Consider the following 130,725-nt stretch of genomic DNA (forward strand, 5'->3'; position numbering starts at 1 on the left):
TATAGCAGTGGTGACTGGTATATTCTCTCTCTCCTGGCTCCACCCTTATATAGTGTCTGGGAATATCATGAGCTCATGGTTTTACAGCAGAAAGTGATACTGGACATCTGTGGTGTCTTCTAGATCCTTTCTAGTTTCTGTTGTTAAGTGACTGGTGTGATCTAATTCCTGAACTGGTACCGACGATTGTATGATGAGCCTACTGAAGCATCATGGCAGCATCTACCATAAGAGTTTGTGATCTTAGATCTGTGACTCTGTCCTTTACACTCTGTCTTTGTTTTAGCTTTGGGCCTCTGATGGTCCACTGACACTATCATTTCCTCCCATCCTCTCACTAGGAGATAAGGAAATGTTTTAATCCCTTCATACTCTGTACATACCCCTGGAGCCAAGAATGCTGCCTCATGTCATCTCTTAGCTAACTCCCTTCATCATACTTGTGTTTTCATCTTGCTATATTGCATAAGGTCAAAACTAAGATTCTCTCTGAGTTTTGCAGTCTCTTAGCCTGGTTCCACTAGACTCTAGGATGTGTCTAGGATGTGTCTACAACATATATTAGGTTCTGTTTCCTAGAGGAGGAAAATGATGGCATGGAAATCTGACCTCTCTGCTACATCTCTTTCTCTCATTTCCCAAATGCACATGCTCAGAAAAGAAGGGCATCCCTTCTGCTTTCTCCTTAGCAAAGTCTTCTTCATTATAGCTTCCTCCTTCCAGCAGACATTAAGCCTCAATTCTCAGCCTCAATAGTAAAAGAGATATCTTTCCTACTCTAAAGAATAAATAGTATAATCTGAGCTACCAGGCATGGCTTTTCATCTAAAAGTCATAAAGTTATTGGGGAAAAAAATTCATATTGATTTAATACCATGGAAATATTCCTGTTACACTATGATTATCACAATTTTTTCCAATCTTCAAAATGGAAAAGCAAACTAAAAGGCACCTGCTTATCAGGCACTTGTTTATCATATACTTCTGCACTTAGTAGAAATATAGTATGGCTGTAGTGTATTGAGGTCATGTTTTTTAAAGTACAGTGGCAGGTTTTTTTAATTCTAAAGACCAGATCTTTGGATATGATCACAGTCTGATAGTGAAAACATCTCTCATGGTATTAACAAATATATACTTAAAGAATTAAAAATAAAACCATTTATAATATAGATTCAAATAATTATCTTCCTCTGAGTGTCTTTATGTCATTCAGGTCAAACCCCAAAATTTCCATGGACAGATTTATTAAGGCAGTGAATATTTGCTTATTTCTTTGAACTTGTTATTCATCATTCATTGTCTATGCTAAAAGTAGGCTAAATAATGCATATTTTTGAATCAGGTGCCCTTTCTACACAGCACTGAAAGGAATAGAAATAAGCCCTGTCCCCATTACCAAATCATATGCAAGGCCATAGACAATAATGCCAATCTAGAATTGAGTAAGAGTCAGTGTGCAAAGTGAAATCTCTGTAAGGAACTCTGTTTGGGAATTAAGTGCATACAACTGACTAAACCCTAGTCTATGTGTGGTCAATACATTGACCAATCTTCTGTTATTTTAAAGTCAAGAGCCAATAACTACACTAAATAGTGGCAATATGTTTATTGCAATATAACCACTAAAACTTGTCTTCTAATGAGAATTTTTTATCATATAAACATTGGGAAAATGTGCTTCTAAAAAAAAGAGCAAATATAGAAAAGAGCAAATATGGATAATGCCCCATTATCTATCTCATTTAATTTATACCATCATGCCATGTTTATGAAACCCTAGAGGGAAAAAAACATTTAAGTTCACCTATGTATAAGTTGCTAAAAGACAAGAGCCCTATCCATTTTGTTCATCTTTGTATTATGTATGCCAACACTGGCATATGGTACACAACCATTCTGAATGAATGAATGCACCTAGTCCAACTCTTTATTTTACAATGAAGGAAACTGAGACCCAGGGAAGTTATATATCTTCTCCCCTTTTTCAGGAAGAGCAACTAAAAAGTTGCTAAAATGAATCTATACTCACTATGAATGTTTCATTAATGTTGCTTTATATATGGGGGCACCCGGGTGGCTCAGTCAGTTAGGCATCTACCTTTGGCTTGGGTCATGACCTCAGGGTCCTGGGAACCAGCTCCATGTCAGGCTCCCTACTCAGTGGAGAGTCTGCTTCTTCCCCTCTCTCTAACTACCCCCATCCCCTGCCCCCACTCATGCTCGGACGTTCTCTCTCAAATAAATAAAATCTTTTTTAAAATGTTGCTTATGTATGTCTATGGTTTATCAGCTATATATATGGTTTTAGTATGTGTTCTAGCAATGTAGTTCAAAACTGACAAGTACATTCAACTACACTTTCTGTTTGCTTATATTGGTTATTTTTGCTTCAGATTAAGAGAATTGACAATAAAACAAAGAGAAAACAAGATAAAAAAATGCATATAAAATATTCAATCACTTTTGGACTTATGACTTCATTATACCCTAAGCTAAAACTTTTCTTTGGAGCCAATGATATGAGACACTCCAGTTCAATAATACAATTTAAGTAATTCTATATATTCAGAGCCCTTTTGCAGGGGTGAAGACCAAAATCTTAGAAATGTCATGATACCGAAAAATCAGTTTGTACTAAAGCTCTATTACTTTTTTTTAAAAGATTTTATTCATTTATTCATGAGAGACACAGAGATAGAGAGGCAGAACCATAGGCAGAGGGAGAAGCAGGCTCTCCAAGGGAACCTGATGTGGGACTTGATCCCAGGGCTCCGGGATCATAACCTGAGCCAAAGGCAGATGCTCAATCACTGAGCCACCCAGGCATCCCCACAGCCTTATTACTTTAATTCATGTTATCTACTAGATATTGTTTAGAATCTCTTTCCTATTTGTTGAATAGAAATGTATATGTTAAAGGAGAAATACATCTTAATGGGTTATTCCTAGAGCCTTTTTCTAAGGTATCTTGAAATTTTTACTTAAATGCAGTAATACTTATTATATGACAACCAGAATTGCCTACCCTTACTGGAGTTTATAATCAAAAGACACACAGAAAAAAAAATTAAATGTAATTGAAAGTGCTTCCTATGTTTTGAAAGCAGTTATTAGAAACCATTAACTGCCTGGAAAACCTTATAGGTACTTTTAGAGGAGGTGATTTTGAGCCAGGATTTAAAGAATATGGAGGAAGTTATCAGGTGAAGGAAAATGGAAAGAAGAAATAAAACACAAATACTAAAGAAAAACACTCACAATTTCACAGACAAGTGAAACAACCAGCAAGTAAAGGAACGCACAGTGATTCTGTGTGACTAAAACAGATGACATAAAGAAGAGGAGTTTTACTGGTATGATTCTCAAAAAACAGGTTGAAGTCAGATTATAAAGGACTTTTACTTCCATGATAATGAGTTTTAACTTCATTTTATAAGTAATGGAAAGTAATTTCTAAGCAGGAGAATAACATAATTTGGTTTATAGATTAGAAAATAATCAATTAGGATAATGAAGAAACTAAAGCCAAAATATTGTAACAAGGCAATTTAAATGGGTCAAATTTGATGACAGGCGCTATAACAGAAAGAATGGAAAGGAGGGAATAAATTCTGGGTATCTTCAAATAGTATTGTTTCCCTTTTTAAATTTTTTTTTATTTAAATTCAATTAACATATAGTGTATTCATTTCAGAGGCAGAGTTCAGTGATTCATCAGTCTTATATAACAACTAGTGCTCATTATATCCTGTGCCCTCCTTCATGCCCATTGCCCAGTTACCCCATCCTCCCACTCCCCATCCCCTCCAGTAACCCTGTTTGTTGCCTATGATTAAGAGTCTCTTATGGTTTGTCTCCTTCTCTAATTTCACCTTGTTTCATTTTTCCCTCCCTTCCCCTATGCTCCTGTTTTGTTCCCTAAATTCCATGAATAGTACATTCTAAAGCACTTGGTGACTGATTAAGTATGGACCATAAAGGAAAGAGATGGATTAAAATTTCTAGGCTGGGGGATCCCTGGGTGGTTCAGCAGTTTAGTGCCTGCCCCTTCAGCCCAGGGCCTGATCCTGGAGACCTGGGATCAAGTCCCACATCAGGCTCCCTGCATGGAGCCTGCTTCTCCCTCTGCATGTGTCTCTGCCTCTCTCTCTCTCTCTCTCTCTCTCTCTGTCTCTCTGTCTCTCTGTGTCTCTCATGAATAAATAAATAAAATCTTTAAAAAAAATTTTTTTTCTAGGCTGGGCAACTAAATGGATGGTGACAATTTTAGCCAAAAAGAAATGCACTAAAAAGAAAGAATCAGGAAGTCATAGCATTTGTAAATGCAACACCAATTACTTGAAATCTGAAATTAAAAAGCTGAATAATTGACTTATTTTTTTATTCAACCAGTTAAGTCAATCAGCTATATTTTCTCACCACACGGAAAAACTATATAAGGCCATACCAAGGGCCTATTCAATATTTTGCTCCTGGCAACTCCATTAAGACATATTTTATTGTGGACATATTTGAAGCAGACAAAATACTCAATATGCTCTAACTTCCCTAACTTCTATAATAAAACCATTAAGAGTGCAGCTTATATCCCAATCCTGACATCATATTCCATGTGGAGGGATATTTATTAGCTTCACACTCTTGTCTCTTTCATCCCCCACAGTCAGTCTTAGGGCACATGTGTAGTAATACTTAGCAATATGATGAGTTCAGAAAGTGTGTTAATTCAAGTCTTCTAAGAAGCAGATGCAAAATGGGGTTAGACATGCAAGAGACATATTGGGGAAAATGCCTGGGAGGATGAGGAGAAGGGAGCCAGGGAAGGAGGAACAGGGTCTTCACAGAGATGCAAATCTGACATCTGCTAGAGAACTGGTAAGAAGAGTCTCTGACTGCAGTGCCATTCCAAGAGAAATTTGGCAAAGCCAACTGGGGACCTTAGGCTAAGCCTGCCCATTAAAGGAGTCTGCAGGAATGGGCTGGAACCAGTCCCCAAGCTGTGTTCAGTTACTGGCTGGGAGCAGCCTCTAGGTGGCTTCAAAGCAATTATAGGGTTGGCTCCAGAAGGGCAGAAATTAGGGCAATTAGCTATGTTCCTAGCTGCAGAGGATGTCAACAGTGCATTTTCATGGTTGCCACAGAATGAGAAACTGAGCATGTGTCACATGGCTCCTATCTCTCTCCTTTCTCTTGGGAGCCAAACTCCCCTCAAAAGATTATACTCGGGGATCCCTGGGTGGCGCAGCAGTTTGGCGCCTGCCTTAGGCCCAGGGCGCGATCCTGGACACCCAGGATCGAATCCTGAGTCAGGCTCCCGGTGCATGGAACCTGCTTCTCCCTCTGCCTGTGTCTCTGCCTCTCTCTCTCTCTCTCTGTGTGTGACTATCATAAATAAATTTTAAAAAATTTAAAAAAAAAGATTATACTCTTTACTGCCACAGGTTAGGACATAAGATTTACTGTGTGGTAGGTAAGGAGGACTGCATTTAGTTTTAAGGGAGGAAGTATCTAGTACTTGGGAGCTGAGTGTTTGTAACAGAAAGGAGAATTAAAATTTGGGGACTGGCATAGACCAAGAGTGTCTGAGGCTTCTGAGGTAGCTATGATATATATAGCTTCAAATTTACTTTGACTATGTGGCTTATAACAGGTTATCTTGAAGTTTACAGTTATGCCATTAGTTTTTTTCTGCCCTGGCTTGACAGCCTTTAAGTCTTATGCCCCATGTTTTTTTTTTTTTTTTTCACTAGGTTGTAACCACAGGGTCTTTCTTTGAAGGTACACCAAAGGAACGTGAGGTGATCTATTATAGCTGACTCGGGCAGGTTCAGGATGTGAGACACTGCTGCTTCACCTTGAACCACACAAGAGTGTGGTTCACACCTAATAGGTGTCGCTGAGGCAAAATTCAACTACAGGAAGCAGTCTTTTTATACACAGACCTAACAGACAGGCGATGTGATGACATTTGCTTCTATTATTCTGAAAGCAACACATGCTACATCTGAGCTATACTGGTAAGGTTCTACACTATAGAACCTAGTATACCTATAGTATATAGGTATACTACACTATACTACACTATACTACACCATACTGGTAAGGTTCTAGGTTTAGGTTTTCAATGTCAGGCACAGATAAATAAACGGTACAAAGAAGCACAAAAATGAGAGGCTTTAAATATGGGATGGGAAAGAGGATTTCCTCTAATAAGACTTTGTCTAGAGCTTCTACCATCAAAATTCTCTAACCTTTGAAAAACAACAGCAGTGTTTCAAATGCCACGATGTGGAAGAGGAGGCAGCACACAGATGTGGATTCTTCTCCATATGTGCATGACGGAACAATTAACCTGATTTCTCCCACTTGCATTTATGGATTCTGAACCGACTAGCATAGACTGACTGGCATGATAGCAAGGCTAAATCAGGAATATTTTCTCTGTCTGAATTCCTTCACTCGGATATCACAGAGCCTACACTGGGGTCTTTGGCAAACAATATTTGGGGAGACTAAGTTCTGGGTTCTGATTCTGGGAACATTATCTGCCTTGTATAACTATTCTAGGGACTGAGAACTGGCTCATTTTGAAACTCGCTGCCTGTGCACCTAGAGCTGTGATAGTCTGATGTGTCCCATTTATCATTTTGTCTCTTTAAAAGTGTAGCTCACAAAACACTTGACATTAAGCTAATATAAATCCTGAAGCGTTGAAGGATCTATCCCCATTCCAGGACAAGACCTCTCAGCCTGTAGCTTTTATTATTTTTCAACTTTTTAAATTTTAAAAAAAAAATTTAAAATTTAAGTGATCGCCATACCCCACAGAGGACTCAAACTCATGACTCCAAGATCAAGTCGCATGCTTCAAGTGAGCCAACCAGGTGCCCCCAGCCTGCAGCTCTTAAAAGAAACCCATGTTTATAGCAAGCACTGAGAAATTACTCTACCTGAGACTAAATAGAGTATTAAATTAAAAAGAATGGATTTGGGACTTAAATTTCTTAGGCATTGTACAACAAAAGGGCAACCGAATTTGATTTCCTTCACGTTGCTTCTTAAACTTGAATGTATGAGCTGGGTTCTCTATTCCCTGGTTCTCCAGATCATTCTCTACACTGTGTGTTGCAAAGGCTGCACAGGCTCCTTATCCTCTGACTCCCCTGCTGGATTCAGTGGAGAGCACCAGTAAGATGAAAGGAAAATTAGGGCAGGCTGTTTATTTGGTTGGCTCCTTCCATGCCCAATCACTACAAGTTGGCTGCATCCCTCCATTGAAACCCTCTCCATAGAGCTACTTTCTGCAGATTCTGAGGGCCCTCCTCTTCTGGTGCCTCCTCAGGCCTAGGGTGGTGACAGGTACTCCATCTTGGTAACCCCAGAATACTGTCTGTCCACGTTAGTTTCCCTATACCCTGTCTGCTCTGGTATGAACAGTCCCTGTTAATGAAGGAACTTTTAAAAATAAAATAAAACTCTTCCCAACCACCCAGTTTGAGTGTGCCATTGACTCCCTGCTAGAACTTGACAGATGCAACTTGAAAGGAGAATTAAGTTCCCAACTTTAATTTCTTTCTGGGAATCTGATAGTAAGAAGGGGATTATATTTTATGACTTGTCATTTGCTCTCTTTGAAGAACCTCTAGGCCCTTTGGGATATGTGGTTAGATACCTTTGGGGGTATAAAGCAACATATTAGTGAACTTCAGTCTTGAGTGCAGAGGGGGCTTGGAGGAGTTAATTTAACTGGTTATTGTTATGACTTATTTTAGTCTTTTGGGTATGAAATCTGTACTGCCTACCAGCAGTCCCCAGTAGGTCCTCAAAAGAGCACTGACTAGTTTTTGCAGGGTAGCCTCTAAGAAATGGGCCATCCTGAGAGACTGCTGCCCCCATTTCTACTGGAATAACTTTAGTTGACTAAAGATTTAATAGTTAAGCCCAAAGGATTAAGGGTGCAAAAACCTCAAAAATTATAGTAGTGACAGATACTGATTCCCCATTCCTATTGTTTCCTTTGAGGCAGAGGTCCCCATTAGTGAAATACCCCTGGCCTCTCTCCACCACCTCATCCATGATCCCCTAGATGACGTACATGACTGGTGAGTCTGGCAGGAAAAAGTGGATATAAAAGCCCTCTCCTCTACCCTTGCCATCCTCTGAGCAAGGCCCTGCCTACAGTGAGTTAACACCGTACTCAGCTCCAGCCACAGATTCCCGCCCTTTGGTTTGTGGTATGTGTACAGAGAACTCCCTGAATTCAGACAGTTATGACTTGGTGAGAAAATTGGCCTAAATCCAGAACCCTGTACCAAGAAACACATATAAGTGCAAATATAGGCCATATTTTGAAATATGAGCCTTACGTGGAATAAAGATAGTATCTGGACTTCCATCTGCCTTGTTCCTTGGGGAAGAGAGGTAGTATTTATTTGTCCCTTTCAAAGGTCCCCAGCAAATACTAAGTTAAAAGCTTCTCAGAATAAACTTCATATTTTGCCAATATAATTTCCTAGATTGTACTGCACGGTGCATAATATATAATTACTCATTTACCTACTACCAAACACTAAGTTATGATCAGTTGTGATTTCATTACTTGTTTCACAAACCAAGTAGAAAATACAATGCCCAGCAAAAATGCAAAGCATTAAAATTATACAGTAGTGAATGAAATAATGAAAATAACAGATCTGCCACTGCTTGGAAAATTTCAATGTATTTACCTAAAATGAGTATGTAATTTGTAAAAAGCATTTTGAAACTAAATTATAATAAATGGTAGAATTTTTCCCTTGGTGCTACTTTTACTGACTTTTCTATCATTTTCTGTTCAGTTTTTTTTCTTCTTCTTTGTCCTCAGTATATAGAACAAAGGTCAAACTCTGAGAATACATCTCTGTGGTTAACTGTAAGTACTGATGATGGTGTCTGGTAAAATAGCTGCTGACACCAGGTCAGCATGAATGATAGAAAAAAACATTGCACTGATAAAAGAGTAAGACCTTTCCTGTTTTGTGTCATGTTTGATATCCAATGGAGCGCACACGGAAAATGCTGGTTGACAAAGATATATTATTATGTGAAAACTATTAGAGTTGAAAAGAAGAAAATTTATACTTGAGAGAAATATTTCTGTATTAAACAATTGAATAGTTGCTGGAGCAGGCTGCTGAAATGTCTATGGACAGATCTGTTCAGAAAATGATAATGCTGGAGAGGAAATTTCCTAACACAAATCACCATGAGCCCAGTGTTGGTACTGGTGATTTTGTGACCCGTGTCTCTCGTAGATCTCACTTCATAAACAAACCCTCCTTTCACCAATTTTTGATTTGCCTGTGCTGTATGCTAACAACATAAGACTGATTTATTCTAGAAGGAAAGCTATGTAAGCAGCATGGGCCAGGAGGAGAATGGGCTGAGCAGACTACTTCTGCCAAGAGAATCCAGAGATTCACAGAAAGTTTTTCTATGCATGAACTACTATCCAAAAGGAGAAAACAGCACATGAGGAAGGAGGAGATATTTCATAAGTTAGCAGTGTTTTGTATTACCTCCTCTTCTTTTTTTTTTTTTTTTAAGATTTTATTTATTCATTCATGAGAGACCCAGAATGAGAGAAAGAGAGGCAGGCAGAAACAGGCTCCATGTAGGGAGGCCGATGCGGGACTCCATCCTAGGACTCCAGGATCACACCCTGGGCCAAAGGCAGGCGCTAAACCACTGAGCCACCTAGGTGTCCCTGTATTACCTCTTCATCTTGTACTCATCAAACACAGTTCATTGAACACTGTATCAGGAACTTTGCTAGGCAAAGAAAGTACCCTCCCAAGGAACACACAATCTAGTTAAGGATATAGAATGTATTTATAAAAATACAAATAGCAAAGTATCAAATACTATGTAATAGGTGATGATGAATAAATATCCCAGTTTTAGGGAAATATACCAATGTCAAGCTATTATGATTACCTTAATAAGAGCATAGAACCAGACCACATCCTAGGGGCCTGGGGTGGAGTTTCCCCAGACAGGAGAGGTTTTCCTATTGTCAGTCATCCTAAATAATATTAAACAAGAAGGCTGGGTTCCAGAGAGTGGTGAGAAACTCAGGTATAGAGGTAACTTGCCTCTTTACGGGCAGGAGCATTCAATACATGAAGAGGACTATGAATTCTGGAGTTTCAAATTGTAGAGCTGGAGCTATCCCTGGTCAGGGAAATAGGCAGCAAGCAAAGCAAAGAACGAGCCTCTAAGTGATCATAGCTCTACACACAGATTAGGCAGTGGTCATCAAGGAACTCTGATTTAAATGCCTCTTCTTTCATCCATGATGCCTAAGTGAAGCATAAGCAAGAATCGTCATTGGCTGTGTTGCAGTTGTGTTGTGGATCATTAAAAAGGCCTGATGCATGCATTTGGGAAGGAATGATGTAAGTGAGAGCAGTTCCTCGTCTCTTAGAGCTTAGAGAAGGATGTGAGTGTGGAAGTAAGGAGAGAAAGTAAGGAGGGGAAGAAGGGGGAGCCAGTGCAGCAGAGCAATGCAAGGAGTACCAGATGGAATGCTGTCTCCTAAGGATCAGTGATCAGGAAGGCAGAAGCAGCATGAGGATCAAAGGAAGAAGACTGAAGAGAAGAAACTGAGGTGTCTGTGCCTGAACAGATGAGAAGCAGTTCTCTGGGAATGGCCAGAAACAGCTGAGGTTCATTTTGATGAACCTCGTTTCCTGACAATTAAGTTAATGGGAGAGCTGCCATAACAATTTGCATATAAAGATAACGTTTGCTTTGATTTGATAATAACAGATTTGATAACTTAAGCCTCCACTCTTCCCAGGGTAGCCATCTGTCCCTTTGCCCAGGTCAGTTCCAATTTATGCCAATTGTCCCAGTGTAATTATCAACAGCACTCCTTTTCCTATCAAAAGAGTCCCAGCTTGAATAATAAATAATGTGGTCACCGTAACTAAGCACTACATCAATGACACAGAAAAGAAACAATTTCCGGAGGGGAGACATAATTGAAGGATGAAGGAGATTAGATCTGAAATGTGTTCTGAAGGAAGAGAGGGCTTAAGGACACACACAAACACCAAAAAAGAAAAGAAAAAAAAAATCAGGATTTTAGTTATTTACTTTTTTAGAGATTTTACTTATTTATTTGAGCTAGAGAGAGTGAGGGAGACCACAAGCAGAGAGAAGAGGGAGAAGCAGGCTCCTCACTAAGCAGGGAGTCAGACGCTAAACCAACCCCAAAAGTCATGATTTTATAAGGTAAAAGAATAGTATGTGGGGGATCCCTGGGTGGCACAGCAGTTTGGCGCCTGCCTTTGGCCCAGGGCCCGGTCCTGGAGACCCGGGATCGAATCCCACGTCGGGCTCCCGGTGCATGGGGCCTGCTTCTCCCTCTGCCTGTGTCTCTGCGCCTCTCTCTCTCTCTCTCTCTCTCTCTCTCTGACTATCATAAATAAATAAAAAAAAAATTAAAAAAAAAGAAAAAAAAAAAAAGAATGGTATGTGAAAATAAACGCAATGAGGCATATCTGTCAATTTTAGAGATATGCTGAATTCTTTCCATGTGCCAAACACAATTTTCTGTGATTTTATATGTAGGAACACTTTTACTCCTCCTAACAACCTCATGAAGTAGATACTATAACCAGTCCTTTTCTAGTGAGGCACAGGGAATTTAACTAGTTTACTATACAGTGAGATGGCGGCAGAACGTGAATTAAAGAGACAGCATGGCCTTTCTACAATACACATCAGAGAGTAATAAGCAGATTTATTTTGCTAAACTTTCTGATGAAAAAATAGTTGTAGATAAAGTTGGCAAGAATGGATTAAAGGGTCTTCAATGGGGATCCCTGGGTGGCGCAGCAGTTTGGCGCCTGCCTTTGGCCCAGGGCACGATCCTGGAGACTCGGGATCGAATCCCACGTCAGGCTCCCGGTGCATGGAGCCTGCTTCTCCCTCTGCCTATGTCTCTGCCTCTCTCTCTCTCTCTCTCTCTCTCTCTCTCACTGTGTGCCTATCATAAATAAATAAAATAAAATTTTTTTTAAAAAAAGGGTCTTCAATGCCTTGATACAGCATTTGCACTTCATTCTTCACACGGTATAGAGTTAGTCAAGGGTTTTGAGATATTGATTTGAGTGACTCTCATTTTCAGAAGGTTTATCTTTGAGAATAGCATGCAGAAGAAATAGAATTAGATTTAGGAGAAATCACACTGGTTTATAATCTCAAATGTACTTTATGTGTTACCCTCACTCTGCATATAGATAGGTATGAACATGGGTGACATCTTTCAGACTTGTTTTCAACTAAAATTTGAGGAGAATCAGATTAATAATCAGAACACGGAAAAAGAAAGTAACCGGGGAGGGATACAAACATTTCCTGTTTAGAGATATGTGTATCATTAAAAGCGCCAAGGCTGAGAGTGAAATCCTGGAGAAGAGGATGGAGTTGAAGAGGAAAGGAGAAAGGAACAGTAGGATTATGAAACAAGATCAGAAATTTCAGTTCAAAACAAGAAAAGAGGGGCACATGGGTAGCTCAGTGGCTGAGCATCTGCCTTTGGCTCAAGTCGTGATACCGAGGTTCTGGGATCAAGTCCCACATCAGGCTCCCTGCATGGAGCCTGCTTCTCCCTCTGCCTGTGTCTCTGCCTCTCTCATTCTCTCTCTGTCTCTCATGAATAAATAAAATCTTTAAAAAAAAAAAAAAGAATTTTCAGTTACAACTATCCAAAGTGAACAGCCTTGATGTGATTCTATGAGCATTAGATCTCAAATGCCTCTATTCTAAAAAGTTCAATCCATTGAATGTTATACAAAAATTGGAAAGAAGTATAATTGACACGGTATCTACATAAAACACAGTACATGCTTAGTAGAAGAAAGAGTAACATGCAAAATATGTATACTGTGAGTAAATTGGTGAGAGATGGATGGATAGGTAAAATAGATACTGAACAGATGAATGGATAGACAGGCAGGTAAGTATTATCACATTGTTTTACCAAATTTCCCAGTTTCCAAAATGTGGAAACCCAAAAAAGACTCCAAGAGTTTAAGGGCTATGCCTGAAAAATGATTTGCATGCTCCATGTATCAGTAAATGGGAAAAGGAAAATGACTGAAGGTTTTAGTAATTATTTCTAACATCTGGATCTGGACAATTAGTATTTGTGCTTGAGGTTAAAATTTGGTAGTATTTCACATTATTAAAAATCTAGTGAGTATTGGAGTTTGGGGGGATCATTTTCCCTAAAAAATAAAAAATAAATACTTGAAAGTATTCCTTCTCTCAGCCTATTAGGAAAGTGAATTAACTATGCTTCCTTTGTGAACATCAATATTTGGGGCAACCTACATACAATGTAGTGTTTTCTCATGTGCTAGGATTGTGTTTTTGTGTGTACGATATAAAAAGTAAACTGTGTTTCTGAAAATTTTAATCATATTCACCTCAAATAATAAATTTTTAAAAGAAACTGCTTGAAACATCTATGAAAGCAAATCAATTAAAATCATAAACATTAGGGATGCCTAATGTTAAGCATTAGGGTGGCTGTCAGTCATCCGATTCTTGGATTCAGCTCACATGAATGCAGGGTTGTGAGATCAAGCCCTGCATGGAGCCCCACATGGGGCTCCACGCTTAGTGGGGAATCTGCTTGAGATTATCTCTCTTCCTCTACCCTTCCCCCACTCTCTCTCTCTCTAAAATAATCTTTGAAAAAATAAAATCATAAGCATTATATTTACCCTAAAAATATGTATATGCATGGGGTACCTGACTGGCTCAGTCTGTAGTATGTGAGTCTTGGGGTAGTGAGTTTGAGCTCCATGTGGGGGTAGATATTAAAAATGAAAAAAAAAAATTTAAATATGTATTTACATATTTAGCATATGTATAGTTTCACTTCCTTTTTATGTGGTCCATATCTCATGGTGGCCCAAATTAAAATTTCAGCAAAGAATCAGACACCTGTCTTCTAATGCTTATATATTATTTTGAAAAACAATGAGTTCTGTTGATGAGCAACAATAAAAATGTTTCCATTTTTAAATCATTTATTTTAGCAGAAAGACAACCAAAAGGGTTTGTTTTTTTTTTTTTAGTTATATTTTTAGGTTATATAATGAAGTCATTATTTCCAGAGAATAATTCCCTTTCCAATTGCTTGAAACCAGTGTCATAATAATTTGATTTAGATTGGAAAGTAACAATCATAGTCTCTTTTCAATTAAGAGACATACTTCATTTTCCAATACCTCCATTTTCTTCATTTCTTCTAAAACTCATTACAAACCAAATAATTTCATTCAGCCCAAGTAACTTCTGGAAATACAATCAAGGGTTACAGTATAATTGTGAAGTTTTAATGTTGTCCTTTATCTTTTTCTTGGGAACATTTTATATTAATAGGAAGAAACTCCAACTTTTTTTGAAACTCCAACTTTTAAAAAATATTTCCTTAAGGTATAACATCAGCTATGAAACTAAAAATAGGAAAACTATAGCTTTTCTCAGGACTAGTATGATGCAGCACTATTAAAGTATATTTTTAAAGACATAAATGTGTCAAGAAGCTATGACTATTATTACACAGCCAAAGAGAGCAATTAAAGTTTTAGGGGCACCTGGGTGGCTCAGTCAGTTGAGCATCCAATTCTTGGTTTCTACTCAGGTCATGATCTCAGGGTCTTGAGATCAAGCCCCACATCAGGCTCCATGCTCAGCAGGGAGTCCGCTTGCAATTCTCTTCTTCTTCCTCTGCCCCACCTCCCCCCCCCCACACACACACTCTCTCTCAAATAAATAAAGGCTTAAAAAAAAGTTTTAAAAAACTATAATGTCAGGTATATGGCTTTTTAAAGTCAGCAAAATCAAAATGCATGTTTCCAAATATGTATATTTCTTGAAATTTAAGCTATAAGTTCAGGAGAAATACTGTTCTTCTGATAATTTAGTAGCCAAGGTAGACTTTGTAATAAGATGTATACAGGCTCAAAGGAGACTTATATTTTGAAGTAACATATTTAAATTAAAAATAATTAATGATGGAAAGAAAAAAATAATATAATTCTTAACTCTAAGAATATTGCCAAGACTTTACATGTATAGTTGTCTCAGTTACTCTTTCAAGAATCCAGGAAGGTTGTTATCATTGCCTATATTTTATAAAGAAACAGGGGCTGCAAAAGAACAAATAAATTACTGAAGACCATACACAAATGAGTAGCAGGGTAAGAATTTCAAAACAAGACGTCAACTCAAAATCCTTCCTTTATGGACATGAGGATTCTTTGATCTACTATGCTATAATTTTCCTGGGTCAATCACATCAAAGTGATCACTGAAAAGATGTAGAGAAATATTGGTAGGAGTATATCCACATAGCCATTTTAGAGAATAATTTGCCAGTATCTATCAAAATGTTAAACATTAAAAAGCATATCCTTTTATTCAGTACTTCTCTTTCAGGAATCCATCCTATAGAAATTCTTGCTATACATCATTGCAGTATTATCTATAATTTCAACAAAACAACAACAACAAAATAGGATCAACCCAATGTCCATGATAGGGAACTGTTTCAATTATCAATGCAGCATGCCCACACCACAGAGCTATAGATAGTAATGTAAGACTGTGGTAAATCTATAAGTACTTCCATGGAAAGGTCTCTAAGATATATTTCTGAGAGTAAAAGCAAAATAGAATATTAAAAGTAGCATGATCATAGTTATAAATTTTGTTAGAATTACAAATAGATGGTAGAGGGACATACTGAGGAGAACTTCCTACCAGGCAATGCTATTTTACTGACCTTATGACTTTGATTTATCTTTATTCCTAGAAAACCAGCCCATGCCACAAGTCAAAGACCAAAAATTAAATGTCTCCATGTCTTATTCCCAGGTCTATGAGAGGTCTAGGACCTAAGTCACCATGACCGTATTAATCACAAAGCAATTTGACATTTTAAACACTGTCACTCAATTTACTAATCCGGTCCTCATAATACCCATAATCCAAGTATCCCACAGCAGTTCAGCAATAATAAAGTTATACTATTCTGCTATTTTATGCCAGTATAAACTCCTAGTTTTACTTCATTTGGCAAGCATTTACAGAGGGTTTACTGTGAGCCAGCTTCTCACAATAGGTGTTATCAGGGTAGAAAGATAAATCAAAGTAGACAAAGATCCTACCCTGAATAAAATAAGCAACCATAGTATATATGTTGAGGGATACTAAATTATAAGATACGTGCACAAATAACATAATTTAAGGAAAAAGGAAATAGGTGACCTTACAAAGGTACCAAAAAGGGGCACCTGGCTGGCTCAGTCCATTAAGCATCTGCCTTTGGCTCAGGTCACAATCCGAGGGTCCTAGGATCAAGCCCTGTGTCATGCTCCCTGCTCAGTGGGGAGTCTGCTTCTCCCTCTCCCTCTGCCTCTCACTCTAAAATAAACAAATAAAATCTTTAAAGGGAGTGGAAGGAAGGAAGGAAGGAAGGAAGGAAGGAAGGAGGGAGGGAGGGAGGGAGGGAGGGAGGAAGGAAGGAAGGAAGGAAGGAAGGAAGGAAGGAAGGAAGAAAAAAAGGTACAAACTATTATCTCAGTAATCTGCAAATCTTGATGCCTAAGGATCTTCTGTAAGGGTCTAAATTCTGAATGTAAGTTGTTCATATAACTCTCTTTGCTTATTTGTTCACAATAGTTCTCTAAGATCTTAATGATCCCCTAAGACTCTACTATACAATGTGATTAAGTGGCTGGCACACAAAGTTAAAAACAAGTAAATCTAATCTCCTATCAGGGCTGCTCCATTTACTAGCTGTTTGGGAGAGTTATTTAACCTTTCTGAGGCTCTGTGTAGTCAACTGTATTCTGTAAAAGTGGCCATGTCGATACTTTTCCTCAGAGCCTTGTCTCTCTTCAACCAAGAGAAGTCAATTTCTTCTCCTCTTGAAATTGGGCATTCCTCATAGTCACACAGTCTCTTAATGAACAGAATGTGGCTTCACTTCCAAGCTAGTCATAAGAAGGATCTCTCTCTCTCTCTCTCCCCGCTCAACACTTACCTTAAAATTCATCAACCACTGGACCTGTGAGTGGATGAGCCTTCAGGTGATCACAGATCCAGCCTTCAAGTGCTCTATCTGAGACCTCAGATATTGCAAAGTAGAGACAAGTCATCTCCATCTGAATTCCTGATCCACAAATCCATGAGCATAATAAATGTTTATTTTTCACATAATGTGTAGCAAAGATATAGTAACTGGAACACTCAATTTCTTCATCTGGAAAAACAGAATAAGACAGTATCTGGAGAGTTATTTTGAGTATTAAAGGAGACAATATAAAGAATTTAGTGTAGAGCCAGACACATGGAGATACTAGACAAATAAAAATTACTATTAAAATGTTAGTCTCTCTAAAAGACTGTCCTCCTCCACTACATTACACATTTGTAATGTATCTTGCCTCCTCTTTTCAACTCTGGTATAAAAAGTTCCCATTCTGAAACTGCACCCTCAAAAATATTTAAGAACTACACCAGCCATTAGTTTATGAGAAGCTAGGTGGCTTTTAGCTAGCAGTTCATATATCCCCAATCCCTTCCAGTAAATTTTATCTCTGAAGGGAGGAACTAACAGGATGAAAGGAATGGTTAGAATAGCCAAGAGTGAGGCAAGGTAAACAAAACTCCTGGCTGATGAACTTGGTTTCTAATTTTTTCTGTTGTTATTCTGGGCAATATGTACTTGTATAATACACATGCAAATTCACCATTTGAAATGAGCACTTCTGTGATTAGAAATCGTGATGGTTGGTATTCAGAGCACCAATTTAAACATTTCATTTTTCTATCCATTCATTCATTCATTCATTGGACCTTCATTTAGCACCTTGTACATGCCAGATGCTGTGCTGGTACTAATAATTCAATGACATATTCTACATGGTCTCTACCCTTAAAGATAGAAAAACACATAAAAGTTTTTTTTTTTTTTGAGTTCTTTCTTCTCCAAAGAAGTCTTTAGCATTTTGCTTGCATAAAAATATGTTTTAGTGAAAGGAGCAAAAATTTAAAACAAATACGTTACGTATTAATGCACTTTCAATTTATATTGATATTCTCTAGTTTTCACATTATTTTTACTCCTTGCTATCTTCATCACCAGCACATACATCAACCAACACAATATTTCAAGTATATCTAGTTTGCCTTATCATCAGTAACAAAGCTGAGTAATTACAGTATCGCCATATGGGTATGGAAGTTACAGTGACAGGTCACTGGGCCCATGAACTTCATAAATACTTGCTAAATGAGAATTAAAGTATAATGCTGATGAACACCAGGACCAGGGAAATTTTTAAAAACCAGGCAAGCTTTTCACTGTTCCCTGAGGGAGTCATGTTGCTCATCAGAACCAAATCTCCCTGAGTGGTCCTCAATGAGCAACACCCCTATCATCAACAACCATAATTCATGCTGCCTCAAAAAGGCAGCTGGACTGAAAATCCTTATTGTTTACTAAAGTATTCAGTATTCACAGTGCAAGAGTGGACTGTACCTCCTCCCTGACAGCCTAGCAGGACTAACGCCACTTTGTCATATATTCCTGCTTACTCAAATCTTCACCAAAAACCCAAGTGTCCATGTCACCCTTTATCTCATAACCAAAATGCTGTTTACACCCTCTAATATAAGCTAATTCTCCTCCCTTGTCCTTCCGCCTAAATACCAGATTTTCACATAACTAGTTCTCTGTCATTGTTTAGGTCTCACATCAAATACCATGTTCTCAAAGGTCTTATCTGACCATGCCAGGTAGGTCTTATGTCATGCTCAATTACAGCACTATGTATTTCATTCACAGCAATGTCACTATTTGTAATTATAATTTAGTTTTTCTGGTTTACTTAGTAATTTTTTGTTTACTGCTTTATTACATATCTTTCCAAATTAGACAATAAAGTCCATAAAAGTCAGAGATGATACTCATGTTGCTTACCACTCTCCACCCAATGCCTACATCCAGCACCTGATATGTGCATAATAAATATATGTTGGATGAAAAAAAACTAGTTAACCAAGAATCATATCATTATATAAACAGAAACATACACTTTGCTCCATTTCTAGTGCCACTACCATTACACAAATGAACACCATTTCTTGATTGGTTGAAACAATTTTTAAATGGTCTCCCAGCTTCTCTTGCTTCACTACTTTCTTCCCTTGTGAATCTGCTCTCTACATAGTAAGAAAAGTGATTTACAAAAAGTAAACTTAAAGAAGACAAAGTTACTTAAGAATTTTGCTTCCGAGAAAAAAAAAGTTGATCTATTTTTCCTTATTTTTCCCCTTGTGTACAATTTAAAACCCTGGACACTATGTATACAACAAACATACGAAGACTCTAAAAGGTGGAGAGAGGGCATATCAGTGGAAACACAGAGACTCAAGGAATGAAAGGGTGGTGAGTTTCCTAGGCTTTCTTTTTGCCTCAAATATTCCAGACTTGAAACTGAAGAACTGGTAACCCAAAAAGACGAATACACACAAACAAAGCTCAAACAAAAGTCATACACCCATGGAAATTTGAGAGGAGAAAATATACTTGGAAATGAGAAGGGCAGCAGAAGCCAAAAAGAAGGATTTCAGTATTGAGTGTGTGTATTTCCTTTCTCTCCTCTTCATTCCAGCTCACTGCATTCCTCCTCCTATAGTATACATTTAGATTCCAGATCTCCCTGCTGCATCTGCATGCCAATACTTACACCATCACCACCTTGCTTGACTGGACCATTACCAGATAGGCCCCAATGTTGGAGGAAATACAGAGGCCGGGAATGAAGAAAAGGAGAAGTGGCAGGAAAATGCAAGGGCAGACAGTAAGATACTGAATTAACCTCTTAGCTTTCAGCAAGTTTTCAAAGTACCAATGAAGAAGGGAAAAGAGAGGGGTACCTAGGTGGCTCAGTGGTTGAGCATCTGCCTTGGGCTCAGGGCATGATCGCAGAGTCCTGGGATGGAGTCCCACATCAGATTCCCCACATTGAGCCTGCTTCTCCCTCTGCCTATGTCTCTGCTTCTCTCTGTGTGTCTCTCATGAAAAAATAAGTAAAATCTTTAATTTAAAAAAAAAAAAAAGAAGGGAAAAAAGAGAGGAGAGACCTACAATGGTGTGGCTCTTCATACCCAAGTATACACTGAGTATTTATTAGGAGTTGCAAATTTACTACCACATTCAATTAAATGGAGAAGGTTTTATGAAAGAAAGAAGAAAGAAAGAAAGAAAGAAAGAAAGAAAGAAAGAAAGAAAGAAAGAAAGATGAAAATGTGGGAATTAACTGAAAGAAGAATTTGGTGAATTGCCAAGGTAAAGGAAATTTAGGAAACACTGCAAAGATGTCAATATATCAATTAAACCAAAAAGAAAACTGAGTATTCTCAATTATTAATATATGATTACAACCAATATTATACAAATATATTTAAATACACAATGAAATATAAGCTGTATTATAATTACACATCAAGAAAAAACTAATTAGATATATTTTGTAAGATTTCATTTTTTTAATTAAAAAAATTTTTTTAATTAATTAATTTGTTGTTTAAGTAATCTCTATATCCAACGTAGGACCTGAACTCACGGCTCCAAGATCACTTAGTTCTATCAACTAAGCCACCCTGGAGCCCCTAAGTTTTCATTTTTAAGGTACAAATTAGTGTAACTGAAACTGGGTGTACTGGAAGACAACTAAAACCTTGAAATGAACATTTAAAATATACAGTCATTAGTGTATGCAATATCTTTTGCATATTTTAATCTAAGCTTTTCAAATTCTCAATACCTTTTGATAATATTGGCTAATGTTAAAGTCAAACTATATATCTCAGAAACCATATTCTAGAATTTGCGTACAATATCAGTACCTTTTATTTTGCTACACAATTTAATGCCACTTATAAGTTTTCTTTAAAAAAATAACGGTGAAGTGCTAAATTTTGCCACAAGGTGGCTCTTCCCAGATTTTAAATGAACTGCATCATGTACTCAACTCTACAAAAATCAACATAGAGAACATAATATCTCTTACATTTCTTTTAAAGTGAATATTTGACATAGAGCCAGTATGGGGAAAAGAGGGAAAAAATCTAGGCATGATACAATGCATATACACCTAAACATTCATTCCATGATGATGTATGTGAGTGTATATGTGTGTGTGTGTGTGAAAGAGAAAAAGAGACTGTTACCATAATTATATAGAAGACACTCCAGCTCCCAAGTAGCTGTAGTAAAATGTGGTACTAACAATGAGACTGAAGAAAGAGAAATTAAGGAGTCGACCCCATTTACAATTGCACCCAAAAGCATAAGATACCTAGGAATAAACCTAACCAAAGAGGTAAAGGATCTGTACCCTAAAAACTACAGAACACTTCTGAAAGAAATTGAGGAAGACACAAAGAGATGGAAAAATATTCTATGCTCATGGATTAGAAGAATTAATATTATGAAAATGTCTATGCTACCCAGGGCAATTTACACACTCAGTGCAGTCCCTATCAAAATACCATGGACTTTCTTCAGAGGGTTGGAACAAATCATCTTGAGATTTGTGTGGAATCAAAAAGACCCCAAATAGCCAGGGGAGTATTGAAAAAGGAAACCAGAGCCGGGAGCATCACAATGCTGGATTTCAGGTTGTACTACAAAGCTGTAATCATCAAGACAGTGTGGTACTGGCAGGAAAACAGACATATAGATCAATGGAACAGAATAGAGAATCCAGAAGTGGACCCTGAACTTTATGGTCAACTAATATTCGACAAAGCAGGAAAGATTATCCACTGGAAAAAGGACAGTACCTTCAATATATGGTGCTGGGAAAATTGGACAGCCACGTGCAAAAGAATGAAACCGGACCATTCTCTTACACCATACACAAAGATAAACTCAAAATGGATGAAAGATCTAAATGTGAGACAAGAATCCATCAAAATCCTAAAGGAGAACACAGGAAACACCCTTTATGAACTTGGCTACAGCAACTTCTTGCAAGATACATCTATGAAGGCAAGGGAAATAAAAGCAAAAATGAACTATTGGGATTTCATCAAGATAAGAAGCTTCTGCACAGCAAAAGAGTCAACAAAACTAAAAGACAACCTACAGAAAGGGAGAAGACATTTGCAAATGGCCTATCAGATAAAGGGCTAGTATCCAAGATCTGTAAAGAACTTATTAAACTCAACACCCAAGAAACAAACAATCCAATCATGAAATGGGAAAAAGACATGAAGAGAAATCTCACAGAGGAAGACATAGACATGGCCAACATGCACATGAGAAAATGCTCTGCATCACTTGCCATCAGGGAAATACAAATCAAAACCACAATGAGATACCACCTCACACCAGTGAGAATGGGGAAAATTAACAAGGAAAGAAACAACAAATGTTGGAGAGGATGCAGAGAAAAGGGAACCCTCTTACACTGTTGGTGGGAGTGTGACCTGGTGCAGCCACTCTGGAGAACTGTGTGGAGGTTCCTCAAAGAGTTAAAAATAGAACTGCTCTACAACCCAGCAATTGCACTGCTGGGGATTTACCCCAAAGATACAGATGCAGTGAAATGCCAGAACACCTGCACCCCCATGTTTACAGCAGCAATGTCCACAATAGCCAAACTGTGGAAGTAGCCTCAGTGTCCACCAAAAGATGAATGGGTAAAGAAGATGTGGTCTATATATACAATGGAATATTCCTCAGCCATTAGAAAGGACGAATACCCACCATTTGCTTCAACGTGGATGGAACTGGAGGGTATTATGCTGAGTGAAGTAAGTCAACAATTGGAGAAAGACAATCATTATATGGTTTCACCCATATGGGGAATATAAAAAATAGTGAAAGGGATTAAAGAGGAAAGGAGAGAAAATGAGTGGGAAAAATCAGAGAGGGAGACAGAACATGAGAGATACCTAATTCTGGGAAACGAACAAGGGGTAGTGGAAAGGGAGGTGGGCGGGGGGTTGGGGTGACTGGGTGATGGGCACTGAGGGGGACACCTGACAGGATGAGCAATGGGTGTTACACTATATGTTGGCAAATCGAACTCCAATAAAAAATATATATATATGAAAAAAATGTGGTACCTAAGGCATCTCCTAAACAGAAGGCACCTTGAATAGGCTCTTTCATCACTTATTTGGAAATCCAGGAGAGCTCTTTTTCCACTTGTATAGGAGTACATCTCCCATTCAATGTGAGATGCAGGGTGGATATGAACTCATTCACCTAAGAAATATCTTTATTTGGCTCAGTTGGAAGAGCATGTGACTCTTGATCTTGGAATTGTGAGTTCAAGCCCCATATTGGGTTTAGAGATTACTTTTTTAAAAATTAATAAATTTTAAAAAATGAAATAAAAAATAAATATCTTACTAGCATTTGAAGGAAGCCCAAAATACAAAACATTCATCATTTGACGAAATACAAAACATTCATCATTAGTCCAGACTATAGTCTAGTCACTGCAATGGACAATGCAGCAAAGTGGTTAAGAACACAGACTGTGGAGCCAAATTGTCTTGGTTCCAATGGTGATTCCATTCCTTACTATCTGTATTATATTGGGTAAAATACTTAACTCATTGTGACTAGGTTTTTTCATATGTGAAATGGGTATAATAATATAAGGTTGTTAGGAGGATCAAATAACTCAATATAAGTAAAAGTTAGAAGAGTTCTTTCCTTACTAAGGCATTTTGAACAAACAGAATGCAACGACTTCCAAAGTTAAAAAAAAGTGATGCAACTTCATTGTGGTTCTCTCTTAGGATGCTCACCCTTGGAACCCAGTCACCACATTGTAAAGAATCAAGAAACAGGACTCAGGTAAAAGCCAAGTCATACGTTCTGGCCAACAATCCCAACTACAGTTCTAGTCAACAGTGAGCACCAACTGGCAGACATGTATATGAACGAGCCCACAGGTGATTCCAGTTCCCAGCTTTCAAACCACCCTAGGTGTTAGTGAGTAGAACAGGACTGAGTTGTCTCTACTCAGCCCTGCTCCATTACAGCTGCAAAGCAAAACAAATTTTATTACTGTTTTAAGTCACTAAATGTCATGGTTAATTATTCATCAATAGAAAACCAGAAAACCAGAACAGGTAACCAAAAGACCCAGTTTCTTCCTTCAAGGAGTAGTACAAACCAGTAGACAGGGATAGCATGATCTATTTAAAAAAAAAAAAAAAAAAAACACGGATTCTGGAGTCAGGTTGTCCACAGTCCCAAACCTCTCTGCTTATTGCCAACCACCTCCCTGATCTCTGCTTCTGCATCTGGAAAAATCATAGCAATAATACTTGCCCTCTAAGAACTGCCACATACCTCAGCATCTCTCTGCCTTGAGTATTGCCTCTCTCTTATTTCGTCTAGACACCAAAGACCCAGTAATCTGTCTGAAATGCATATTTGATCTTGGCTTCTTTTCCCTGTCTTCCCATATTCCATTTTTGACATTAAGTTTCTAAGTTCCTCAACCTCACTTTCAAGGCCCTTTGTGACCTGGTATTCCTTCACCACCTCTCCTCCAACCTGAGCCTTTCTCAACCCTATACTTGTGGTATTTGCTCTGTGAACTTTTTCTGTTTCTCTTCTTACATTTCCTTCTAAAATCCAGAACATTCCCATGGCCCCATAGAGTCCAGTCTCTACATCATATTACAGCCATAGAAACATAAGCCTGTGTCTAAAAGCTTAAAGGATATGATAGATCTTAACTATAAAGTTCTTAAAGAGGTGACACAGGGGTTTCACACAAAATTTCATAGAAAGCTACCAGAAGAATTCCCTGTATACAATAATCCTTTCCCTGAAGGTTTTCCATTCTGAACAGCTAGCAAATTCTTTTTCTTTTTCTCCATACAGCTGTCTTATAGCTAGATAGCTCCATCTGCCATTTCTATCCCATTTCCATAAGGTACCACCCACCCCTGATCCCCAGTCTACTACTCAATCCCAACAGCCAAGCCCTGAGTCAAGGTTCAGGCTCCTAGACTTCTCTCATTTCCTCAGAAGGGAAACATACATGGAACTTCCTGGGGAAAGCAGTCTCAGCTCCCTTTGGTTGCTTTCCTTATTAAAAAGACAAAAATAAAAAGCGCACACAACTATAATGAGATATCCCCTTACACTTGTCAAAAACTAAAATCAAAAACACAAGAAATAACAAGTATTGGTGAGGATGTAAATAAAAAGGAACCCTTGTGTACTGCTGGTGGGAATGCAAACTAGTGCAGCCACTGTAGAAAGCGGCTGTAGAAAGGAAGTTTCTCAAAAAATTAAAAATAGTATTACCATATGATCCAGCCATTCCACTAGTGGATATTTACCCAAAGAATACAAAAACACTAATTCAAAAAGATATATGTATTATGTTCACTGCAACATTATTTACAATAGCCAAAATATAGAAATAACTCAGGTGTCCATCCATAGATGAATGGATAAAGAAGATGTGTTATATATGCAATAGAATATTACTCAGCTATGAAAAAGAATGAGATCTTGCCATTTGAAACAACATGAATGAACCTACAGGGTATAATGCTAAGTGAAATAAGTCAGAGAAAGACAAATGCCATATGATTTCACTCACACATGGAATTTAAGAAACAAAGACAGAAAGAAACAAAAAACTCCCAGACTAGACAGAACATAAAGACTCCTAATTCTGGGAAACGAACTAGGGGTGGTGGAAGGGGAAGAGGGCGGGGGGTGGGGGTGAATGGGTGACGGTCACTGAGCGGGGCAGTTGATGGGATGAGCACTGGGTGTTATTCTGTATGTTGGCAAATTGAACACCAATAAAAAATAAATTTATTATTAAAAAAAAAAAAACTCCCAGACTCTTAAATACAGAGAACAAACTAGTGGTTGCCAGAGGGCAGGTGAGTGAGGGAGGGGTAAAATAAAGGGAATTAAGAGTACATGTATCTTGGGACCCCTGGGTGGCTCAGTGGTTGAGCATCTATCTGCCTTCGACTCAGGGTGTGATCCTGGGGTCCTGGGATTAAGTCCTACACCAGGCTCCCCTGCAGGGAGCTATGCTCCTACTCCTCCCTCTGCCTATGTCTCTGCCAATCTCTCTGTGTCTCTCATGAATAAATTTTTTAAAAATCTTTAAAAAAAAAAGAGTACATGTATCTTGATGAGAACTGAGTAATATACAGAATTGCTGAATCATTATATTGCTGCAACTAATATAACAATGTGTGTTAATTATACTTCAATTCTAAAAAAATCAGCACGTTACTAGATTATGCAAAAACCCTAATAAGCAAGATTGATCCCCCTACCTTAAAGTCAAGGATGTATGAGAAATTGTACATATTCATATACTCATAATACTTTGCCCCTAACACACTTGACTCAGTCATGGTGTTTTTCACCTCCAGACCTTGGAAATACTGTCCTGCCTGGAACACCCCTCACACACATACTTCTTGCCCTCATTCCCTTCACCTGTCTAACTTTTAATCATCCTTCAGATCTGAACTTAGAAGTTACTTCCCACTAGAACTCCACACTGACTGCCTACCCCACAGCCTAGGTTGGCACACCTTCTTTGAGTTTGTTTGTTTGTTTTTGCACACCATCTTTGTATGAATTCAGCATCCTTCCTTATTGTGAACACCCCCCAGCTTAGCCAATTATTGTGCTTACTCCACTGTACTGTAATTGCCTGTTTGGCCTCTCCTCCCAATGATACTGTAAACACCATGAGGGCAATAAGAATTCTGTTTTGGGGATCCCTGGGTGGCGCAGCGGTTTGGCGCCTGCCTTTGGCCCAGGGCGCGATCCTGGAGACCCGGGATCGAATCCCACATCGGGCTCGCGGTGCATGGAGCCTGCTTCTCCCTCTGCCTATGTCTCTGCCTTGTGTCTGCCTCTCTCTCTCTGTATGACTATCATAAATAAATAATATTAAAAAAAAAAAAAAAGAATTCTGTTTTGATACTTTTTTTTAGGATTTTATTTATTTATTTTAGAGAGAGAGAGAGTGGATCCTGACTCAGGGCTCGATCTCATGATCCTGAAATCATTACCTGAGCCAAAAACCAAGAGTTGGACGCTGAATGAACAGACCAAGGCACCCAGGCACTTCAATAACAATTCTGTTTTGATCTGACCACTGTATCTCTTGGTTCAGAGGATGGCAACCATAAGCGCTCAATAAATATCTGAAATGATGCTACAGTGGCTACCACAGAACTAGACACTTAATCCCCAATTCCAATTCAAATTGCTCTCTCTTCTTTATGCTAATCAGGTACCCTGTTAAGAAGTCCACCCTAGGGGGGAGGGGCAAGATGGCGGAAGAGCAGGGTCTCCAAGTCACTTGTCCTCAACAAATTACCTAGAAAACCATCCAATCATCCTGAAAATCTACGAATTCGGCCTGAGATTTAAAGAGAGACCAGCTGGAACGCTGCAGTGAGAAGAGTTCGCGCTTCTATCAAGGTAGGAAGACGGGAAAAAAGAAATAAAGGAACAAAAGGCCTCCGAGGGGGAGGGGCCCGCGAGGAGCCGGGCTGAGGCCGGGGCGAGTGTCCCCAGGACAGGAGAGCCCCGTCCCGGAGGAGCAGGAGCTGCACCGACCTTCCCCGCGGAAAGGCCTCCCGGGGAATTGGAGCAGGATCCCCAGAAAGGCGGGGATGTCCTCGGGCTCCCTGGGACAGTAACAGAGGAACTGCGCCCCGGGAGATGCGCCGAGCTCCCTAAGGGCTGCAGCGCTCGGCGGGACCCGGAGCAGCTCGGAGGGGCTCGGGCGGCGGCTCCGCGGAGGGGGCGGCGGGGCTCCGGGAGCAGCTCGGCGGCGGCGGCGGCTCGGGCAGAGGAAGAAGCTCCGCGGAGGGGGCGGCGCGGCTCCGGGAACAGCTTGGAAGGGCTCGGGCGGCGGCTCCGCGGAGGGGGCTGTGGGGCTCCGGGAGCAGCTCAGGCGGCGGCTCGGGCGGAGGAAGAAGCTCCGCGGAGAGGGCGGCGCGGCTCCGGGAACAGCTCGGAGGGGCTCGGGCGGCGGCGCGAATCCAACAGCGCAGGCCCCAGAGCACAGGGCGCCGGGACACAGCCCAGGATCCGGTCTCCCCCCGGGACAGGCAGAGGCCGGGAGGGCCCAGGACAGCAAGGACGCTCCTGCCCGGGGCTGAGCAGATCAGCGGCCCCGCCCCGGAGCCCCCAGGCCCTGCAGCCGGAGAGCCCCGGAGCTACTGCGGGGGCTGACTCCAGGGTCCCAGAGCTGCCCCCGCCACTGTGGCTTCCTCCCGGGGCCTCACGGGGTGAACAACCCCACTGAGCCCTGCACCAGGCAGGGGCAGAGCAGCTCCCCCAAGTGCTAACACCTGAGAATCAGCACAGCAGGCCCCTCCCCCAGAAGACCAGCGAGACCGACCAGTTCCAAGGGAAGTCAAGGGACTTAAATTATACAGAATCGGAAGATACTCCCCCGTGTTTTTTTGTTTTTGTTTTTGATTTGTTTTGTTTTTTTGTTTGTTTTGTTTTGTGCTTTTTTTTCTCTCTCTTTCTTCTTGATTTCTGATTGCTTCCCCCACCCCCCCTTTTTTTCTTTTTTCTCCTTTTTCTTTCTTTTTCTTCTCTTTTTCCTTTTTTTCTTCTTTCTCTTTTTTCTTTTTCTCTTTTCTTTCCTTCTCTTTTTCTCCTTTTCCCAATACAACTTGTTTTGGCCACTCTGCACTGAGCAAAATGACTAGAAGGAAAACCTCACCTCAAAAAAAAGAATCAGAAACAGCCCTCTCTCCCACAGAGTTACAAAATATGGATTACAATTCAATGTCAGAAAGCCAATTCAGAAGCACTATTTTACAGCTACTGGTGGCTCTAGAAAAAACCATAAAGGACTCAAGAGACTTCATGACTGCAGAATTTAGATCCAATCAGGCAGAAATTAAAAATCAATTAAATGAGATGCAATCCAAGCTAGAAGTCCTAATGACGAGGGTTAACGAGGTGGAAGAACGAGTGAGTGACATAGAAGACAAGTTGATGGCAAAGAGGGAAACTGAGGAAAAAAGAGAGAAGCAATTAAAAGATCATGAGGATAGATTAAGGGAAATAAATGACAGCCTGAGGAAGAAAAACCTACATTTAATTGGGGTTCCTGAGGGCGCCAAAAGGGCCAGAGGGCCAGAATATGTATTTGAACAAATCCTAGCTGAAAACTTTCCTAACCTGGGAAGGGAAACAGGCATTCAGATCCAGGAAATAGAGAGATCCCCCCCTAAAATCAACAAAAACCGTTCAACACCTCGACATTTAATAGTGAAGCTTACAAATTCCAAAGATAAGGAGAAGATCCTTAAAGCAGCAAGAGAAAAAAAGTCCCTGACTTTTATGGGGAGGAATATTAGGGTAACAGCAGACCTCTCCACAGAGACCTGGCAGGCCAGAAAGGGCTGGCAGGATATATTCAGGGTCCTAAATGAGAAGAACATGCAACCAAGAATACTTTACCCAGGAAGGCTTTCATTCAAAATGGAAGGAGAGATAAAGAGCTTCCAAGACAGGCAGGAACTGAAAGAGTATGTAACCTCCAAACCAGCTCTGCAAGAAATTTTAAGGGGGACTCTTAAAATTCCCCTTTAAGAAGAAGTTCAGTGGAACAATCCACAAAAACAAGGTATGAATAGATATGATGACACTAAACTCATATCTATCAATAGTAACTCTGAACGTGAATGGGCTTAATGACCCCATCAAAAGGCGCAGGGTTTCAGACTGGATAAAAAAGCAGGACCCATCTATTTGCTGTCTACAAGAGACTCATTTTAGACAGAAGGACACCTACAACCTGAAAATAAAAGGTTAGAGAACCATTTACCACTCAAATGGTCCTCAAAAGAAAGCAGGGGTTGCCATCCTTATATCAGATAAGTTAAAATTTACCCCAAAGACTATAGTGAGAGATGAAGAGGGACACTATCTCATACTCAAAGGATCTATCCAACAAGAGGACTTAACAATCCTCAATATATATGCCCCGAATGTGGGAGCTGCCAAATATTTAAACCAATTAATAACCAAACTCAAGAAATACCTTGATAATAATACACTTATACTTGGTGACTTCAATCTAGCTCTTTCTACCCTGGATAGGTCTTCCAAGCACAACATCTCCAAAGAAACAAGAGCTTTAAATGATACACTCGACCAGATGGATTTCACAGATATTTACAGAACTTTACATCCAAACTCAACTGAATACACATTCTTCTCAAGTGCACATGGAACTTTCTCCAGAATAGACCACATACTGGGTCACAAATCGGGTCTGAACCGATACCAAAAGATCGGGATAGTCCCCTGTATATTCTCAGACCATAATGCCTTGAAATTAGAACTTAATCACAACAAGAAGTATGGAAGGACCACAAACACGTGGAGGTTAAGGACCATCCTGCTAAAAGATGAAAAGGTCAACCAGGAAATTAAGGAAGAATTAAAAAGATTCATGGAAACTAATGAGAATGAAGATACAACCGTTCAAAATCTTTGGGATGCAGCAAAAGCAGTCCTGAGGGGGAAATACATCGCAATACAAGCATCCATTCAAAAACTGGAAAGATCTCAAATTCAAAAGCTCACCTTACACATAAAGGAACTAGAGAAAAAGCAACAAATAGACCCCACCCCCAGCAGAAGAAGAGAGTTAATTAAAATTCGAGCAGAACTCAACGATATCGAGACCAAAAGAACTGTGGAACAGATCAACAGAACCAGGAGTTGGTTCTTTGAAAGAGTTAATAAGATAGATAAACCATTAGCTAGCCTTATTAAAAAGAAGAGAGAGAAGACTCAAATTAATAAAATCATGAATGAGAAAGGAGAGATCACTACCAACACCAAGGAAATACAAACGATTTTAAAAACATATTATGAACAGCTGTACGCCAATAAATTAGGAAATCTAGAAGAAATGGATGCATTCCTGGAAAGCCACAAACTACCAAAACTGGAGCAGGAAGAAATAGAAAACCTGAACAGGCCAATAACCAGGGAAGAAATTGAAGCAGTCATCAAAAACCTCCCAAGACACAAGAGTCCAGGGCCAGATGGCTTCCCAGGGGAATTCTATCAAACGTTTAAAGAAGAAATCATACCTATTCTACTAAAGCTGTTTGGAAAGATAGAAAGAGATGGAGTACTTCCAAATTCGTTCTATGAGGCCAGCATCACCTTAATTCCGAAACCAGACAAAGACCCCACCAAAAAGGAGAATTACAGACCAATATCCCTGATGAACATGGATGCAAAAATTCTCAACAAGATACTAGCCAATAGGATCCAACAACACATTAAGAAAATTATTCACCATGACCAAGTAGGATTGATCCCCGGGACACAAGGCTGGTTCAACACTCGTAAAACCATCAATGTGATTCATCATATCAGCAAGAGAAAAACCAAGAACCATATGATACTCTCATTAGATGCAGAGAAAGCATTTGACAAAATACAGCATCCATTCCTGATCAAAACCCTTCAGAGTGTTGGGATAGAGGGAACTTTCCTCGACATCTTAAAAGCCATCTACGAAAAGCCCACAGCAAATATCATTCTCAATGGGGAAGCACTGGGAGCCTTTCCCCTAAGATCAGGAACAAGACAGGGATGTCCACTCTCACCACTGCTGTTCAACATAGTTCTGGAAGTCCTCGCCTCAGCAATCAGACAACAAAAAGACATTAAAGGCATTCAAATTGGCAAAGAAGAAGTCAAACTCTCCCTCTTCGCCGATGACATGATACTCTACATAGAAAACCCAAAAGCCTCCACCCCAAGATTGCTAGAACTCATACAGCAATTTGGTAGCGTGGCAGGATACAAAATCAATGCCCAGAAATCAATGGCATTTCTATACACTAACAATGAGACTGAAGAAAGAGAAATTAAGGAGTCAATCCCATTTACAATTGCACCCAAAAGCTAAGATACCTAGGAATAAACCTAACCAAAGAGGTAAAAGATCTATACCCTAAAAACTATAGAACACTTCTGAAAGAAATTGAGGAAGACACAAAGAGATGGAAAAATATTCCATGCTCATGGATTGGCAGAATTAATATTGTAAAAATGTCAATGTTACCCAGGGCAATTTATACGTTTAATGCAATCCCTATCAAAATACCATGGACTGGGATCCCTGGGTGGCGCAGCGGTTTAGCGCCTGCCTTTGGCCCAGGGCGCGATCCTGGAGACCCAGGATCGAATCCCACGTCGGGCTACCGGTGCATGGAGCCTGCTTCTCCCTCTGCCTATGTCTCTGCCTCTCTATCTCTCTCTCTATGACTATCATAAGTAAATAAAAAAAAAAAAATACCATGGACTTTCTTCAGAGAGTTAGAACAAATTATTTTAAGATTTGTGTGGAATCAGAAAAGACCCCGAATAGCCAGGGGAATTTTAAAAAAGAAAACCATAGCTGGGGGCATCACAATGCCAGATTTCAGGTTGTACTACAAAGCTGTGGTCATCAAGACAGTGTGGTACTGGCACAAAAACAGACACATAGATCAATGGAACAGAATAGAGAACCCAGAAGTGGACCCTGAAATGTACGGTCATCTAATATTCGATAAAGGAGGAAAGACTATCCATTGGAAGAAAGACAGTGTCTTCAATAAATGGTGCTGGGAAAATTGGACATTCACATGCAGAAGAATGAAACTGGACCACTCTCTTTCACCATACACAAAGATAAACTCAAAATGGATGAGAGATCTAAATGTGAGACAAGATTCCATCAAAATCCTAGAGGAGAACACAGGCAACACCCTTTTTGAACTTGGCCACAGTAACTTCTTGCAAGATACATCCACAAAGGCAAAAGAAACAAAAGCAAAAATGAACTATTGGGACTTCATCAAGATAAGAAGCTTTTGCACAGCAAAGGATACAGTCAACAAAACTAAAAGACAACCTACAGAATGGGAGAAGATATTTGCAAATGACATATCAGATAAAGGGCTAGTTTCCAAAATCTATAAAGAACTTATTAAACTCAACACCAAAGAAACAAACAATCCAATCATGAAATGGGCAAAAGACATGAAGAGAAATCTCACAGAGGAAGACATGGACATGGCCAACATGCACATGAGAAAATGCTCTGCATCACTTGCCATCAGGGAAATACAAATCAAAACCACAATGAGATACCACCTCACACCAGTGAGAATGGGGAAAATTAACAAGGCAGGAAACAACAAATGTTGGAGAGGATGCGGAGAAAAGGGAACCCTCTTACACTGTTGGTGGGAATGTGACCTGGTGCAGCCACTCTGGAAAACTGTGTGGAGGTTCCTCAAAGAGTTAAAAATAGACCTGCCCTACGACCCAGCAATTGCACTGTTGGGGATTTACCCCAAAGATTCAGATGCAATGAAACGTCGGGACACCTGCACCCCGATGTTTCTATCAGCAATGGCCACAATAGCCAAACTGTGGAAGGAGCCTCGGTGTCCATCGAAAGATGAATGGATAAAGAAGATGTGGTTTATGTATACAATGGAATATTACTCAGCAATTAGAAACGACAAATACCCACCATTTGCTTCAACGTGGATGGAACTGGAGGGTATTATGCTGAGTGAAATAAGTCAATTGGAGAAGGACAAACAGTGTATGTTCTCATTCATTTGGGGAATATGAATAATAGTGAAAGGGAATATAAGGGAAGGGAAAAGAAATGTTGGGAAATATCAGGAAGGGAGACAGAACATAAAGACTCCTAACTCGGGGAAACGAACTAGGGGTGGTGGAAGGGGAGGAGGGCAGGTGTTGGAGGGGAATGGGTGACGGGCACTGAGGTGGACACTTGATGGGATGAGCACTGGGTGTTTTTCTGTATGTTGGTAAATTGAACACCAATAAAAATTAATTTAAAAAAAAAAAAAGAAGAAGTCCACCCTAGCATCAAGAACATGTTAATAAAATAAATAAATAAAAAGAGCATGGTAATATTTATTGATTTAAATGCTTACTCCACTAAACTGCTGACCAAATTCAAGAAGTATAAAGTATTTATTTCTAAATGGCCAGCATTTGGAATTATGCTTCATACACACAAGGTATTCACGAAAAGTAGGCTGAATGAATGATATATGGAGACAAATATGTAAACATTTTGAATACAGTGTGATACAGCAGTTAAATGAGTTAACATGTAAGTGCTCAGTGAATATTAGCTGAGTGAATGAAAGGTACCTGCAACAAAAGAGAACATTTCAGTTCTCAATAAAGTTTAGGCATTATTATTTGTATTTATTGTTAGTGAAGGTAGTAACAATGACAAATTTCAACTTAAGCTTGCTTATCAATAAGGAAATGTATTATCTCAGATAATTTCAAGATCAGAAGTAAAACAGACTCTAGGTAAAGTAAAATTAAAGGTTCAGGGATATCGTCAAGATGCTTTCCCCTTCTTTACTCTGCCATTCTCATATTGGCTTCATCCCAAACTGATCCCCCCCGCCTTGCAATTGCAAAATGACTGAAGATGGCACTCAGGGCTCTGTGCTTCCTTATTCATATTCAACTGAAAAGTAAATATTTCTTTTAAGCACAGGAATTAAGTCTTTCCTTCTTGTTGGCCTTTCTTTTGTCCCTTCTCTTCACTTGCCTCTGTGGGCAAGCAGCCAAAAGTGGCTGCCTCCAATATAAGAATAAAGAAATTTTAGAGAGAAACTGACAGCTCACAGAATATCTGGGAAGCTTGGGGACAATGCTGCTAAGAAAAATGTCTAAAACCAAAGCATAAAACTAATCTTGTGAGGAAGGTGCAACAATTGAGCATTAGACCCTGTACCTTGAACCACCAACATGGAAGGTGGGGGAAAGGATGCATAGAATTAGTAATGCCTAGAGCATACATCTATACTCTAGCTGCAAGGGAGGCTGAAAAAGCAGACTTGCTAGCAATTTAGAATTTTTGAGTGGGAAGTGTGCTCTGAACTCTCACCTAGATACATAAAGCAGGAATTCCGGGATCCCTGGGTGGCGCAGCGGTTTGGCGCCTGCCTTTGGCCCAGGGCGCGATCCTGGAGACCCGGGATCGAATCCCACGTCGGGCTCCGGGTGCATGGAGCCTGCTTCTCCCTCTGCCTGTGTCTCTGCCTCTCTCTCTATCTCTCTGTGACTATCATAAATAAATAAAAATTTAAAAAAAATAAAAATAAAAATAAAGCAGGAATTCCCTAGACACAGAAAGATTCAGATAGTTGGCAACCTCTGAGGTCCACTGAAGACAGAACTATTATAGGAGCTTCTGCCAACTGAGCCACCACAGTGGCTGTCTTTGGGTAAAAGAAACTTCATGAACAAAACCAAAAAGACCTGCCCACCAAACTCTGTAACACTTCAAGATACAAGCAAAAGTGAAAGAAAAGTTCCCCATTTTAATTGCCAGCACACTGCTGCACTGTGGGTCCCCAGTCCAGCAGAGGCAGACACCATTACTGGAAGGCCTCCAGTCTGCATTTGTGGTATAAAGAATTTGACTCAAGAGACACGGAATTAATCTCTGTTAGTGGAAAGGATGGTGTAGAGCTGTCAAGGCAAGCATGACTCAGCCAGTGGCAAAAGCAGTGACAGCAACTCATCTAGCGATGGTGACAGGGAACAATGATCAGAACAGATTCCCTGGAGCATAGAAGATATCCCTTGAGGACTCTAAGGATATGTAGGAAAGGGAAAATTTACAAGAGACTAGAATTACCTAAAATTAAAAGGGAGTTTGAAATGAGCAAGATTTGGTCATTAATGTTAAAATCTAATGTCTGAGAGACATGTGGATCACACATGTGATTACAGAAACATCTGACATCTTATTTCCTGGAATTGGAGCTCTTAGAAGAAGGAAAAAGGAGCACTTTTGCTAAAAAGTTTCCTTTTTCCTCCTACTGAACTTGTGAGGCAGGTTTTCTGGAGTCCTCTACCACTCGATTTTTTCAAGGTTGTTTTCTTCTAGACATTCCAATCTTGGCACTCAAGACACATTCTCAGAGAAGTCTGATTTGATGCCTCAATGTATAATTGCTGCACTTCCCCCTGGCCCAATGACTCTGATGATATTATTCTACTTTATTTTCTTCAAAGGATATAAATCTAGCTAAATTCTTAAAACATTTCTTGTTATGTTTATTGCCTGTCCCCACATCAACATTCAGCAGAATGTGAACTCCAGGAGAAGAGTGGCTTTGCATATATTGTTACTGATAAATTCCTATAGCCTTAGGACAATAATTGGCACATATGGTAGACACTCAACAAATATTTGTTGAATGAGTATGAGTATGTGACTCCTCACAGAGTTGAGGCTACTTGACACCACATAAAAATTAAAACTGTATGTCTGTAAGTCTTTATTTCAAGTCAAACAATTCCGTCTCTCACTATTAAGCAGTATCTACATAAAATCCTCTACATCTTTTCTGCCTGGGGCTCTCCTTTTCCCAACGACACTTTCCACTTCCTCCCAGACACATACTTCATCTGGTTAACTCCTTCCCAATCCCTCTGGTTTACCTAATCTTTCAACAAGAAAGATGAAAGAAGTGAAACACCAGAATCAATACCAGAGAGCAAATCAGAATGACAACAGAGAAGCCAAGGCCTGAACATGCACAGAACAACATCAATTTATCAAGATCAATTATTTTAGGGGCTGAATCTAGGACACATAAATTATACCAGAACTAGGTTATGGACAAAGAGAAAGAAAAAAGAATTTAAGAATTTAAGCTAAATACTATAGTGTTAAATGGGATGAAGAACTTTTCTGAAACTAAACTCAAAGACCTTGTTTTCAACCAATGTCTTGCCAAATATGGCTCTTTGAGGGTCTAGGCTCTGCCTGCCACAATGACAAAGAATGTATGGTATAGTAAATATCTCAACACAGGCTTTGGAAACAGACAGAACTGAACTTGAGTTCCAACTTTGCTAACCAAGATAACCTCTCAGAGAATAACTTTCCATATAAAAAAGACAAGCTAGGGGATCCCTGGGTGGCACAGCGGTTTGGCGCCTGCCTTTGGCCCAGGGCGCAATCCTGGAGACCCAGGATCGAATCCCACGTCGGCCTCCCGGTGCATGGAGCCTGCTTCTCCCTCTGCCTGTGTCTCTGCCTCTCTCTCTCTCACTGTGTGCCTCTCATAAATAAATAAAATAAAATAAAAAATTTAAAAAAATAAAAAATAAATAAATAAAATAAAAAAGACAAGCTAGTCAGTCTCTCAGAGATGCAATCTGTAAAGTATCAATTATAATAACAGCAACTGTTTCATGAGATTATTGTGAAGATTTAATAAATTAATGCACATAAAATCAATAGTGCAGTTCTCTGGCCATAGTTAATGGCTATTCATTCAGCAAATATCTATATACATTATTATTAAAAAAATTTTTTTTTTCATGAAAGACAGAGAGAGAGAGAGAGAGAGGCAGAAACACAGGCAGAGCAGAGGGAGAAGCAGGCTCCATGCAGGCAGCCCGATGTGGGACTCGATCTTGGGTCTCCAGGATCAGGCCCTGGGCTGAAGGCATCGCTTAAACCACTGAGCCACCCGGGCTGCCCTATATACATTATTATTAATATTGTCTATTTTTAAGCTATCTAGTTGACTCAAGAAATAATGATAGCTATTGTTCATTTTACCAGGCACTGTACTAAGCACTTAAGAAGCATTATAACTTTTTATTTTTCACAACAACCCTCTGAGGAAAAACTATTATTGGTGCACATTACAGATGAAAAAAAAATTGGAAATAATCCAAACAAAAGACCAGAGGTAACCTAGATGACTTAAGTGTTCCATAAAGGGGTATGAAGTTCACCTACAACATGAGCAGGAATCTTGGTGCTAATGTATTAGAGACTTGCTACTTCTTCCAAGGCTTTTTGCTTTTTCCTTGAAAATTTTTTAATCTTTTTTAGAAGGATCTCTTATAAGCTGGGATGTTGAGATCTGGCCCTGAGACCTCAGAAAACGGAATTCTTTCCCATGTTCGTACCAGGAGTTGGAGCATATCTCAAATTTAATTGAGATAAAGACTTAAATGTATAATAACATTAATTCATTGGTCTGTTTAACTTCAGGAGTTTAGCTTTTTTTTCTCCATTTGATTTTTGCTCAGCTTAATGCCTTTTATAGATCTTAGCATTGCTAAGAAGGCTGTGATATTCATTCAGTTATCTATGCAGGTCTCAAATGAAACACATGCATTTATAAAACATTAGATCTTAAGTGGACCTTAGAAATCATCTATCTAGTCCAGCAGTTTACAAATTACTCTGAACAAATGAAGGAACCCTTTCTCTTGAATCAGAGCTGTTTCCCTTTGTTTCAGAGAGCAAGTATTATTTCTTTGAAACCAAATGCCACTGAGAATATGTATGCATTTGTTTGTTTGCATTAAATCACCAAGCTGATCCAACAAGAAAACCTTACTGACATCTTTTCATTTATTTATTCATTCAGTCTGGCCCCACATATGCCAGAGTTTCTGCCAATCAGTGAAGAAGAAGAAAAGGACGTGGCCTCTGGCTCATGAAGCACATGTTCTAGTCAGGCAGACACACAAGGACAACCACATCCAATAGGAGTATGGCTACAGCAGAAGTTTGCAGGGGAACTACAAGGACATGATGGAGAGGAATTAAGACAAGCTTTTGGAATGGAGGTCACCTAGAGCAGGGACTCAGAAATGCGATGAGAAAAGTAGGATAATTCCTAGGCAAAAGCAACAACAAATGCTAGCAAGAGAGAAAATGAAGAGCTCAGAATGGGGAATAATTGATATGGCTAGACGGTGAGATTCATTGCATGTGATAGGTACTCAATAAATAGCTGGCTAGTTGATTAACTAATTAACTAAACTGGAGGAAATAGACGATAAAAGTCAGTTCATGAAGGGGCTCACAGGCTGACTCAAAGAATTCAATTTTATTTTCTAAAGTAGGAGTTGAAAAAACAAATGTCTAAGGGGATTTTGTAGGAAATGTTAGTAAGTAGAGTGGATCAGGTGTAAAAAAAAAAAATAGTAATTACAGGGACTATACACAAGGTACTTGCCTCATTCAAGTACCAGATAAGGTACTGTCAGCACACAGACGTCTAATGTATCATCCCTGCCCTCAGGCTGCAAACATAAATAAGTACTCACTATATAATGTGCTGATTGCCCCCACTCACATACCAAATACAACAGGATCATTGAGGAGAGCCTTGCTTAATTCTATCAGATAGGCATTACTATCTGATGAGGTTGTATGTGAGACAACCTGAGGAATGAGTAGGAGCTCATTCTACTTCTAGCTACACACCCTTCAATCCAATCAGGCTGGTCTCCTCACTGTCCATTACTACCCTACACCCTGTTTTGTCCTCTCTCAAGTCTTTGACTCTGCCTGGTATGCCCTGTATCCCTTCTTTACCTAACCAATTCCCAACCAACTCTTAAAGGCCCAATGCTCACTTTCTCATATGCATAAAATCCATGAAGACTTCCCTGGTATCAAATGTTAATTGGGAATGTACCAGAAGCAAGACACTATTGGGAGGCTGAAAGACACTAGGACACAGCAGAGTGTAGAAATGCTCAGGAAGGAGTGTCTTATTACCAGGTATGGTGAGAAGTTTACTAGTCTGGGACTCAAGGATTCACTGGCTCTGTGATTATAGGCAGATCTTTGAGCCTTTGTTTTCCTCAGGAGTCTTAGCTCTAGAATAGAAGCCTATGCTCATGATCATTTGGCCTCTTTCAGTTCTAAAATTGTAACAACGATTTTGTGAAGAAATTTGATTTTTTTGTTAGGCTTCTGGTAGGATTTCCACATATGCTTTCAAATTTTTCTTTATGTAATGTGATGAGTGGAAATCACTAATCAATGGTAGCAATACTGAAGAGTGTCTTCCATGTACCATTATAAATGCCATATAATTCCTACCCTGGATTTAGGAAATTGCATAGGTCACAGGTTAAATCCAATAAAGTTGGCTGTTGTGTTCCCCCATTACTACTTTGGTTATCACCTGTTACTTTAAGCTAAGTCACTCGTGGTTCTTTCTCTGGACCTTTACAATTTCATGGCAGTGAGAAAATAGAAGGCAGGTTCAGGATCAGATTACAGATCCTGAATTTTAAATCATAGAAACACTGCCTGTGGAAAACAACATACATGAATTAGGGAAACGATGAGAGTATACCAAAATAATAACTGAAAATGAGTTGTTTTTATATTTAGTTACATAAATTACTGAGAAGGAATTGTTTGCATTTTACCTGCTTTTAAAATTCATACTAGTTTGCCTCCTTCCAACCTGCTAGATTAGTTGTACTTTTGGTTATAAGCAGAAGAACCAATTCTGGTTAGGTTTAAGCAAAAAACAAATCTACTGAAAGTAACCAGGGTAGCTCATGAACTCCAAGTAAAAGTCAAAAATGGGGAAGGACAAGATCAACTCCAGGGACCTCAGCAGTGGGACTTGACTGACCCTCTTACTACAGAATTTCCTTTATCTGACTTTACCTCCTGTGACTTCCAGTTAGTATTTTCCTCCCACTCATTTTAATTCCTAGGAGAAAGCATCCTTTGGACACAATTTAGGTCAAATGTCCTCCTCAGGCACAATCAACTATGATAAATAACATTTGTTATTATAAGACTAACATATTACAAACATGGCCACCAGAGAACCAGACTCAGGACGAATCACTTCTAGAGAAGGGGCAAATATGGGACTCTAGGAAGCTACCTCACGAGACGTCTGCCTATTGCACATTGCTTTTTTAACCATTCTTCCGTCTCTCCCTACCATTACCAAGATCTTATATATCATTGTATAAAATTATTCCTAAAGTGGGTTCAAAATATTATGCTAGAAGTATATATTTTATATAAAGTTAAAGAAAGGGCAAAAAAAATGGTCTGCTGTTACTCTGCAGATAAAAACGTATACAATTTGACTATGTGCACTATATACAGTCATCCAAAATTAACTAAAATATTCCATAGAAACTAGCCATTAGGTATGTTCTGTCAAAGTGTAACTTTTACTCTGACAACCAGAGGACATTCTCTCTTGATTACTAAAGACATCAGGAGCCCAGAAATAAATCCATGCATACAGTCAATTAATTTATGATGAAGAAACGAAGAATATACAATGGGGAAAGGATAGTCTCTTCAATAAATGGTGTTGGAAAAACTAGACAGCCACATATACAAAAATAAATAAATAAACTAGACTTCTATCTTACACCATACCCAAAAATGAACTCAAAATGGATTAAAGACTTGAATGTAAAATCTGAAACCATAAAAACTCCTAAAAGGAAACATTGGTAGTATGTTCCTTGACATGGGTCTTGGCAATATTTTGGATCCAGCCTCAAAAGCAAAGGCAACAAAAGCACAAACAAGTGGGACTGTGTCCAACTAAAAACCTTCTGCACAGCAAAAGAAATTATCGATAAAATGAAAATCCAACCTACTGAATGGGAGAAAATATTTGGAAATCATGTGGGATCTAATAAGAGGTTTATATCCAAAATATATAAAGAACTCATACCATTCAATAACAACAGAAAATCCAATTAAAAATTGGGAAGAAGGAGATGCCTGGGTGGCTCAGCCATTGAGCATCTGCCTTTCCCTCGGGGCGTGATCCTGGGGTCTTGGGAGTCAGTCCCACATCAGGTTCCCCACCCCCACTCCCGTGTGGAACCTGCTTCTCCCTCTGCCTATGCCTCTGCCTCTCTCTGTGTCTCTCATGAATAAATAAATAAAATCTTTTTTAAAAAATGGGGCAGAGGATGTGAATAGATATTTTTCCAAAGAAGACATACAGATGGCCAACAGGCATATGCAAAAATACTCAACTGTCACTAATCTGCAGAGAAATGAAAATGAAAATCACAATGAGTGCAGGGGCTTGAGAGGATGAGTTAAGTAAGTGATAGGAATTAAGGACTGCACATTATTTTTTTAAAAAGATAAGAAACAAGTGTTGGTGAGGATGTGGAGAAAAGGGAATTCTCATGCAGTGCTGATGGGAACGAAAATTGGTGCAGCCACTGTAGAAAACAGTATGGAGGTCCCTAAAAAAATTAAAAATAAAATTACCAAGTAATCCAAAAATTCCACTTCTGGGTACTTATCCCCCCCCAAAAAAAAACAGTAATTCAAAAACATATATGCACTCCCATGTTCACTCTGCCATTATTTACAATAGCCAAAATTTGGAAACAACCTGGATGTCTATCAATAGATGAATGAATAAAAGTGTGTGTGTGTGTGTATGTACACACACATACATACATACATACACACATATATAAAACAATATTATGCAGCCATTAAAAATTAAATATTGCCATTTGTGATAACATGGATGGGCCTAGAGGGCATTATGCTAAGTGAAATAAGTCAGAAAAAGACAAATATCATATAATCTCCCTTATATATGGAATTTTAAAAAAGAAAGCTCATAGATACAAAGAACAGATTGGTGATAGCCAGAAGTGGGGGTGAGCAAAATGAGTAAAAGGAGTCAGAACAAACTTCTAGTTATAAAACAAATTGCTCATGAGAATATAATGTACAGCAAGGCAACTATCGTTAATGATTCTGTATTGCATATTTGAAAGTTGCTAAGAAAGTAAACCTTAAAAGTCCTCATCACATGAACAAAAATTCTGGAACTATATATAGGGACAGATTTTAACTAGATTTATTGTGGTGATTATTTTCTCAATATATATATCAAATAATTACATTGCACACTGGAAGCTAATATAATGTAATATGTAAATTATACCTCAACCTAAAAACTTTTTTAAAGGAAATGTTCATTTACTGTAAGTAAAATCTAGACATTTATCAATACCAAATAGTCACAAAATAAAGAATATATATCTATATACTGAACGCTCTTTTCAATTTGTGGACGGAAGTTCTTCTTGGACAGTATCATCAACCAAAATCATTAATATGCCACAAACCAGATTATCTTCCTATGCTCATTTTGAAATTACAACTATCAATTTTTCCCAGTCTTGGAAATGTTCCAAAACTGGAGAAATCATGAGATGGTCTTTAAATCAAATTGCACAATTCTAATGATGAACAACCCTGTAAACTGGTCTAAATTTTGGTATTCGGCTATCAAAAAACAAGTTTCCCGATAACTTTACAGGTCTTCAGGTGTGCAAGTCTAACACGCCTGCTATTGTATCATGTGGCATAAAACTGCACCCTGGATTGTATTAAAAAAAAAAAAACAACAACAACACTCAACAACTTCAATTATCTGCCAACGATAAGGCGAATAAGCTTAAGGACTGTGTTCTATCTTCCCACCCTTTGAATCGACTGTCATCCCTTAAGGCGCCAGTTATTCTAGAAAACAATCTATAACCTATTAGAACCAGCCCAAGCCAGTGAAGACTACAAGTCCCATGATGCAAAGCAAGCGCCCAGACCAATGCCGGCTATAGTCCCACCTCCGAGCTGTAATCCACTGATCACCTGTGCGGCAACCTGAGCGTCTTGACCTCCATTTCTCAAAGTTAGTTTATAAAAATAAAGCTAGGGCGGAGAAGGTAGAATTCTTACCACATAACTAGGCCCAACCCAGCTGCCAAACAGCCGGGGCCGCGCAACTCCGGACAGCGCCGCGGGGCGGGGGTTGGGGGGTGGGGGGTTGGCGGGAGGTGTCATGGCGGGGGGGGCGGGGGGAAGCGCCTTGACGTGACGTCACTTCCGGGAGGGGCGGTGCGGCGTGGCCCCACCCTCCACCTCTCCGGGATCCGGGGCCGGACGGCGGGAGGCTGGGAGCGGCCGCTTTCGGGCGGAAGGTCACGTGGGGCTTCTTGGCCCGGGTGGGTGGAGACGGAGAGCTGCGGTCGCGGAGGGTCCACTTCAACCGTCCCCGGGAAGTGCGCTCGAACGGGATCGCGGAGTGGGCTGAGGTAGGGACGAGGCGGCGGCCGCTGCCCCGGGCGCTCCTGCGAGTGACACCTGCGCCCGCGGGGCTGGCGGGCGGCGGGCGGCCTCCCCGGAGGGTCGAGGAGCCCCGCGGGAGCGTCCGAGGCCGCCGCAGACCCCGCCGAGCGTGTGGGGAGGCGCTGGCCTCGCACGGGCGGCGGAGATGCGACCGTCCGGGGGGTGGGGTGGGGCCGGGAGCAGGGGGTCCCCCTCACCCCCGGGGGCCGAGGACCCGTGACCCGCCCTGACACCCACCGGGCTGTCCCGGGGTCGGGCTGCGCCTCGGTTTCTACCGAGTCGCTGAGGCTTGGGGCCGCCTCACCTGCCCGAGGCTCTCCGGCGTAGGACTGGGATGCAGGATCCTCGGGGCATCTCCACGCAAAGGCAAAAGTGAGGACGCTGTCAGTGAAGCCAACATGTTTCCGTGAAGTTTGGGGAGCGCTCACTTCTTTGCACGCCACTCACTGTATTGATCCGCGTCCTCTCTTACCGGCCCTGCGGCCTCAGGTAGTTGGGTGGCAAGGGGCACGGCCATCCCGCAGGCCCCGAAGACGCTAAAGTCTCAGACCTTTTATTTACTTCTTTTGGGGGGGGGGGGCATCCAGCAGAACCGAGGAGCAGTGAATCAGCGCTTCAAGTTTCTTGAATCTGTAATGATGAGGAAGGTTGCCCAGAGCCACGTGCTGGGTTAAAAAAAAAAACAAAAACATCCTGCTTCAGCATCTTTGCAAGTCCCGGTAGTAGCAGCTCCCTTCTGACCTCTCTCAGCCCTAGAATCGCCTAGATGTCGCTAAGTGAGCCGGACCCCTTGTTTCATGTGTCATTTCACACGTCTGTAGTCATTACAGTGTCTTCATCTGTTATTTAACAACTCAGTGGTAAACCTTTTCCTATGTTGCACAATTATGAGATTATTCCGAGACAGATTAGTCCTTTTAGACAACAGATTACTGGGCATGAGTCATCAAGGTTTGTTAAGTTACCCTCAGTTTCTGGTGTAGCAGGATTACTGATGACCTGGAAACTATGAAGAACATTTTAACTTTTCAACTGTTTCGTCCTGTTGGATGTAAGTTTAAGGTTCACTGGGTCTGATTTGATTAATTTAATTTGACCAAGTTGTTTTTGTTTTTGTTTTCAAATACGTTTGATTCTAGGTTTAGTAGACTGTTACCTTAAGAGCGGTTGTTACTTCCCTGTGGTTCACTGTTAGAACTCTAGGTAGTTCTTTAGAGTCTCACTAATTAATTTAAAAGGAAATGTGAACTGTTAGTACTCTAATTCTTTATAATCTCACTAATTAAATTAAAAGGAAATGGGAATAATTCCCCTCCCTTTCTATTCTTCCCTCCTTCCCTCTTCTTACTGTATGTGGGAACTGTCAGGACCGTAAGCAGACAATGCAGCTTCAGAAAGGTCTTTACCACTCTTCCTGTTTCTGACTCTTTTGTGTAGGTGAGATCAGGCTAAAATGAACGTTGCAGAAATCTATCACAAGGCAATAAAGTGGAGATTTGAAAAGATGAACGTGTAATGTGAAGGTCAAGAAAAAAGAGTGTGGAGTAGTTCTGCTCTCTTTACCTTGCAAATGATATCTTGGGATTAAATGAAGTTTGGGGTGTGTTTTCATTCCACATGAAGTCATGGAGTGTCACAGAATCAAAAGAAATGGATGTGAACATTCTGAGGTGTTTTGGTTTGGTTTGGTTTTGGATAATGCACCAAATTAAAGACTAACCTCTCAATATGTTCTTCTCCTTTTTAGATAGTGAATTCCTAAGAAGAAAATAATGGATTTCATATTAGTTGTTCTCTAAGTGTTTGGACTCAGCAGTGTGCGGGTCTGTTGCAAAGGCTAAAAGAAGATGGCAACTCCCTATGTCCCAGTTCCTATGCCCATAGGGAACTCTGCTTCCAGTTTTACGACCAGCAGAAACCAAAGAAGTTCTTCTTTTGGGAGCATCTCAACAAGCTCAAACTCTTCCAAAGGCCAGTTAGAGGACTCAAATATGGGTAATTTTAAACAGACAAGTGCACCTGATCAAACGGATAGTGCTTCGTCTGTCTGTAGCAGCCCCCTCATTAGGACTAAATTCACAGGTGCAGACTCTTCCATTGAGTATACCACCAGACCAAGAGAAAGCGAAGAGCAAAATCCTGACACAGTGTATGTGGAAGATAGACCTTCTACACCTACTATCCTGGGTTATGAAGTGATGGAAGAAAGAGCTAAGTTTACTGTGAGTATTGACTGTTACTGGACATCAGTAGAAAGTGAAAAATGGACTAACTCTGTGTGCTCTACCTGAGTTAAATCGTTACCTGTGCTTATAATTTCTTGAACATAAAATTCAAGTGGTTTTTACACCTCTAAATACCGTCACGCTGTAGTAGACTTTTACTTGAATGAATTTTCACACACCAGGCGCATCTGTGAGCCTAGCATTCACAGATCAAGAAACAGAGTATTACTAGCATCCGAAAAGCAACCCCTCTCCATGCTCTCTGTCAATGAATACCCACTCTCCTGATAGCCTACATTAATTTTGCCTATTTTTCTGCTTTATGTGAATGGAATTACAGAGTATGTACTCTTTGGGGTGTGGTCTCTTCAGTATTGTGTTTGTAAGATCCATCCTTCATCTTGTAATTGTAGGTAGCTCATTTTTATTACTGATAGTATTCCTTTATGTGAGTATACTATAGTTTATCCATTGTACTGTTGAAGAGCATTCAGATAATTTCCAGTTGGGGACTCTTACAAATGCTACTGCTATGAGCCTTGTAGTACTTATCACTCATTAAACACGTTAACCCATTCCTGTTTGGGATCTGCCTAGGAGTGAAATCGCTAGATCATATGCCTAGCTTTAAAAGCTACTGATAAACAATGTGCCTAAGTGGTTGTACTAGTTTATACTCCTATAAGCAGAATATGAGAGTTGCAGTTACTCCACACCTTCCCAACATGTGGTATTTTTTCATCACTTTTACTTTAGCTATTCTGATGAGTGGAATAATATCACATATGTGGTCTTATTTTGCATTTTTAATGAGTAATTGAAGACTTATTCGGCCATTGGACATTCTCTTTTGTGAAAGGTCTATTCAGGACTTTTATTCATTTTTCTTTGGAGAAAGTTTTTTCCACATTGATTTATAGTTTTCTATGCATTTTGGACCAAAGTTCTTTGTTAGAGCATACATTGTAACTGTTTTGTCTCTGTGGCTTGCCTTTTCACTTTCTTAATGCATTAGATAAATAAAAGTTCATAGTTTTAATATAGTCCAGTTTTTTTCTCTTGTGGTTAGCACTTTTTAAAATTTGCCTACGCCCACCTGTATTTTCTTCTACAACCTTCATTGTTGGACCTTTCACATTTAGATCTGTAAACTATCTGGAGTTGATTTTTTGTCCGACCTGTGAGACAAGGGTCAAAATACTTTTTTCTTCCCTCCATATGATATGTTGTTTGATGTTCTTGATGTCTTGTTCTGTTTTGTTTGTTCATTGTTAATTTATATATTTTGGTCTTAGATATTAACGTGTATTTGTGTATCCAGAGACCTTGCTAAATACACTTATAATTGAAATAGTTTGTTCTTCCTCTCGGGTTTTCTTTCATATTTACTTCAACATTTCATGCTGTAAGCCTGTAATAGTATAGAAGGACCACTGGAAAAAAGTTTTTGAGATCATTTTTTGTTGCTGTTGTTGTTAGGGAAATGTTTAATTTTTAAAAAGCTTTTAATCTGAGGGTAGTTGACACAATATTTGTTTCAGATTACAACATAGTGATTCTAATTTTCTATACTTTATGCCATGCTCACCATAAGTGTAGCTACCCTTTGTCACCACATAATACTACTGCAGTATCATTGACTATTTTCCCTATGCTGTACCTTTTTTTCCCATGACTTATTCATCCATAACCGGACACCTGTATCTCCCACTCTCCTTCACCCATTTTGTACTTTCCTCTACCCCCTTTTCTCTAATAGCTGCCAGCTTGTTCTCAGTACTTACAGATCAGATTCTGCTTTTTGTTTATCTTATTTGTTTTTTAGATTCCTCGTATAAGTAAAATCATATGCTGTTTGTCTTTCTCAGTCTGCCTTATTTCACTTAGCATAACACCCTCTGGGTTCATCCATGTTGTTGCAAATGGCAAGATCTAATCCATTTTTTGTGACTGCAATATTCCTAAGTGGATCTTCTTTATCCATTCATCTATCAGTGGACACTTAGGCTGATTCCTTATCCTGGCTATTGTAAATAATGCGTCAGTAGACCTACGGGTGCAAATATCTTTTTAAATTACTGTTTTTATTTTCTTTGGGTAAATACCCAGTAGTAGAATGACTGAATCATATGATAATTCTATTTTTATTTTTTTTTTAAGAAACTCCATACTGTTTTCCACAGTGGCTGTACCAATTTACATTCCCACTCACAGTGTATAGGGGTTCCTTTTTTTCTACATCTTTAGTAACACATATTTCTTACCTTTTTTATTTTAGCCACTCTGACAGATATAAGGTGATATCTCATTCTGGTTTTCATTTCATTCTGGTTAGTGATGTTAAACATCTTATGTGTCCCTTTGCCATCTGTATGTCTTTGGAAAAATGTCTGTTCAGGTCCCCTGCCCATTTTTAATTTGTGGGTTTTCTTGGTGTGGAGCTATGTAAGTTCTTTATACATTTTGGTTATTAATGTCTTATCAGATCATTTGCAAATATCTTCTCACATTCAGTAGGTTGCCTTTTAGTTTGATGATTTCCTTTGCTTTGCAAAAGCTTTTTATTTTTATGTAGTCCCAGTAGTTTATTTTAGCTTTTATTTCCCTAGCCTCAGGAGGCATATCTAGAAAAATTGCTAAGGCTAATATCAGAAAAATTATTGCGTGTGTGTGTGTGTGTGTTTTATGGTTTCAGGTCTCACATTTAGGTCTTTAATCTATTTTGAGTTAATTTTTGTGTAAGGTGTTAGAAAATGATACAGTTTCATTCTTTTAAATATTGCTGTCCAGTTTCCCCAGCACCATTTATTGAAGAGATCTTTTTCCCATGGTATATTCTTGCCTCCTTTGTCATAGATTAATTGACTATATAAGCATGGGTTTATTTCTCAGCTCTCTACTCTGTTCCATTGATTTATGTGTCTATTTTTGTGCCAGTACCATTTGTTTTGATTAGTACAGCTTTGTAGTATATGTGGAAATCTGGAATTGTGATACCTGCAGCTTTGTTCTTTCTCAGAAGTGCTTTAGCCATACAGGGAGGGTCTTTTGTGGTTCCAAACAAATTTTATATTTGGTTTAGTTCTTTGGAAAATGTTACTGGTATTTTTGAAAGGGATTGCATTGAATCTCTAGATTTCTTTGGGTAGTAAGGACATTTTAACACCGTTCTTCTAATCTGTGATCACATCTTTCCATTTACTTGTGTTGTCTTCAATTTCTTTCATCAGTGTTTTATATTTTTCAGAGTACAAGCCTTTTACTTCCTTGTTAAGTTTATTCCCAGTTATTTTATTCTGTTGGCACAATTATAAATAGAATTGTTTTCTTAATTTCTCTTTCTACTACTTTATTACTAGTGCATAAAAACACAACCAAAAAAAAATCACAACCAGTTTCTGTGTATTAATTTTGTATCCTGCCACTTTACAGGATTTATCTATTACTTCTAGTAGTAATTTTGGTGGAATCTTTAAGGTTTTCTGCATACCATATCGTGTCATCTGCATATAGTGACAGTTTAGCTTCTTCCTTACCATTATGGATGACTTTTGTTTCTTTTTCTTGTCCAATTGCTGTGGCTAGGACTTCCAGTACTATGGTGAATTAAAGTGACAGGAGTAGATATTCTTGTCTTGTTCTGATCTTAGAAGAAAATCTCTCAGTTTTTCACCATTGAGTATAATGTTAGGTGAGTTTTTCAGATATGGCCTATATTATATTGAGGTATTTTTTTTAATCTATTTTGTTGAGAATTTTTATCATGAATAGATCTTGAATTTTATCATATAGCTTTTTCTGCATCTATTGAAGTGATCATATGACTTTTATCCTTTGTGTTGTTGATGTAGTATATCATGTTGATTGATTTGCTGATTTGCAGATGTTGAACCATTCTTGAACCATTGCTGAACCGTAAATCTCACTTGATTATGGTGAATGATCCTTGTAATATGTTGTTGAATGCAGTTTGAGGATTTTTGCATTATGTCAATATTGAAATAATTTATGAAGAGAGACAGTCTTTAGAGTCAAATTATTGTAAGACTGATGATGTGATGGGAAATTTGCCAGAACCTTAATTTTTTTTAAACTTTTTTTTTTTTTTTTTTAAGATTTTACTTATTTATTCATGAGAGACACAGAGAGAGACGCAAGAGACGCAAGAGACGCAGAGACACAGGCAGAGGGAGAAGCAGGCTCCATGCAGGGAGCCTGACGTGGGACTCGATCCCGGGTCTCCAGGATCACACCCTGGGCTGAGGCGGTGCTAAACCGCTGAGCTACCAGGGCTGCCCTGGACCTGACTTTTTGAAAATTATAATAAACTGGTGGCACATTTTCTTACATTGACCTAACTTATGCAAGATGAATATTCACTGAAGTGATGTGTGTGAAAATACAAATTCATAGGTAAATTTAAGGCAGCAATACATGAAGTCTTTAAAAACACTGTAGAGGAAGAAGTAAATAACAGGTATGAAATGATTTCTATTCATTTATTCATTAATTCATTTTGAGGGTACCTGTTTTGTCATGCACTCTTCCAAGTAATAGTGGTACAGCTACTCGAATGAATGAATGAATGAATGATAAATAAACTCCTTAAAATGTTGATATGTCATATCGTGCTAACTGCTATAAAGAGAAATAAAAGAGTGAAGGGGGATATTTTCTCCACAATTGGAGTTGCAACGTAAATAACATTGTCAGTCATGGTCTCACAGAAAAGACATTAGGGCTAAGAGGTAGCTATGAGAATATCTCACCTTCCTGACAAGTGAGACAACTATAGAGGCCCTTGTGGCTGACAGAAGAAGCCATGAGGAGAGATGTAGGAACTGAAATAACAGGTAAAGATAAGGAGTGTGACCCACAGGTCAAGTAAAGCATGTAGGCCATTGTAAGGCCATTAGATTTTACTCTGCGCAAGATGGGAATCTTTGAAAAGGTTTTAAAAGATGATCTGTCATGTGATCTGACTTAATGTTTAAGGGCTCATCTGGCTACTGAGTTAAGACTAGGTTTTGTGGAGGAAGAATGGAAACAGGAGATATTAGGTTCTTGGAGTAATCTACAGAAGACATGATAGTGGCATGGACAGGATGGTGGAAGAAGTCTTAAGTGATCAGATTCTGGATATATTTTGAAGGTAGAACCTTGAGATGTGGGATAAAGAGAAATCAAAGATGTTCTCAAAGTTTACTGAAAAGTTCTAAAATAAGGACTATATAAAAAAGAACAAAGTAGTGTATACTGAGGTTCCAGTAAAGTGCAGAAACCATAGCTGCTGTTAGAACATAGAAGAGGGAATAATCAGTAGTGTCTTTAAAGTTTTCATTGAAGGCACTACTTATACAAGTAGAAGCATAGGAAAGCTCTCTAAAGAAGAAGATAAAACACAAAAATCTGTACTTTATCTTTCCTAGAGAAGTAGGATTGCTCAGGGGCCACTGTGGAGAAAAACTTGGGAGGATTCATTTTTTAAAATAGGAAAATAAAATCAAATATGAGTTATTTGTAGATAAACCTTATTATTATATGAAGTTGGCTTTTATCGTTGTATCAGTTATTCATACTCAAAAGTTTTGAAGTTTGTTCCAATTAGGAACTCCTAAAAAGAATGTTTCATTAGTATTCTCTTTGCAAGTATCTTAGGGACTTTCTGCAGACTTTAAAAGGTATCCAAATAATCTTCCTCATCTTTATATGTTACAAAGATAAATGATTTATTTTTACTTCAAAGCTAAAGGATTCATCCTTAACCTCTACTGATTCTCCCCCTTAAAAGCTGAAAGAGAAGTAAGGGAGAAACATCATATGGTAAGAATAATCTAGTCCTTAAATAATGAGTCTTCTCTACAGCGTCCAGTAAGACTAGGTGAGCCACAGAAGTGAGTCATATTTTTTAATTTAAAATTTCCTAGTAGCTGTGTTTTAAAAAGTGAAGGAAGCAGATGAAATTATATTTAATAATATATTTTATTTAATTCAAAACCTTTTTTTTTTAAATTTTATTTATTTATTTATGATAGGCACACAGTGAGAGAGAGAGAGAAGCAGAGACATAGGCAGAGGGAGAAGCAGGCTCCATGCACCGGGAGCCCGACGTGGGACTCGATCCCAGGTCTCCAGGATCGCGCCCCGGGCCAAAGGCAGGCGCCAAACCGCTGCGCCACCCAGGGATCCCAATTCAAAACCATTTTAATGAAGTGTTATACATCTTTTTTTTTTTCATTCTAAGTCTTTGAAATGTGGTGTGTATTTTACACTCACAGCACTTGTCAGTTGGGACTTGTCACATTTCAAGTGTTCAGTAGCCACGTGTGGCTAGATTGCAGCTATCTTCAAGGAAAAAAAGTTACTCATTTTTAAGAGAGCTTCACTTGTTCAACAAATAGTTATTGAGTATTTCATATGTGCTGTGTTTTTAGTTTAGCCTAAAATACTGTACCAAAACTACCAGGAGATGTTTCTCTGACTCTCTGTTATAAATAGTACTTCCTCATAATAAACTCTAAAATTATACTTTTGAAAAATGAAATCTAGTTTTCTTATTATATGCTTTTTAAAATACATGCTCCAACCAAGTTTTTTTATTTAAAGCCTAGGTAATTGTGCGTAATTATTGAAGTGTAAACTTTAATATGAATATTTTTAGCTGCATTTCATCCTTAAAGATTAAAACAACATCAAATTTATTTGAAAACTCTGTATAATAGTTATCGAATTTAGAAATTAAATTGTTTGTGTAGGACAAGAGTGGCAATTTTTTCGCAGCTTTTTCAAGCATGGTTGAGTCATCAATTTTTTAATATTTTAGCATAAAATATATTTTGGAACTGATGAGTTCATTTATTAATAGTGTGTGCCAAAAAAGCATTTTGTCTTTAATTTGTCAGGCATGTTTCTTAAATAAATCTTGCTTTTGGTGCCTACATTGATTATTTGTATATTTGCTGATCCAAATGATTTCTGATATTTTTTACATACTAATTGTTATGACCTGGGTTGTCAAGTAAAAATTTTAAAAATATTTGGTTTGCTTTGAGGTTTTAAATATCTTTATATACTTTTTTTTTCACCTCCCTCTATCTCTCCCTCTCTTGCTCTCTCTCTCTCTCTCTACATAGGTATATAAAATACTAGTAAAGAAAACTCCAGAAGAAAGTTGGGTAGTTTTCAGAAGATACACTGATTTCTCTAGACTTAATGATAAAGTAAGTACTTCAGTAAATCTAAAATAGACTTTCTGGTTTTGAATTATTATCTATTCCTGACAGTTCTACTGTTAAATATCTGTGGGTTTTCCTCCTTGTTAGTTATTTGAGTGAAGTCAAATTTTGCTAGTTCCTAAGAAAATTAATGATTTCATTTTAATAGCCTAAAGGACCATCTCTATACATAACTTCCTTTTTTGGAAATAAAAAAATTATTTTTAGTATAAAAATGTGAAAACCTTAAAATTGCTAACAGAAATACAAATGATTATATAATCATGATTTTGAAAAAGATCTATATTTCTCCCTCTCCCGCTATGATCTCTCTCACCTTCACTCTCTCTCAAATAAAATCGTCAGGGAACAAAAAGGGGGGGACACCTGGGTGGTTCAGTCCGTTAGGTGTCTGCCTTCTGCTCAGGTCATGATCTCAGGGTCCTGGGATTGAGCCCCCCCATCAGGCTCTCCTCTCAGCAGCAAGTCTGCTTCTCAATCTCCCTCTGATCTCTCTAAAGATAGCATTTGCTATCTCTCAAAAAAGTATCTTTTAAAAATAATAAAGAAAAAGATATATAAAGATCTCCTAAATCATATAAGAGAATGAACAAAAAAAAAATTCTAACATCTTGTATTAGTTTTTTATGGTTTTTTAACAAATTACTACAAACTCTATGACCTGAAATGTACCTGTTTACTATCATGATTTAGGTGGACTCAGCTAGGTGTGCCATGTAGGGTCAGACAAGGTCAAAATCAAACTGTTGACTAAACTGGGCTCTTCTCCAGAGGCTCTGAGAAAGTATTGGCTTTCGGGCTCATTCAGGTTGTTGGCAGAGTTTAATTTCTTGTAGTTGTAAGACGAAAGTCTTCATTTCCTTGCTGGTTGTCAGCCAGAGATTGTTCTTAGTTTATAGAGTACTGTCCAGTCTTTGCACATGGCCCCTCCACCTTCAAAGTCAGTTATAGCAGGTCAAGTCCTTTTTGTGCTTTGAATTTCTCTGACTTTTCTCTTCTTCCACCAGCCAGAAAGAAAGCTCATGATAAGATTAGGTTCACCCAGATAGTCTCCCTATCTTAAGGCCAATTGAAAAGTTACCGTAATTACATCTTCATAATCTGTTTTATTATGTAATGTAACAAAATCACAGAAGCAACACTAGGGACAAAGATCATGGGGCTATCTAGAATTCTGCTTTCTGCACATATGAAACAGAATAATAATAATAAAGACCCTCAATATATTAAAAACTCTTAAAACTAAATTACAGAGTAAACCCCAAAGTAGAAAATATTATAAATGATGTGAACAAGGCAAACCACAGAAGATATATAAATGGCCAATAAATTTGGAAAACATTTGATATCATGAGTACTCAAAAGAAAATAAACAATTTTTCTCTCATCAAGTTAACAGGCATTTAAGTGGTATTTATTTAAGTGGTATTACCCATTGTTGGAAATATGAATCTTCCTAGGGGACATACCTTCCTAAAGTTGTGTATAATTTTGACACAATAATCACATTTCTGGGATTTATCCAATATAAGAAATGATGGACAGAGACAATATTTAGCTCCAAGGATACTTTTCACTGTGTTTAATTCATTAATTTTCATTGTCTGTGTTTTAATCTGTTTTTAATAGTTAAAGATTAGAACCAACCTAAATTTCCAATAGAGAATTGACTGAGTAAATTGCACTAAGAATGTAATAGAGAAAGAGCTGAGATGTGTCCACAGAGCTAGAGGGAAATCAATTGAGGCAGGTAAGGGTAGTGGTATTTTAGAAACCAGGAGCGTTTCTCAAAAAGAAACAAGTGGTTTATGATGTTTCTGAGAAGCTAAGATGACCTTAGATGAGAAATTACTCCCTAATTTTTACAGGTGTTTAGTAGAGGAAACTTGACTGGTCCTGTTCTCTCCCATTTTCCACCTTTACCCGCAAAACTCTAAAGTTAGTATATTCTTAAAATCTTTAGTGGTAGGAAACCCCATTTATGTATGATTTTGCAGTTGCCTGGCTGCCAACAAGTTTTTGCCATTCTGAAAACCTCAATTTTAGTGAAAGGTAAAATATAAAATGCTAAGCTATTTTATAGTGTGCCAAATACTTAAAAGTATTGTTGGTAACATATTTCCACCATTAAGTTGAATTTTATTTACTGTTCCTAAGTTCTTATTATGACATCGATGAATTAAAAACGTATAATTCTGTACTTCTATTGATTTTTTTAATAATTAAATAAGCTCAAAATAATTCCTGTAGTTACCAGATTCTTAAGTGGAATTCTTAATTTGTTTATGAAATTGTTAAAATATTTGTTATAAAGACTAATTTCTAACAGTTTATGACTTATTTAATCCTTTATGACTTGCTATATTTCTTTTCAGGGCTCAACTATTATTTTAATGTTTAGATTCATCTTTATATTCATCTCTCCAGATTCATCTTTATATTGCTGTAATATTTATATTAAGCAAGCTGAGATTTAGATAACTCTTAAGCTTTTAAAGAAAGATGTTAGTAGGAATTTAATCTAAATTAGTAAATATCTCCTTGATATTCCAAATTGGGCATTTAAAATTAATAAGTATCTATGTCAGTGTTCTAGGTACCAGAAATAACTCTACCCATGACCTGCTTTTACTTTGCAAGAATAAAAAAAAATGTGTGTAAACATCAGGCCACAGTCTGAGAGAAAATATTTGTCATATGAATAACTGGCAAAGGAGTTATATCCAGAATATATTAAAGAACTCTTGCAACTTAATAATAAAAAGATAAATAACTTAAATTTTTTAAGTGGAGGAGTTAGAAGATTTGAATAGATAATTCACCAAAGATATGCAGATCCAAAAAAGCCCACGAAAGAATAGTTAACATTATTTGTCAATGGAGAAATGCATATTAAAGCCACAGTGAAATACTACTACATACCCACCAGAATGGCTAACATTAAAAGAATGGAGAATGCCAAGTGTTGACAGGGATGTGGAGCACTGTAACTCCTATGTATATACAACTGGTAAAAACCAACAAGTAAAACAATCAAGGTATAAAAAGCTTAGCTGAATTTAATTATTTTATTTTAAGCTTATTTCATCAACAAGTTCATGTGGTTAACAGGATATTTTTTATAGGATTGATATGGTATAGTTGAACATTATATTTTCTTTTTTCTTCTTTTTCAGTTAAAAGAGATGTTTCCAGGCTTTCGATTGGCACTTCCACCAAAACGCTGGTTCAAAGATAATTACAATGCTGACTTTTTAGAAGATAGACAACTAGGATTACAAGCATTTCTTCAAAATTTAGTGGCTCACAAGGACATTGCTAACTGGTATGTAATAAACTGAAACAACTTGTTTAAAAAACAAATACAGGGCCAAAGTTATTCAAGCACAAAAACATAGGGTAGGAATATAATTTCTTGTCCTAATAAGGCACTACTTGGAATTTCCTTGCTTTTTATCAATAAGAATTTTACTCAGCATTTGACTTGTATTAACTTTTTTTTTAAAGTGAGCAAAGAGGGATCCCTGGGTGGCGCAGCGGTTTGGCGCCTGCCTTTGGCCCAGGGCGCGATCCTGGAGACCCAGGATCGAATCCCACGTCGGGTTCCCAGTGCATGGAGCCTGCTTCTCCCTCTGCCTATGTCTCTGCCTCTCTCTCTCTCTCTGTGACTATCATAAATAAATAAAAATTAAAAAAAATAATAATAAAATAAAAGTGAGCAAAGATAAAAATTTTGCTATGTAAAAGAAATTTTAGGGGCACCTGGGTGGCTCAGTTGGTTAAGCATCTGCCTTTAGCTCAGGTCATGATCTCCAGATCTTAGATCAAGCCCTGTGTTGTCTCCCTGCTCAGCAGGGAGTCTGCTTGTAACTCTCCCTTTTCCTCCTTCTCCCCCTGCCTCTCCCCCCCAATAAATAAAGTCTTTAAAAAAATTTTTTTTAGGTTAAAAATTCAGTGTACCATATACTCAAACCACCCAACTGTAAACTTGATTTTAGTATTTAGTATTTTAACAATCATTTAAACAAAGTGTCCCACATATTAAATTTTTTATTAATATAACCCTGTATAATTTTGAAGGTAATATTCTTATATTTCTCCAAAGTAATGCAAAAATGTGAGGTTGGGTTAATTTATATAGAGGGTAAAGTGTGAAAATAAGCATTAAAGAGCGGGAGAAAGGATCTGTATGTTATTCTGCTTCTGAAAATATAAGAAGATTGCGTTATGATTTAATATCAGCCAGGTATCTTATTTTAGAATTTACTTTATCAGGTGAATTAGAACTATTTTGATATAAGTAGAGAACATTTACAAGGCAGCAATAGCATGTTGCATAACTACTTGTATCTATAACTGTGTTTAGTAGTTTTTCACCTAAGGATGGAAAACAAGGCAACCGACTTGTCTTATTTTTTCTCCCCTTTTTTCTCAGTCTTTTTTTAATGTGTATATTACCTCATGTTATATATAACACACATGCTATATATATACACCTTTTTTCTTAATGTGTGTTGCCCATGCTTGATGGCTGCTACTTGAGTTCTCTGCCCATCCCCCCTCATTAACCTCTATGAAAGGAACTATAAGCTAGACCCCTTCTCTCAATTCTATAGTCATATATGCAATTGCCTCCTTGATATCTCCTTCAGATATCTCAAACTGACATCAAACCCAGGTAAAAGCTACTCTCTAGACTTTTCCTAATGTTTAGCAGCATCATTTACCAAGAACCTGGGAGATGTCCTTGACACAACCCTCACCATCCTATCCCTTCCTTTATAGTTTAAATTCCAATCACATTAGGCTTTCATATGAACAAAATAAGGGAGTTTATGAAATGCTACTTGGTGTGATAAAGATTGTAAAAGTAGCAGGAACTCAGAGAAGGGAAAGATTGGTCCTTTTCTCAGTGATCAAGCAATACTGGAAGTAGGAAGTAGGATTTTAGAACTTTGAAGGCTAAATTAAGATTATGGGTAATGACAACAAAGAAAAATTACTATCTTTACATGGCTAAGTAACTATTTGATATTAATTCGTTATAGATTTATAATTATAATCCTTTCACTTTCCTTTTTTACTATCCTTAACACTTCACAACGCAGTTACTTCTTAACATTCATGTTGGCTAAGAGCTTGCCATTACACAATTGGCAGCTTTTAATATTACAATCTCTCAATTGGCAGCTTTTAATATTATAATCTCTCTAACTGTAGCAAAGCAGAAGTAGAAGAAAGTAAGAACTGAAAGGATACTGAGGATTATTGGTCTGAAAGTTTTAAGATATTATTTTCAGAAGCATTTAGAAAATACAGAATAAATAAACAAATTGAAAAGTCAATATTTTTAAGATTTCAATAAGTCAGAGGATTTATTATTTTGTCTGTTCCATAAATATTTAGGTCTTAATATATATAAGATAGTATAATACAAGAAGGTGCATTACATACTGATCCTTTATTCAAAAAAATGGAATAGGAGGAAGAGTCACCCAAAGAAAACCTATCATGAGTAGAGCTAGGTCTTTTTCAGAGGAGGAAGAGGGAGAGAACTTTTGACTAGGAGAATTGGAAGAGGCTTCCTAGAGGGTGACGTTTGAGCTGGATTTTAAAGAACTAACGATATTTGGACCAAGAAGGAGAAGGTGAAGGACCTTACAAGTGAGAAGGAGTATTATATCGAAATGCACAAATAAGAAGGCATGGGTCCTGTGCCAGCAGCATGTGTCTGTTTGTCAAGGTGAAGGATATCTAAAGATGGACAGAAGGGAAAAGTCTTACATTGAACAATTTGGTTATACTTACTTACTATATAGTTACAGTTAATAAATTTTATGACTTACATATAAATTATACAGTTTACTGATTTATACTATCTTATGATATTTTGAAATTGTTGCATCATTTAATCACAGCAAATATTTCACTATTCTCTATTTTCAGAAGCACTACACAAATATACTGATTTACCAAATTTTTTTCTCCTTTTTAATTCTTAAAAGTAGAGGGGTTAAATTATATAACTTTTTTCCTATTACTATCCATCTATAAGAACTTTAGTGTCAAAATTCAAGTTTTATATTCTATACGTGTTTGAAAAAAAGTTCAGGATGGATTTGCATTAACAGCAGTTCATACTAAAAAAAAAGTAGAGTCGCCTGGGTGGCTCAGCAGTTAAGTATCTGCCTTCCGGCTCAAGGCGTGATGCTGGAGTCTTAGGGATCGAGTCCCACATTGGGCTCCCTGCATGGAGCCTGTTTCTCCCTCTGCCTGTGTCTCTGCTTCTCTCTGTGTGTGTCTCATGAATAAATGAATATTTTTTAAAAATTAAAATTTAAAAATTTAAAAAAATATGTGTTTACATGAAGAAGCAATTGGAAAAATGATAATATTTACTCTTTAAAATGCAAAAGTACTTAGAGGATAAAATGCTGTCTTCACATATTTGAAAGATTAATCAAATGGTACTTAGCTTTATTTTTTTTTTAATTTTTATTTATTTATGATAGTCACAGAGAGAGAGGCAGAGACATAGGCAGAGGGAGAAGCAGGCTCCATGCACCAGGAGCCCGACATGGGATTCGATCCCGAGTCTCCAGGATCGCGCCCTGGGCCAAAGGCAGGCGCTAAACCGCTGCGCCACCCAGGGATCCCTGGTACTTAGCTTTAAAACAGTGCTTCTCCAACTGTAGTATGTATTGTTAGAGTGCAAGCCCTGAATCAGCAGATCTGGAGTGAAGATTCTGAATTTTTAAAAGGTTTCTAGGTGATGCTCATACTGCTGATCTAAGAACCTCATTTTTAATAGTAAGACTAACATGTAAAACTAGGAGTAATAGTGAGAAATGAGAAGGCCCTATCAGTTCAGGTAAGAAAGAGGTACATATCTTTTCAGGCTATCTAATATAAAAATACTCTGCCTTTTGAGAAAGTAAGTTTCTCTTTACCTTAAGTATTTGAAAAGGCTAGATAACCATCAGTGGTATTGAAGGGGAAATTATTAAATGAGACATATTGGATTAGATGACTTCTTAAGTCTCTTCTAGTTGTAAAATTCCAGTAATTCCATAATTCTTGAACAAGAATACTTATTTAAACTGTTTTTTATGCGTTTTCAACCTTAACTATGTTCTCCTAGGAAATTTTTTTAATGTATCTAAGTTGATTTTATACATAAAGATACTATCAAGAGAAGATGGGTTAGTCTTGGTATTTTTACAAAATTAAAGAATTCGGTTCTATATGCAGTTATTTATATAATGCCAGCTCCTGAGAACCAACATTATTGCTGAGGTAGGTCAAGTGATTTTTCACCACTGTTAGTTTGGTAGACATCCAATTATGGACAGGTTTTTAAAATGAAATAAGGGGATCCCTGGGTGGCGCAGCGGTTTGGCGCCTGCCTTTGGCCCAGGGCGCGATCCTGGAGACCCGGGATCGAGTCCCACATCGGGCTCCCGGTGCATGGAGCCTGCTTCTCCCTCTGCCTGTGTCTCTGCCTCTCTCTCTCTCTGTGTGACTATCATAAATAAATAAAGATTAAAAAAAAATGTTTAAAATGAAATAAAATGTAATATTTTGTATTTGGATGTATCTAAAACTCTTACCTAATTAAACTGGGTCTCAGAGACCTTATACAAAATTTGGTTTCTTGGGCTTAGTAGTGAAATAATTATAGACTTACCTGATTTAAATCAATGTCTTCAGTTGGAAAATGAGTTAAGTGGGCTAAGTAGTCTCTAAAACTTCCTTTCAACTCTAAATTTCTCATATCTGATCCTTTTCATTCTTCCTCAAGATTCTTAAAGTCACACCATCAGAAATGACCAGATTTTGACCTTTTAACTCTTAAGACTTTCGGTCTTACTTATTGCTATCCAAAGTTTACCTTCAAAGTAGAAGTATCTGTTAAGACCTAAAATCCATCCCAAATTTGAGAATTGTAGGATAGTGTTTATTTACAACATTAGATAGAAATTTGCTCTTAACAGTTGCATTAAATTTTTTTCTAATAAGATCATTATTTGTGGAATACTTTTTCTGTAATGTGTTAATTGGTTTGAATAGTCTGTACAGTCCAGAAACAACAACTGCCGTTTAGTGAAGCAGACAATACTTGATAAATAATACTTGGTTTGGTAAACAGACAATACTAATAATACAGTGTAATAAGTCCTGTGACAGGGATCTCCTCAAGGTGGTATGGTAATATGTATAAGAATTTTGAACCTAGGGATGCCTGGGTGGCTCAGCGGCTGAGCATCTGCCTCTGGCTCAGGGCATGATCCCAGGATCCGGGATCGAGTCCCACATCGCTTCTCCCTCTGCCTATGTCTCTGCCTCTCTCTCTGTGTTTCTCGTAATTAAATAAAGAAAATATTTTAAAAAAATAAAAGAATATTGAACCTAGAGATGCCTAGGTGTCTCAGTTAAGAGATCAACTCTTGATTTTGGCTCAGGTCATGATCTCAGGATTGTGAGATCAAGCCCCACATGGGGCTCTGCACTGAGTGTTGAGCGCTTGAGATTCTCTCTCCCTGTGCCCCTTCCCACTGGTTCACACACCCATTCATGCACCTGCTCGCTCACATACCTGCTACCTCGCACACACATGCACATACGCTCTCTCTCTCTCTTTAAAAAAATAAGGAGCTCTAGTCAGAAAACCTCATGAGATAGTAGATGAGCTAAGTCATGAAGAATAAATATGAATTATCCAGATAAAAGAATTAGCCAGATAAAAATTCATAAAAATATGAATTAGCCAAGATAATAGCAGCAAGCATAAGTAAAGGCATAGAGCCATGAAATAGACATGAAGATGTACTGTTTTTGAAGTGTAAGTTAGGAAAGACCATTAAAACTGGAATGTAGGCAGGTGTTTTAAGCCAAAAGATCTTGGCTTTGTTCTCTCTTGCTGGAGGTGGTGTAGATGGATTTTAAGCCTGGTTTGACATAAAACGTTTGGTTTTTAAGTACTTTGGATTTGAAAGAAATTGAACATAGGAACATAAGTGGGCTAGTTATTAGGCAAGAGATAGTCAAGGTCTAAACTGGGCCCCCACTACCCCCATATTCCACCACAGGAATCTCCGTGTGACCCCTTCAGTCTCACAACCAGCCAACCCATCTCCAGTGTGACCCTCACTGTCCCCAGTCATGATCCCTGAGTCCTTATGCTCCAAGTTGTGTTTAATGTAAATTTTCTGTTATTTTCTTTTACCTTATAGAGAGTAGTGAAGGGAAATATTAACTGACATAACATTTCTATCTGAAATCCTTGAGGAATATTTTCATGCAGTAACCTTTTTGTGCTTAATTTGATCTTAACAGAATTGGTATCTAGTATTTTTAGTACACTTTTTACTTAGTTCTTGATTGATCTTTTAATGCATTGTAAGCATTAGTTTTAAGGGTTTTTCCTATTAAAACATACATTTCAAGATGAAGAACATATATAAAAACCCTATTAAATTGCGAGTTTAAAAAAAATGAGAAATGTAAACAAATAAGTACCTATGAAAGAAAAAAAGTAAAATATAGTAAATGGAAGGTGAAAGTTCACCAGATGAAACAGTTCTTTAAGAAGTTTGAAAATACAGTAAAACTCTGAAAGAAAACTTTTTCAGAGAATCAGGAAGAGATAAAGTTATAGTTGCTCTGATAATAAAAAAAATACTGAGGAATACTATCTGTGATCTCCTTATCTTTGGGCAAGCTAAGTCAACAACTAATCTCAATTTTAAAATAGAGTTTTCCAAAACACACTAAAAAGCTACTCTAGGTAATAAAGGGAATACAAAGATACAAAGTCTTTCTTTACCTTTAAATTCCAGATTGTTGGAATTAGGTTTCTCTTTTATCCCAATGCTTTTCTTACCTTTATTATAGCCAAATGGGAGACAAAAGTATTAAAGATTGAATATGACAGAGAGACTAGGGGGGCTGATTGAACCTGTCAGTGAACAAGGAGGAATAAAGAATAAGACCTGTTTCTTAAAAATTGACTTCTATTGAACTTATAGACCATATAATAATATAGACTCTTTGGTATTTATACTTTATTTGAATTCACTTGATTTTTTTATAAATTATACATTGATAATATGTAGGAAATCACTGAGCAGAACCATGTCACATATAGGCAGTCAAATATATTTATCAAATCTAAATAAAGTTCTCTAGTCAGTGATTCTCAAGCAAGAGTAAGAGTTTTCTTTTCTAGGAAAAAAAAAAAAAAGGTACCAGAATGTCTGAAAAAGAAATTGTTTTCTCAAACACTACCATGTCCCATAGATTCTTGTGTGTCCCTGTCCTATGGAATAGAGTTTGAGCATATGAACTCTCTTCCTCTGCCACCTGAGCCCTGTTGAAACCAAAGAAATGTAGTGAACCACTGAAAAAGTGTCTTATAAATCAGAGTTGTATAGCTAGTTTTAAATTTCATTCTTATGTTACAAATTAGGTAGGGCATGGAATATGACCTTGAACTATATTGGAAAAAACTCTGGGGAATCCATTGGATTGGATTTTGTTTGAGCAGAGCGCTAGAGAGCTATATAGATCATAAAGATTTTTCTCTTTTTGCTGAGATATACATTAATATATAACATCCCAGTAGTTTCAAGCGTACATCATAGTGATTCAGTATTTATACAATATGAAATGATTCCCACAAAAAATCTAGTTACCGTTTGTTACTACAAAGTTATTGCAGTGTTACTGACTATATTCCCTATGCTATATTTTAGGTGGAGGGCATTAAGAGCTACAAACTTCCAGTTATAAAATAAGTAAGTCATGGGGAGGTAATATAGATCATAAAGATGTTTAGGGAAGGAGAATGAAATAGAATAGCCACTCCAAAAAAGATTCCTACAGCTCGTTACATTGTCAATATCACTGTTGATCTTGGGCTAAATTTCAATTCTAAAACAAGTATAAAAAGATATATATATATATATATATATATATATATATATATATATATTCCCTTACCTACTTTTTCTTTGCTTGCAGCAGCATTTCAATAATTAATTTGTGAATGTAAAAATGTTACTAAAGGATGAGGAAATCAGGGTATAAGCCTGTAAGAAAAAAATGTCTCACATCGGGTTATCATACACTGAAAGCATTACAAAGAAAAAAAGACCCTTCTATAAATTTCTGTACATCTTCCGTATCGATCTTAAAGGCTTTTCCTCAGGGTTTCATCCAGACTTCTGACCTCTCGATTCCAAGGACAGTTTATTTCCCTTGACTTCTTTTTGCCTAATAGTTGGTTCTCTAATAATGAATGGATAGAAGTATAATATCTAAACCAAAAGAATATGTGGTGGTCCTATTCTTCACTGTGCTATTAGACCAACTGCAGTATTCTAGAGGCCTTAGTTAAAGGATAGAGACAAGTTGGATGTGGTCAAAGGGAAGTGACGGTGGCAAGGGGAAAGGATCCAAATGAACCAAAATATAAGAGAAAAGAATTTAAAGGTAGAAAAAGACACATATTTTCACTCAGAAGACAGAATTAATTAAGGTCTTGCTCTACCACTTACAACATTGTATGTGTCATTTTAACTCTCTAAACTTTGGTATCATTTGTAAAATGGAAATGTAATGCCTGTCTTCAACTCACATGATTATTATGAAAATTAAAATAGGACATATGACAGCCCTGTGTGTGCAATATACTTTAAAAATATTAGAAATGTTTTAGCCTCAGCAATCAGACAACAAAAAGAAATAACGATAAATTGGCAAAGAAGTCAAACTCTTACTCTACGGATGACATGATAACTTTATGTGGAAAGCCCAAAAGATTCCACCCCAGAATTGCTAGAACTCATACAGGAGTTCAGCAACATGGCAGAGTATAAAACCAATGAACAGAAATCAGTTGCATTTCTATAACTAGCAATGAGACAAAGAGAAATTAAGGAATCGAACCCACTTAGAATTGCACCAAAAACCATAAGATACCTAAGAGAATAAACCTGACTAATGAGATAAAGGATCTGTACTATAAAAGCTATAAAACATTTATTAAAAAAAGTGAGGAAGAAACTGGTGCAGCCACTCTGGAAAACTGTGTGGAGGTTCCTCAAAGAGTTAAAAATAGACCTGCCCTACGACCCAGCAATTGCACTGTTGGGGATTTACCCCAAAGATTCAGATGCAATGAAACGTCGGGACACCTGCACCCCGATGTTTCTATCAGCAATGGCCACAATAGCCAAACTGTGGAAGGAGCCTCAGTGTCCATCGAAAGATGAATGGATAAAGAAGATGTGGTTTATGTATACAATGGAATATTACTCAGCAATTAGAAACGACAAATACCCACCATTTGCTTCAACGTGGATGGAACTGGAGGGTATTATGCTGAGTGAAATAAGTCAATCGGAGAAGGACAAACAGTGTACGTTCTCATTCATTTGGGGAATATGAATAATAGTGAAAGGGAATATAAAGGAAGGGAAAAGAAATGTTGGGAAATATCAGGAAGGGAGACGGAACATAAAGACTCCTAACTCGGGGAAACGAACTAGGGGTGGTGGAAGGGGAGGAGGGCGGGTGTTGGAGGGGAATGGGTGACGGGCACTGAGGTGGACACTTGACGGGATGAGCATTGGGTGTTTTTCTGTATGTTGGTAAATTGAACACCAATAAAAATTAATTTAAAAAAAAAGTAATGAAATATCTTTAAAAAAAAAAAAAGTGAGGAAGACACAGAAATGGGAAAACATTCCATGCTCATGGATTAAAGAAAAAATATAATTAAAATGTCTATGCTACCTAGAGCAAACTACACATTCAATGCAATCCCTATCAAAATGCCATCTACATCTTTCACAGAGCTGGAATAAATAATCCTAAAATTTGTATGGAACCACAAAAGACCCTGAATAGCCAAAGGAATATTAAAAAAGAATACCACAGCTGGTGTCATCACAATGCCAGGATTGTCACAATTCAAGGTATATTACAAAGTTATAGTCATCAAGACAGTGTGGTACTAGCACCAAAACACACACAAATCAATAGAGAACCCAGAAATGGACCCTCAACTCTGTGGTCAACTAATCTTCAACAAAATAGAAATAAATACCTAAAGGGAAAAGGACAGTTTCTTCAATAAATGGTGTTGGGAAAATTGGATAGCCCTATATAGAAGAATGAAACGGAACCATTTCCTCACACCATACACAAAGATAAACCCAAAATGGATGGAAGACCTAAACATGAGACAGGAATACATCGAAATCCTAGAGGAGAACACAGGCAGCAACCTCTTCAACCTCGGCTGCAGCAACTTCTTGCTAGACACATCTCCAAAGGCAAGCAAAACAAGCAAAAATGAACTATTGGGACTTCATCAAGATAGAAAGCTTCTGTACAACAAAGGAAACAGCAAAACTAAAAGGCAACTTACAGAATGGGAGAAGATATTTGAAAATGACATATCAGATAAAAGGCTAGTATCCAAGATCCATAAAGAACTTACCAAATTCAACACCCCAAAACCAATCCAATCAAGAAATGGACAGAAGATATGAACAGACATTTCTCCAAAGACTTAAAAATGGCCAAGAGACATATGAAAAAATGCTCCACATCTCTTGGTATCCGGGAAATACAAATCAAAACCACAATGAGATACCGCCTCACAACAGTCAGAATGCCTAAAATTAACAAGACAGGAAACAACAAACAGGATGTGGAGAAACGGGAATCCTCTTACACTACTGATGGAAATGCAAGCTGGTGCAACCACTCTGAAAAACTGGAGATTCCTAAAGAAGTTAAGCATAGAGCTACCCTGCAACCCAGCAACTACACTACTAGGTATTTTCCCCAAAGATACAAAGGTAGTGGTCCAAAGGGGCACCTGCACCCCATGTTCATAGTAGCAATGTCCACAATAGCCAAACTGTGGAAAGAGCCAAGATACCCATCAACAGATGAATGGATAAAGAAGATGTGGTATATATAGACAATGGAATATTACTCAGCCATCAGAAAGGATGCTTACCATTTGCATTGATGTGGATGGAACTAGAGGGTATTATGCTGAGTGAAATAAGTAAATGAGAAATAGACAATTACATAGTTTCACTTGTATGTAGAATATAGGAAACAGCCCAGAGGATCATAGGAGAAGGGAGGGAAAACTGAATTGGGAAGAGATCCAGAGGGAGGAAAACCATGAGACTCTTAACTTTAGGAAACAAGCTCAGGGTTGCTGGAAGGAAAATGAGTGGGGGTTAGGGTTATTGGGTGATGGGCATTAAGGAGGGCACGTGATGTGATGAGCAATGGATGCTATATGCAACTGATAAATTGTTGACACTACATCTAAGACCAATATATGTTGGCTAATTGAATTTAAGTTAAAATATATTAGAAGTGATAACTGTGGGGTGATATGCTAATTAGCTTAGTTGTAGTTCACATTTCACAATGTATACTTAAATCAATTTGTACACCTTAAATATATACAATTTTTAATTGTCAGTTATACCTCAGTAAAACTGGGGGGAAATGGTGGCTCCGCATGTGCACAGACCATACAGGCATAGACCATATTTATTAAGTACTCAATAAATTTTGTTACAGTATAGAAGAAAAGAACATACTAGTGTATTAGTATTGCTTTGGGGAAATACATTTTCAATATACTTTTAGGGTATCATGTGAAAGAAGACAGATTTGCTCTGAATGGCTCAAAAGCCGAACTAAGATTCGTGAGTAAATGCTGCAGGGAGAAAAATCCCAGCACAGTGAAAAATAATTCCCTAGTTTTCAGTATTTTTCAAGTGTAGGATGGTTTATTCTAAGAGGTGGAACATTCCCTATTCCTGGGGGTGTTTAGGTATACTCTTGGCTGAACACATGAAAAAGATAAAAAGCATACTATGGATCACATTTGTTAAAAAGCAGCTAGATCACATTTAAGGTCCTTTCTATTATTTCATGATTATGAATATTCAAGTGTTTTCTCAGTTTCCCTGAATCTGTTTTCTTTATTACCTGTATTGTCAAGATTTTATAGTCCACAAATCACTCTTTTTTCTTTATGATCATCTGGATTAATTTCTTAATACCACTTCTCTATATTGATTCATATTATTTTTACTTTTTGAAAGATTTCATCATATATTCCTTTTGTCTCTTCATGACCATCCCCTGTCGTCATCAACCCGTCTGACCCAATATGGACCCCAACATGCCATTGCCTTTTCAGCATAGGTTGACATCTCCTTTATGCAGTACATCAAAAAATCATATTTTTATCCTTTTATACTTAAAAATTTTAAGTCTTCATATGTATGTTTTAACATGCACACAAAGTTGCCTCTCAGTCCAAAATTCCTTTTAGAAAGGTATTTTTTTAAACAAGGAAGTTAAGTTTTTTTTACCTTTTAACCTGTTTCTGGTAATTGTGAAAACGACAACACCCTATTACAGTTGCCCCTTGAATAATACAGCTTTGAACTGCATGGATCCTCTAATATAAAGATTTTTTACAGCATAGTACTATATATGTATTTTCCTTATGATTTTCTTTATAACATTTCTCTAGCTTTATTGTAAAAATGCAGTATATAAGGTATAGTATATGTGTTAATTGACCATTAATGTTATAGATGTGTTAATTGACCATTAATATTACAGATAAGGCTTCCAGTCAACAGTAGGCTATTAGTAAAGTTTATTGAGAGTTAAAAGTTATATGCAGATTTTCAGCCACACAAGGGGTTAGCACCCCTAACCCCTGTGTGAATAAAGGGTCAACTGTATTTCATTATTTTGAAATTTATGATAATTCAGAAATAAGTTGTTCAGTATTTTTTTCCCTTAAACTCTTTAGGAAAAATAAGTAAATTACTGTAATAAACATGATTGTAAGAAAAATCTTTAACTTGCTTCAGTAAATACTTTTCAGTTACTTTAGAAGCATCTCCTGACAATGAAACAAATAAAGTATAATTTAGAAATTGTATTTCTTCATAACAAGATAATGACATTTTTAGACTAGTGTAAATTAATATTTTTTAGAAGTAATACTATTTCTATTCATCATTTATGTTGGTCTCCTGTACCATTATTGTGGCTTATATTTTATGTCCTGCAGTTTTTATGTAGCATGAATTTATAATCTCTATTTATGTTCATAAGATTGTAGAAAACTGCTTTAAAATCTTAATATCTTGTAGAAAACTGCTTTAAAATCTTAGTATCTTCTATAGATTTTATATTTATATTTGGCTGGTTGTGTAAAAACACGTAAACCAGTTTACTGCTTCTGGTATATACTCAAAACCAACTTTCTTAAAACGCTGTATAGCTTCAAAGTAACTGGCTTTTGCTGTCTTTTGTAAGGTTATTTGTACCCCAGCTTATTTTTTTTTCCTTTGAAAAGCCTTGCAGTAAGAGAATTTCTTTGTCTGGATGATCCACCAGGTCCATTTGATAGCCTAGAAGAAAGCAGGGTAAGTGCTGTATTATATATCACATGGAAAGGGGAACAAATAATACAGTACAATAACTATATTGTTTCTTGAATGGAATAGCAAACAGCAAAGTATTATTAATTTTAGAGCATCATAGTTTTACACAGAAAGCTTCTAATGTTTGGGTCAAAGGTGTCTTTCATTGAAATACATGAACCTACTTCAGTGAAAAAATAAAAGTTCATACATGTCATGCCATTAATGGAGCTCTGAAATTAAATCTTGCTTTTTTTTCCTCCTTTTTTTTACTATTTAAAAAAATCATAAGGAAATTTATTTTACTACATTTAAAAATGCTATTTGTATGCTGAGTTTTCTTTCATCTAAATGTCAAAGAACCTACAATTAAAATCAATTAAAACTTACCTTCAGAAGTAGAGGTTATTGTCTTGTTATCAATTCAACTCTAGCTTGATGCTCCTCAAATTACGGTAATTGACGTGTTAGAGTGGCCTGTTTCTTAAAGCATTTGGCTAGATTCACAAAACAGATTTTGTTATAGTAGATTAGCTAGGATTTTACGCAAGTTTTTTTCCCCAGAATGTTCAATGGCATTTAAATGGAACAGATTTAATTGGTAGATTTGTACTGTTTTCAGTCAAACTGAATCTGTTCTTTGTATTAGAGTGAATGCCATAGCTTTTTGGAAGCAGCTTTATTGAAGTAAAATTTTCAACCATTAAATTAGCTCTTTGCTATTCCATTGTAAATGTACAATTTAATAAAATTCAGTAAATTTGTAGGACTGTGCCACCATCACCATAATTCCATTTTAGAAATTCCCATCACCTTGGAAAAAGTTCCTGCAAGCCATTTTGCAATCCATCCACACTCCCAGCTCCAGACAACTACTGATCTGCAAATTTGCCTTTTCTGGATATTTTATGTAAATAGAGTCATAGTGTGTGTGTGTGTGTAATCAGTATTCAATATACATATTCTTTTACAGATACACTATGCATAACATATAGTATCCAGTATATAATCTCTACAGTCTCTTGTTTAGCATCATGTTTTTGAGGGTCAACCGTATATAGCCTCTATGAATATTTAATTACTTTTTATTGATGAATGGTTTTTCATTGTATGTATATACCACATTTTGTTTATCTAGTTGCCAATTGTGGGACATTTGAATAGTTTCCAAATTTGTGCTATTTTGATTAATGCTGCTGTGAACAATCTCGTAGAAGCTTTGTGTAGACATTTGTTTTCATTTCTCTTGGATTAAACAAGAAATGGAACATTTGCTTATATGGCAAATTATGTTTAACTTTTTAAAGAAACTTGCAAACTGTTTTTTTTTTTTTTCTTGCAAACTGTTTTCTAAAGCAGCTATACCATTTTATATTCCCACCACTAGTATATGAGAGTTCCCATTTATCCATGTCCTCATAAACATAATTTATCTGTCTTTTGGAGTATAGGCATTCTTACGGGTGTGTGGTAGTATTTTACTACAATTTTAATTTCCATTTCCCGAGTGTTTTATATTGGTCACTTTTTTTTTTAATATGTTGATCAACTTTTTCATGTTTTTTTTTTTTAGCCATTTATGTATTTTCTTTGATGAATTGTCTATTTAAGTCTTTTGTCCATTTTGTTTTTTTTTTTTAAGTTTGACTGTTTTATTGACTTGTAAGAATTCTTTATTTTGGATATAAGTCCTTTACCAGATATTTGATTTGCAAATATTTTCTCTTGATCTGTATGTATCTTTTCATTTTCTTAATTGTGTCTTTTAAAGTACTAATGTTTTTAATTTTAAAAAGGTTTATCACTTTTTTTATGGCTTATGCTTTTGGTATTGTATCTTTACCTAGGGGCACATGGCTGACTCACTCAGAGCATCCAGCTCTTGATCTTGGGGTCATGAATTCAAGTTCCATGCTGGGCATGGAGCCTACTAAGAAAAAAAAAAAAAAAAAGACACTCTGCCTAACACAGGGTAGAAAACAAAAGTTTTCTCCTTTTTTTTTTCTAGAAGTTTTATAGTTTTTAGCTCTTCAACTTAGTCTTTAATCCATCCTGACCTGATAGATATTTATAAGGTATGAGGTAAGGATCTTAAGTTCCTTACTTGTAGATATCTAATTTTGTCAGTACCATTTATTGTGTTGGCACCTTATCAAAAATCAAATAAACATAAAAGATTGGGTTTGTTTCTGGACTCTTAATTCTCTTCAATTGACGTAATTACCTATCTTTATGCCAATACCATGCAGTCTTGTTTATTGTTTATTACAGCTTTCTTATGGTTACTATTTATCTTTTTTCCTTTTTTTTTTTTTTTTTTTTGCTTTCAGTTTGTGAATTTCTAAGGTTTGTCACTTGTATAAAGCATATAGTTGGGTCTTGGTCTTTTGTTCAGTCTGACATCTTTACCTTTTACATCTGCCATTTTGCAATTCATTTTCTATCTATCTCCTCTGTTTTGGTCCTCTTCCTCCTTTACTGCCTACTTTACATATTTTTAGTATGCCAGTTTGATTCCTCTGTAGAAATCTTTAGTCTTTTATTTTTTAGTGGTTGCTCTGGTATTACAGTATGCATCCTAACACTACTTAAGAGTAATACTTAATTCCAGGGAATTATAAACTTAGCTCCAATATATCTTTTTCCTCCCCTCCTTTGTGTTGCTATAATTACATATTTTTTTAAGTAAGCTCTAGGCCTAACATGGGGCTCAAACTCATGACCCTGAGATCAAGAGTCACGTGCTCTACCAACTAAGCCAGCCAGATATTAATATTATTAAATATTTTAAATCTCTATGTCATAAAAAAAAAATCTCTATGTCATAAACCCAGTAATACAGTGTAATAATTATTTCTTTATACAATCTTTTCACTTATGAATAAATTAAGAAAGAAATGAGGAAAATGTTATCAACTCTTTCATATTTATCGATATATTTACCATTTCTAAATGCCTCTTCATTTCTTCCTGTGGATTGGTGTTATCACATTCTTTCAGCTTCAAGGCCTTCCTTCCTTGAGTACCTTTTGTAAGGCAAAGCTGATACCAACAAATTCTCAGTTTTTGTTCATCTGGGAACGTTCATTTGTGAAGGAGAATTTTACTGATTTTTTTTTCTTTCATTACCATGTGTCATTCCTCTGTCTTCTGGCTTCCATTGTTTCTGATCAAAAGTCAACCTTTATATTGTTCCCATGGACGTGATGAGTCATTCTGCCTTTGCTACTTTCAAGATATTGTTTGACTTTCAGCAGTCAAATTATGATATGTCAAGGTGTTTATCATAATTTGGCTTCATTGAACTTCTTGGATTTGGCAGATTAATGCTCTCCATCAGACTAAGGAAGTTGTTGGCCATTACTTCTTCAAATAATTTCTCAGTCCTTTTGCCTTTCTCCTTCTGAGATTCCTATTACAAATTACAAACACACTTCACATAGTACTATATGTTTCTGAAGTGCTGTTCATGTTTTTCAGTCATTTTTCCTCTGTTCTTCAGGCTGAATAATTTCTGTTGGACTATCTTCAAGCTCACTCATTTTTCTGTCATTTTAAATCTGCTATTGAGCCTCTCTTGTTAATTTTTCATGTCAGCAAATGGGCTGATCAACTCTAGAATTTCTATTTGCTTTCATTATTATTATTCTATTTCTTAATTGAGTCTATACTATGTTAATTACTATGGTTTTATAATCTCTGTATCTAGCAAGACAAGCTTTCCTTTCCTTGTTCTTCTTCAAAATTGACTATTTGTTTTTCCATATGAATTGTAGAATCAACTTCTGAGTTTATGAAAGATCCTGGTGGTATTTTGTTTGGAATTATAATACATTTACTGAAAAATTTTAAAGAGCAGTCATTATAGAATGGAATCTTCCTATCAACAGATCTTTGCTTTATTTAGGTCTTTTTTAGAAGTCTTCAATAAAGGTTGAATTTTTTCTTTAACTTTTAGAGAAAGCAGTAGAATTTATTCTTTATGGGTTTTTTATCATAATTGGTATTTTATTATCTTCTAATTTATTACTATTATATTTTCTATATATTTTATATGTTACATATTTGGTGAGATCTCTCATTAGTTTGTGGATCCTTTTAGATTTTCTATATATATAAAATCATACCTTCTGAAATACTACCAGTTATGGTTTTTCCTTTTTAATCCTTAATACCTTTTATTCCACTTTCATATTTTTTGTGTGTATGCAAACTGGGATCTTTGCAGTTAAATAGAAGCAGTTATGGCAAACATCTTTTCATTTCTTACTAACTTTAATAATTCTATATTTCACCATTGAATATGATGTTTCCTACAAGCTGTTGGAAGTTGTGGGTTGTATTTTTTTATGCCTTTGCTTTTGGGTTACAGAAGTTCTATTCTTAGTTTGCTAAAAGGTTGTGGTATGTGTATGTTATCAATGCTTTTGCTTCCATCTATAAAGATGATCATATGGGGTTTTTTTAATAGATAGCATGGTAAATCACATTCATAGATTTTCAAATGATAAAACATTCATTTCTGAGGTTAACTCATTAATTCAGCATTTTTTTAATTGCTGGATTTGAATTATAATGCATTTAGAATTTTTATGATATAATTTTCCTCTCTGCTATTGTCACTGGATCCGGCATCAGGATTATACCAATCTTATAAATAGAGAAATACTCTCTTTTTCTTTTCTCCAGAACCATTTGAATAAGATCAGTATTGTTTGTTCCTTGAGTATTCATTAGAACTCACCTGTAAAACAACCTGAGTCTGATATTTTCTTTAGTTTGTTTTGTAGTTTTATGGGTAGATTTTTTAACAACTGATGGTTTCTTTCTTTTTTTTTTTTTTTTAAGATTTTATGTATTTATTCATGAGAGAGAGACAGAGAGAGGCAGAGGAAAAGCTGGCTTCCTGCAGGGAGCCGGATAACAGGATTCCATCCCAGGACCCTGGGATCACGCCCTGAGCAGAAGGCAGATGCTCAACCACTGAGTCACCCAAGTGTCCCAAAAAACTCTTAATGTATCTATAATTACCAAAAGTAGTATACTAAATTTACTCATTATGGTTGGTTATTGAAGTTTTTTTTTTTTAATTCTGTAGTTGAAATATACTAGTGAATCATTCCTTTTATTATTAGATAGTGACCTTTTTGTGCCTAGTAATGTTTTCCACTTGAAACACATTGCTCTGAGATTAATAAACTGTACCTTTTGTGGGAGAGAAAGAGCAGATTTGCCTGTTTGCCTTATAAGTATTTTTCTATCTTTATATTTAAAGTGTGTTTCTTGTCGGCATCATAGAGGTAGATTTTTTGGGTTTAATGCAAACAGAAAAATCTGTTTTTAAACTGATGAGTTTATTGTGATGTGTCCAGTAATTACCAATATATATGTATTTATTTCTGCCATTTTATCTTGTACTCTTTATTTACCTTCCTTTTTCTCCTTTTCTTCCTTTAATATATTTAATGAGTTTTCTCTCTTTCCTTTTTCCCTCTACTTTTGGCTTCTAAGCTCTGTATTCACTGTCTTTTATTTAATGGTCATATATTGTTCTCATCAAATAATTTAGAACCATTATTGTTTACAGCCTCCCCAAAGTGAGCCAAGCTTCCTTTGATTTACCTGCACGTTTACCACTTTGTTTCCTCATCATTCCAAGTTCTTTCATATCAGTCTTTCCACCGGGGCTCAAGTAACTGCTCTTAAAGTACATTGTTTAATAGTTCTTTCAGTGTTTGTGTGTTGGTTTAGGTCTTTAATGTCTGAATTTTTTTTAAATCTTGCTCTCATTTTTGAAGTATGATTTAATTGGGTCTAGAATTCTGCCTTGATAGTCATTCTTCTCAGTGCTTTGAGGTCTTTTCCATTGCCTTTGCTGTGAAACATCTATTCACAGTTCATTGTTGTCTCTTTCTAGTACACTGGTTTTTTTCTTCCTAGTATTTTAGAAACCTCTTTGATTTTAGCATTTGCAGCTTTACTGTCTTATTTGTGATTGGTGTTTACTTCGACTTCCTTTTATTCTTCCCAAATCTGAAAATACTAGTATTTAATCAGTTCTAAAAATCTTTCTCCTGTTTTCTCACTGAGTATTGCTTCTCCACATTCTCTCTGGGTTTTCTTTTTTTTTTTTTTTCTTTTTTTTTTCAGAAACTCAATTTATAAATATGTGTGTTATTTTCCTTTTCCTTCATGTTGTCTGTCTCCATCTCCCTATGCGTCATTCTTCAATGAATAAATTCTGTAATTTTCTTAGTTCTAGCTTCTAGTTTACTATGTTGCATTCAGACAGGATTATTCTACTGTCTGATACATCCATTAAGATTTTAATAATATTGACTATACTTTTCATGTTTTGACATTCTATTCTTTTGTGTCAAGTATACCTGATATTTTTTAGTAGTGGCTTTTAAAAAATATTTTAAAGTCATTATACATGTTCATATTTTATGGTCTTTATATAGTAATATGCTATCTGAAGTTTATGGAATTCTAATCCTTCTTTTCAGTGGATGATTTCCTAGTGGGTTTTGTAATTTGGGATTATAATTTTTTTCTTTTTTTTATTTAAGATTTTATTTATTTATTCATGAGAGACACAGAGAGAGAGAGAGAGAGGCCTCTAGAGACACAGGCAGAGGGAGAAGCAGGCTCCATGCAGGGAGCCTGACGTGGGACTCCATCCCGGGTCTCCAGGACCAGACCCTGGGCTGAAGGCGGTGCTAAACCGCTGAGCCACCTGGGCTGCCCTGGGATTATAAATTTACTTTGATTAAAACTTTGTCTCCAGGAAACCTGAACAGCCAGAGTTGAGGGTATATCCTTTGTTTGCTTGCTTCTGCAGAGATAACTTGAGTATCATTGATCCTGGACCTTTTTTTTTTCTTTCTTTTTTTTTTTTTTTTTTTTTTTTGCTAATTTCTAAGCTTGGTTGTTTCTGACTAATTATGATAGTATAAATTCAAACCAAAATCCACAGAAAGCACTGGCCCATGGTTATAGATTCTTCAGGGAAGACACTTCTTTCCCACCTAAAAGCCAAGATGAAACAGTCTTCTTTGATGCATTTTTATGTTGATGAATGAGTTTTGTTAATGGCTTGGCTTTTTAGAGTTCTTACTTTATTCCTGAGTATCTCTCTCTGTTTTTGTTTGTTTGTTTGTTTGTTTTTTGGGTTGTTTTTTTTTTTTAAATCACTAGCCTTAAAATATGCCTGACTCATCTCTTGTCCCATCTTGGTGTTTAAAGTTCAAAGTTAACAAAAAGCTATGTCAGTGCACCTGCTGGTGGCACTTGTTTTCATTCCTCTTTGTTTTTGTTCTCTGTGATTTACCTCTGTTTCTTGCCCACATTTAAAATGTTGAGTTTTTAGCTAGATATTTTATAGCCAGAGGCCTTAGTTTGTCTGGTCACGCATGCTGTTATCAGTGGAAGTTATGTATGGTTCATTTCTTTTTTTTTTCTCTGTATTCCTACATTCTATTGGCATGATAGTTGAAAACTGTTTAGTTTTTCCATAATGTGCATATACCCAGATCTTTACATTGGGAGTGTTTGTAAGGTTCATCTTATGTCATTAGGTAAAAAAGCCACAGAATGAAATGTATTATATACGTCCTTCTATATAAAGACAAATATTTGAGAAACTGAAAGTAATTCAGTTGGGTGGAACATGGGTTATGCAGAGGACCAGAGGAAAGGAAAAGTAAATACAGCAAGCTCTGAGGTTGGGGTAAAAGGCATATGTTACATCATAAGGTACTTCACTTGCCAAGGTAAGATATTTGGCCTTATTATTTAGGCAGTATTAAATCGTAGGTAACATGATAAGATCTGTTTTTAAGAAAGCCAGCTCAGGGGATCCCTGGGTGGCTCAGCGGTTTAGCACCTGCCATTGGCTCAGGGCCTGATCCTGGAGTACCAGGATCAAGTCCCACATCAGGCTCCCTCCATGGAGCCTGCTTCTCCTTCTGCCTGTGTCTCTGCCTCTCTCTCTCTCCCTCTGTGTCTCTCATGAATAAATAAATAAAATCTGAAAGAAAGAAAGAAAGAAAGAAAGAAAGAAAGGAAGAAAGAAAGAAAGAAAGAAAGAAAGAAAGAAAGAAAGAAAGAAAGAAAGAAAAGAAAGAAAAGAAAGAAAGAAAGAAAGAAAGAAAGAAAGAAGAAAAAAAGAAAAAAGAAAGAAAGAAGAAAGCCAGCTCAGATTGCAAAGTGAACATGCCTATTAGCTTACTGGTGTTATAATTTGGTTCAGAACTGAAGACTATAGAAATGAGAACAAATGACAGAAACACTAGAGGTGTTGATGAGGCAGTGGAGGTGAGGAGAAGAGCAAGGTGGAAAGATAGTTATCTTTGGGCCATAGAAATTAGAGAAATGGAGTGATCTGAGATCCCTGCCTGGTGGCTTTGATAATGAGGCTGTATAATAGATATTCCATTGCAAATGCTGTTTGACTTGCCATTGGCACATCTAATTGAAGACGACCAGTAGATATATGAATGATGTCTATGCACTAAGGAAAGTTGTTGGAGATTAACAACAACAAACCACATTGGAAGTTGATAGGATATGTAGAGATGAGAGCTGAAGTGTTCACAGTAAGTGCAGTTGCCCAGGGATGGCATATAGAACAAGAGAGTATATAACCAATGGCAAAACTTTGATGAATGCCCACATGCAAAGAACAAATAGAAAGCTGGGCAGCCCGGGTGGCTCAGCGGTTTAGCGCCGCCTTCAGCCCAGGGCCTGATCCTGGAGACCTGGGATCGAGTCCCACGTCGGGCTCCCTGCATGGAGCCTGCTTCTCCCTCTGCCTATGTCTCTGCCCCTCTCTGTCTGTCTGTCTGTCTCTCTCTCTCTGCCTGTCTCTACCTCTCATGAATAAATAAATAAAATATTTTTTAAAAAATTAAAAAAAAAAGAAAGCTAAAAGCAACTGTCAAAGTTAACAGGTTGAACCAGAAAGTTTTATGGAGGCCAGTAAAATAGGATTCCATTAATTTTTTTAAAAAAATTAGGTCAGTAGTGACAATGAAGTCAAGAAAAAAACAATACTTTGGGTTTGATGATTAGAAAGTCATTGTTAGCCTTTGCCTGGGCATAGTTAGTAGAGAAAAAGAGAGGGAAGCTCCTACTTTAATGATTTTAGAAGTAAATGAGGAGCTAAATTTGAGTGATAAAAAACTTGTGGAAAAAGTTTTGTTTTGAAAGGAAGGGGATGAGTTAGTAGCTAGAGACTCATGATTAAGAGGGAGATGAAGATGATTTTTTTTTATGGTGAAATTTTTAGGATTTACTTAATCAACTTCAGTCAAGTTTATTAACTAAATTTTGGGTCCAGGGGAAGGGGAAAGGTTGAAAAATTAGGAGGAAGTGTATCTTCCAGAGGAGGTAGGGTAGAAAGGTAACTTGAAGAATCATGTTCTTGAGGAAAAGAAAAGGAAGCAAATGTAGTTGGGATTCAGGGAGTCAGTGGGTTTCTTGTTTTTTGTTTTCTTGTATAGGAATCAAGATCATCTGCTGGGTTTGGAATCAGCGATAGTAACACATTTTAGGAGACTTGCCAGGAGTGAAGGTTTAAAATAGTCACAGAGAAGACATGACAAAGAGTGATAGATAAATGGGAATAGTTAAAAGAATTGATCAGCAACACTGGAAGCCTCAGGATAAGTCACCCACATTTTTTCATGACATTTTTTATGGTAGTATGATTTTGTTTGTCCTAATCTTTATTTCAGCAGTGTTTAGTATCCTGGGTATGAAGGAGACAATGTCAGTTTTGAATGAATATGGAAAAAGAAGCAAAAGGATAGCAATGTTGAAAAAAACTTGGCATTATTTAGGTACTATAGAGGAGATTGTTAAAATAGTATTGCTCTGAGCTAATACAAATCAGTAGCCACAATTTTTAAAAAAAGTAAGTTCATGTAGGACTAGGCAAAACTAGATGAAGGAGAATAGAAACTTAAACAGTAGTTATTGGTTATTTTTTCCCCCAATTCTATGCTAGTGGGTTATCACATATTCATTTCAAGCACCGTGGCTTTCTGCTTAACAATTCTCAAGAAAGGGGATTTGTAGTTAAAAGTCTTGCAGATAGGTTGGGACCTAGTGTCAAGATAGAAGAGACCAAAAAAGATGAGGGAAGAGAACAGATTGTTTGGGCTGCACACATATTATTTTGATTATGTCCTTTGACTCTTCAAATAAATGCTCTTGAGGAAGATACTGTAAAAGTAATTAATTTTATTTTTTCCTTTTTTGTTTGTTTTTAAGGCTTTCTGTGAAACTTTAGAAGAGACAAACTACCGTTTTCAAAAAGAACTACTTGAAAAACAAAAAGAGGTGGAATCACTGAAGAAACTGCTGAATGAAAAGCAACTTCATATAGAAGCTCTAGAAAACAGAATCAGGTGTATTGTGATACTTGCATTTTTAGCCTTATTCATTCAACTCTTCATACTCTGGGCTAAACATCTTTTGTATTTTAATATGATTTAGAAAATTCTGATTCCAGAAGTCTTAGACTTTTGATGTACTTTTTTATAGATTAGGAAAATTGCCTTTTGATAATTTACTTAGAAGGCTGACCATTTAAAGGATGGGAAGCATCAGAAATAGAAGCCTATAGCTGTTCAAAATAAACATTATTCATTTTAACCTATTTAAATACTACCTTTGTTTCTAGTCATATTTTCACATATGAAAGTTGTAGTTTGCATTCTTGTCAGCATATATTGAATTGATGTTAAAATCATTTTACATTAATCGTAAGTACTAATTTCTCTGTTGACTCCACATTAAAAAAAGCTGAAGACCCCCAAAGCTACATGTACTCACAAAAATAAACCAATATATACTTTATTTCTAGAAAATAACTTGTTGCTATAATTTACTTTTAGGACATTGTCTTTAGAACCTGAAGAATCACTACACGTGTCAGAAACAAAAGGTGAACACATCCCAAAGGTGGAGTCTTCCGCATTTGAGGTTGATCAAGATGTTTTGCATGAAGAATCTGGGTAAATAATATTTAGTTTATTATAGCTTGATCATCTAAATAATTAGAATTACTCAGTGATACTCCATAGAGTTTTGTTTTGTTTTTTTAATGAACTCAGTGATATTGTAAAAGAGAAGGACTATAGACCTCCTAGACTGTCTCTAAAAATGAGTCTTTCGCATCTAGGCTGTAAATATTACTACTTTGAAGATATGTCTAAATTAACTATTCAGTTAATTAATAAAGTTTGTAAAGTTTGACAAATTAATATCCTTCAGTCTTTTTCCATTCAAAAAGTGGGATACCATAATAGCAACCAGCCGGCCTACCTAACAGAAATGATGAAAAGATAGTATATTTGAAAGTACATAGAATATTTATTACTTATAAGTTCAAAGTCATCATTAATACTTTAGTGATAGTTAAACTGTAATTATGAAAACAAATTTTATGTGGGCACAGGTCATTATAAACTGGACTTTTATTGATAAATGGTAGTTGAGAGAGCTGAAAGAGTTAAAACTATATCTCCAAAGGTGTTGTCTGGTACTGACAACTTAAAAATATTAAATTTCTGATCAAATATTTAAATATTTCTTTCCATTAAATATTTTTTTAATTTATTAATGAGAGACACACACACACAGAGAGAGAGAGAGGCAGAGACACAGGCAGAGGGAAAAGCAGGCTCCATGCAGGGAGCCCGACGTGGGACTCGATCGATCTTAGGTCTCCAGGATCAGGCCCTGGGCTGAAGGCGGCACTAAACCGCTGAGCCACCCGGGCCGCCCCCATTAAATATTTTTCCATTAATATTTAAATATTCTCTACATTAGATGAAAAAAAAATTTAAGGTAATAATGAAGTGAAATATCTAATGTCTTCATTGTCATGTTTCTCTTTTTTGCAGAGCTGATGATAAGCCATGCTTAAGTTTTAGTGAACCTGAAAATTCTGTATCAGACATAGAAGTAGCAGAAGTGGCATATAATGGAGAAGAAGACTAATACATGACAAGCAGTTCCTTCCATTTATGTTTCAGCAAATTTAGAATATTTAAAATGAAAAAAAGACTGAAGCATTTCCAGAAAACAGAAAGATTGCACATGTATAAAGTTTACATAAAGAAAAGGTTTTTAAGTTATCGGGATAGGAAATGTATTCACTGCTGCTTTAAATTGTCTTTTATCCAACCTTTGTATTTAATACACTAAAAAAAAAAATCTAGTTAGAGTTGTTATCAAGATTGACATTCTTAAATAATGTGCATAAATTATTTTGGTATTTTGCCAATATATTGCTCCAGACCAATGTCTGCTTGTGTACTCGTGTGTGTGTGTGTGTGTGTGTGTGTGTGTGTGTTTGTATTTAAAATGCCAATTATATCAGTTACATGGACATTAATTGCATGTTGCTACCTGGTTGATATATATACTTCTTTGTAACTCTGACATGATATATTTTCATTAGTTTAAATCAGCAGTAAAGACAAATTAAGTTTTAAATATTGACGCGTTTACCATCTCTAAATAAAAATTGCCTGTTTGCAATGTTATTGCTATTTAAAAAGAAGAAAACTTTCTAATACCAAAGGAAAACTATTTGAAAGACCTATAGTAACATATAATAACATAGCTAAAGTGATAAAATAGCCTTGATTTTAAAAGCTAATTCAGTATCAGAATACCATAATAGGTGTCCCAGTTTATTATAATATGTTGTACTTGTTTATTTATTATCTTTATCTTAAACCTCTACCTGTAGAATCAGTGAGTTTTCCTCTTTCAGAATACTACCTCTTTTTGCTAATCAAGGTATACTCTTTTGGAAATATAGATTCTAAGCAAATAAGGAGTTATATAAAAAAAATAGAGAATAAAAAGCCATATATACTATAATGTTCCTAGCTACATTGACTCCTGGGATTGCATTTATATGTCTCTATATGTGAATATGTTGCTCTAATGTATTAAGGCTGATTTTCCTTTTAATATATTTAGCCAAGTGATGCACTTTATGATAATTAAACTCTTTTGTGCCAAGTTTAATTGGTAAATTTCTTTAGTAAATGGAGTTAGGAAAAAGAATTATGTAGTGCCTTCACTATTTCACTTTTTACAGCAGTCTGCTAGGGTCTATGAGTCAGCTTTATGAAAAAGTGTTTCAGATTTGCTTACAGTTCTTGAAAGTGCCTTGTTTCATTTTTACACTATGAAGTTACTCGTTTACTTTCTATTTCCACTGCTTTGCAAATTGCTGTTAATAAGTGTTGTAATTGTGCTAGCATTTTGAAATCCCAGTTGGTGTATTGAACTGCATGTGCTTTCTAAAAGGTGTGGGAAACTTACTGGGGAAGCAGAATTACAATCTCTAGTTTTGTTTTCTTCACTATCTAAAAGTTTATCAGTATCTTGATGTACACATTAAAATACGGTTTTTAAAAATTCCACTTATGTAGACTAAGTGGTCAAGTGGCTGTTGTTAACTTTTGATCTGAAACAGAGGCTGCTTCTTACCAAAGTTCAAAAAAATTTAAAAGCCTTTGTCAAAATGCACAAATATGTTCTGTCTCAGAGTATTTTCCACAAAGTATACTAGAAATGTGTTTACTATCCTGGGAGAGAGAAAGAATATAATAAACTATTTATTCATTTCAAAATATCCTGGGCTTGAAAAGGTTTAAAAAGAACAATCCTTTAAATTAGTATCATTTTTTAGTGTAATGACAAGATGATCTTTGCTAAATTCCAGATATTCACGTGCTACATACATGTCTGTTTTAAAATGAACCATACACTTTCAAAATCTGGCCTTTCGGGAGATTGTATGTAAAGTTTTGGATGGGTGAAGAAAAACTCTTGTTAATTAATAAAACCACTATTTATATTTAGAATTTACTTTTTTTACTTTTATGATGCATTTTATTCCCAGTATTATATTCACTTAATAAATTATTTTTTCAGTACAGCAGTAGCTGTGTTGTTTAGATCTTGAATACCATTTTCCCCTTCAATTTCAATGTCCTATTACAAATTATTGTAAATTTAATTATACTTAACTGCTGCATTTCACAGATGTGGAATGAGTTTATGATATATTTTTAAGTTTACACTTTATATTACTGATCATTTTAAGTCTGTGACTAGGTGCACACTTCAAATGTAACAGCCAATATTAATTAAAAAATGAACATAATTCAAACAGGAAACACTTCTGTGAATAATCTTTTAACCTTTTAAAAATTAAGTTCATGTATGGGTAGCAAAACCATAAACCAGCATTTTAAAATGTGCTTTAATTTGTCTACGATTCTGAGATTAAGTATTTAATCTATGTAGTCTACTTCAACTATGTGTGATATTAGAAGGGAGCAGTTGCTTTAGGTCTAAAAATAATTTGTCTAGTTTGAAATATGTTTTGTTACTTACAGGAATAGAGGAGTTTGGGGATTATGTTATAAATAAGTGTGGATTCCCAACTAGTAAAGAGAGGAATCTAAATTGTATCCTCTGGGAAATTTTCAGAAAGCTACATATTTGATCCACATTTTAGTTCTTCCAAAAGATAATAGAATTATTTTTACTGCATTGCACTTCTGTGCTATTGGCTTCTACTAGCAAAACAATCATCAGAATTTGTATTTTCAACATGTGTTTTTAAGGCTAATATCTGCCATTCCACACAGTGTACCCTTTATGAGGACTCACAAGAGAAGATTCTCTTAAATCTCAGCAGTAAAACCTGTGCTTTTCTTGAGAATTGATTTGTTTTTATCTTAAAGACTGTATTACTGTCTTTCTCTTTTTTTATTTGTTTTTTGGGCAGCCTTAAGTGAAATTGTAGCTCACCTGTAGCTACCATATTAGAACCTTAGGAGTTGTGCTTTTGTGTAGTAAACATAGCTTTATTTTTCTTATTTTCTCAACCCCAGTTTTCCTCCCTATTTGAGATCTCCAATTAGAAACAGATGTACTTTGTTCTGATAAAGTGTCAGATTTGAATGATATTTTAGACTACATTAGGTAAGAACTTGTCATAGCCTGTACTAACACAATTACTGCACCATTAAGGATGGCAGTAATTACACAAAACTAAATTATCCTTCCCTTTAAAAGATGTTCTTAAGTAGGATTAGTGAATATGGAATGCAAATTTAGAAATGCTAGCTAGTAGTAAGCTATAGGTAGGTTCTTGGTCAAGACACAATATTTAAAAAAAAAAAAAGACACAATATTTATAAACTCAGACTATGGTTTTTTTGTTGTTGTTGTTTTTTTTAATTTTTATTTATTTATGATAGTCACAGAGAGAGAGAGAGAGGCAGAGACACAGGCGGAGGGAGAAGCAGGCTCCATGCACCGGGAGCCCGACATGGGATTCGATCCCGGGTCTCCAGGATCGCGCCCTGGGCCAAAGGCAGGCACCAAACCGCTGCGCCACCCAGGGATCCCCCAGACTATGGTTTTAACCATAGCCTCAAATTAGAAGACCACCCTTGCCACTTCCTTGTGTATCATTGACAGAAAAGTAGAATAGTGTCATTAGCTCCACACAAAACAGTAATAAAAATACAGCTAATGTATACTCAATATGAAGTTGTGTTTTATTGTAATAGATTACAGATAAGACTTGGTATAGACTTTGCCCTAATGGAATATTTGCAACCTAGCTAACTATAATCAAAGAAATATTAGATGCTAGCTAACGTTCTTTGCTATGATATGAAATGTAAAGCCTACGTTGGGGGTGATTAAGCCCATATTTGAACAATTATTTCTTAGAATTAGCTCATCTACCAGTCCAGTATAGCAAAATACCATTCATTGACTAACCTAAAGATTCTTTGCCCCCTCCAAAATAGGAATGGGATAAACTAAATAGTTGTTTTCTCAGCTCCTCTTGCAACTAGGTTTGAGCCTGTGACATGATTATGGCCAGTGAGATGGATGAAAGTATGCCGGTAGCTTCTGGGAAATGACTGTAAGAAGATAAGTATGCTGCTAATGCAGCCTCACGCCACCCCCCACCTTTTGATCTCAGTAATGTGCAGAGGTACTGCAAATATGAGGTGTGAGGATATGAGGGAAGAGTAGGGGAATTACAGAGACTTTAGCCACTTGTGAAACCACTAAAAATGTTTTTTTCGTTAATTGTACCAAAATAAAATCTGTGTTTAGTTTGAATTACAGGTTTAACATTAGAGGGTAAAAGGCTCTTTAAACAAAAAGATTTTTCTTCTTGTGATGCTATTGTATATTTTGTTAGTAAAGAAAAATAATTAAAAGAACCTTTTTTCTTGAAAGCTAAAAGAAAAACATCTATTAGACATCAAAGATAGCTTACTTCTGAGGCTCCTTTTAGCAAATCAAATATGAAAGAGAAAATCTATTGTTCTACATATATGTAGTAGCATATACTACTACATAGTAGTAGCAGCTCGGGCTGCTGTAACAAAATACCCACAGAATGGATGACTTTACCAAAAGAAATTTATTTCTCACAGTTCTGCCAAGATCAGGGTGCCAGCAAAGTTGGTGTCTGGGGAGGACACTCTTGAGTTACAGAGAACAAGCTCTCTTGTCTCACATAAAGACATTGGTCATGTTGGATTGGGACCCCACCCTTAGGATCCCATTTAACCTTAACTTCCTTAGAAAGGGCCCCATTTCCAAATATGGTCACTAGAGGGTTAGAGCTTCAACATATGAATTTGAGAGGGGCACAAACATTCAGTATGTAAGTACAGGATGGATGTAACATCATTTAAATGCTTACAAAGCTATTTCTCAGTTCAAAAGGTTAAAGTAGACCATTCATTTGTCCATTGAACAAATATTGACCATCTAACCATGTACGTAGATAGAACCAGCTCTGGATTATAAAAAGTGTTAAGCACATGAATCCCCTCAAGGATTTCAGACCAATACAGCTTTTTATACAGGCTCATCTGTACGTTGTGCAGCAGTGTGGTAAGTGTGCTGGTAATTGTGGTATTCATGTTGAATCATGAGGTGAGAAAGCTGGAAAAGAGAGCAGGTATTTCCCAGCAGTAGAAATGTAGAGCTTTAGCTGCTGCGTCCAAGTGAAAGGGCATGCCACGCTGAAGAGTCCGCTTCGGCCTGTGCAAGTGGCAAGGATCATAGTATCCCTAGTTCTTCCCTCATCCAATATATCAATTCTCGCTCCAAAGTAGATTCCCACCTCCCTGATGTGATCGGTCAAAGAGGGACACGCAAATCACACTACGTACCTTAAACATTTTATTTTGACTTACTGCATGTATTTTCATTTGCCGAAGTTCAAATAGGGGTGCAAAGCCTTTCTTTGATATGGTTTTACTAATGGGCACTTCTGGTTTTCTCCCTCGCTAAGCCATACCCCTAAAGCATTTGCTGATTCCTAGCTTTAGTTTCTGTAGCGTGAAGGTATAAGATGTGTACAAAGGAATCTTTGGTAGAAAGCACAATTTTTACCTTTTTTTTTTTCAATCCTGTGCCTGCTATCTTGCCTATACTTTTACTAAGTCTTTCCAAACTGACCTAGTTTTCCCTAGAAATGATCATTTGTTCTCAGATTTCATTGTTTTCACATATATTAATAACCTTATTTAAAATTTAATTTTAGGGGTGCCTGGGTGGCTCAGTCAGTTAAGCGTCTGCCTTTGGCTCAGGTCATGATCTCAAGGTCCTGGGATCAAGCCCCACGTCAGGCTCCCTGCTCAGCAAGGAGTCTGCTTATCCCTCTCCCCCTGCCCTTTCCCCTGCTTGTGCATACACTCTCTCTTCCTCCTAAATAAATAAATAAAACCTTTAAAAAAATAAAATTTAACTTAATTTAATTTTCAATACAGCTAGTCTACACAAATTTGGAAGCAAACTGATGCTTGGAAATCACACAGCTCTCTTGGAAGGAAAGAACAGTGTGCAGGTACTCTAAGAAGAAACCAACTAGCCACAAGCATTCAGGGTGTCCTGGGTGTCAGTGAGCAAATTTTATACAGAAGATGCAGAACTGAAAAAAAAAAAAAAAAAAGAACTTTGGCAGGTCAATTATGAATTCTAAGACTGGTGTGGGGGATAAGTTACCTTATATGTTGAGCCCATCCAGTTCTCCTTATCTTCATGCCTTCCCTTTGGTCCAAATCACTAAGATCTCCCTGCTTCCACCTTCACCCCACTATAATCCAGTCTCCCGTGGCAGCCATGGTTTTCTTTTTGAAAAACATAAATCAGAGCATGTTTTTTTCTCCACTTAAAAACTTGTAAAGGTTTCTCATCATGTTTAATGTTACAACATTAAGACTTCTTTATATGACCTCCAAATATGATTTCACTCGGCCTTTACTCTCCTTAATGGTAGCGCACATGCCCCATTTTCTGATCCTTTAGTCTATTATGGTCTTCTTCCTCCTACCCTGGCCATATCCCCTGCCTAGAATGCTACTCACAGAATCCTGTCAGGCTCTCCTCTTAAATCATAGGTTAAATGTTACCTCTGCAGGCAACCTAAAATAGTACTTAAAACTGTCATCTCCATCTTAGATTTCTCTTTTTTTTCCTAAGATTTTATTTTTTTAAAGATTTTATTTATTCATGATAGAGAGAGGCAGAGACACAGGCAGAGGGAGAAGCAGGCTCCATGCAGGGAGCCCGACATAGAACTCGATCCCGGGTCTCCAGGATCAGGCCCTGGGCCAAAGGCAGACGCTAAACCGCTGAGCCACCCAGGGATCCCTAAGATTTTATTTTAGAGATAAGGAGAGCACAAGCAGGGAGAGGAGAAGAGAGAGAGGGAATTCTTTAGGGAAAGAATCCCAAGCAGACTGTGCAACTGAGCGCACAGTCCCAGGTGGGGCTCGGTCTCACCACTCTGAGATCATGACCTGCAATGAAACCAAGAGTTAGTCGCTTAACTGACTGAGCCACCCAGGTGTTCCTAAGGTTTCTTATTTACTTTTTTATTGTCTGTTTCACCTGTCTACCTCACAGTGCTTCCCCTAAAAACTTTGTCTTTCTTTCCTCTAATCCTTCCTCTTACCCATCACCACTAAGCTTAGGAGAAGATCGGGCACATAGTAAGTGCTCAAAAATATTTTTTAAATGATTAAGATAAAGGCCTAAATTAGGGAAATAATAGAGGTATGTGAAATAAAATTGAGTCTTGGAAATTAATACTTGGGGTAGATTGATAGGCTACTAACTAAGGAAGAGAGAGATGACAATGAGATTCAGGGAGGCAGGCGGTAGATTCAGTTTGGAACATGCTGGATTTGAAATACTGTAGGAAATCCAAATGGAGGTCTCCAGGAGGCAGTTGGATACAATAACCCAGAAATCAGGGCAAGGGTCTGCCTTAAGGAATTCAAATCAGGTTAATTAGGAGAAACTGTCTTGTTCTTCATATCCCTTGTCATAATACAGTGGTCGAAAACCTATTAGGGACTCATGTTAGCGATACTGAAATGAAGAAGACCAACAATGCATGACTTCATGTGTACTATGGTGACAGGTGTCATGGAAATAAGTCTGATGGGCTCAGCTGTCTCATTCAGTTAATTTGTTTTTCATTCCATAAGTTATTTGTTATCAGAGAAGAGTATGTTTTTCTTTTTCCTGTAGAGGAGATACAATAATAGCACAATATCACAAAGTTTGTCTTTTTGTGTTTTAATTTTTATTTTTGTGTGTGTGTGTGTTTTAATTTTTAATATTTAAAGCAAAGTTTAAGAAAAAGAAGAAATCCAGATAAAGAATAGAATAGAAAGGTTAGTAATCAAATAAATATAATTGTAATATAGTATTTTCACTAGAGGATGGAGAAATGAATTCTGCATTGTTGGTGGGAGTGTGAATGAGTTTAAGAATAATTTTGGGGGCAGTTGGTATGTTCATAGCCTTCAACCTAGCAATTAAATTTCTAGGAACTTAAACTAAAAAAATATATGCAACGTGTAAACCTCTGCCCAAAGGATGTGCATCACATTTACCACAGACACTTCAACCAGTTTCTAGTATTAAAGGAATTTGTTAAATATTTATGGCATATAAAAAAGTAGGCTCTTTATTCAATAAAGTGATGTTGCAAAGATTTAAAGATGTTCATGATATACCACTAATTGAAGGAAGCAGGTTATAAAACAGTATGATCTCACTTTTACAAGCAAAAAGTCACACATTTATGCAGTTGTACACAGAAACAATACATACAGTAAATTAATAGCCATGGTTACCTACTTGAGAGAATTATGAAAGAATTTTATTCTATTTTCATGAATCAATTGTCTACAACAAATGTGCAAATAATTTTTAAAATTATTTCTAAACTAATAGTAATATGTGTCTTGCCCTACCATCTATTCTCTGTTTTACTCATGGCAAATTCCTCAACCTCTGTCTCCTGAAACAAAAAGATAATGCCATCCAAACTACATTGTTGTGGCCTAAATGGAGTAGGAAAATGCTAGTCCCAGTCTATCACATAGGAGGCAGTCATAAATGAGCAGAAGCTGACATCCAGCCTCCCACCCTAAATACTATTATCGTTGGCCATTCAGGAATCCATCTGTAAACCTAAAATACTGTGGAAATCATTTATTAAAATGACTGGTGGGCAGAAGGAATTCATTAGCCATGTTATTCCATCATCTACACTATATTCTATTTATTTTTTAAGGATTTATTTATTTATTTGTGGGGGGGAGGGGCAGAAGGAAAGTGACTCTCAAGCAGACCCCCCCACCACCACCGAGTGCAGAGCCCAATGCTGGATCAATCCCACGACCCATGAAATCATAACGTGAGCCAAAACCAAGAAGAGTTGGATGCTCAACCAACTGAGCCACCCAAGGGCCCCATACTCTATATTTTAAATTTTGAAGACTCGAATAGGCTTTATCTGGTTTACAAATGGTTTATATTCTATCCATGTGTCCAAGTGCTGCATTTGATAAATGGAAACTTAGCAAACTCAAAACGCCCTTTTAATCTATATAATATCCTGGAAATGTGTATAATATTTGCAATGGGACAAAATTGTTTTGAACTGGTAATTGAATGATAATGTAATATCATATTTACCTAGACACGTGGGGCTTGAGGAAAGCAGTTTAATTAGTGATGAAAGGTAAGTGGAGATTTCTCTAAAGAATCTAATGGGAGATTTCAAAGTGAGCCGGGCCAAATAGAGATGATGCAGTTTTGAAGTCTGCTGAAAAATGACAAGCCTGACTACCTCCATAAATAGGCCAACAAGCAATGCAAAAGATTTATACCATAAGGACACAGGTGAGCAAACAGATGGCTCCCCCAGTTCCTTATGAAGGCCACCCTCGCATGTGGTGGTTCATGCAGCTCATATGGGGTGATTAAGTGTACCAGGACACAGGAGCAAAGGACGCACTGGCCTCCTGCACCCTCTGAGCCATTAGGCTGAAGTGAGACCATGTGAAGGTCTAACTAATGCCATATAAGGAAATTCCTTGCAGTTCCAAAATACCTGGCAATTCTGTCTTTTAAGTGTCTTCTTGCATGCACCAGGACAAATCCTGGCCTGCCTGGCCCTGGCTCATAAGAAGGTGGCTGGCAATGAATTTCTTTGTTAGGCATAAGCCTATCAATCAAGAGCTCTAAGCTTATGCTTACTAATCAAAATAAGGTATGTTTTTGCTTAAAACAGAATAACGTTTTTACTGTGGTAACTAGACAGAGATTAGAAGACAGAGGAAGAAGTGAGAGTGGGCCCAGAGTCAGAATAATTAAGTATACATGGTAAAAGAAGACAAAGCAACAAGACCCTGTGGGTAAAGAAAGATGACCAGAGGAGTCTATGGTGGGTAAACCGAGGCAGACAAAGGCCACCAGGCAGTCTGGGAGGTCCATAATTTGGTACATCTACCCTTCAAATACTCAATGATTAAATTTAATTGTATCTTGGAGAAGTTGATTTTATAACACGCAAACATCATCATGTTCAAAATAAGACTTTTGCTGTATGTACCAAAAGAGAAATAAATTTAGGAACATTTCATTTTTTTAGCGAGATAATGCATGAATGCCTCAATTAAAGTTGATATAGCTTCCATAGATATATATTTACAATACCTTCCCCCAAATATTTTTTTAAACCCGTTGGGTTTTACTTTTCTGAGCATTTCATATCTACAAAACGATTCCTAATTTTCTCCAGTTCTTGGAGCCCCAGAACTCTCCGAGTTCACCTGCCTCTTCTTCCAATCCCAGTTAAGAACGCACCTTAAAATTGAACAGACCCATGTTTGACTTTTGGTTCTGCCTCTTACCAGGTGGGGCGAATTATTTTGCTTCTCTGAGCTTCGGTGCTCATATACAATGAAGAAAATAATAGTGCTCACCGGTTTGGTCTGCTGAGACTGTGAAAACAGGTGCTCAGAAACATTTTAGGCATTGCGCTCAGCTACCCAACACTCCATCTGCCGGTATACATTCAGGCATTCAGTCAGCAAGCACTGCTGGCCATCTACTGCGTGGGAGGCCACGTGCTTGACATGTGCTGCAACAAACTCAGCCATCCATGACCCAGATCTTTGTGTGACATTCCTCCTGGGTGCCCAGGACGTTAGACCCATGGCACCTGCTACATTCCTCCAGCAGAGTACTTACTACTTATGGTTGTACTCATTTAAGTGCATCCACCACATAGACTCCAAGCAGCCCTTGACTGCTTATGTCATAGTGGGGGTGTACACATGCCAGGGGCTCAATAGATTTGTTGCACATGCATGGGTTGCGACCAACCCTTGGAAATAACATTTTAAAACAAGGTGTTTGGAACCCGTAGCCCTTGGTCAATTAATACTTCCTAAAGTACTCACAAGTGGTATAGACCCAGGGGTCCTGTTCTAACTGGGAGTACATTAGAAATCAGCCGGCCCACACAGCCTCGAGCACAAGGCCCCTTCATAGGAAGTCTGCTGCGCCCATAGAAGCAACAGCGATCGGGAAAGCTTTCATTGTAGGGTAGCAGTTTGCAGACAGACTCCACGCGAATCCTAGAACCCTGATGCCTGAAACCTGCTCAAGTCTTCTGCTCCAAACCTCTCATTTTGCAGATGAAACCTCAAACCAGAAAAATTACATGAGGGCAGTAAGCAAGTGGTGGAGGGTCATGGAAAAAAAAAAAAAAGATCTCTTGGGCCCCCAGCCCAGTGCTTCTCTTCCCTGTGCTTGGTTATCTTCATCAAGCCCTCAGGGGTGATGGTTCGGAGTCTTCTCCACGGCCGGGGAGGAGGGTTCTCTATTTTGCCCCTGATGGCAGCTTCCAGGCCTACCCACTGGGCTCAGGTGCATGCATCTACCCACCCGTCTGAAGGCCTTGCAAGCCGCTGCCCGTCCCAGGGCCTGGAACCTCCCAAGGAAGAACTAACTGATGCTCCCTGGAAATGCGAGCCCCGGGTCCCTGCTGTAAGTGCAGCCTTCCCGTCTGCCCTCCAACAGCCGGAGCAGCTCCCTCCCAGGCTGCTGGTCCCTGCTGGCCCCGGAGCTGCTCTGCTGCGCGTGCGGCTGAGCGAGGCCGCTGCGTCCTGCGGGGGCCCCCAGGAAACCGGGAGGCGCTGGGGCGTGCGATCACGCAGAAGCGGGGATCTGAAGCCACACGACCTGTCGCTTGCCCAAGTTCGCAAAGAACCGTCGTCAATTCTAAGTCTCGGTGAACAGGCCCAGAGCGGCTCTGGGTGCCCGCGCCCGCGGCGGCCCGGGCGCATCTCGGCGGGCGCGGGGCGCCCCCTGGCGGCGAGGACGCGCGGCCGCGCTCCGCGGCGGCGGGGGGCAACCCTGCGGGGCGCGCGGGGCGCGAGCATCCGAGCACCCCCCCCGCCCAGCCTCAGCCCCCGCGGCTGCCGCGCCGGTCACTCGGGGGGCGGGGGGGGCCTCCGGCCGCCGGCTCTCATCCTGCCCCGTCCGCTCCTATGTCATTCCCCATCCAGCCCTCTTCCTGCTGGACTTCATACTTGGCCCTCGCCTTGCCCATTTTTATATCTGAGATGCTAAAAAGTCATTCTCACCCATTTTTGAATTTAATTTTTTTTCAAAGATTTTATTTATTTATGCATGAGAGACAGGGTGGGGAGGAGCAGAGAGACAGGCAGAGAAGCAGGCTCCATGCAGGGAGCTCTGGGTCTCCAGGGTCACGCCCTGGGGTGAAGGCAGGTGCTCAACCGCTGGGCCACCCAGGGATCCCCCTATTTTTTTTTAATTTAATAAACTTTCCTATGTGTTCAATTCCATTATTTTACCTATTTATGGCTGGAATGCTGGCTACACAGCATGGACACGTGACTGTTATCTTTAAGTCCTTAATACTTTTTTTTTAAAAAAAGGTTTTATTTATGCATGAGAGACGCGGTGGGGGTGGGGGGCGGAGACACAGGTGGAGGGAGAAGCAGGCTCCATGCAGGAAGCCCGACGTGGGCCTTGACCCTGGGTCTCCAGGGTCACACCCTGGGTGGAAGGCGGTGGGGATCCCCAAGTTCTTCCTCCCTACATTTTCTTTTTTTTTTTTATGATAGTCACAGAGAGAGAGAGAGAGGGGAGAGAGAGAGAGAGAGAGAGAGAGGGAAGCAGAGACAGAAGCAGGCTCCATGCACCGGGAGCCCGAGGTGGGATTCGATCCCGGGTCTCCAGGATCGCGCCCTGGGCCAAAGGCAGGCGCCAAACCGCTGCACCACCCAGGGATCCCCCTACATTTTCATTTACTCATGTGCTCCTTATTCCTTTGCAAAAACTTTTTCCTGGTTTTTGATTTTTTGTTTTTCGGTTTTTCACTTTCAGCTAGTTTTCTAAAAGTGGTCTTATTTTTTTGTCACCTTATTTTGGAAAAATAAATTTTTTTCTCCTACTCCCCATCTCCCTTTAGAGGAGGAGTTTGGATCATCTGAGAACAGATGCTTTGTTCGAATACTTAAAAGATGGAAAGCTGCTCTTTGACCACATAGAAATGGGACATTTTTCTGTATTATTAAAACATATCATAGAAGCCAGAAAACCTCCTGGATTTTCTACTGTTTACCCCACTCCTTCCTCAGTTGAATTTCCACTAACTGGGTGTTTACCTTCCTCTTCTCTCTCCAGCTTCAATTTTTTGACCCCAAACTCTGACTCTTCTACAGATGATCCTTTGCTCTGCAGCCCTCTAATGACCGAGTGGCTCTAAACGCCTGTTTTGATGTCCAAAGCCAGAACCTTTTGTCCCAGCCCCCACCCCGGGTCTGCTTCTCCCCGGATATCCCTTACCTCATAGAAAATGGCACAACTATACGCCAAGTCACTCAAACAAGAAATCAAGGAACGTGTATGACTCCTCGGTCCCCTTTGGCCTCCCTCCACACCCAAACCCCATTGCCATGCTCTCAGCTCATGCCAGCCTTTCAGTAGATGTCCCCGTGTTCACCTTGCCCCTCTCCAACCTGTTCTCTGTTTTTGTGATAAAGTTTGTAAAATGCAAACTGATCCACATTTAAGAATCCTCCATTGGGATGCCCGGGTGGCTTAGCAGTTGAGCATCTGCCTTCGGCCCAGGGCGTGATCCCGGGATCCTGGGGTCATGTCCCACATTGGGCTCCCCGCAGGGAGCCTACTTCTCCCCCTGCCTGTGTCTCTGCCTCTGTCTCTGTGGGTATCTGTCATGAGTAAATAAATAAAATCTTAAAAAAAAAAATCCTCCACTGACTCCCACATACTTTCAGCATAGTCCAAACTCCCACACCAGGGTATTCGAGGCCTTCATCAGCTGGCTCTTGGCAGCCTCATCTTCACCACCCCCTGCTCCAGCCATCTCAGAGGCCAGCTGACCCTCTCCCACCTCCCTGCATTAGCTACGGCTCACTGCCTCCTCAGACGAGTTCCTTCAGTGCTCCGTCAGGGAACAGGCTGTCCGGAAGGCCAGCATGAGGCATCCATGCAACATTGACACACTTTTCCCATTGCATTGCACATTGCTGGCCCTCCCCCAGCCAGACTGCTTGAGGGCAGGAACAGTTGTTAACCATATTTGAAAACCTAATGCCCTACAGAATGAGTGTTATATTTGTTGGAGAACTTGTGACCAAGATGATGAATGGAGAACCTTTTTGACTTCTTACCATGTGCTGGGCATGACATGGATGTTACATGTATTGTTATATTTAATCTTCTTCTTGACTCTATAAAGATATTTTTAAATATTTTATTTATTTGAGAGGGCATGAGAGAGTGCATGAGCAGGGGGATGGGGAGAGGGAGAAGTAGGCCCCCCGCTAGGCAGGGAGACCAATGTGGGCCTTGATCCCAGGACCCTGGGATCAGGACCTGAGCCAAAGGTAGATGATTAACGGACTGAGCCACCCAAGCACCCTCTATACAGATATTTTTTTAATACTTATTTTACAAATGAAGAAAAGGATAGTCAACAAAGTTAAATTATTCAAGGTCACTGTGGTAGCAGCTGCAGTGTACCTTCCAAATCCTCTTTCAGGAAAGGACTTAGCCCTTGTCTGCTTGAAGAGTCAGCTACGGCACCACTCACCCAAGACTATGCCCTCTCTTCAAGGCAACCACATTCAGTGATCCCCACGAGGGATCGCCTCCACTCAGGCTCACTTCAGATTGGCTCATGGGGTCAGCTAAGGCCTCCTTTGAGACTGCACTGCAGCTCAACTTCTAGCAACCTCCACTTTCCCTCCTTGGGCCTTGATGCCACAAGGATTCCTAAATTAACCTGCTGCCATCTACTCTCCATTTCGGTCAGCTTCCCAGGAACCTGGCTGCTCCCGGCCACACAGCTAGTAAATGATGGAGCCCACACTTGGACTAGATAGATGAGTGGTTCTCCAGGCCCACCAGACTCTGCCACCACCTGTGATGAATGAGCCTTGCTTATCTTTCTATCCCTGGTACTAAGCATAGGTATTCAGTAAATATTTGTCAATTCATTTTTTCACCTGACCTTGGGAGTCAGAGTTGGTTAGTTAGGGTCATCTGTTTATAATTAATTCTTGCCCTCAAGAACTTCACAAGCTAGTCTATTGCCATGAAGAAGCAGGCAAAATTCTAAAATTCATGATTTTAGGATCAAGTCAATAAATGGTAAATTTAGTTACTTCAAACAGCACAAAAACAGTCTCTAATTCTAGACTTTTAAAAACTCATCAATACTTCTAGAAACTCAGAATTTTAGCAATTACACTTCTACTCCTTAAATACAAGCCCGATCCATGTCTTATTTATGTTATTTAACTAAATACCGCTAAGGCTATTAAAAAGCAAAATGTTTTAAAAGAAGGAGAGAGGGGGGCACTTGGCTGGCTTGGTGAGAAGAGCATGTGACTTGATTTCAGGGTTGTGAGTTCAAGCCCCACATTGGATGTAGAAATCACTAAACAACAACAAAAAGTTTTAAAAAAATGATCCTGGGTCTACAGGGAACGTCCACGTCACACATTTAGCTTCCCTGCAATTTAAAATTCGCACTGGATGACTTCAAGCACTTCAGCCATCTGAAGCCTTTGGCTATGGCACTGCTCTAAACCCTGCCAACAAACATTTTCAGGAAAGATCAGAGTAAAAACAGATCAAATTCCTTTAAACTTTAGTTTTAAGATATGATCTTCAACTCCTCGATCTTGACTAAGAACTAAGCTACAGGAGGGCTAACTTTTCAAATAAGGACTTGAAGCATTCTTTACAAGTGTTTGAACTGTTATTGGCTTAATCTTTTTGGCTGAGGTTTGCTTTCTTTCTCTGCAAAAAGGAGGAATGTTCTTTTTTAAAAAACATCAGATAGGTTAAACACATAAACACATAAATTTTAAGAATGCTATCTGACTCAGTTTCCTAGGAGCTCATTACAGTTTTAGATCTCTGCAATTTTTCATTGTCTAAATTAAAATAATCTCCTAGGAGAAATAACAGTAGAGGAGAGCCTAACGCTATACTATGACTGTTCACCCCTTTCACAGTATGGCTCTCTTCTGCCCTCTGCATCCAAGGAAAGGCAAGGAATGGTCCTTTCTTAGGTCCTACTACTGGCCTGGAACTATTTCCTTGAGGATTTTATGCCTGCATGTGTCATCTCATGAGGGACACACTAGTATCAGCGAAGATGTAGGGAAGAGGTTAAGGAGATAGGTATTAAACTAAAGAAGACCTGAATTCAAAATCTTAATCTTAATTTAGCAATTATGTGATCTAAAGAAGTTGCTTAATGTCTTTGAGCCACTTTCAATCTTACTATTTTTTTAAAGTATTTATCTATTTGAGGGATACCTGGGTGGCTCAGTGATTGAGCATCCACCTTTGGCTGAGGGCATGATCCCAGGGTCCTAGGATTGAGGCCTGCATCAGGCTCTCTGCGGGAAACCTGCTTCTGCCTATGTCTCTGGCTCTGTGTCTCTAATGAGTAAATAAAATCTTAAAAAAAAAAAAAAAGGTATCTATTTGAGAGGGAGGGAGAGAAAAAAAGGAAGAGAGAAAGAGAACACACAAGCAGAAGGGGTAAGGGACAGAGAGGGAGAATCAGACCCCCCTGCTAAGCTGGGAGCCAGATTCAGAGCTTGATCCCAGAACCCAGAGATGACGTGAGCTGAAGGCAGATGCTTAACCCACTGAGTCACCCAGGTGCCCTCGATCTTCCTATTAATGACTACTTATATTAATACCTACTATATTAATACATAATTCATAGCCATGTTTTACAAATTTAAATATTAAATAAGACCCTTTTCACTTAGTTGGCACGTAGAGAGCATATGACAGATGGTGATAATTGTTATTTAAGATACCTCTGTTGCTCTGAGAACTGGCAAAGGCATGAAGAAAGCATGTATTAAGGATTAACTATGCACCAAATACTGTACTAGCTTTATATACATATTCCCATTTAATTCTCATGACAATCAGGTAAGATTAATGATAGTATTCCTATTATACCATTAAAGAATTTCAGCCTTAAAAAGTTTAAGAAACTTTCCCAAGGTCACACTGCTAGATTGTGACCTACCTAAGAGGAGGGTCTATGTCTTGTTTAAATTCCCACCATCTATCAAGTAGTCTTTGGTGAAAGAACACATGAACAAATGAACAAATGAATGAATGAATGAATGAATGAATTGGGCAATGTATAAATGAACTATAAGCTTATTTTCCAGGTAGTACAGACTTTACATATGTCACACTCAAGGAAACAAGTCTTACTGAAACATTAAGAAATCATGTAGATTATTATGGATTCATAAAAGGTACAGAGTGTTACACACCATGTTGTGCTGAATATTTTGATTTATACACGTATTTTGGTTCCAAATGCTTCAGGAAATCTGTGGCCAATTATTAGCTGACCACTAATAGAACAGAGACTTCAAAGAGCACATACAACCAAGAATACAGACTTCATAGAATTAGTTCAGAAAAGGAACTAAACAAACAAGAACCAATGACAACAAACACTAAAAAGGGGTTATTCTATTCAAATATATAATAATAAAAATTATTAGTCCTGTCTTCAACAAAAAAATAGGAGACACACAAAGAAACCAAAAAGTATGGTCTACACACAGGGAAAAAAACCCACCACACTGTAAACTAGAAACTGTCCTTTTAAAAAGGCCAGATGTTAAACTTACTGGACAAAGACTTTAAATTGGCTATTTTAAATATGTTCAAAGAGCGAAAAGCAAACAATTTCTAAAGAACTAAAGGAAATGATTAAACTCTCCAATTAAAAGGCAGAAATTGGTGAATGGACTTTTAAAAGCAATGTCCAATTACATACTATCTACAAAAGATTCCCTTTAGATTCACTCACACACAGATATAGGTTGAGAATAAAAAGATGGAAAAAGAGAGCTGTGAGTGGCTATACTAATATCAAACAAAGTAGGCTTTAAGTCAAAGATGGCATATTGAAGAGATGGCAGGAAAACCAGAGGAAACCTCTTGTACTTGACTCAAGCTTGGGATAGAGCTCATGGGGAGAAATATACACGATGACAGGACCATGCTTTGTTAAACTGTGTGTGTGTGTGTGTGCATGTGTGTGCACGTACACCCATGCAGGAATCTTCCCCACAGATTTTCTCTACTAAGACCACCAAGCTATCCCTGAGAAGACAGTAAGGGGAGGGGGGGCACCAGAAGTGCTCACTTCATTTGTCTCCTTTTCAGGAATCATAGTCAAGTGCTGCCCATTGTCCAATGTCTGTAAACTATTGTTTCATATATTTTGTCCAGTTGTTTGAAGGTGGGAAGTAAATCCAGTTCCTGTTTTTCTATCATGGCCCAAAAGATGTAAAAAAAGCTCATAGTCATTCATTTAGTAAGCATTTACTGAATACCTACTGTATATGACAAACCGAGTGGAGTCCTCAGGGATACACTCTTGAACTGGAAGAGGTGGAGTCCACACCCTCCTGGTTCCCAACCCAGCAGGGAAGACAAAAATAATTAAGCAATCACTCAACCAATATGAGCCCTGACAAGTGATTAGAGAGAGAGTACTGTGAAAACATATATTTTCATATGTTATATGTGAAAACACATATAAAAGGGAGACTTGACTTAATCTGTGCAATTAGGAAAAGTTTCCCAAAATAAAGAACATTTTAACTAAGATTTAAGGAATAAGTAAGATTTGGTATCTGTGTGTAGATGGTGGGAAGACTGCTACGAACAGCATATGCAAAAGGCCTGTGGCAGGATGGACCCATTAGAGATCAAGTCCAACCCTTATAGTTCCCAAGGAAGCAGCAAAGGTTCCGGGTTGATGACGTGGCTGGTCATACTGCGTTAGCAGCACAACAGGGGCTGGAATCCAGGACTCTTACCTCCAGCTTTAGTGCCCTTTCCACTCCATTATGTAGCTTAGCAAATGCAGCGACTACTAGAACACTTTATATAATGACATTTGTCATTTTATGGTCCATGACATATTAGGAACAATACATAATTTTGTCATTTATTTTCATTTAAAAATAACGATGGCCGAAATTTTACTCATGATATACTTTTAATCAACTCTTTATATATTTACAAGGAATATGCCATAAGGTGTAAATACGTACAAGAGAGCACAAAATGGAAAAGAATGAACGCTCACACATTCAGCACGCTGAAGCCATAACAGCATCGTAATGGCCCGGGAGTGTTAACACGGCTTCCTAAGTGGCTAAATTACACCCAGGAGATCCTCGCTCAGCAGTGTAAGCTGTTAGTGCTCTCAGACATTTTGGGAAGTGCATCCATTGCCCCATTCCAAGCTTAATTGCCATAATAAATGTCAATTAAAGCTCCTTTAAGATTTTAAACTGCAAAACTCAAGTGAAACTATTTATGTATGGACTCACATAAGACTTCTGGTACATGAAGTCTCTCCTACAAGAGACATAGTGTATTTACACTTACTGTGGGATAGATAGGTTCTAACAGGCACACTCAGCAAAACTGAAAACTCTTCACTTCGAAGAGAACGCTATTTTCTCTAGCATCACTTTTACGTGGCTTATAAACTGTCATATGTTTTCTATGTTAATAGAATCCGTTCTCCTTCAACAAATGTATACAGAGCACCAACTAGGTGCTGGGACTGGAAATACAGTGGCCTGTAACAAGACAAACACCCCCTCCCATCAGCATGGCGAGATCCTCCCAGAAGCTACCAGGAAGTCCCTTTCCACCCCTGATTGGATGTCTACACACGATTCCTTGTGACTTGTGCTTATAAGGCTTAAAAGATAATTACTCGTCCAGCGTAAATATAAAACGGGGTCTTTGTTAACTTCTGAATATGGCAAAGACATTTATGTCTTAGGTACAGTTCATTAAGTCAGGTGTCGACGAATTCCATTTTAGTTTAAGGAGCCCAAGCTGCCAATTGTTTGATATCATCATCTTCTTCTGTCCTCTTGGAAGATGCTAAAATGTAAAAATAGATAAAAATTAGCAAGTGGTGGCCTTCACACCTGCAGCACAGAAAACAGGTTTGAATACAGGTATTAAATGGCATATGTTTATGAAATAAAAAATAAGTGCTACATGGAATAGGCCGGGCTAGCGGTTTTCGGGAACTATCTGACCGTGGGCGGTTGAGAGGGGCAGCACACCTGCTCGAGATCGACGTGCAGTCGAGGACACGCCCGACGTTCCACCTGGCAATCTATCTGGCTGTGCTGGGAGGGAGGAAGAAGGCACATTTGGAAGTCGGATATTTGTCATCTTCGTATTTAATGCCTCCTGTTCCAATTCTTCAAGTTCTGCCATCAACTCATCCTGAACATAAGAGAAAGAAAGAATTATGGAGTTAACGTTTCAAGAAGTGGGTTTCCTCAAACACAATAATAAGAACATCTGCTACCCAATTGATATGTGAGAACCCGGTGAAATGGAATATTTATTTTAAAGACTAACTCCTTCTTGCAACACTGAGCAATGATTAAAAATGAATATTTTGGGTTGTGCAAATTTGTTGTAGTTAATCTTATAATACTTCAGTAAACAGTTATTCGAGTAATTTGTGCTCGCTGAATATATAACCTCTACAGTTTCTAGGAAATTTGCACCTTGCTTGTCATGTTTCCAATGTATCTTTTCTTTTCTACTGTGACAAATTAAGAATCTGTAAAACTTTAATTGGAGCAAATACATATTTTCAGCTGGGCTAATGCCTATGAAAATAAAACAACAGGTACAGCAAAACCATGAGGTGCAGAAAGTAAAAAGAACCAAAGATACTATGGTTTCTCTGTTAAAGTACCAAAACCAGTAAAAATCATGCTGTGTGGTTGGGTTAAGAAAACTTCAACTCAAGGTAAGTACACTGTACTTCTTTCTTTTAGCTATGGTCTCAGAGAGTCTGTTTTAATCTTCTTCAGAGAGACAAGACCAGTTTGAGATTTTAAGAGCACAAGTCACCTTACGTCAGATATGAGCTCACTACAGAGGTTCAGATCTAACTGACTCCACGAGCACCCAAGTAGAGTCCAATCCCCCCGAGAGAGGTTGGGAATCAAAACCAAATTTGTCATTATCAGAACTCTAGGGCTGTCACTATTAGAAATGACCCAAGACACTCTTCTATTCGACCAAGGAGATTCTTTGTTTATTCATTCATTCATCATTGAACAAATTTATTGAGAGCTCACGCATGGTCAGGTATTGAACCCAGTATTGGGGGTGCAAAAGGTGAATCAACAGTCCCTACACTTAAGGAACTCATTATTGAATGTGGGAGAATGGTACCTAAACAAATCATTATCTTATATTAAAATGAGAGGAGAGTAACAAAACTTTGGGCCAAGACAGGATATACTTAAGCCAACCAGAACATTTAATCAAATCAATTTATATCAGATGTGCAGCACGCTTAATGATTATCTGACCACTGCTAAATCTACCTCAAGAAAAGGAAATAAATCATGAAAGTGTATGTCATTAGGCCACGTGAAATAGCAGGGTCAGTGTAATATGTGCTTTCTGGTTTTCCACAGGCTATGTGAATACAGTGCCTTCAGAATATTCTGATGCCTATTTCTGCTCACAAAACAATTAGAGATAAATATAGTAAGTACAGTAATGGCTGGACACACTATCCTACACTGAATGTGTGCCTGGAATTGCCAATAGCACTTGACAGTCCTCAACAGCACCGAGAAGATACTGATATCTTCTTAAGCAAACATGATAGAATAGTCACCTCCTCCATCGTTTACAGACTGAGTATCAAACACTTGTTCACTGATAAAATAATTTTTGAATTTAAGACACTAAAAAAAAAAAAAGAATTTAAGAAACTTCAGAGATAAGCTAGCAATCCATTAATTCTCCTTTTATAGATGAGGAAACTAAGGGTCAGAAGAGTGAAGAGACTTACACAAAGTTGAGCAACAAATTGCAGAACCCAGGCGTCCTGGTGAGCCCAGAGCCCTTCCACCATTTTGTCATGCACTCATGAGATGCTTCTTACCCTAACCGGGGGTAGGCAACATTCTCTGTACAGGGCCACATAGCAACATCGTAGGCCTGCTGGCCACATACAGTCTCTGTTGCACAGCCTTCTTGGCTTCTACTGCTATTGCTCTTACTAACCTGTAACCTCCTTAGCTCAGGCACCGTACAAAGAGACCATGGGAAGGATTTGGCCTCAGGCACCGTACAAAGAGACCATGGGAAGGATTTGGCCTAACAGCCAAATTTTCTAACTCCTGGTCTACATCATTTTGAGTGGGAGGAGGAAGATATGTCTTTCTATTTTAATTCCAGTATAATTAAAATACAGTGTGATGTTAGTATCAGGGGCACGGTATGGTGATTCAACAATTCTATACATTACTCAGAGCTCCTCATGATACATGCAGTCTTAATTCCCTTCACTTGATTCACCTTTCCCCTCACCCGCCTCCCCCTTGGCAACCACCAATTTGTTCTCTATATTTAAGAGCCTCAGGTTTTTTGGTCTTTTTTTATTTGTTCTGTTTCTTAAACTTCACATGTGATGGTCTGCAGCACTTTTAAAAGTTGTTGAGGGACACCTGGGTGGCTCAGTGGTTGAGCATCCGCCTTCAGCTCAGGGCGTGATCCCGGGATCCTGGGATCGAGTCCTATATCAAGCTCCCCGCAGGGAGTCTGCTCCTCCCTCTGCCTGGGTCTCTGCCTCTTCTCTCTCTGTCTCTCATGAAAAAATAAATTTTAAAAATCTTAAAAAAAAAGTTCTTGATACTCAATTCTCATTTTCTCTGTTTCCATGGAACCACATCTCAGTAGATGTAGCATTTTTAATATCACATAGATGTAGGAAGTCAGATTCTTTCCCATACTAATCAGAGAGCTGGAAACATTTTGAAACATATACTAGTCTTACTTATGTGTGCTTTGAGTAGAACAATTGAAATTCACAGTGCAGACACCACCATTGTAATTATAGTCTCTATTATTGGACTGATTAATCTAAATGGAATGTGTTAATAATGCCACTCTACATTTATTTTGTTTCATAGCCTAAGTAATAAACAGAGGCACACTAACCTCTAATTTAACAACTACAGAGCATGATATGTCTGTTCCTTGCAGAGTGACACAATCTGCTTTGTTTTGCCCAGATGTGTGAGCACTGGATTCCTCGTAATGGTGCTATTTAGGCTTCACCCATTAAAAGTCACTAACTCTACATAATCACATACTGCCTTCCCTTAATAGCTGAAAACTTAATTAGGGGTTTTTTGCTAAACCATATTAATCTTTCTTTTAAATCAGGGCTCCCAACACTTCATTTCCCCCCTTCAGAGAAGTGCATCACTAACAAATATCACTTATTCTTTAATGATATTTAAGAAAATATTTAGGAAAACCTGCCTGATACATATGGGAGGAAGCTATCCTTTTCAGCAACCACATCCTCTATTCTTTACACTGTGATACCTACCTCATCAAAGTCATCGCCAAATCCAACCCGTTGAGAAAAGGCTTCTGAGATTTCTTGGGCAATATCCTGTTGCTCTGTGATCTCTTGCATCAAATCATCTATTTTGTTCAGATCCCTGGGCAATAATATGTTTTTGAAATATTTTAGAATTTTACTTTAAAATTATGAATTTAGATATAATCCCGTATGAAAAATGAGTCAATTTAATGTAAACTCTTAGTTATTTCAGTAGGATGACAAAAATCTCTGATGAGAAGATTTACCAACTTTAAAAATAACTTGCATTTCAAGAATACTAATAATCCTGCAAATGCACATATAATTTAAATATTTGATAAATAGCCATTACATTTGGAAGTCACTAGAGACTATGACAATATTTGTAGATGCATTTTGAGATTTTGTCTGGTAGGGCATATGTAAAATTTAATATATGCCACTATGTATCAACTCAGCAGGAAATGATGCCATGGACCCCCAAGGACCATTATGACCAAGATAAACAGCCACTATCTGAGAGCAGTCTTTTAGAGAGGCTGAACTCTGGAACCAGAGATTTTCTAGAACACCTAATGGCTCTGAGCTGCTGACTCCCTGAGGGCTTTCCCATAGCTGCTGATGCCAGGTAGAGAATACAAATGAGAACAGGGTGAGCCCTAGGAAGCCCTCAGAAGAATCAGAACTTTGGCACAGGAATCCAGGTAGCCACAGGCCCACGATGGACAGCTGCTCTGAAGACAGTTTCTAGCACCTGAGCCCCCCACCCCACCTGGACCCTAACCATCAACCTAGGCTGTTCGTTCTGAAGGCCAGGATCTGGACTGCTTTGCTACCACCCTGTCTCTGAATCATTCCTTCAACTCTGAAACTAGGGCAAACTGATTGAGAACCAGAGGAGTGACAATTTTCCTCATTTTTAAGTGACCTAAACACTGAAATTGTGATTCCCAGTGGAATAAATAAATATTTTGCAAGTTTCTCAGACTATGGGAAAACCCAAATATTTTTACATTAAAAAAAGTTTTCTTAAAAAAAAAAGTTTTCCTATCATAAATAAATAAAAATTAAAAAAAAAAAAAAAAAAAAAAAAATTAAAGGGATCCCTGGGTGGCGCAGCGGTTTGGCGCCTGCCTTTGGCCCAGGGCGCGATCCTGGAGACCCAGGATCGAATCCCACATCGGGCTCCCGGTGCATGGAGCCTGCTTCTCCCTCTGCCTGTGTCTCTGCCTCTCTCTCTCTCTCTGTGACTATCATAAATAAATAAAAATTAAAAAAAAAAAAAATAAAAAAAAAAAAAAAATAAAAAAAAAAAAATTAAAAAAAAAAAAAAGTTTTCTTTTAGCATCCTCCTATCACTTCTTATTTCCAATCATTATAATTATATTTATAACAAATATACAAGGAACTTAATTTATGAAAAGGAGTATGAGAAAGGCACAGCTAGAGTTTGGGCCTCAGGTTGAATTTTTCTCAAAAGGAATACAGTGGAACGCGGCTGCTCAGCTACCTGGAGAGAGAGGCTGTGGTTCTGTGCTACCGTCAGCACCTCACTTATAGGATTCTGTGATAAAGTCAGCACCCTGCTTACAGCAACGCGAGAGAATTTTGACTCTGATGATGACTCTAATGATCTTTCTGAAGCTGTCAAATGACAGCTGGTTATCAATGAGTTATCAAGGCAAGAAAATGTCAGCAACGATGGCTTCACTGACCCCTGCATCCACTTTTCCCATCCACAGACACTTCTCTTTATTCCTCAGGCATTCATCGCTCTTGTGCACCTTTGACCCAGATTCACTATCATACCCAATCTTGGGAAACGATCAGGTCGCGGGCATTGATTTCTCAGGATGAATATAAAGCAAATTATCAGGAGCCTCACTACCACTATGAGTATTGACACTGAGTGCTTACTTTGCGCCAGAAACCATGCGAAGTGCATTGTATCTAGTATCTCATTGACTTTCACAATCACTACACGAGGTAAGTACCATTATTATCTCCAATTTACAGCTAAGGAAATTGAAACAGGGAAAGGCAAAGTAATTTGCTAAAGGACAGTTGGTAATGAAACAGAGATTATAACTCAGAAAACCTGACCTCAAATCTATGCTCATAGCTATTATTCTAGGTCAACGTTTCCCAAACACCTGTTAATATCAGAATCACCTGGGGAAAACTTGGTGCTAAAAACAAAAAGGCCCAATTCCTACCCTTCTTCAAGGAGTCCAAGGAGCCTGGGCATCTGTGTTCTCTTTTGTAGCTTTCCAGGTTTGATAATCAAAGTTTGACAACAACCATTATTCGATAATTCTAACATTCTCACAGATGTTGACATTAAGGCCTTTTAATTTTTTTTAACTTCATTTTTAAGTTTTTGGGGTTTTTTTTAGATTTATTTGACACACAGCACAAGCAGAGGGTGAGCAGCAGCAGGAGGGGGAGAAGCAGACTCCCCGCTGAGCCTGATTCCAGGACCCTGAGACATTTAGGCCTTTTAAAAACTATAGCGCGAAGAAAAAAAAAAAAAAAAAACTATAGCGCGGGGGGTGCCTGGGTGGCCTAGTCAGTTAAGCATCTGACTTCAGCTTAGGTTGGGATCTCAGGGTCCTATGATCAAGCCCCACATGGGGCTCCCTGCTCAGCGGGGAGTCTGCTTCTCCCTCTCCCTCTGCTGGTCCCCACCCCCACTTGTACGCTCTCTCTCTCACTCTCTCTGAAATAAATAAATAAAATCTTTTTTAAAAATTAAAAAAAATTGGGATCCCTGGGTGGCTCAGCGGTTTGGCTCCTGCCTTTGGCCCAAGGCATGATCCTGGAGTCCCAGGATTGAGTCCCACGTCGGGCTCCCGGCATAGAGCCTGCTTCTCCTTCCTCCTGTGTCTCTGCCTCTCTCTCTCTCTCTCTCTCTATGTCTATCATAAATAAATAAATCTTAAAAAAAAATTTAAAAAACCGGGATCCCTGGGTGGCTCACGGTTTAGCGCCTGCCTGTGGCCCAGGGCATGATCCTGGAGTCCCAGGATCGAATCCCACATCGGGCTCCCTGCATGGAGTCTGCTTCTCCCTCTGCCTGTGTCTGTTCCTCTCTCTCTCTCTCTGTGTCTCATGAATAAAAAAATAAAATCTTTAAAAAAAATTTAAAAAACTATAGTGTGAACGTATTCACAGGTGGAATGTGAGACAATATTGAGGCAACTGGGAAACAGAGAGCGAAATGAATAACTTTTCTCATGGTCTTTTTTTTCCTACTGTAACTTCTATTCTTTCTTTGAGGTGGCATTCCATTCCAACATGTCAAAAAACCTTAAATGGGTAACTCCATTCCTGCCAAAGTCACCATATAGTTCCAAAGGCTCTTCTCAACATTGAGGGAATTAATGACTTGAAGGGAGACCAAAGTCACTCACATGTTTTCATGAACTGCTTTCATCGCTTTCGCCGCAAAGCCCATGTTTCTTAACACCTCGGTGTTGGTGTGTGAGTTTTCCAGGGCTTCTCTCTGGAACTCAATGGTGGAAAGTGTGCCATCAATCTGAGCGAGCTGCTTTTCAAACCTCTTCTTCCTCTTTAGTGCCTGTAATGCAGCTAAATAAGGGAGAAGCCACATTTATAAGGAGAAAGACCAAGCCACTAGATCAAGAGACATTTGCTCAACACCAACCATAGACTCAGCATTGCTGATCCCTATAGATGACGAGGATGCCAAATAAAGCTGAGAAACTAACACTGCCATCTGACCTTTTATATTCCATAAAATATATCTCATAAATATTTCTCTCAGTATAGGATTTTAGAAATAGAATAGATAAAAATATGAGTAAAAATCATGCAGTAGAAAAATAAAAACTCTGAAGGAACAAAAAAAATCTTAATAATTGTCTATTCTAGCCCAATTTCCTTATTTCAAAGACAAGCTAATTGAGATCCAGGGAAGTTATGTGACTTCCTTGAAGGTAAAAACTGAGTGGCAGCTGGAACCAAAACCAAGGATGATGAGCTTCATGTCTTGGTATAAAATGATCATGAGATGGTCAGCAAGGTTACATCCAACCATGGGCATCCATAAGCTCAACACTGCTTGAGTCATAGTCAAGGATGATATGACACACTTGGTAAGAGAAAAGAGTGTTGCCTTCAGTGAAATATCCAAATACCCTCCCATTAGCTCTTCAGCAAAATAACCTTACCTGCTTTATCTGAAAAATCACAAAACTAACAGGGTCCATTTGACTCTGGCACTCCCTCCCCAAAAAAATACAATATGAGTTTTGATAGGGTATTTAGGGACAGTGCAGGAAAACAGTAGCAGAAGAATGGTAATATAAAGATAATTCAATGGAATTGACAAAACTCAAATAGCTTTATGGTTTCAGAGTGAAGCACATAAATTACAACAACAGATTTCTGAGAGAAGTCTCTCTTCAAACTCTGTTTTAGTCAATTTATTCTTGTAATTCCAAGAGATTTGGTTTACTTATTATACCCCTATCCAAACCATTCTCTATTTTCTCTCTTGAAATCCCAATATGATGGATGTTGGATTCCTTGGCTCTATCCTTCAATCTATAAATTTATTTCTCTTTTTGTTCTATGTTCTGGGATAAATCCTTAAGTTTACATTCTGAATTACTAATTAGTCTTCACCTATATGTATTCTATTTTTTGCTCCTTTATTTTTAATTATTTCTAATCATTTTTTAAATTATGTCTTTAAAAAATAAATTATTCAATTTATTTTAAATTCTGTTTTAATTATGTCTCTTCTCTTGAGTTTGGTTGTTTGCTTTGCTTATCTTAACCCTTTCTTGCAATTACCTTTCATCGAAATTCTTCTGAGTCTGTGTTGAAAGTTCATATTTATAAATGAAAGACTAGAATAGTTAGTATAGTAACTGGGGTTCTTGTAGTTACATAAGTATGTTTTCCCATGAGGTCTCTCTCTTGAAAGGCAAGGCTGCCCAAAGCTGTGTATAAGAAGCGTTTGTGTTATTCCATGGGAGGGAACAAGCAGACAGGCTTAACAAAGAAAGGCTTTATTTTAGGTGTGGAACACTGCTCTCTATCTCCCTGGGGATATCCCTTTCCCTATCCTTCCCTGCCCACTGTGGAAGTCCAGAATTATCAGGTTCTGCTTGGTTTCCCTCTCCAGGTACAAAATCACAGTTTAAGTCCCTGCTGACTAGCACTTACACTTTATTTAGAAAAGAGCTTTTACTTGTTTAACCTGTCCTTTAGGAAAGAACTAAAACAATTTTTTAAAAATTGTCTGGCACGAAGGCCTTTCTATGATATCACACAATATCATCCTGTAGAGAAGCTCATCACATGAATGACCAGAGCTGTGTCAGGGTTTTCTCCTCAAGACGGAAAGAATGGCCCATTGACCCTCTGGGTTAAGGCTCTACCTGTAGATCCATATGTACTGTTGCATTTATTACACTGTATTATAATTATTTGTAAAACCTCTTCTACCCCACCTTGCCTACACTAGTTAGAAGCCCTTTGAAGAGAAATGTGGTATCCTAGTTTCCTGTTTCCCCAGTCCCAGGCCCAGTTTCTGGCACATGGCCAATAAAATACAAAACAAAAATTAACACTAAGTATTTGTTATATGCCAAACTGGTGCTAAGTGCTTTATGTGAATTATGTCATTAGCTCTCACAAAAACTCCAAGAGTAGACACTATTATTGGTCTACTTTACAGGAGATGAAATAAATATTAAATAAATAAATCCTATAATTTTGTAAACATAGTATAATGACAGGATGGTATAATAGAAAATGTATGGACTTCAAGGCCAGAATGTACCTTCCCCCATGATTTAATAGATACGTACTCTTGGGTAAGTCACTTCCCTTGTTTGAGCTTCAGTTTGCTGTTCTGGAAATGGGGATATAATCCCCACAATGCTGGAGGATTGTTTAAGAATCAGAGATAATTTATGGAAAATACCTTATACAGTCCCCATGCAAGGTAGACAATTAACAACTAGATAATATTATTAAAAATAGCAATTTATATAACACTTATTAATTAATGCAATTGTATATCTTATTTCAGAGACTAATGAGTAACAAGTTACCTATTTTTTCATAACTCATAACAGGAACATAATACTAGAACACACTAGAAAATATTAGAGTTAGGAAACCTTAGGAAGCTAACCTTCAAATACACATCTCCACCCAACATACCCAGAAGTGGAATGTTACAAATGTGACTCCTCCCTATCCTGTTAGGCTGGTTCGGTGTATATACTTACTTGGAGCCTGACTGGTATCCTTTGACCTAAAAGTATTTTCCTCTTTTTAGAAACACTTTAATGTTCTCTATTTAAAAATACACCATGTTTCCTAGTAAGAATTTATATTAGATTACTTTCTAAAATTCAAAAAATGCAATTTGATTTAAAGGATGAGACTTCAGAGTTACTAGATTTACATTTTAATCCTACCCCTACCAATTAATGACTGTGCATGATAACCTTGGAGTGTGACCTTAACTCTTAAGTGACATTCTCTACTTGGACAATAATAATAATAGCAACAACAATAATATGCAGATGACAACAGACCATTGTATTCTGGAGTCAAGTTGCCTACTTCCAAACCTAGACTCCATCTATTCATAGCTGTGTGACCTTACATAAGGTGGTTATTGGAAAATAAGGATATAACTCACTCAGTGGTTGAGGATTAAATGAAATAACATATGCAAAGTATTTAGTGTGGTGCCTGACACATAGTGAGTGATTACTAAATACTGAGGACCTTCATAATCATCATCATTATCTCCTTCACAGGGCTGTCAGCACCATATGGTGGGAGCCGCATGGTATAATGCCCAACCTTGCAAATGTCTGTTGTTAATAATAATGAGTTCTGGTTTGGACACAATTTTAAGTGCCTATGTTAACATACAGTTTCTGCCCTTCAAATTGTGTGGGAGGAATTTGAAAATTCACTAAGAGGTGAGATCTCAACTTACACTTTAATTCCCATACCACGAACTACGAATTGGCCTACACCAGAGTCCTAATCTCAGAGGGAGCCAGGCAAGTCATGAAAGTGAAGTGAAGCAGAGAGAGGTTAGGGAGAAAGGCCTTCTTTGTTTTCTCACCTGTGAGAGAGAACAAGACAGAGGAATATTAGTCTACTATAATAAAAAGTAGTACAAGAGTGATAATAAAGGATAGTGGACCCTGACCCCAGGATCAAGGAGTCAATGGGAAGAAGCAGAACTCTGGCAACCAGGAAAGCATAACCCTGATCTACCAGAAGCAACACCCACTGGGCTCCAGTCCACAACTACCATGCCCAGCCCTCCAGAGGCCTAATAGAAGCAAGAAACCTAGATTGGCATGCAAAGTCTTCTAAATTTAAAATCTGACTTACATTTTTCCAAATCACCTCGTGTGAGCAAACCCAGTGATTTCCGCAACGCTGGATCTGGCCCCAGGACACCTGACACCTCCTGTGACTTCTGTCTGGCACAGTACACTTCTCCCAAACACTAAGACAAGAGGCTTACATTCCAAGGAGCCAAGAAGGGTATGTGAGGAGTCTCCTTGTGAGCCAGTTTTCACATGAAAGGATGATGCCTCAGGCCCACCATGAATTAAGACAGGCTTTGATTGGGGTTTTTGTTTTTGTTTTAAGATTTTAATTATTTATTTGAGAGAGAGAACACGAGCAGGGGGAAGAATGGAGGGAGAGGAAGAAGCAGACTCCCCTTGCAGCAGGGAGCCCGACCACATGGGGCTTGATCCCAGGATCCTAGGATCATGACCTGAGCCGAAAGCAGATGCTTACCCGACTGAGCCACCCAGGCACCTCTTGATTGATTTTGTTTTATAATAAACAATTTGGGAAAGAAATGGCTGCATATTTTCAAAGACATGGAACAAATACTGCAAACTTCACATTGCTCCTGTTTTGGGAGAGAAGGATGTTTTTAAACCCATGTAATTTAACCTGGGTAGAAGGTGCAATTCAATCTTCAAACTCCTGTCTGTGCTTTTAAGCACCTGGTGAGACCTGGGCAACATTCTTTCTAAAACAAAGCTATCTACTGTTTTGTTTTGCAGTGGAGAAACAGCCAAGGGTTTTGCTTCCGAGCTTCACAATGATGTCCCCTCGGCAATGGATTCAAAGAACAGTGAGTAGTCCACACTGCTGTAAGAGTCGCATGAAGAGCCCTTACTACAGCTCAGTGAGGATAGGGGCTGAAACTTAAGAATTACTCACTTGAACCAAAATTCCACCAACCTTAAGCAACTTTACTCCACTACTACATTGCCAGAGGAGGAAGGCTTTCAGTCACCTATTAAAAACAACTATACATGGCAGGAAAAAAAGTTACAGTTTCATTGCTCCTATAATATAAAGGGCATCTTGGTTTTAAAGGTCAGTCTGTTTTTCACACACTGAGTATCTAAATGTGTGCATTGTTAATCCATTAGTGGTCCAAAAAAAAATATTTTAGAAACCATCATATCCAGTGACTATCGACAAACCTGTTGGTGAAATATGAAACTGCATTATGACAGCTCTTCCCTCTACCAGGAATGGATGATCATTAGAAAAGGCCTAAAAGATGGGGCCTGGAGGAGAAATCCCAGAGTGCTTCAGGTACATACGTCACACATAATTGATCATGTTGTCCTTTGCTTTTAACTGGGAAGTGTCGTAATCATGTGATTTTATTTGAGAAACTTTAAGGTAAGCCCTGTTCTTACTCACATACCAATCACTTTGTTAATTAAATAATACCTTCTATTTATGGCACCTTGTTTTAGTTCTTGAAAAACACAATCTGAATAAGCATGATGGTAAGCATTCTACAGACATAAAAACAAAATGTTTAAAGTCACAGGTTAGATTGAAAACAGCTGGGATCATACTAGAAAACTGTAAGGTTCATTTGCCCAGCACCACCCCATCGTGAATTTCCCTGGCCATCTTCAGTTTGAAAAAATATATATTCTTATCCATTCATTTCAGCCACTCCATGAGTATACACTGAAGATCTCCCCCACCCCCAGTATTATGTTAGGCACTGCAGGGACAAAGAAATAAGGCTATAATCTCAGAGGATCAAATATGCAATGGGTGTTCAACCACTTATTCATCATTGAACAAGCATTTATTAAGCACCTACTATCTTCCAGAAACTGTGACCACAGATACTAACAGGTATAAGTTACATTGAAGCAGCAGAGGAGACATACAGAACAACAAGAGACTTGTAGAAGGTAGGGTGGGCACACACAGGGAATGGACGAGGGATGGTGTCACAGAGGCAATGGAGATGAAGCCAGGGTGACAGTCTACACGTATACACAAACAGCAAACACAGCATAGGAAAGAACACAAATGATAAAAGGTGTCACAGGATGGAGTCACCTCCACAACGCAAATCTCCTGCAAGACAAGGTGAAGTTTCTGGCTGAGATATATGAGAAACCAGAAACTATAAACCCCAAAACAGAGCACATCACACCAGCTCGCCACACTGGCTGGATCTTATAAGTAACCTCCCTATTTTCAGAGGTCTCACCAATATTAAATGTCCTAGAAAGGGTCAAGAGCAAGCTAAAAGAAGACCAGAACATGGCAACGATGTGGTGAATTATACAATGGTGAAGCAGATGCCTGAGAAAACAGTAGAAAGGAAAGAGTTTGGAGAAAGTAAGTAAGAGATATCCCAAGGAAAAGGACATTTGGAAGTGGACTGCTGCTGTAAGCAAGCCAGTGATGGTGGACTGAAAATGCAGGAAAAAAAAGAGAAATGGTGATTGATAAAGTATGAAAGACTAGAAAGAGGTAATTAACACCCTATCCCATCTCCGGAAAGATAGGAAATGGACAAAGGAAGTTAAAGTTCATTTCCAACAGAAATCATGCTACTCTCCTTTTTCTGAAAAGCTCACAGCTACTTTTGGAGATCGAAGCAGTTCTTACCGCCAGGATGTTGCATGAGAGATTATTAAATCTGAGAGCGAAAGGTCATGACCAAAAAGTGCTATCAGCCTTGAGCTGTCGAAAAAGGAAGAATGCCTGCCTAAGACTCATTTTTATATATCCACTGAAATTCTTATTTCTTATAATTAATTGCTTCTGAGGTCGATTGCTCCGCAAGTCAAATTAACCTGCTATTGGAACAACATACCAATGTAGTAATTAAAATGTACTTGATATTCTTTGTAAAAACCCAATTAAATGTTTGACTAGGAAGCATATATAACTGAATGGATGAGTTTTTTACCTGCTACCCGTATTATTAGTAACCTCACACGTTGGTAACCTCTATGGGGCTGCTACTGCCTAAAATGCAAGGAAAATAGGATGAATATGAAACCAGCAAATATTAAATAGAAAAAGTCAGAAATATGGGCACCTGGGTGGCTCAGCGGTTTAATGTCTGCCTTTGGCCCAGGGCGTGATCCTGGGGTCCTGGGATCGAGTCCCGCATTGGGCTCCCATTTCGCCCAACATTTCGCAAGCAAGAAGGAGCTTGCTTCTCCCTCTGCCTGTGTCTCTGCCTCCCTCTCTGCCTCCCATGAATAAATAAATAAAATCTTTAAAAACAAAAAGTCAGGGCAGCCCGGGTGGCTCAGCGGTTTAGCGCCGCCTTCGGCCCAGGGCATGATCCTAGAGACTCGGGATCAAGTCCCTCGTCGAGCTCCCTGCAAGGATCCTGCTTCTCCCTCTGCCTGTGTCTCTGCCTCTCTCTCTCTCTCTCTCTGGGTCTCTCATGAATAAATAAATAAAATCTTAAAAAAAAAAAAAGTCAGAAATAGTGATTATACTTAACTCTAGGGTAGACATATGTACCTATAAATGTAATTCCATATCACATGTGTACATATATACATGGTTGTATGTAGCTATATACATGTATGTACATGTGTTTATACATGTGCATGTATGAATATGTACATGTATATAAATGTGTGTACATATATGTACAACATAGTTCTATTTTTCTACTTGCAGCAAGGATTCCTTTTCATATGATACACCAACATTTCCTACTATTTTGACTGTGGCTTGCAGGTGCCCCTGAGAACCAACAAACTATACCCCTACAGTGCCCTTTAACTCTCACTGTCTTATGATTCCATGATTATTCCCTTGAGATTCTATGATCAACAAATCTTGAAAAATATATAGCTCCTATCCTCAAGCTCCTATCCAATTTCTATTTGAATTTCTTTTTTTTTAAATATTTTATTTATTTATTCATGAGAGACACAGAGACAAGGCAGAGACACTGGCAGAGGGAGAAACAGGCTCCTTGCAGGGAGCCCGATGTGGGATTTGATTCAGGAACTCTGGGATCATACTCTGAGCCAAAGGCAGATGCTCAACCACTGAGACACCCAGGCATCCCTCTATTTGAATTTCTTTAAGAGAAGGTTTACCCTGCAATTGGTGATGAATTATTCTTTAACTTTGCAAGTGTAAGTGGGAGAACAATACTCAACAAAGGAAGATAGTTTATATAATAAAAATTTTCAAACTCCTCACAAAAAGGTAAACCAAAAGCTCTTATATATGTGATCTTTAAAATACATGTAAATTGGTTTAACATGATTTTATTTTTTCCTGCTGCAGTTAACAAAGTATAAGTTTTGAGTTAGGATAATATCTTTGTTCTGACTCCAAGGTTATATTGACTTTCACCTACATGTACTAAATATGGTCATGGAATTTACACTGCTCACTGAGAAAGGCCTATTCTATTGACCAATATTACTTCTAAAGCAAATAAGGTATGGATATGTAGTATATAGGACTATGTGAAAGAACCAAAAAGATTCACCAGAAATTCATATTTAAATAGAGAATAAAATGTCAAAAAGTGTTTGTCGAATATCTGGCTGCATGATTTTATTCCTCTAAGTTTATATGTGAGCCAAATGTAAAAGTACACATTGTATTTCATTTAAGCTGGATGGTTGACATTAAATTTTAATTTTTAAATACTTCAGCTTCTGCTGCAAGTATTCCCAACTTTTAACAGAGAATAATCAACTTCTCCTTGCCTGTAATTTTTAAATCACCATTCTTGTTGCTGGCTTTTGAGGGGTGGTTTTGTTTTTGGCATGTAAGTCACTAGGTCGCTAGATGGAGGAAGAGTTGATAGAGGTTGCGCAGATGACAGTCGGGCTTTAGCTAACCCCATCCTCTCACTGGAAATACCCACAAGTGAGAGATACCTGGGAGAAGGGCTTAGCAGTGGGCTCAAAGATTCATTGGTTTGGATTTAGGAGTTCATTGCTTTAAAGCATAAATTTTGGACTAAATCCCAAATATTTCCAATAAGCAATTCTCTATTAAGAACCACTTATTTGAGGTAAGAAATCAAGATCACTGGATTATGAAAGTCAGTTATTCGGGAAATAGATTACTATTTGCTTTATATTTATTCCAGACTCTTGCTGTTTTGTTCCTTCTCCTCTGTAAGCTTATAAGCCAATTGTGTTTGTTGAACTTCTATCAAAGGATAGTCAAAAAAAAGTAGGAAAAACTAAAATTACCAGTCTGTACTAAAGTTCTAGTCACAGTTTCCTATGGCAAAAGGTTGAGAATGGAATTTTTAAAAATAAATCCTCAATATTACCTACATCTTTTAAGTACCTGCGATAATTTTGTTCCTTAAAAGTACAAATGGAGGGGTGCCTGGGTGGCCCAGTCAGTTGAGCAATAGATTCTTGATTTTGGCTCAGGTCATGATCTCAGAGTCCTGAGATAAAGCCTGTGTTGGGTTACATGCTCAGCAGGGAGTCTGCTTGGGATTCTCTCTCCCTGCCCACCCCACTGTTGTGTGCTCGAACTCCCTCTCTCTCTACAAAAAAAAAAAAAAAAAAAAAGAATCTTTTTACAAAAGTACAAATAGATTCACATATATTTAAGTATATAACAAAAAATAAATGCCAACATAAATCATTCTCATCTTTTCCAAAGCTGATTGCCAAAGCAAAGCACTGTAAACTTAAAAAATCTCAGTCTTAGAAATGGCCTTGTATCTCACTGGCTAGACTATCATGTATGTGTCCTGTTTTCTTGAAAACAAAATCTGATCTGAAATTAGTAGTTCTAAATACTGAGGAACACAGTAATTCTAAGTACATCTGAGGGCAAGCTTACAATAATCTCCTGCTATCGTTTCTCAAAACTGTATAAATCATATGACTTTTGCATACTCATGGTGTCAATACATTTTCTACCTTATTGTGGCTAATTCAATTAATTACAAAATAGTATACATCAAGGAAAATTGTATTCTTCATATAATGCATTTTGCAAAAAAAAAAAAGCTCTATTATCCAGCTTTGTGAAACTTAAAATGAATAATAATAATAACTGTTCCAAAATGTATAATGATGCTCCATATTCATGACGGGGGAAAAAAACACCAAAAAACCCTCAATTAGTTACATAAGAAATAGTACCAATTACCCTTCTAGAAGTAGCAACACATCAGCAAACTGTCAAAAATCTGTTCCACAGACTTTTTCTAGAATGCTTCTAGAACAGAGACACCTACACTCTAGTTTCTGAGAAATTAGAAAAGAAGACAATGATAACTAGAAGCCAATATGAGCTCACAAAGATGAAAAATAGCAAACTAATCTCATTGACCTGTTTTCTTTGGGTTACTAGATACTGACTCAAGGTAAAAAACCATAGGCCTCTCAACCAGCCTTCTCACATTATGCACATCAGAATTAACCAGAAAGGCTTGAGTACCACAATCCTAAACTTACCCTAGACTTCTTGAGATAGAATTGCCTGGTGTGGCATTTTAAAAAGCTCTCCAGGGGGATCCCTGGGTGGCGCAGCGGTTTGGCGCCTGCCTTTGGCCCAGGGCGCGATCCTGGAGACCCGGGATCGAATCCCACGTCAGGCTCCCAGTGCATGGAGCCTGCTTCTCCCTCTGCCTGTGTCTCTGCCTCTCTCTCTTTCTCTCTCTGTGTGTGACTATCATAAAAAAAAAAAAAAAAAAAAAAAAGCTCTCCAGGTGAATCTGGTGAAGCTAATATACTCTCAGTTCATAAATCAGCATTTGGGAATCAGAGGTGTGTGAATATAGTTTGGTTTCAGGAATATAACTCACAAGGTATATTGAAGCATTGTTAGGGAAAAGAGAAAAAGGTGGAGAAGTAAGATGATATGGGCTAGAAATGTACATCAGGTATCTTCATAGCTAGATGAATAACTGAACTCATTGAGCACTGATCTGTCAAATTGGTAATGATGCCTTACTCAAATCTTAGATGAAATGTTATTACTGGAATATAAAGGTTATCCTGTAAGGAAGTCTCTAGAGGCATGCCATGAGGCTCTGTCCTTGAGTTCTGTCTTATTCAATGTATTTAAACAAATACTTTGACAGAAAAAAAAAAAAAAAAAAAAACACCTGTTGATCAAATTTGTGACTGGTTCGGGCAGCCCAGGTGGCTCAGCGGTTTAGCGCCGCCTTCAGCCCAGGGTGTGATCCTGGAGACCCAGGATCGAATCCCACGTCAGGCTCCCGGTGCATGGAGCCTGCTTCTCCCTCTGCCTGTGTCTCTGCCATTCTCTCTCTCTCTCTCTCTGTCTCTCATAAATAAATAAATAAATCTTTAAAAAATTTGTGACTGGTTCAACAAAAAAGAAATAGCTCATACATAAGACAATGAAATTAGAATTTTAAGATTTAACTGAAAATAAGATGATCGTGAACAGAAATAAATGTAAAATACCGAATGCAAGCCTAACATATTGATTTAAATGGGGAGAGGGTAAATCTGGCTGGGATTTTGCACTCTTTCCAAATCCACTGGGAGAAGGCAACTGACCTGCATCTGAAAAAGCACAAGCAAATTGAGACCGTATTAACAGAACAAAAGAGATAACAAGCCCATGGCATTCTGCTGGTCCCGGTACCTAAGTGGGTGAATGAGGGTATAAGTCTAGAGGATCCCTGCCAGGGCTGAGAGAGGGAAGGTAGGTAGTAGGAAAGTGAGAAGTTTTAACACCCCAGCTTAAGTGAGTAGGCTCCCAGGGCCCATTCAGATATCTTAGGTTTCCCCACCAGGGGTGAAAGCCCAGGGGGAGCTTCTGAGGTGGGGCAGAGAAACTGAAGGTGAAAACTGAAGAAGGGTCACATTTCCATTGATGTATGTTTTCCAGAAGAAAGTAGTTGAATGGAGAACAAGACCTGACTCGCATATGGGTCCTTAATGCCCCAGGAATAAAACTTTTTCTTTTCTCTGGCCCTAGAATACACGGAGTACAGTACAAAATTATCAGATAATCGAGGCATCTGGATGGCTCAGTTGGTTAAGCGTCTACCTTTGGCTCAGGTCACCATCAAAGAGTCCCTGGATATAGCCCCATGTCTGCTTCTCCCTCTCCCTCTGCTCCTCTCCCTGCTCCTGCTTTCTCTCTCTCTCTCAAATACATAAAATCTTTTAAAAAATCAGATAATCAAAGGCAAGCAGAATACTTTATCGTGATGCTTGGTTTTAACTTGAATTCTGGAGAACTCTGAGACTCTTCAGGACTATGGAGTCACAGTACCAGGTGGACTTCCATCAAGAAAACTAATACAGGGTAGCTAATGGGCATCCGTCAGAAGCTTCAGGAATGTTTCTTCAGCAGGAAACAGAAGGGAGGTGGGTGGATATTTCTCCTCTGAGTCTCTGATTAATAGAGGAGGAAAGAAGCAACAACAGGAATGGTGAGGGTAGAAGATGGAGTAGAGGTTTCTAGTTTAGCAGCTCATGGAATACTACCTGCCTCCTCAGTTCCCAAGCTGTAGTGGGCATCGGAATCACGGAGTTATCTCTTCAAAGTTCAGAGTTCTGGACCCCATACTCCACCTACTATATTAGAACGTTGAGGGGGGTCCTTGTGAGTGTACATTTTAACAAACATCTTCAAGGAAGTCTGATGGGGTGACCTGAGGGCCACGTTTTGGGAAACTCTCTTAAGAAAGGAGGTCACCAAGTGAGTGATATCTCCCAAGAGACTTCCCGTCCATCAGGGCCCTGCATTCTGCATCAGTCTCATGTCACCTGAGCCATGCATGCCTGTGCCCTCACTACTTGGGCAACAAAGCTGATACACAGCTGACACAGACGGCATTCTTTTTATACAGAAGTCCGTCCGGTCGTCTGTGTCTGAGACTGCAGAATTCAGCTCCATGACAACCATAATAAAAAGCAAACTGAAGAGGAACCAAGGAGGTTCGTACATGAGGCTAAGCCAATGGGAGCGTGCACACACCCCAACTCCAAGGAACATCAAGTCTGCGTCACAACTCTGAAAGCAAATTCGGCCTTGCCAAGAAATAGCCCGGGCTTCAAAGAGAGCTCTTACTCCAAATAAGACTCTGCCCTCAGATCTCACCCATCAGATACCTGATGGAGGAGCAGAAGGGCCTCAGCTGCCAGGTTTCACTGGAATCATGTGTAAAGATACTGAAGAGGGGTTGTGACCGAATTCGCTCCTTCTTGGAGCGAATTCTTAACCTTTCATCCCTATCAGCCCATTGCCCACGGCCTGAGGCCTGTGGATAACCCAGACTGGAGCCATCCCTCTCCACATAATTACATATTTGAAGTTCCTGCTCAGCCTAGGAAAAGGTAAGCAACAGAGGCACCTAGGGTGCAAATTTAAGAGGTAATCACTCTCAGGGGCACACAAGTGTGTGCCAGGGGTCTCTCTTACCTCCCACTAGACCAGGCCCTGGGAAGCAAACCTTAGCACAGTAGGGCGGTAACTGAGAGGTGACTGAGGGAGTTCAGGTCCGCAGAACAGGGGACACAGAAAAATGACTGCAGTCCTCAAGTATGTGAAAGGCCTTCACGTGGGACAGATGGAATAGATTTATTCCTCTTTTTTTAAAGATTTTATTTATTCATGAGAGACACAGAGACAGAGGCAGAGACACAGGCAGAGGGAGAAGCAGGCTCCCTGTGTGCAGAGCCTGATGCAGGACTCGATCCCAGGGCCCCGGGATCATGCCCTGAGCCAAAGGCAGACACTCAACTACTGAGCCACCCAGGTGCCCCTGGAGTAGATTTATTCTATGTTATTCCTGAAGACAAAATTTGGACCAGTAGGTGGAACTTAGTAGGAAGCCAATTTCAGCTGGGGAAAAAAAAAATACTGTTATCACGAGGGCTGACATTTATAGAGCACTGAATTAAGGGCTTTATACAATAATGTCATTAATCCTCATAACTCTGAGGACTCATCTTCTCCTTGCCATGACGCAGATGAGGAAACCGAGAACTAGGCAGGCCTAGGAAATGGTCTAGAGCCACACCGCGTCTAAGTGGCAGGGCGGGGCTAGGAATTGAACCCAAAGTTGTCTGCTTTGAAGCCGAGGCTCCTGACTGCAACACTAAGTTATTGTCTATCAAATGTGTAAAAACTGGATCAGGACCTTATATTTAAGCAAAACAAAACCTGTGGCCATCTCTTGGTGATTATTTTTTAATAATAAAAAAGAGATTATTGGGATCCCTGGGTGGCGCAGTGGTTTGGCGCCTGCCTTTGGCCCAGGGCGCGATCCTGGAGACCCGGGATCGAATCCCACGTCGGGCTCCCGGTGCATGGAGCCTGCTTCTCCCTCCGCCTGTGTCTCTGCCTCTCTCTCTCTCTCTCTCTCTCTCTCTCTCTCTCTGTGACTATCATTAAAAAAAAAAAAAAAAAAAAAGAGAGATTATTTTTAAAAAGACCTCAAAAGGGAGGTTGGAATAGTGACCACTAAGGTGTTCCACCAATCTAGTGTGGCAGGAGGGGTTTGCGGTACGCTGGGATACCGATCCCTTCAGCTCCTGAGGCCCTGGGGCACCAAGAGTCCCCAAGCTGCTTGTCCCTGGTTATCCCAGAAAAGCACACAAATATTATCAGTGCCATAGAGGCCATGATGTGAGAAAAGGTTAGGAAGCACTTCCAAGACTTAAGGACCACATATTCCTAACTCATTAACATTACTATGGATTTAAGCTCCTCATCCTTAAGCCCCCCACCACCACCACCACAGGGAAGAATCACGGGTGGGGGCCTTTTTTTTTAGATGGATTGATTGATGACAGAGAAAGAGAGAGAGAGAGAGCACAGGCTCAAGCAGGAGGAACAGCTGAGGAAGGAGGGGGAGAAAGAATCTGAAGTTGACTCCACACTGAGCCCCAAGGCGGGGCTGGATCCATGACCCCAAGATCCTGGCCTGAGTGGAAATCAAGAGTCAGACGCTTAACAGAGTGAGCCACCCAAGCTCCCCCTGGGGGCACTTTTAAAAAAAATATTGATGCCTGAGCCCCACCCCAGTCAATTATATCAGAATCTAAGGGGTGAGACCCAGGCATCAGGGGGACTTTATATACAGCCATGATTGAAAACTGCTCTCAAGGTCGACTCTCAGGGTCGGCCTGAGAGGCTCAGTTGGTTAAGCACCTGCTGGCTCAGGGCATGATCCTGGGGTCCTGGGATCAAGCCCCCATCAGAGACCCCTGCTCAACAGGAAGCCTGCTTCTCCCTCTGCCCCTCCCCCATTTGTGCTTTGCACAGTCTCTCACAAAATAAATAAAATCTTTTTTAAAAATTAAAAAATCAAAACTGCTCCTGATGACAGTGCTCAAAAGAAAAAAATTAAGTAGTCTGTAAAAAGTCTGCTTTTCCACAAAGCAGATTACCAGTTGTAAAGCAGGGGTACTCTACATAAACTGCATTAAAGAATTTCTGACCTCCAATGTTTTTTTTTCATTTTTTAAATGGGACTACTAGAAATTTGTTATTATTAGTTTCAGAGGTAGAATTTAGTGATTCACCAGCTGCATATAATCCCCACTGCTCATTCCAACAAGTGCCCTCCTTAATGCCCATCACCCAGTTACCCCATGCCCCCACCCAACTTCCAAAACTTTTAACCAAATTATAAATCTTGTTCCAAGGGTTAATCTTTTAGATCAACAGGGTCCTGAATACCATGGGTGTTGCCCAACCAATTTGGTAATGAACACTCAGGTTCTTTTTGGGAAATTACGGTAACTACCAAAGAAGTTGAAGTGAGAAGAATTAGCGACGCCTGCACAATTTAGTATGAGATACGGTTAGAACAAGTTTCAGACTAAATTCTGCATAAACAAACATACACTGGCAAGCAAAACAATGAAGCCTGACTCAATGTCCCCTCAGGGGCTCCAATATACCCCATATGAAAAGCTCACTGAAGGGACGCCTGGGTGGCTCAGGGACTGAATATCTGCCTTCAGCTCAGGGCCTGATCTCAAGGTCCTGGGATCAAGCCCCACATCAGGCTCCCCACCAGGGAGCCTGCTTCTCGCTCTGCCTGTGTATCTCTCATAAATAAGTAAGTAAGTCTCACTGAAGGCAGTGACATGCCCTGGTAGGGTGCTGTGCTCCGTGCGAGGTGCACTCTGTCAAAAATATACCTGAACCGAGAACCAGACACAGTGTTCATCTGCGATCAAGCCTCAAGTACCATTTTAATGTTAAATTAGTTATACATCTAGTAGATTCTAATCATTTGTTCTTACAATGGGAAGCAAGGAAGTGTCTCCAGACTAGTTTAGCCAACCCACGTATTTAGAGTATCTATAATTTCACCACTGAGATTTCATTTCTAACACCATGCTAATTTAAAAGTTACTTGCTTTACCAATAAAACCCAGTTTTGACATTCAGAAGGCTGCCAAAGCTTCTGTTGTTGTGGAGAAATAGATTACCGCAGAATATGTATTGGCCAGGAGTTTGCCCCTTGTTTTTCTTTTTCTTTCTTTTTTTTTAACATATATTTTTTTATGATTTTATTTATTTATTCATGAGAGACACAGAGAGGGAGAGAGGCAGAGACAGAGGGAGATGCAGGCTCCATGCAGGGAACGCCCTTTCTGATACAATGTTAACTGGCCATTCAACCTCCTATTCTTGGCAGCAAGCTAGCTGACCGATCATGTCTAGAAGTAAAACTTTAACTGCATGTACATAATGTCACTCAGATTATAAAGTACAGCCCTTATAGCACAATATACAGCCCTGTGTAAAATACAGCCTTTTATAAACAAGGCCCATTTTGTACTAACTATATTGGGCTTGATTAAACCATGTATGTGAAAATATTTCTTAGTAGCTAATGGAAAACAGAAACTATGTGTGCATGACATTATCTGATTTATTTGAAAAATGCTGATATTGACAGGTCTAATATGTGGGTCTGGGATTAAATTCTTTCCACAGTTTAGAGTACAGATGAACTCATGCTAACTAGCCTATTTCCGCTCCCACAACCACTGTTAGAACTAGGCCTGGGCTAAAACCTGTGAAGTTCCCAAGGAAAAATGATAAAGAGTAAGTGGCCTTTTCAAACCCCAATTAGTTATTTGCACACGATACACGCTTCTGTAACTTCCCTGACTTAAGGAAGTTAGATTGATGCTCTTAATTAATGTTGTCTTTAATTCTGTGGGAGGATCTTAATAAAGCCATTTGCAATATACTTTAATGCATTACCAGTTGGAGACCATTTCTGGGAAAAAAAAAATCAATAAAATGTAGATTACCTTACATTTTTGTCTTCTGAAAGCAAATCTACATTTTTCACCACTTCCTAGGAGCAGATGTTCAATTTTTAAGGTTTTTTTACACCAGTATTTACTGAGCAACCACTGTAGATAAAACGATATACAGACCCAAAAGAGAGACAGAGACATCCCTTGACAGACATCAAGCAAATTTCAGAGTGCCTATCAAACTGAAGAGGGGAAAAAACAAAACAAAACAAAACAAAACTGAAGAGGAAGAGCAGAGAAAAAGACCTGCCAATGACTTTTTAGCAAGCCATAATGGCATAGTATCTCTTTAGAAATTGCCATTAAATCGCTTCCCAAAATGTTTTCGGACAGAAAGTAAAAACAGAAACCAGTATTTAAAACAGGCCAGGATATAGCAGCCCAGCAGCAGCAGAGAAAAATGAAACTTGGCCTTTTTACTGTTGGTAGTTAAGTGGACGCAAATGTATCAGGCACATTTTTATGGGAAGCAGCAGGGTTTTCAAGGTCAACTCCAGAAGACATTACTCCTTTCCTGCATTAAACAATGGCAGCATCATTTGGGGCTGAGTAAATCTCCCCAAGCCTTTGTTATGACTAAAGAAGCCTGACTTGTGGATGCAAGTTCAGGGTTAGGTGGTGGGCTGAGTTCTGTTACTGCCGCTCCTATTTCTGAGTCCGCCACTGCAAAACCACTTTTCTTTCTGGTGTTACAAGACCAAATCATTTCAACTTCTCCCTGGGTTTTATTATATGTGTCACTGTGCGGTTCAGACCTACTCTCTATAAAGAGCGCAGTACGCTGAAGAAACCAATTAACTCTGTAAAGCAACAAAGGGTTCAAGGTGCGACAGGAGCACCAAGTGTCATTACTGGTTCAAAGTCCCTCGTGTGGTAAAAACCAGTGAGAGGAAATATAATATTTAGTTCCTCGACTATTTTTTAAAAATAATAACTTCCACAGCAGAACAGCCAACGAAACTCTTCAACGGCTTAGGAGCAAGGTAAAACCAGAACATACTAGAATATACTCCGCTAGAGATTTCTATGCAAGTTAAAATGTGTGATCCAATATATATAAACACACGACAGAAAACTTGATATTTGAGGTCAGCAGGGCTGGGCTAGGGTCAGGCAAGACAGGAGTAAATTTAAGATGGGAGGCAAAAAAAAAAAAGTCAGGAATCAAGATAAATAATATTTTAATGCAACGTCTTTAAAGTTCAAAATTCACAATGGACAAAATAACACATTAAAAAAAAAGTCAAATAAAAGAAGTGCCTTGTAGAACGACGTAAGGGCCAGAGGCAAAAAAAAAAAAAAAATCAATAATACCAATTCTTGGATCCCTGGGTGGCTCAGCGGTTTGGCACCTGCCTTAGGCCCAGGGGGTGATCCTGGGGACCCAGGATCGAGTCCCACATCGGGCTCCTGCGTGGGGCCTGCTTCTCCCTCTGCCTGGGTCTCTGCCTCTCTCTCTCTCTCTCTATCATGAATAAATAAAATCTTAAAAATAATACCAATTCTTATTTTCTTTCTTTCTTTCTTTTTTTTTTTTACATGTAGATGTTTTGCTCATCATCGGTCTTTTGTATTAATTCTGAGCTTTTTAAAGCGTGTTCTTTACTGGGCCTCCCTAACAGCCTGCCCTCCAGGGTTGTGCCTCCTGAGCCGGGGGGTCAACAGCAGCTCCTGGAAAGGCCGCGGGGGGAGGTGCGGCCTCCCGGGCGGGTCCCCCAGGACCGGGCTTGCAGGCGGGGTGGGGTGGGGTGGGGTGGGGTCCCGCCTGCGCCGGCCCCGGGCCTACCTCGCGGATTCCGCGTGCCGTGCTTCTTGGCCAGGGTGAGCTCCCTCTGCACGCGAGCCTCCAGGTACTCCTGCTTCTTGCCCAGCATCTCCTCGGTCTCCCGAAGTCGGGCCAGGGCCTCCTGCGGGCTGGGGGCGGCCCGGCCCTTCGAAGAGCGCCCGGCTCCGAAGAACTTGCCCAGCTTGCTCATGGCCGCGGCTGCGGGGGGCGAGCGGCCCCGGCCTCGGGAGCGCCCCACCCCGGGGACCCGGCAGCGACGCCGCGCTCCGGGCTCGGGCCCACCGCCCACAGGCAGCGCTCCCGGGCGGGCGAGTCGTCGGGGCAGGTGACACACGCCCCTGGGCAGTTCCCGGCGGCCGGGCCCGCCCCGCGGGGCGGCGGGGGCGGAGGGGGCGGAGGGGGCGGGGCCGAGGGGGCCGAGGGGCCGGGGGGGGGGGCCGGCCGCGCGCGCCTCCGCCACCCGAGGGGTGCGGGGAGGCGATGGAAGGGGGGGTCCGGGTGGCCCAGCGGTTTGGCGCCGCCTTCAGCCCGGGGCGTGACCCTGGGGTCTCGGGATCGAGTCCCACGTCGGGCTCCTGCGTGGAGCCTGCACCTGCCTCTCTCTCTCTGTCTCTCTGTCTCATGAGTAAATAAATAAAATCTTAAAAAAAAAAAAAAAGGGCAGCCCGGGTGGCTCAGCGGTTGAGCGTCTGCCTTTGGCCCGGGGCATGATCCTGGCGTCCCGGGCGATGTCAGGCTCCCTGCAACGAGCCTGCTTCTCCCTCTGTCTATGTCTCTGTCTCTCTCTATATATATATATCTGTGTCTCATGAATAAATAAATAAAATCTTAAAAAAAAAAAAAAAAAAAAAGATGGGCAGCCCACGTGGCTTAGCAGTTGAGCGTCTGGCTTTAGCCAGGGGCGTGATCCTGGAGACCTGCGATCAAGTCCCATGTCAGGCTCCCTGCAGGAAGCCTGCTTCTGCGTGTGTGTGTGTGTGTGTGTGTGTGTGTGTGTGTGTGTCTCATGAATAAATAAATAAAATCCTTTTTTAAAAGATTTTTTTAAATTTATTTATTCATGATAGAGAGAGAGAGAGGTAGGCAGAGAAGCAGGCTCCATGCCGGGAGCCCGACGCGGACTCGATTCCGGGACTCCAGGATTGCGCCCTGGGCCAAAGTCAGGCACAAAACCACTGAGCCACCCAGGGACCCCCAAGATCTTTTTTAAAAAAAGAAAAAGATCGACAAGACTGCAACCAACTTGCCGCTTTAGCGGCCCGCCCAGGCTGGAAGGACTGACTAGTTTGTGAACGGCTTCTAGGGAGGCCTGAAAAGTGCGCTTTACCCACCCAGATTTTAAGAATTCAAAAAAAATAAAAAATTAAAATTTTTAAAAAGCTTTATTCCACCACGTGTGCTTACTTGCGAGCGTGTGCCAGCACAGTGCTCACGTATTCAGGTCTCTCTCCTCCTAGAAGAACACTCAGGTGTGTTGGTGTAGGTGCGTGTTGTGTGGGAGGCAAGGGCTTTCAGCAGGTTCCTCTGCCCCCCCCCCCCCCCCCCCCACGCAGGTCTGTGGGCAAGTGGTTTACTCTGGGAGCAACTTGTCTGACTGGGCTTGTCTCTGCAGATGTAGGCTCTGGGCAGGTTGATGTGTGCCTGGCTGCCGGTTGGCATGGGTGGGTCCTGGATCGTCCTCCCATGGCTTGAAGTGGGTGAAAGGTGGTAGTTATCGCTTTTCCTAATGTCAGGACTGTGTTTGCTGCGTTCAGTTCTGTAATTAGGCATCTGAAGCTTTCGGTGGGAATGTTGGTGTGGCAGAAACCTTTAACAGAGTACCATGTGTTTGTAAATGTCTTTACAAAGACACCTGAGAACAAAAAGGAGAGAGCCTCCTAGAGAAAAAAAAATACTCCGTTCATTATCTCTCAGTCCCATTTATTAGAGCTGCAAGCCAAGAGTTTGGTAAGATGAAAGGAGAGCAATAGATAATGATTATGGATGATGTCATACACCTGAAAACCTGGGCTGAGCATGCTACAAAGACATGGAATATGGAATAGAGTCTATGTTACGGTTTTGAAGGGCCACTATATACTCCCACATAATGCACCCCTATTTGAGCAACATTACCCAATACCATCAGAACCTATTTGTGATGTTAGCAACCACTAATTGTTAAAGGGGGGAAAAGCATCCATTACTATAACAAAGATGCTGTGATACCGAAGATCAATAACCCAATTTTGTCTGCCATTATAGTAACAACAGAAGCAGCAGGTTGATCCATTTTTTCCAACATTGGTGTAGCCAGCATCAAATTTTGACAAAGAAGTAGAACATTTACACAGGAGGCTCACTGATATAGATCATACACACACAAACATGTGAAATTATTTCCCGATACCTCCAGCCAGCCACCTCTGATCATTTCCTGTCTGGCCGTGCAAAAACTTAGGATCTGTGACCATATGTTACTATAATCTCGTATGTACTATAAACTATAGTGAGTATTATATTTCATTATTATCTAAGTATTTCATGAACTGTCTTGGAACTTATTTTCTTGCTTAGGGAGTTGAGGAAGAGCACATGTTCTACCATAGTTCTCATTGCTGGTTACAGTTTTTATTGGAGTATTTGATATGTAAGGTACTAGAAATGCAAGTATAATCTGCCCTCTAGGAGCATACCTTCTGCTGATAGTAGTAGCAACTGAAACCTTTTGAGCACTTACTGTGTGGCAGGCACACTACATGCATCAGTAATAATTCCTTCATAAACCACACAAAATAGATAATTCCTATTTCTGCTTGACAGATAAGGAACCAA

General features: G+C 38.7%; 3 protein-coding genes across 5 annotated transcripts; 1 reads left to right on the plus strand and 2 right to left on the minus strand.

Annotated features, from left to right (window-relative positions):
• Positions 1-43,864: 43,864 nt before the first annotated feature.
• LOC121498599 (basic proline-rich protein-like) lies at positions 43,865-44,670 on the minus strand. Its single transcript, XM_041768595.1, has 2 exons — positions 44,582-44,670; positions 43,865-44,507 (listed from the first exon to the last, which is right to left on the minus strand). The coding sequence occupies exons 1-2, from the start codon at positions 44,668-44,670 to the stop codon at positions 43,865-43,867; spliced, it is 732 nt and encodes a 243-aa protein (XP_041624529.1).
• On the plus strand, positions 43,948-84,409 carry SNX16 (sorting nexin 16). 3 transcript variants are annotated; one of them, XM_041769490.1, is made up of 9 exons: positions 43,948-44,119; positions 45,901-46,148; positions 46,236-46,375; positions 53,512-53,598; positions 56,790-56,938; positions 70,040-70,109; positions 80,385-80,521; positions 81,011-81,130; positions 82,022-84,409. In XM_041769490.1, exons 2-9 carry the CDS (start codon positions 46,001-46,003, stop codon positions 82,116-82,118), a joined length of 948 nt encoding a protein of 315 aa, XP_041625424.1. In that variant the 5' UTR covers positions 43,948-44,119; positions 45,901-46,000; the 3' UTR covers positions 82,119-84,409. The 3 variants fall into 3 exon arrangements, with proteins under 3 accessions (XP_041625424.1, XP_041625423.1, XP_041625425.1); XM_041769489.1 differs by having other exon boundaries at positions 45,901-46,375; XM_041769491.1 differs by lacking the exon at positions 53,512-53,598 and having other exon boundaries at positions 45,901-46,375.
• A 16,693-nt stretch (positions 84,410-101,102) lies between these two features.
• CHMP4C (charged multivesicular body protein 4C) lies at positions 101,103-128,271 on the minus strand. Its single transcript, XM_041769710.1, has 5 exons — positions 127,912-128,271; positions 108,939-109,116; positions 105,529-105,643; positions 102,215-102,380; positions 101,103-102,026 (listed from the first exon to the last, which is right to left on the minus strand). Exons 1-5 carry the CDS (start codon positions 128,099-128,101, stop codon positions 101,965-101,967), a joined length of 711 nt encoding a protein of 236 aa, XP_041625644.1. The 5' UTR covers positions 128,102-128,271; the 3' UTR covers positions 101,103-101,964.
• Between the last annotated feature and the right edge of the window lie 2,454 nt (positions 128,272-130,725).

This window comes from Vulpes lagopus, chromosome 9 (genome assembly GCF_018345385.1).
Source record: "Vulpes lagopus strain Blue_001 chromosome 9, ASM1834538v1, whole genome shotgun sequence".
Lineage (NCBI taxonomy): Eukaryota > Metazoa > Chordata > Mammalia > Carnivora > Canidae > Vulpes > Vulpes lagopus.

Coding starts and splice junctions, on each gene's coding strand:
- LOC121498599 (XM_041768595.1), bottom strand. CDS start 44,670: ATGGCCGTGCCCCTTGCCACCCAACTACCTGAGGCCGCAGGGCCGGTA. Junction 44,508..44,581: donor AGTGAGTGGCGTGCAAAGAA/GTGAGCGCTCCC, acceptor CTTTGCGTGGAG/ATGCCCCGAGGATCCTGCAT.
- SNX16 (XM_041769489.1), top strand. CDS start 46,001: ATGGCAACTCCCTATGTCCCAGTTCCTATGCCCATAGGGAACTCTGCT. Junction 56,939..70,039: donor CACAAGGACATTGCTAACTG/GTATGTAATAAA, acceptor TCCTTTGAAAAG/CCTTGCAGTAAGAGAATTTC. Junction 81,131..82,021: donor GTTTTGCATGAAGAATCTGG/GTAAATAATATT, acceptor TCTTTTTTGCAG/AGCTGATGATAAGCCATGCT.
- CHMP4C (XM_041769710.1), bottom strand. CDS start 128,101: ATGAGCAAGCTGGGCAAGTTCTTCGGAGCCGGGCGCTCTTCGAAGGGC. Junction 109,117..127,911: donor CGGCACGCGGAATCCGCGAG/GTAGGCCCGGGG, acceptor TCCCTTATTTAG/CTGCATTACAGGCACTAAAG. Junction 102,381..105,528: donor TTGGCGATGACTTTGATGAG/GTAGGTATCACA, acceptor TCTTATGTTCAG/GATGAGTTGATGGCAGAACT.